The following is a 144,179-nucleotide window of genomic DNA, read 5'->3' as shown; positions in this document are numbered from 1 at the left end:
CTATGCTAGATGGAGACACTGCTCTCCATCATTGTACTGAATAACACAAATAGATGCAGATGTCAAACACTGCAGCCATTGGTGCAGTGAGGTGACAGTGAAGACAGTCCTGTGGGTGAGGACTCAGTTCTCACTGTCACCCACCTTGGCATCCATGGATTTGTAAGGCCCACACCCTTTCCCAGCAATGGTGTTCACCCACCTCTTGTGTTCTTCATCTTCCTTGTCTCTTGTCTTGTATGTCCTGTCTGCCAGCAATTGATTCCTCACCTTGCCAAATTACCTGCCTCAGACATACCTGTGTCCCTTCCTCAACATTCCTGTCTCTTCAAAAAAATAAAATAAATAATAGGGCACCTGTACCAAGAAAAGAAATTGTCCCATACATAGCTCTCCATGTTGCACACATGTCTACTTGGCACACTTGATTTGGTCCAACTGACACACTTGATTTTGTCCAACTGACTATACAACATGATTACGTTGTTGTCAACTTTTTCTCTGAAGGTGACAGTCCAAATTTAGCTAATAGTCTGTACATATGATCAGTTTTTCAGGCAACATTCTCAGTATATGTAATATATTCACTATACATACTTGTTTTGCCCACCCCTCTAAGCAATAAAACCCTGGAGTCTCAGTATTTTTTGCACATGTATATCAACCACACTAGTGTAGTATATAATGTTGCATGCTCCATCATGGACAGGGCCAGTCATTAGTGCTGACAACCTTACTCTGCTAAACTCAAGCATCCAACTATGCTCAATAAGGGTACTTGTGTTTTTACACAGCTAGGCTTCTACACACCTAGAATACACTGTACAGTTAGGCTACTGACCTCATATGAACATATAAATGTATGTGCCTATGCAGGCCTTACAACTTTTTGTCCCCTGCATGGCTTTCTGATGTCATTCAACATAAGTTCACCTGCAGCCATGTAAAAGTCAGACTTGAGCCATGGAGCTTGTGTTAAGTACTGAGTTCTATAGCTTGTATACTTAGACAGCTAGGAGTTCTGTTCTCACTGTGGTTAACTGTGTGTATAGGTGTCTCTACTCAGCAGAGTAGATGCACTATCCTACATTTACTTTGCCAATGACATGGGTTGCTATTTTTTTCATATTTGCAGAAGCCTACACATCAATTTCATGCAGCCCTCCCAACCTCTTGTCTCCCACATGGCCTGTTGATGTCATCCACTATAAGTTGACTTGCAGACATGCAAAAGTCAGACATGCACCATGGTGATTGCTTATAGTGCTTATAGTACTGTGCATTGTAGTGTGTGTACCTTAGATAGTTAGGGGTTCTTTTCTCAGTGCAGTCAAAGTGTGTATGTGTGTGTGTGTGTGTGTGTGTGTGTGTGTGTGTGTGTGTGTGTGTGTGTGTGTGTGTGTGTGTGTGTGTGTGTGTGTGTGTGTGTGTGTGTGTGTGTGTGTGTGTGTGTGTGTGTGTGTGTGTGTGTGTGTGTGTGTGTGTGTGTGTGTGTGTGTGTATGTGTCAGATGTTACTTGACATTACAGAGATCATTTTATACCAGCATGTAGGACACTGTTATCACCATATGCTCAACAGACAATGCTGATGTAATCAGCTATATCAGATTATTGCATATCCAACCATCCCACCAGGCCATGATCAGACACTGGCCTGGAGCTCAGGCAGACATCATCTTTGGTTCATAGGAAGTTACTAGGTAGAGGACTGGTGACAGGTATGCTTTGGGGTATGTCTAATGGGGAGAAGAGGTGAAGTTTGCCCCAAACTATCTGGTAGCAGGTTGGCAATGTCCTCAGGGTCAGTATGAGTGGTACCATCCACTACTAGTTGGTCACAAAGCTGGGCCTTCACTTTTAGATTTTTGACATAGCTAAAGAATGCCTCCTAATTATCCTTAGCTAGTTATGCTACTTTAGGTTTGTACGTGGCTTTAGATGACTTTTTCAAGGTAGCTAATTTCCCTTTACAAGCTGTGAAGGGTGTCCTTCCTCTTCTGAGTCAGTTACCTCTTGTTCTTAGACATTAATTTCTTCCATTGATGCCCACTAGTGTGGATTGCTTTTTGTGAGGAACTTGTTTGGATCCATTCACATTCAGCCAACTCTATATATTTGTATAGTTGTTTATACAGGACATTGATGCACACCCCTGTATAACAGCCATTGTTGACAGTGGCATCAGGGGGGTTTCAACCCTTTATACATTGGTTAGCAGCTATAGTTTGCTTTACAGAATTGTTTCATCCTTTCTGCTCTTCACTGGGTGCTGGGTATGGTTGTGAATGTGAATAAGACTGAATTGTGATCTGACCTGACCAAGAGGGCCAACGCAGAAGGGTTTGTGTAGAAAAACACTATGTTGGTCAGTACTAAGTCTAGGACATTCAAGTCCCTTGTGGGGGTGCAGACTAATGTTTACACAGCATGTGTATTAACAAAGTCTAGGAACCTTCGGGTTTGTGTGTTTGTGCACATCTATGACTCCAAATCGATGGAAGGATAGCTGAAATCACACATGACCAAGGTGTTTGGCTATCTGATGAGTGACTCAATTAGGTCCAAGTAGGGAGAGTGGTCCTTGTGGTTCATGCTTGGGGACCTGTAGCATTCAATGATATAGAAGGACATTTACATACAGTTAGTTGGAACTGGAGTAGCACTACAGAGTCATACTCTTTGACCAGTCTTGTAGTGAATTTGTCTTTAGGGAAGATGTATACACTTCCACCTTTGATTCTTTCAGGCAAGGCATTGTACCCCTGCACAGTCAGGGTTCTCTCTGTGGCTTTGAACTATGTCTGTGTGACTGCACAGACATGGGCTTCTGCCAAGGTAAGAAGTTCTTCCAGTGATTGCAGTTTGATTTACACTCCATACATTAAGCAGCATAACCTTCAGTTTGTCTGTGGTGGATACTTTTATGTTGAGACTTTACTTCTGACATTGCCTAAAAAGGCCACCATGAGGGAGGCAAGCAACTTCATATAGTACAGTGAGGTATGTCTCTAGTAATTCACTGCAATCTGGACTATGACAGAGTTATAATGGTACTTGCTGTTGAGAGATATGAGTGCATGCATGATCTGATGAATCCTGGCACCTGTCAGGCAGGTCTCTGTGATTTTATCCTTGTCCAGCCTGGTGAGGGGGGACATCTGTGTGTCTCACTATGGAGTCACATATGAGCAAGACATTTGTTTTTTAAATGTTTTGCCTGAGGAGCTTGTTGGCTGAGACACTGGTGGGTAGTATTATGTGCAGTGGATTCTATTGGGTCTACACTGAGTGCAGTAGGTTTGCACCTGGGAGTTGTCCAATTTTTAGTCTCTAGTAATTCACTGCAATCTGGACTATGACAGAGTTATAATGGTACTTGCTGTTGAGAGATCTGCGTGCATGCATGATCTGATGAATCCTGGCACCTGTCAGGCAGGTCTCTGTGATTTTATCCTTGTCCAGCCTGATGAGGGGGGACATCTGTGTGTCTCACTATGGAGTCACATATGAGCAAGACATTTGTTTTTTAAATGTTTTGCCTGAGGAGCTTGTTGGCTGAGACACTGGTGGGTATTATTATGTGCAGTGGATTCTATTGGGTCTACAATGAGTGCAGTAGGTTTGCACCTGGGAGTTGTCCAATTTTTAGTTCAGTTTCTATCAAGTATCTTCTCATATGAGGGTTCATCTGTTGTGAGCTTATGTGCAAAAGGTAATTTGTGTATGCTGACAACATGTTTGATATCTGGTTTATTGTTATGGGAGATAATTGATTCCAAATTCATAGTACAGCTACAGCTCTCACATATTGTATTAGTTTGTTTTAGCAGTAACTAGTAGTCAGTATACATGAATGAATTGCTCTGTTCCTTCAGGATGCCCATGCCCATCATGCTGCCTGAAGACATGGTGGGAAACTGTCCATCCATTATGGAAGGTATATACTGTAGTAAGTAGTGGGGACTGGGCTAGATAGGCATGATTTTGGTGTAAGACTAACAAAATGTCTATTCTGTGGAGGGCTAGGGTTACAAAAATGTGTCAAAGTTTCACAATGCACATATGAGTTGCTTGCAGGACAGCAGTGCAAGCTCTGAGCAGCTACAGTAAATGAGTGCAAACACCCCAAAACACAACGCTAGAATACATACAAAGTTAAACTATTTTAAACAAGGAAAAACAAGGGAAAGACCATCAGTAAGCCTTATTCCAGCAATCCCTAAGTCAGATGGGTTCTTGGCAGCATAATTCTGCCACAGGGGTGCAGAGGTGCCTTCTTAATGTATAAGGACTTGCTTTAATGCTCCAGTGATACCAAACAGTTTAGATTCAGCAAGTCTGAATGATGCTCCTAGAAATCCGAAATGCAGAAAATGGCAATTGCAACAGAAGAACAAACATTTTAAATAAAGGAGCAATCCAGTAGAATACTCCAACAAAAGTGTAGACAACAAACTTCCTAGTGTGAAATAAGTGGTATGGGACACAAATGCTTAGAATAGAGCTGAGAGACTTTCAGAGTAATGGACACAATAAGCCTTCAACCAACAAATCCCAACTTAGAAGGGTGTAGGCCATCCTCTCCTGCCACATGAGACTACACCACAAACCTTCCTAATGTAAAATAACTGGTTTGGAGGCCAAGTGCTTAAACCACAAAAAAGAAACTTAGAACAACGGCCACAATAAACTTTCAACCAGCAATTCCCAGCTCAAAAGGGCAGAGGCTACCCTCTCCTCCCACCAGTGTAAACTACAAACCTTCATAATATAAGACAACTGGCCTGAAGCACAAGTGCTTAAACCAAAGGTAATAAGCTTAGAATTACTGTTACAATGTAATGCAATACCAGACAGATGACAGTGACACATCTATTAATCTACCCACATACTTCATGGCATGGTTAGTAGGTCTTGTGTTACCTTGATGAGAAAGCCCTGTGGTTGGTCCAGCTGCTTCATGTATCTGGTGAGATTCATGCAATAGAGAGCATTATGTTGTATTACTGCTCTGCTAAGTTTCACTACAGTGCTATCATGCAATCCTGAGATCTGCATGGGATAACATGTCTTATTATGTGCACCATACATATCTACTGGAAAACATTAAAGAGAAAGGTTATAAAGTAATGACACACATTGCAGTTCCTGACTTCACAAACCTTACAAGAGAATGCACTAGAAAGCACTGACATGATTATGCTATCCACTGTAACATTTGGTAAGGTAAATATAACTGACAGGTACAATTATCAGTTCAAGAACACAAATGCAGATATACTAAGCACTAATGTAGACATGCACCCTGTGCATCACACACAAAGCTTTTGTGTCCCTGAATCCAAAAGAGAGAAAACAGGAATATGGCACAGTTATCATCACTTGCACTGGGTGCTTGGGGGGGGGGGAGGGGGGGCAGGAGGCCTAGGCTGACACAAAAGGTTGGTGAGTGTGTGTGAGGGAGAAATTGAAGCAGGCAGAATGTGTGTGTGTCTGTAGGGGTCCTCCATGTGAAAGTGGTGTGTGAGAGTCTCCATGAACATAGCCAGTCTCAGTGCTAGCTGTATGTCTTGGTATGTATTGCAGGTGTGAGCTATGCATGGTAGAGGTGGCAGTTCATCTTTGTCACTCCCCACCACAAGAACTGTCTCTGCCAGGACTTGCACTGGCACCCCCATTCCCAAGGTCAGATGGAGTGCTGCTACCTGAGTGTGACTGATATCTGCAGGATGTACTCCCTTCATAGGAATGCCCAGGACCATAACCCCATGGCCTGCCACTTCTGAGTGTGAACACCACACTCTTTGATGGATCAGTGGGAGTACTGCCACAATGGGAGTTGATTGGGAATGGCCACATTGACTGTCAGCAGAATTTGTGGCTGACCTACATCTGCCAGGACACCTTTTCCCTTCCCAGCAGAAGTCCCATAACAGACAGTGCTTGCTCCATGACAGACACCCCTTGGTCCATCACAGACACCCTTCATTCCAATGTATCATTCATACAATCCAGGGAATTAGTCCCACGAGCATTTGTTTGGAGTGCCTTTCTGAATGTGTCTGTGCCTTTATGATGGCCCTAAACATACGTTGAATGACACGGGAAGAGACACCTGCAGCAGGTGAAGCAAGGACAACAGGCTTCCTCCAAGCACCCCTATCAGCTCTCCTGAATGACACCGTGCCAACACTTTGGCTACAGCCAGACTCAACAGGCACTGAAGCTGCAGTAACCACACTTCCCTGCTCAATGTCATTGTCCTCCACCTGTCCTATATCTCTGGGATCAGTGGACTGGGTAGGCTTAGGCCTACTGGCTGTGTCTGGGGAAAAAAAGGGGATGGCTGGATGTCAACTGCTGTGTCATATCCAACCTGTGCACCCCCCTGACTGTGCCTCAAGTTTCAACACTATTATTATCAGTGTCTGATGAGACACTGATATCAAGTGGCACAGGCCCCACACTTCCACTGTCATGATCACCTGTGATAAAAAGGGAGAAACACAGACATACATTAATACCTGCACTGCTATGGTGCAATATATGCTAAAAAACTAACAGTGTTACCACTATTACATACAGTACAGAAATATACACAAGAGGCCTAACATGACACATTAGATTGCTAGAAATTGACCTGTAGTACTGAAATAACTACATTTAGCTTACCACCTGCAAGGAGGCCTATGATGCTGGACTCCTGACGGTCCTGAAAGAAGTTAAGAGGTAAGGCCAACATCATCACATTTAGCAGTAAGACAGGAGGTACTACATGTACTCCTCCCAATAAGCATGACATTTTACTTTAATAAGTACATGGCTTACAACTCCAAACTGAGTTTATCACTGTACTAATATTCAATCCCCCCACCCAAAAAAAAAACACAAGTGACACAGCAGTAACTTTTATTTCAATTGTTTTACTATACAACAGTATTGAATTGGTCGTAAAAAAAAGCCTACCTGGAAGCTCTTCCTGAGACTAAGAAAGAGTTACACCCACATCAAGGACATATTGTGGTCCACTCTGCTGTGAGTTGTCATGTGTCAGAAGATTCACCAGAAATTCTTCACTGGGAGTGAGAGGTGGTTCTGCAGCAGGCCTATCACTGTTTATCCTCTGGTCTTGGGCAACAGCAGCTGCACACCTCTGTGCAGATGTGAGCATGTCAGTGGCCCTGTGTCACACATGATCGTAAGTATGGCCATGGCCACCCACAACATTTATGTTATAAATGATTTGCTGCCATATCCTCAGCCTCTCTGGCATATTGGGATGACCCCTTTGAAGAAGGAAAGTGCCATGTTGCCATTGCATGTCCACTATTATGGTGTTTTCTGCCTCACTGCAGGAGGGTTTGCACCTCAATAACATTTTCAGTCCTAAAACACAATAGAATGATAATACACATAACTATCACAGAACTACTCAGTAACTGTTACCAGATAAAACAGTTAAGGTAGGGAGTCAGTAGTACCCACTGGAAATACATAATGCATATGACATATGTGAAATACTAACAACAGGCAGCATGCAAAACAGGGAGAGTAGAAAGGACAACATATCATTGTAAGTGCTGTATCAGTAACTCAGCTGTGCCACCCACCAAAAGAACAGTCCATTCTAGTTTGTGACAAACAGTAAATTCTCTTTGTTTTCCCCACCCACTAAAGAACAGGGACATAAACCATTTTGCTAATAACACACATAGGAAATGCTAACCATACATTCAAATGACCTGTCCCTGAAACATTTGTACATATATATCATGCAGCTTTCCATTTTCATGTATTGTCAATCATTTGTGCCTCTGAGATGGCTTGAGAAACATGGCCATGCCACCAGTACACTTCAAACTAATGGACACAGATAGTGTAAAAGGCTTTGCTTTACATTATTCATTAATATATTCTAGCATATGAATTATGTAGGTAAAAAAATGACAGCATACCTGTTGGAGTTCAATACTCATCTGTAAAGATATCTTGGAAAATAGTTTGCTTTGATTAACTTGTAGCAAGTATCCTCACCATCAGTCTGACTAGCTACACATTTGCTTTTTTATAATGATGTACATTATTAATGGTGAACATTATTAATGAACTGTATCTATCTAGGTTATATTTCAGAGATGCTAATTACAGCATAAGCAGATGAATTGCATGCTAATCAACCAATATGATAGTGCTATTCATGACGTTATAAAGCGACCATTTAGACTCCATGCTGTTTTCTTGAGGATTTCAAAAGTAGTAGAACACAGACACAGAAAGTCTACACAGACAGAATGTTAGGAGCTGCTGCTTAACTCCATTTTGTATGTGCTACAGACTGCAGGCAATGCTGCTGCTGCTTCCAATACACCTAGGCTGAGATAGAGAAGAATTTTAGGTCACATTTAACTTATCATAGCATACATAATATGGACACTGTAGAGTGCTACAAGGTAGACAGGGAAAAATACAGGAACCCTGAGACCTCTGCCGGCCTCATCTCAGAGCTACAGCCTTTACCTCCCCATGTACTGGCTGTGTACTGCTTGCATCACAGTCAGCCCTGAACTAACACTGTGTCATCTGAGGCATTTACAAAGTAAGTTCTGAATGTGCACTGTATTGTATAATAATATTATGATATGTCCTTGTATTTCATCACCTGGCACAATAAACAACTCCAAGGTGGGAGATTTGTACAGAAATTAATGTCACATGTAACAGCAGAGACTTATTTGATTTGTATGTGTCCATTAGCAACTAGTAGGCCTCAGGCCTCAAAGATCCACACATTGATACCTCCCCAAAGTAATGATGGCCACTGCATGCCCTCAGTTTAGCAACATAAGTTTGTAATGGAAAATCATAACAGAGAAGTTGGAAAGTAGTGAGACACATAGCAGTTTCTGGCTTCAACACCCTCACAAGATCAAACTAGAAGGATGCAATACAAGGACAGTAACGAGCAACACAGTCTCATTTGTGCCATAAAAGTAGCTCAGCCTGGGTCCATGGCAGGAAACCACATTTGCTTCCCACGCACAAAACAGCAGTCTATGCTTGTTGGTGGCATTCAACCTTCCATTAATTTGATGGCAACTGCATATCATATTGTCCCCAGTAAATATCCTCACACATTTTAAGGTAAATGATATAGACTGACTAATACAATGCATGTCTCTGAGTACTGGTCAGATAACTGATGAATAACCAAGGAACTCAGAAAGGTAGGACACAGCTGCATATTTGCAAGGAATAATCATAACAGGTTGTGTGACCAGTAAGTGCACCACATCCAAATATATTACATAGAATACATTTACAAATACCAGGTCATGCCTTAATATCAATGTACATTCAGATGATCTTGTTTGTCTGAAGAATTACATCATGTATTTGCTACATAGGTTTTTGTGGGGCAAAGATGGATAAGACCCCCTCCTGTTTTGTGACAGTGCATTCCAATGAGAGTCGTGATACAGACCTATGTAGTCATATCTCACAATGTGTACTAACAGTTTCTACTGTGTATATCATAGAATGATTTTCCAGATATCAACTAATTCTCCAATTTTTATATTTTTTTTATTTCTTTTTCTGTTTTTTTGGGCCACTGTTTGCATGATGCGTCACTTAGCATAAACAGCTTTGGCTATGTACATTTTGTTTGCGCATAGAGCGGCAGTGCACAAACTGCATGAATGGGCCATCCACATAGCAGATAAGACCCAGAGAGCCACACACATACACTAGATGAATTTAAGTAATACTATTGGCCATCATGCAAACACATTTCTTGGCATTGCACACTCTTGCACAACATGTTTGTGTAATGGTAAGTGATACGCAACACTTTCAAATGATGCAAATCTAGAAAGTGTGCACTCCAAGTAAGCACGATACTTGCAATTGGTGGGAAAACATTATTCTGCATTGGTCTTGATCTGTGATAGCCATGATTGGCATTCCTGGAGAATTATTGAAATTCTGTTCTCAAAGATAGGGTGCCCAGGAGTTCAAATTGTTTGTTGTACTCCTAGTCAATGAACATGGACCCAGGGTGTTATCAAGGGACTACTGTGGCTCAGAGTACAAGGGAGAGGCATGGAATAGTCTGGCCCTGGATTTACTGGTATCCCGCTCACTATTACTGGTATCCCGCTCACTATTGAACAATGATGAAACCACTATAGAGACCTCAGGATGAGGAAGAGGGATACCCATGACCATTGGATTGAGGACTGTAGGACTGGAGGCACCCCACAGATGTGTAAGTATCAATTACAGGCACTAATTGTCAGAGATAATAGCTGGATGTAGTCAGGATTTGTATTTCTGTTGCATTCTATTTTTCCCACAGCCATGACAGACTGGGTACTGAATGTGCAAACCCATGTCACTACAATGGCAGGGATGTGAGACACATGTGGTATGTATGCATTCCAACAGTGGGGTTATTTTAGCATTAAAAGTTGTGACACATTTATTTGTTACACAATCTTATGCACCATCCGTGGCAGTTCATCATGGGTGATAAACTCACACCCTCTGCCACTGCGCCCAGAGAGAGACACAAGCCTGTCCTCCAGGGTAGAACTACCTGAGGGGTCAGGTAGTGCAGGGGATGCAGAGAGGATACTACCAGGTACTGCACCAGATGTGCTTGTCAGTGATGCTGTAGCCAATGGAGTAGGGGCAGGTGGATCCCATGGGTCAGTCTTATGCTCTGTACTGTGGGAAAAACAAAAAATATAAAAGTAAACACAAGAAAAAAAAAAAGAAAATAATACCCCCGCTCTCACAAAAAAAGTAAAGTAATAAACACAAAAAAAGAGAAAGAAAAGGGTTGGGTTGAGAGTAAAAAAGGGAGAACATTAGTCATTTCATATGTGACATACAAAGCAATGAGACAATTATTTTACTTTATTCTGTTACCTTTACTTTTAACATTGCAAACTCCTCTAACAAGTTTCTTCCTTACTTTTAAGACTACACAGTTTATAACAAAGGCACAATAAAGTACAGATTGCAGCCAGCAGTCCTTGATGTGTGCTTATATTGCACATATGTGTTTTCCAGTTATACTGATTACAGATTACAGAAGGCCATTTGTGCCACTAGTATACAGGTGTGAAGTTACATTCCAATAATGATGAAAACCTAGCAGTATTGTATGTTTGGGAATGGCAGTTTTTGAACCCACGACTGATGACTACTCTAATATACTGTACTGTTCTTTTGTCCTACAGACTACTGCATGCATATGTTTCCTTTTACAGTTTAGAGATGCATGTCTACTGTTATTTGAGAATATGGCACCACTGCTTTGCACTACAGACTACAGCATGCATAGTTTCTTTTACATTTGGGATATGCATGCTCAGTTTGATACAACTCTATTAAATATCAGCAAAGCTGTCCGTAACTTTTAATGCTTCAGAATTACTATACAAATTATCATTATTATTATTATTATTATTATTATTATTAAAACACTGTTTAGACAATACTGCTCTGATGCATACATACCACATGCTTCTAGCATCCATCCTAGATGAGTGGCATGGGATCGGACATTCAAGACTCTCTATTCAGCAGCTGTGGTAAAAACATAACAGAACACCATTATGAATACCAGTCTTAACTAGATTCAGCTTTTAACTCTTACAGTTACAGTTACTCACTGAAATTGATATGTACACATCTGTGGGCTGTTCCTGCCCGATATTCCATGATTCAAAGCTCGAGGGTATCCCGCTTCCTCCTCTGAAAGTCACAAAATGATGTCTGCATTGCTCACCGGAGCCGGAATAGTCCTGCTGCTGCAACCTGGGCCCATGCTCTCTAAGTAGGAGTCCAACAAAAGTCTTGGACTCCTGGACATCCCAACACTGCACCCAAAAGTGCATATCCTCTCCAGCAACTCCACACATGCCTGCCATGTTCAAGCTTAATGTCAAGTGAGCATTTCCTACCAACTGCAGTTTATGTGGTGCTGTTTACCACCTATCACACTTCTTGTGCTTACAGAGAGTGAGCTTATTATAGATTTGCAGCATTTGAAAACATCATTTGCCATAACTCAAACACAGTAGGTGAGGCTGGGCACTACTAGGCACCATGTTTGTGTGACATTAAGCGATGCACAACAGTTGTGAACAATGCAATTTCTAGGTGGTGAGATATACAGGCATTTGTGTAAATGGGCTAGTCAATTTTATTATCTCTCTCTCTCTCTCTCTATATATATATATATATATATATATATATATATATATATATATATATACGCAGTTGTCCTACACCTGCAGCTATTACAAGAAGAAGATTGAAAAATCTGTTGTGTATCTTGCACTTCATTGCTATAATCTACAATCTCACAACAGTAAGACTAGACTTGCACACCCTATACTAGAACCTCATACCATCTGCACTTCACCCCTTCACTTAACACCTGCTTCCAGGGGGATTAGTGAGATGGATATCTTCTATCCTAGTAGTTATTCTAAGGTTCTTGCTGTTAACCGTAGTGCAATGCCACTTACCTTGGTTGCGCAATGAACAATATTATTAATTGAATGCATCCAGTTCATGTGTGACTATCTGGGCCCTGTCTACAACATGGGTAGTTCATTCCTCCAGTTTGTGTGCTACTGCACTTTGTGCAAACCAGCTGAGCATAAGTAAACATATTTATGCCAAGTGTCGCATCATGTAAATGCTGGCAATTAAAAAAAAAAAGATAAAGCAAATTAAAACACAAAGGGCAGACTGTTCAAAGTTTTGCAAAATGTCCAGATATTTGCATCATAAATTTGGCCTGTTCCTTGTAAAATGTGTCGTTTATTGTGAAATTACTGTAGATTACAGTCAGTATATCATGACATATATATTTTTGTTCTGTACTTCATATTTTTCAGAAAATGCATGCTTGCCTTTGCCCTGAAATGACCCACATTAACTGTACAGGTTTCATGGCCAGTAACACCTGGGTGAGCCATGAAACCTTCCCTACGTATGCCGTGCATCATTAATATTCATGGCATGACACTTAACAATGCCGCGTGATGTGTAGTATTGCATAAGTGAACACACTTCATGTATTCTCTGTGCGGAACCAACATGGAGTTTATTAACTCTGGCAGGCATTCTTTATAGTCCAAGTGTTTCTGTGTGTTGACAGAGGGAAGTGGGTTTAAGCGGCATTGTGCTGAGGTAACTGCAGCATTTTGTCAATGGTGACTGTCACTGTTCACCTCTGTGCAAACATACAGACCAAAAAGTGAAAGGAGCCATTGTATTTTCTACTTATATGCATTGTGTGTGATATTATTTTTTGACCAGATTAAAGTGGTGAAAATGGGGTAGATAGGAAAGTGGTGGAATGGGGAGAAAGCAGGGGAGGAACAAAGGGAAAGCAGTACAGGAATGTCAAGAGGGAGATATGGAAAGAACCAGAGCTATCCATTTCTTTAGCAGTGTAAACTGAAAATATGTGCAGAATATTAACTGAATTTGGACTATCAGTTCCACAAAGAGGGGTGACCACAACACAGTCATGTTGTATAGCCAATTGGACTGAATCAAGTGTGTCAAGAATACTCATGAGCAAAATGGAGAGCTATGCATGGGACAATTTTTTTTTTTTTTTTTTGTGAAACAGGTACCCATTTATTTTTTTTATAGATTCATAGGTTCATACTAGGCTATCTGCCCTAGGGCATTTATAAGCCTAGCCAGAGTGTGTTTGGCTTTCGCCACCCATTTTAAATTAATTTTGCTATGCCCTTTTTCAAGGTTAGTATACTGTGCCTCTGTCTAACAGTGACACAGAAGTGATACCCTGGGTAAACCTATGATCTCCCATCCACTCATCAAGATTCTTTTTGAAGAGAGTCAATGAGGGACTCTGCCTAACCTGGACTGGGATTTTATTCCAGACTGAAGGGAGCCTCTGGGTTATGAATCTGTCCCTCCAGCATGTACTATTTATTTCAGTGCTGAGGTTCAAGTCTCTCGAGCACGTAGCTAGGTGGGATTTGGATTTTCTGAGGTGCAGCATGTCCATTAATTCCGGGTTGGACATGGCTTTATACGTCAGGCACAGATCGCCTCTGAGCAGGTGGTATGCCACTGAGTAGAGCTGGAGTTTCTTTAACCGGGCAGCATATGGCATCTGTTTGAGCCCTTTGATCCTCTTGGTGAGGTACTTTTGGGGTCTTTCCAGTTGATGCAGGTGTCTGGTAAGGTACATCCCAAAAGGGGCATTGTACTCAATTATGGGCCTGATGAGGGATGAGTAAAGAGGCACGATGACCTCCCCTGATCTAGATGTGAATCCCTTCATGATTAGGTGGGCTATATAAAATGTTTTTCTAACCACTTTGGCCACGTGGTTGTCAAATGAGAGATCGCTATCAACTTGGGTCCCCATGTCCCTAATTACTTCTTCTGTACTTAATGGATTACCACCTATGTGGTAATTTGTGGGCACTTTGTTTTTGCCAAAGGGGATGACTATACACTTTTTGGCATTTAGCTTGAGGCCATAGCTCTGGTACCAGTTGTCTATTTCTATGAGGCCCTTTTAGAAGATGCTTGTGTCGGCTAGAGAGTCGATTATGGCGCCCAGTTTGCACTCATCTGCGAACTTGGTCAGTCACAGTCCTTCCGTGTTTGCCTGTACCTCCGAGAAATATATACCGAACAAGACAGGTCCCAGGACTGAGCCTTGTGGGATGCCACTTGTAATTGGTTTGGAGTCTGACATGGCTCCAGCAATTCTAACCATGTGGGTTCTGTCCTTGAGCCAGTTTGCAACCCATCTAGTGACATAGGGGTTTATATTTAAGCTGGTGAGCTTATCAATAATGCCCGAGTGAGGTATTGTATCGAAGGCTTTTGCGAGGTCCAGGTAGGGTGTGTGGACCACCTTCCCCTCGTCAATGGCCTTGGTGACTGTTTCAAAGAAATTGACCAAGTTTAAGAGACAGGATCTGCCCTTAACAAAGCCGAACTGGGTAGGATCCAGTGTCTGTAGGTCCCCAATATCTTTATTTATGAGGTCCATGATGATCCTTTCCATAAATTTGCAGACCAAGCTAGTCAGGCTTATGGGGCGATAGTTTCCAGGATCCATTGAGGCACCACCTTTGTGGAGAGGGACCACTGTTGCTGTACACCACTCTTTGGGTACATATCCTGTAGTAAGGCTGAGATTGAACAGTAGTTTTATGTTTGGGTTTAGCTCTTCTTGGAATTCATGTAGGATGCAGCCCGGGACACCGTCTGGTCCCATTGATGCTGTGTTTTTTGCTTTGGAGAGTGCGGCTCTTACCTAAGCATCTGAGATGTTGGGGGGGGGGGCGTACTCTGCTGGGATAGATATTCGCCCTTTTGGTTGGGAGGGGGGGAGAAGTGTGCGCTGAACCTGTCAGCTAGGATGTTGGCAATGTCTGTGGGTTGGGTGTATTTTTTGTCATTTTGGACTAATTCTGAGCATATCTGGGAATTCCCACCCAGATTCCTAACATAACTAAAGAAAGCCTTGTGATTATCCTTAGTGTCCTGTGCAATTTTTCTCTTGAAGCTGGCCTTAGACGATCTTATGAGTGCCCGTAGTTTTTTGCTAATACTGATCAGAGATGCCTTCCCTTTTTGGGATTTTGCTCTATCATGTAGTAGCATCCTCCTTCTATTGTATAGTTTGTTTATGGCTGGGGTCCACCAGACAGGACGTCTGCCTTTGGAGGATTGGGTCTTGGTTTTATTTGGGATTGCATGATCCATGCATTCCTGAAGGTGTTCATAGAATGCATTTATAAAGGATTCTGTGGTCTGGGCCGTATTTTCCACAGGCCCGGGGGCTTTGAAGGATTCCACCTCAGTTTTGAGGAGTGTGAAATTTGCTTTAGAGAAGTTTTTCACTGTGGTTTTCTGGGCAGGTGGTGGGGTCAGGATGTGAATATCCAGTGAGATTAGTTTATGGTCTGATCTTACCAGTGAGGGATACACTTCTGGTCTGGAGCATAGAATCCCCATGTTGGTGATGATCAGGTCCAGTATATTTTCCCCTCTTGTGGGAGTGGTAACAAGTTGTTCCATAGCATTTGAGTTTATAAATTCTAGGAACCTTTGGGCTAGGGTGTTGGAGCTAGAGTAATGCTCCCAGTCTATGTTTGGGTAGTTGAAGTCGCCCAATATAATGGTGTTTGGAGAGACCTTCATATTTTCCAGTGTTCTCAGGAAGGCCGAGTGGGGTTCCTGGGTTTGGAAGGGTGGTCTGTAGCAGGCTATAAACTGGAAGGCAGTTTTACCCACTGTTAGTTGCACATGGATAGTCTCTGATGCTTCGTGCTATGCCACCAACCTGGAGGTGTGGGTATCTTTGATGAATATTGATACTCCCCCTCCTTTTGTGGTTCGGTCCAACTTTTGGGGCCGAAAAGCATGGTATGAGGTATAATCTGGTAGTGCTGGGGTGCTCTTGGGACCCTTGAACCAGGTTTCTGTTACTGCACAGATATCGATGTTCTCCATGCTAAGGAGAGTTTTGAGTGCGTGCATCTTGAGGTTTAGACTTCTGGCATTGAGTAGCATTACTCTTAGTTTCTTATCCCTTGTGATACCTATGGAGGTGGTTTGTCTTTTGAGCCTTGCCTAAAAAAGGCACTACAGGGGTAGCAAGAGCCTTTGCCAATATCCGAAAACCCAGGGGTGACAGGTTCAAGCCATTCCTAGCGAAGCATCGTGGCTTGTCGAGCATGTCATCCCAGGCTGACAGGCATTGGATTCCCTTTGAATGACACCAATACTTAAGCCAATTGTTGAAATTGATCATCTTGTCTTCATATTGTGGCATTATTCTTTGTGAGGGTAAGATGCTACTCAAGGTCAGGGTCATACCGGATGCTCAGAGAGCTCCTCTATGTCTCTTTTCATGTAGTCCAGGGAGGTATATCTCAGGTCATTCACACAAGCATGGACAATGACTGAGTCATATTTGTACATGTCTTGGAGTGACCTGAGTGCATGTGTTATGTGGCGGACCCTAGTGCCCGACAGGCAGCTCACCATGACCTTCTCCTTGTTCAGCCTGGTGAGCGGGACGTCAGTGTGCCTGACGATAGAGTCACCTATTACAAGTGTATCAGGTGTGTTTTTAGCCTTAAGGGCTGTGACTGTTTGGCACACTGGCTTTCTTAGCTATGTGTTGCACGTGCTTTGTTTTGGGGTAGCGGTTGTTTGGGTGTCTGCTTTGGAGGTCTCTGCTGCTTAGGCAGATTTTTATTTAGAGCCTCCCAGTATGTTTTTGTGTGTTTATGTGTTTGGTTTGCTGTTGTGGTAGGTCTATGTCAGACTGGAATAGTAGTGAGTGTGGTTTCCTTCTCCTCCTGACTGGTTACACCAGTACTGAGTTGAGAGAGCTTAGCCTCCATTTTGGCTATATGGTTGCATCTCTCACAAGTGTTGGAATTTGTTGGGAGGAGGAGAGGGTTGTCTGTGTACATGAGGCAGTTGTAACATTGCCTCAGGATTCCCAGATTCACCAGCTGGACTGGAGAGGAGATTGACAACTGACCTTTGGACATGCTAGAATAGTATTGGGAATTCCTTTATAATTGAAAAAAAGGGCCAGTGGGGAACAATGTACTCAAGGGGAGTTTGTGAGGGTGTAGTGATTATACTTATTTAGTGCTGACTTAGTGAGCAAGTGCCAGATAGCTTAAATGCAATGTGTTACAGGTAACTTAAATGCAAAAACGACAAACAGTAACTTTCTTTCAAGTGAAACAAGGAAATAAGTACAGTAAACAATGCAGATATCACTAGGGATCCACAGAAGTGCTGAAAAGCCGTGTTTTAGGTTGAATTAGCTTTTCAGGGAAATAACAAGCAAACAAACAACAAGCACACAAACAAAGCTAGATTCAGCAGGCCTGGATCTAGTTTATGCTACAGCAAACAAGGTGTACCAATTTCAGTAAGAAACAGTTCAAATATGCAGGCACTATAAGCCTTTAACCAGAAATTCCCAGTTCAGAAGGGCAGAGTCCAGCCTCTCCTCCCACAAGAGTGCAGACCACGAACCTTCTTAATATAAAATAACTGGCCTGAAGCCCAAGTGCTTAAACCAGAACTAATACACTTTTAGAATAACAGACACTGAGCCCTCAATCAGCAGTTCCCAACTTGGAAGGATGTATGCTACCTCTCCTACCACCACAGTGCAGGCCACAAAACTTCCTAATGTAAAACAACTGGTCTGAAGCCCAAGTGCTTAATTCAAAAGACTTAGAATGATAGCTACACTTTAATCAAGTTACTACCAAGCAGTAATAAATACAATTGAATACTTTAAAGAATGCCTGGATTAGTGCTCAAGTTATACAAACAAAGCTAGATTCAACAGGCCTGGATCTAGTCTATGCTACAGCAAACAAGGTGTACCAATTTCAGTAAGAAGCAGTTCAAATATGCAGGCACTATAAGCCTTTAACCAGAAATTCCCAGCTCAGAAGGGCAGAGTCCAGCCTGTCCTCCCACAAGAGTGTAGACCACGAACCCTCTTAATGTAAAATAACTGGCCTGAAGCCCAAGTGCTTAAACCAGAATTAATACACTTTTAGAATAACAGACACTGAGCCCTCAATCAGCAGTTCCCAACTTAGAAGGAAGTAAGCTACCTGTTCTGCCACTATTTCAGAGAGAGAGAGGAATGTTGGAGAAGGAATGTAGGTATGTCTATATCAGGTAAGTTGGATAGGTAAGGAAGCAATTGCAGACAGACAAGACAAACAAGACAAGAGACAGGGATGGTGATGGACACAAATGGTTGAGGGACACCATGACTGGGGTGAGGGAGGGGACAACTCAGGCCCATGATCATCAAGCTTGGAGACAGTGAGAATTGAGTCCTCACCCACTGGACTGTCATCATTGTCACGTTACTCCACTAGTGACTTGGGTGCTTGATGTCCTCCTTTTTCTCCTACAGAACATGAGGGAGAGTAGCCTCTCCATCCAGCCTAGGTGTGCATCAGTGGTGTGGTGCATGACCCTGTGCACCATTCTTGGAAAATTGCTGTGGGTAATGAAATCACCACCTCTACCACTGCTCTTGGAGAGTACCTCTGAACCAACCTCTGTGGCAGGACTACCTGAGGGCACAGGTAGTGCAGGAACAGCAGAGGCAGTGATGTCAGGATGTCTTCCAGATGTGCTGGGCATTGGTGCTGGAGCTGGTGGAGTGCGGGCAGGCAGAGCCAATGGGGCTACCTTGCTGTGCTGTGGAACATTTAGTGATGTGGTACACATGGATGACATGGACACATTTTGATGACACATAATAAAAATACAAAAATAACAGAAAAAATAAATAAAATAAAAAAAAAAAAAAAATTCAAAAATAAATAAAAAATAAAGAAAATATAAAAAAAGAAATAAGGGTTGGGATGAGATAGAAAAGAAATAAAATTAGTACTATCATATGTGACATACAATGCATTACTACAATTATATGACTCTTTTTATCTTAAGTTTGACATTGAAGTATATCTCCTAACAGATACATAATATACTACTGATAGATGCAAGTAATCCTTGAAATGTGCATATATTGCACATATGCGTGTTCCAATTATACAGATTAGTGTTTACAGCTGGGCATTTTTGCCACTGGTATCAACTTTTTAATTCAATGTAAATATTACTGAAGAAATAACAGTATTGTATAGTTGTGAATTGTGGTATTTGATTCCACAACCTCTTGGACTTCTACAATTGGTTTGTGCTACAGACTAATGCATGCATACTTGCTTTTACAGTTGGGATATGCCTGTATCTGCTGCATACATACCACTTGCTTCCCTCAGCCTCTCCAATCTCATTTTATGGATCCGGACATTGAACTCCCAATCCCTGGCAGTTGGGGAAAGAACAGAAAAGAACAGAAGAGTATTATGCATATCAGTCTTGCCTATATTAACCTTTCTAAGTCTTACAAGTACTCTATTTACTTGATGCTTACATAGCTGTGGGATGACCACAGTCTTAAATTCCTATTACTCCAACCAATGGTTGAGAGTATCCCCATTTCCCCTCTGTAGGTCATTAAAATGTTGCCTACATTGCTCTCCAGGGCATTGGAGTCAAGTGACACTGGATATAACCTGGGGTAAACTATTCCACACATCAGACGTGTACTGGAAGCCAGAATAGTTCCCCTACAGAAGTCTTTGGCTGTGATGCTCTACCAGGAGTCCAATAAATATCCTGGACTCCTGGACACCCCATCTCTGTGCCCTAAACCTGGCACATTCCCCATGAATGCTAGCCATGTCTACCAGAAGACCTAAAGCAATGGAGAGTGATGTTTTCCTGCCAATTTCAGTTATCACATTTACTGGGACTGCACAAACCTGAGCAACATGTTTGCGTGATGGTAAGCAGAGAATGGCAGTGCTAGGCTGTGAGGAATAAAATAATTGCAACTGGAAGGTTAATCTGACACTTGACCTTAGTTTGAGGGGTGTCTACTTATGTAACCTGGAAAGATATATTGTAAATTGAAAGGTGACTGCTAGGTGAGTTAGGTTTGCAGACATGCACTGAGGGCATAAATGTAATGACCTGACACATTTGTTTTTACATTTATACACTGAGAAAATTGATTTTTACACTGAGGGATTCAAACCTAGGCATACGGATAAAACATTTTCATCCACAGCATTGATTTTCCATCTTTACCACAAAAGAAGTGCTGCTTAGACATAGTCAGGAACCATACATAAATACAAGTGATAGTTTGAGCTGTTGCACATGTATGTGTATGACCTGACAAGATTATTGGATATAGATCCAGTTGTGCATGTGTCTTAGGCAAATGTGAAGCTTATGTAAGTCCAGATAGCACAATTATACCCACAGAAATATAGTACACATTATACCCTCAGTCCCACATCTGAAAACACAATAATTGTGTCTCATCCCTCAGACATATAATGCATATGAGCTCCACTATCTAAGTGTTATAAGTGAGAGTGAATATAACAGGAAGTGGAACAACAGTAAAATTGCTTGAAATACCCTGTATTAGAACTCAGGACTATGTGTATGGTAGTTCTACACTTAATACCTGTTGTCGCAGGAAAGTTGAATTAATACTTGTCTGTGTTTCAGTTCACTGATATAAACTGCACTGTCTCAACAATAACAAAAAAAAAAAGGTTACATGCCCTGTACTAGAACCCAGAACCATCTGGACCCCAGCCCTACACTTAAACCTGCTGCCACAGGATGAGTTACATGACATGGGTCTGTATTATATCGTCGAAGGGGTTGTTCATCGACTGCCCTTTCATCGACACATAGTAATCAAAATACCAAAACCCTGAATGGCCACATATGTGAATTTGTTCCCCAGGGAAAAAAAATGATTGGCCATCATTGGGGATTTGTCCTTTCCTTCACTGTAGTGTGATTTCAGAGTTGGAATATTTAGTTAGCTGGGTGGGGGGTGGAGCCCCCCACTTTGTAGGGTCTGAAAATTTATTTTTTTTTGGTGTTAACCAAGCAATTTTTTTCCCCTGGGAAAAATTTCACTTATATGGCCATTCAGTGATTTGGTATTTCGATTATGTGTCGATGAAAGGGCATTCGATGAACAGCCCTTTTAATGATGCAATATAGACCCACATGACATTACTTACCTTACTAATTATTCTTAAGATCTTTGTGTTAACAGCCATGCAACACCACTTAGTGGGTTTGCAAGGTGCCCAATAGTATTAATTGAATGTATCCGTTTTCTATTTTTGCCTGTCTGGGTCCTGTCTGTTTTCTGAGTGGTCCAGTTGTCCAAGTTTCCTCATTGCTTCACTTCTTGCAAATTAGATAAGCACAGCCAGACCTGCCATGCATTTCCTCCGTTTCCATGATTGAGCTAAATGCCGCATCGCACAATCACTGGCCCCTCCCACAAAAAAAAAAAAAAAAAAAAAAGACAGAAAAGGAAAAAAGAAAAAAAAAAGTTTAAGTAGTTGAGATGAGGAAAATTAATTTATGACATACACACTAGAAAATGTTGGTTCACATGAGATATGTCTACATAGATCTGGATTTGAAGTCTCACTCCAATGAACCTTCAGAACACAGGAAGGGTGCCTTGTCTCCCTTTACCAAATAAACAGCTTTGCAGGAAGAAACTGAAATCATTCTGCATACAGCCAACTGCAACATCATCTACAGTAATATGAAACCATACAACTGTTACTTGTACATTTATTATTTTTGGATGTAGTGCACTAAGTGATCACATAACCAACTATGATTATTGCTTGCAAATATACAGCTCGGTCTTATCTGTCTGTGCTTGCTGGTCAGTCTTCAATTATCCGACCAATAATCTAAGACATACAGTCTGTATGCCATTCTATATTATTGGCCTTAAAATGTGTGAGAATATTAAATGGAAATAATATTGTATGCAGTTGCTACCAAATGTTAATGTTGAATGTTAATGAACATAACCTGTGAATTGTGTGCTACTTATTTACATTTCCAACCTTACGTCTAACACTTTGTAAGTCTAACCTGACACACCCACTGGAATTAAGGCAGCCTGCAGTGCTGTTGTGTTTTCCTTCTCCCAACCAGTAATCATTCACATTTGCAATCCATTAAAAACAAACACCAAGGGAGTGCCTGCACTACATTTATATCTCCTACACGAATCCAAGTATTTGGGATTCAGCAATTTTAATGATTTCACACCTCATTTGTATCTTCACTGTGCTAACAGCCCTGAATCTATACAATATAAAAAGGCAACTATGTAGATACGCAAACTGAAGGTGACGAGACTTGTTTATGTGGAGAAGAATGAACATACGCTATTACTTTGTGATATATCTGCACAGAGGATTGCTAAACTTCAGAAGTTATGCTTGCATTTTGTCACCTACATACTGCATATACTGGAATGTAAGTAAGAAAAATATGAAGCAAAGGCTTTTACTCTTTTATCTGTATACATTAGTTAGAGGTGTACTGATTCCATGGGCATGTTTGCCAAGGCATTTCACAGGTATACATGATTGCAAATACCTAAAAATGGAATGCTCTGTGATAAATATGTACAAATGTTTTAGGCACAGTTCATTTGATAGCACTTTTAGCATTTCAAAAATAGTTTGTTAGCAAAATGTGCCATCTGCCTGTTGTTTTGGGGGGGCAGCAAAGCTGTGTTTCTGTTATGGCACAAACAAGGCTATGTTGCTGTTGTTACTCTCCTTGCTTTGCATCCTGCCTGTTGTTAGTATTTCACATCTCTAGACTGTGTTATGTTTCTCTAGTGGGTAATACAGAGATTCTACTGTTTCTGTTTTATCTGGGAACAGTTATTTTGTAGTTATGTAATGCTTATGTGTATTATCCTTCTAATGTCTTTTAGGACACCTAGGAGTATGCCATCCAGGCATTTCAGTCCTTGAAGACCACCCTTCACTGATGCTGAAAATCAAATGATAGTGGATGTTTTTAGGGAACATAGTGCCTTCCTGCTTGAAAGGGGATGGGGAGATATGGCACACAGAATGCAAATTTGGCGGCAGATTGTGGCTGATGTTTATGTTGTAGGCGGCCACAGCAGAACATATGAGCAGGTGCACCATAGAGTCACTGACATGATCACATCTGCACAGAGGTGAACAGCTGCAGTGGGCCATGATCAGATTAGTAATGAAGGAAGACCTCCTATGCAGCCACCACTAATACCAAATGAAGAGTTCCTGTCCACTGTCAGGGATCCACACAGACCCCAGGAATGTGCAGAATAGCATATACTTGATGTCAGTGTAACAGTTTCAGGGACAATAAGCATGTCCCAGGAGGAGCTTCCAGGTAGGCTTTGATATCTCACATATTTAATATTCTTGTATATTAAAACAATTGAAATTAATACATTACTTCTGTGTCACAAGATTTTTTTGGGGGAAGGAGTGAAGATTGCTACAGTTAATAACACATTCTGATTGATTAGCTTAGGTTGGAGTTGTCAGCCAAGTTCTTCTTGAAAGTAAAGTTAATGGGCATATAAAGGGGAAAAAGTATTACTATATGGGGTACTGTTAATTGTGATGATATTGCCCTTACCTTTTGCTTAACTTCTTCCAGGACCATCTGGCTTGCAGTGGAGAACCTCATCTGCATATGCTAAGCCAAACATTTTTATGTCAGGACTGAAGAGCAATTTAAAGAAATATTTTAGTGTGTGATGTTGATGTCATGATGGTTGTGTGTATTACTGTACTGTCTATAATAGTGGTTGATGATGATGGTGATGATGGTTGATGATGGTGGTAAAACAGAGGCACATTTGGGGGGTGCAGAGGTTGAATCTGACACTGAGATTGACATACAGTCATCCCCTGCAATTCCATCAGACAACGCCAGTAGGCCTATTCCTACCCATTCCACTGAGCCCTCAGATATTGGACAGGTGGAGGATGAGGCCATTGATCAGGGAAGTGTGGTTACTGTAGCTTCAGTGCCTGCTGACTCTGGCCATAGCCAAAGTGTCAGTGAGGTGCCACACAGGAAGGTTGTTAGGAAAATTCAAAGGAGGCCTGCTGTCCATCCTCCACCTGATCCGGGTGTCTCTTCCCGTGCCACTCAACATACATTTAGGGTCAACAAGGTGGCACAGGCATGTTCCCAAGGGTGCTCCAAACAAATACTCAGAGTTTTAGATGTGGCACAGGCTGACATGCTTGACTGCCTCCACCATGTTGCCAATTCAATGGATTGGATGAATAATACATTGGAATGAGAGGTGTCTGTCATGAAACAAGTGGTGTCTGTGATGGAATTTCTGCTGGGAGAGGTACAGCATCCTCATGGGTGTTAGTCAGTCACATCATCTGCTGTTAGCCAACATGGCCATGCCAGATCATGTTCCCATAGTGGCAGTACTTCCACTGCCCCATCAGTGGGGGAGCTGTCCACACCCAGACATGGCAGGCCATGGGTTCATGGTTCTGGGTATCCCCATGAAGGGAGCTCATCCAGCAGACATCAATCACATTCAGGTAGTAGCAGTGCATCTGAAAGTGGGTGTAAACATGCCAGTGCAACTCCTGCACAGCCAGTTCCTTTGATCAGGGATGACAACAATGAACAGCCACCTCTACCATGTACAGTTCACACCTGTCTGGCATACCAAAGCATAGAGCTAGAATAGAGCTTGGCTGTGCTCATGCAGACACTCACACACCAGTTTCATCTGGAGAACCTCTACAGACACACACAACAGTTACATGGTTCAGCCGTGCAGCTTAAAACTCAGTTTGTCTCACTGGCCATTTGTTAGTTTATCCAAATGTTTGCCTGCTTCTCTTTCTTACTCACAAACACTCACCACCATTTTGTGTCAGCTTAGGCTTTCTGCCCCCAACACAACACCCTGTGCAAGTGATGATAACTGTGCCATATCTCTGTTTTCTATCTTTTGGATTCAGGGGCTCAGGGTGAATAGGTGACTTAGTGCTTAGTATATCTGCATTTGTGGTGTTGAACTGGTAATTGTACCTCTGACTTATATTGGCCTTAGAAAGTTAGACAGTTGATAGCATGAAAATTTCATAACTTTATTGTGAATGATCTTGTGAGGGTTGTGAAGTCTGAAACTGCAATGTGTATCATTAGGTTCTAACTTCTCTATTTAATGATTTTCCAGTACAACTGTATGGTGCAAAAAACAAAAAAAACAAGATATCTGGACTGAAATGAAAGACACCGCAGGAAACTCCAGGAAAATGTTGAAACACAGACTCCTTTATTAAATTAACACCACAGCAAAGAAAAAAACAAGCGTTTTCGCCCAAGTATCCCTCAGACTTCCTCAGATATGATGACAACTGTATGGTACTAAACTGAGAGCATGCAGTGATCATCAGTACTTTTGAGAGGTATGGCTGTGTGAATCATTGATGCCTGAGGCCTGCTATTTAATAATGGGCACATATATGTCAAAGAAGTCTCTACTGTCACATGTTAAGGTCACTTCTTTACAAATCTCCAACCTTTTACATGCTTACAGTACCCAATAATGAAGTACAAGGATATGCCACTCATACAATACACTCTAGGTTCAAGACTTACCTTGTAAATGCATCAGAACTTGCCACAGTTTTAGTTCATGGCTGACTCTGTCTGATGCACGCAGAATACAGCCAACACATGGGAAGGTAAAGGTTATAAGAGTTGCCTGGCATCAATGTTAGCACATGTATGTGCATAGGAAGGTTTTAGGCCCTTAGGTGGTAAATGAGTGTGCTATGCTTTGTCTCTTAGCCAATGCAAGGGCATATTGAGCATGCCTACATTTGCCCATACCCACAGCAGCTGGTGATTCCGCCCTCTATCTCCTCAGCTGCATGTGGGTGTGGTGACTTTGGCATTAGTGGTGGGATGTGTGCTCCTTCCCATTGCTGATCCTGCTGAAGCTGTTTTCTCAGTATGATGTTGTGTAGCATGGTACGTACTGTGAATATTTCAGTACTTGTCCATGGATTGTACTGCAGGGCTCCCCCAGATGTATCTAGGCACCTGAACTACAACTTCAGCAGCCAAAACACATGCTCTATGATATTTCTGGTTTAAGTGTGTGCCTCATTATGGCATTCTTCAGCAGTTGTGTGTGCATTTCTGATAGGCGTCATCAGCCATGGGTCCAAAGCATAACCTGCATCCCCCAGTAAATGACCCTGTGGGATATCCCCCCTAGCGAATATATGATACACTTGGGAGGTGTGCCACATATGAGTCGTGGTAGTTGATAGCATTGCCAGTACATACATTCAAAATGATTCCCTTGGCATTACACCCAACTTGGCAGTTAATATAGTAGAAGCCCTTTCTGTTTATGTAGAGCTTTCCCTGTTTCCCAGGTGGTGCCTTAATTTTCATAGGTGTGCAATATATGGCACCCAGTACTTCAGGGTAGTGTTCTACATGGTAGAACTCCTGCATATTTCTGTCCCTATCCTCAGAGTATGGGGAAAATATATGTGGTTACTGGCATGATGGAGCACAGCATTCAGGAACTGATGGAGTATCCTGGATGCTGATGCTTATGACACCCCAAGCATGTACTCTGTTGATCTCTGAAAGGTACTGTACCTGTAGTTAGGATTCTAAGTGCTACACATACCTTTGTCTTTTTTGGGGTGGGTTCCCATCAGTTTGCCCTGGCTCTGAGTTGAGGATGACAGAGGTTGAAGAGTTCCTGTAGTGTGTCTCTATCCATCCTGTAGGGCTCTACAATTTCCACATCATGTAAGTTATGTTAAACAAAGGCTGAAAACGCTTCTCCTTCTTGGCCATGGTCTATTAGCAGCAGCAGAAGCAGCAGCATAGACTTCAGCCTGTTGCACATACAAATGAATTAAAGCAACAACAGCCCCTAACATTGTTTCTGTGTAGACTCCTTTCTGTAGCTGTATTCCAGTAGGTTTTGGAATTCATAGGGGAAAACCAGCACTGTGCTTACATGGTTGCTTTATAATTTGTTGAATAGCTCCTCCATGTTGGATTGGTTGACTAGTATACAGTCAGTTGCTTATGCTGTAATTAGCATACCACGGTGTTTAGCTTGTTTGTGCAGTGGTGCATGGCTCCACACACCCTGTAGAGCTGCTTACTGAATCTAAACCACTGTGCTACCATGTAGGTTTTATAGAATTTGGCTGGAGGTGTTTCTAAGTTTGTAGGTGGTTCTGAAATAACTACCCTGTTACCTGTATCAGTGCTGTAAGACACATGCTCTTGGTAATGTGACCTGGTCATGTACTTATGCCAAACCCGTTTGTACAACAGGCTTCCTTTCATTATAACAAGATAATTCATGTGTGCAATCTGTGTAAATAGTCCGCACATGACTGTACAATAAATACTTAGATTTAAGAAATGTTGGCTTATTATATAATCATTTTTCTGTGAGCATTTATAATGATGGATTTTTTAAGAATAATCATGCAAACTTGTATCAGTTGTGACTCATGCTTGTCAGGAGGAATCAGCATACAAGATTTAAAGCTATTGGCTTTCTCACATCCATTAAGCATTTTGTGTGAAAGCTGTTCTCGGTAATATAAGCCAAAGGGTCACAGGAAAGGAGTTGTTCTCTGTCAGCTAAACAGTAGACAAACACACTGGAAGATTTTAACAGTTTGAAGTTTTAAACTGGTATTCATTCTACTTTTTTACATGCCCATAGAATGCCTTTTTAGCAGCAAATACCTGATACCACACAAGATACCTGATAGTATCCCAGACTGTATTCTGCAACATCTCCATCAAGAACTAGCCTCACCATTGAGCACCGTATTCAACCATAGCCTAAGTACAGGCTTCATTCCAGCAGAGTGGAGAACTGCCATTGTCATCCCTTTGCACAAAGGTGGTGCCACTACTGACCCCGGTAACTATTGTCCCATTAGTTTGACAAGTCTAATCTGTAAGGCCATGAAGCATATTATTATGGACCTTATAAATAAGGACATAGGCAATCTCCAAGCACTTGACCCCACCCAGTTTGGATTTGTCAAGGGAAGATCTTGCCTGTTGAACCTGGCTGACTTTTTTGAGACTGTCACCAAGGCACTGGATGAAGGAAAGTCAGTACACACAGCCTACCTTGACTTGGCCAAAGCCTTTGACACAATCCCCTATTCGGGCATCATCAAAAAACTAACAGAACTTGGTGTAAATCCCTATCTCAGCAGGTGGGTGGCCAACTGGCTCACTGATAGGAACCACAAGGTCAAAATAAGTGCCAATACCTCCAATAGCAGACCTGTCACTAGTGGTGTCCCCCAGGGATCTGTTCCAGGACCCCTATTGCTTGGCATCTACTTCTCAGAGCTCCAGGCAAAGACAAAAGGCCTGTGGTTGACCACGTTTGCAGATGAATGTAAGTTGTATGCTGTCATTGACTCCCCAAACAATGTTAACATACTTCAAGAGGGTCTCAGAGCAACAAATGACTGGTGCCAAAGTCATGGCCTTAAGTTAAATACAAAAAAATTTATAATCATACCATTCGGCAAAATCACGACCCCTACTGATTATTACATTAGTGGCAACCCCCTAAGCACACAACCTGTGGTGAGAGACCTGGGTACACAAGTTGACAACAATCTCACATTTGATCATCACATAGCGGCAGTAGTCAGAAAAGCCTTTTACTTGGTTCATCTCATAAGTAAAGGGATTGCATCCAGGAAAAAGGAGGTTCTAACCTCTCTGTACTCCTCCCTCTTTAGGCCAATAATTGAGTACAATGCCCCATTTGGTATGTACCTCTCTAAACACCTACACCAACTGTAAAGGCCACAGAAATACCTCTCAAAGAGAATCCATGGTCTCCAACACCTGTCCTATGTGGACAGGCTTGAATCACTGTCTACTCTGTATTGTACAGATTGCTCAGAGGTGACCTGTGTTTAGCCTACAAGGCAATCTCAGACTCTGCTCTACTAGAGATGCTCCATATCCGTTAAGTCGAACTCCTCATGTAGTACCTGATCAAAAAGCTTAAATCTAATTTTAACATTAACAAAACCTGCTGGAGAGACAGGTTTGTCTCCCAGAGGCTACCCTGTCTCTGGAGTAGACACCCCATACACATCAAGCAAAGTACATTGCTGATCCTCTTCAATCGCAACCTTGATGAGTGGATGGGCAACCACAAATTTGTCCCAGGGGTTCCACCTGTGTCCCTCAATGACAGGGGTGACAGGTGCTGATTGTGGTTGCTTTTCTGGTGATAAACTCTTGGCTAGGCGTGTAAGGGCCCTAGAGCCATTAGCCTATTAATCTCCTATGATCCTAAATGAAGAAAAATGTTTACCATGTCTGGTAAACTTGCTAAGTACCTCTTATACTAATTTTACTAACCCAGATATTTGTTTAGCTCAATAACATCCACAGAAGATGGAACCTCTGCTAAACCTTTTACTTTAGTCTCCATGGGATACAGACAGGTACATCTACAGTCTGTTCTTCTCATTAAAAACATCCACATATCTACACACACACACACACACACACACACACACACACACACACACACAAACACACACACACACACACCTATATCTATCTATATAGATAAATTGTAATTCAGGCAGATAAGTATCTCAAAGGAGATTTGTTCTTTCCATATTGTTTGATATTTGATTGTTGGTAGTGCTCCTTGTGGCCTTTCATATGTTTAGCAATAAAATCAGAAAGTGTGGATGTGATGGGCAAATCCCCTACAAAGACTACAATAGTATCTGAATTTTTTATTTTGATGTAGAGCCCAGTGTCAAGAGTGATGCAACTTTTTAAGGGTTCACATATAAAATCCTCAGAATTAGAATGTGTACTCTGGATTGGTATATAGCTCATAAATGCTTACAAGTCAAGGCATGCCTAGTCATATCCTTGTCTGGTATGTCCACTTCCATAGGACTTAAAAAAAATAGAAGGCAAATCAAACTGGGAAATGGAAGATGATATGTCTTAGTCATTGATCAGTCTGAAGTGAACAGCCCAAGTAAAGTACATTTACAATCCCTAGATTATCAGTCTCCCTTTTCTCCCTAGTGCTCCATTCCAGTGGCCATTGTGGTTAGGTATTCTAGAACATCCATGCAGGCAGATGGCTCACAAGGGCCTTCCTTTGATGCCCAACCTCTAGGTAAAAAAGTGGAACCCTGGGTAATTACTACCTTATAAATTCTGCCCTCACCTTTGGTATTCATTCATAAAGAGATTATGAATTCTGTATCGGAGCTCTGACCTGACTTGACTAGGCCTTAAATCCATATAAACAGATGTCCATCTGAAAGAGGCATAGGAAAGCAAGATATATTTATTTATCTTCCTCTATTGTCTAAACAAATGCCAGCTAAGAAGGTTATAGGTGGGCCTCCCCCTTCCCAATTAGGCCAAAAAGACTGGTTCATACTTGCCAAGGGTATGCTGAAAGTTCTTGAGGCCAGACAGCCCGACTTCCAGTACAAAAACAACCAAATCCATCTTCCTTGTCAAATAAAAGAGAGATCCTTATACAGAGAAAGAAGGACCTTGGAACATAGATATGAAAAATATCTTTCAGATTTCATTTCCTTCAGGATTTTACTTTAATGTGGAGGATACCTTGACCTCTGTCTACCAGTGAAGAAATTTCATTTTGGAAAACTATGATCTGCAGATAATAATACTTCAAATGGGAAGAAAGAGATGGAGATATGTTTTTAGCTTTTGTAAACATGAGTTCCCATGTCTGTGGCCTTCCTACCTGTCCTGGGGTCTATGGTAGGTGTATCTGTAGCAAAATGCCCAGATTCCCAACCCCCAGCCCCCAGAAAGTCTACATGATTTTTCAGGGTGCAAGATACCCATAAGTATGTTTATAGTAACCTAGTGGTTAACTTTGCATTGGGGTCTGTAGGCACTTGTAAGGTTTCAAAGGTAGACTATGTTCAGAATTCCCAAACCCAATGACAAGAAAAACAATGTCTTGAATAGGTCTGGTAGTCTCAGCAATAAAGTCCTTCAGGGCATTTAGTTGCCAGACTCACATGGCCAAATTCTTGTTGGCCATCCTTGATCACATGGGACAAAATATGGGAGAGATCTCAGATGCTGAACTAAGGGCTAATTTGCAAGAGCTTTTTCAAACACTATTAAGTGCTAGAATGATAAGGTAGATGAAGTATTCAGAGCTGTAGTCTCAACTTGGTTATTAGAAGCCATGCCTGGCTAAGACTGCTATCTCTATCTGAAGATACTCCTCTTGATAGGAAATTGTATTTTGGGGAATCTGTCTCAGAAATGTTTAAAAAATAGAATGAGAGGATAAACGTGGTTGGAGTTCAAAAGCTTTCTACCCTTCTAAACTTGATTTCTGTTACATAAAACTGTTCAAGGATTCTTCTTCATTCAGCTTTCCAACAGGGATCACCACAGGGGTCACCACAGCAGATCACCTGTCCGCTCATGATTGGCGGTGGAGTTTTATGGTGTTGAGTTGCCAGCCCGGCATCCAACCTTCCACAGAAGGTGCACACACGCATGCACTCACTCACGCCTAGGTCCAATTTAGAGTGTCCAATCCACCTACAGCATATGTCTTTGGGATGTAGGAGGTTTGTCTCATCCAAGCAAGTCTGACAGACAATATGACCAGATCTCTAGTCTTCAATAAATATATTCTGGCTCATGTGGAATTTACCCTCTACATGCAAAAGTCACAACTGGTACCATCCGAAAGAATATTTTTTTTTTGTGGGCTCACTTATGGGCACCTTGGCCAGAGAAACTTTTTCTACCAGGACAGGCTACTCAAGCTATTTCCTTATCCTGGCAAAACATGGGATGGTCATGGCTAGAGAGTTTTTCAGGGCTATAGACTTCATGGCCTCCAGCATACTAATGGTATCCTATGCAAAACTCCCCTGTTTTAATTTCTTCAAGTCTTTTGGGTTTCTAAAACCATGATGGGAATGTACCCCATTCCTAAGTCAAAGTGCAATTAAAGTTCATGAAATTACTAATGTTTCAATCTTTGATGTTGGCCAGAAGTGTTCTTTGCACCACCCACAATGTGCCCAGTAATAACTCCTTCTGCAATTCGTACAAGGTTGCATGTATTGGTAGCATATCTAAATATGATTGTAGATTATTTTTTTATAAGATCCTTTGCTCCCACTACTACTGGAACTGTCTAGGTATCTTTCTTCCACATTGAACTCATTTCTACCTGCAAATTCTGATATTTTATGACTTTGTGACTCACTGTATGCAAGAGACAGTAGTCACTGGGTGTGGCGATTTCAATGATCAGTGCTACTTTTGTCTTCTTTTCATGGACCACTATATCCAGTTTTCTAGCATCTATCTTTTGAACTTTTGGTAATGGGTGATCCAATGTGATGTAGACTTCATGATTTTCCTTGATGCTTTGTGGCTCATATTTCCAGTGATTTTCAGCCACTTCAATACCATAATGTTTGCACAATCCTCAGTGCACAGTCTTGGCACATTATTATGCCTTTCACTATACAGTCCTTCTGCCATCAGTATGTCACAACCAGCAACGAGGTGTACAACTGTTTCCAATTCTGTTTTGCAAACCCTGTATTTGTCTGTTTCTGTCACATGTTCAATGAACTTTGTAAACCATTGTGTATGTAGCCATCTATCTTGGGTTGCCAATATTAACCTTTCATCTCTTGGTTTGAATTCACCTCTCCTTAACCATTCCTGCATTCAGTCCTGATCAATAAGAGGTTCTTCCAGAAGTTTTCTATACTTGCAACTATATCTATGCATTTTCCACATTTCTTGCCTTCTCATATGGTCCTTCACCTTATACTCTTTCTTTTGTTTTTTGGCGCGTTCAGTTGCTGCCTGATTTTTATCCACTTCTGGTTTGATTTCCGGCCCTACTAGATGCCAATATGCTTCCGCTAGATTAAGCAGTGAAGTCATCTTAGTTTTATTTTCCTCATGTTTCAAAACTTTCACTAAGTTTGGGTCTTGTGAGGTCAGCAGATATGTGTGCATTCCCACAATTGCAAATTTATACATGTAATCAATTTCAAGGAGGACCATCCCTTCTTCAGAACAGGGAATATATAATTTTGGTATGCACTTATTTTTATAAATCATTTTGTGAGCATAAAGCATCCTTCTTGTTTTCCTGTCTAATCTATCCAGCACCTTTTGTGGCCAGTCAATCACTCCAAAACTGTAAGTTAGGACAGGAAGAGCAATTTGGTTTATAGCTTTTGTTCCTAGATGTCATGCTGTTTTCAGGATTAATTAAAGTCTTCTGAAATATTCCTTATTAAGTTTTATTTGCATTTGCTCATGTTTTATTGTTGATCCTTCATCAATTCCCAAATATTTACACCCTCTTGCTTAAGTTCTTTTACATCATATTCTTCTCCCAAACTGATGCTTTCTTCGTGCTGATTTATCAAGACTAAATGACATTCTTTTATCATCTGAAAAAGTTTTTACAACTTGCAGTTATGTTTTCAGTTCCTCATTTGATGAGCTATACCGTTTTAAAGCAATGACAAAGAGAACATGAAAAATCTTTACACTTTGTTGTTTTCTAGGAGCCAAATTATAGCCATGGCCTAAACTGTTAAGTAGACAGCGTAATGGGTTAAGGGCAAGGCAGAATAGCAGCGGTGACAAAGAGTCATCCTGGAATATCCCCCTTTGGATTTTTATCCCCTGGTTAAGAATTTGTCCTTTATCATTCCTTAATTGCAAAGTGGTCTGCCACTGTTTCATGGTCAGAGTGATGTAGTCTATCAGTGTAGGGTGTATGTTATACATTTTATGCACTCTTTTATCTATGAGTCTTGAGATACTATGAAATGCTTTTTTGTAGTCAATCCATGCCATACTTACATTCTTCTCCTTTCTACAGTTATCCACTATGACTTTATTTAACAACAAATGATCATTTGTTCCATATGACTTTTTTTTATCGCCCTTTTGTTCTATTGCCATAATTGAGTTTTCTTCTAAATGACTATAAACTCTGTTGGCATCAATTCCAGTATATAATTTATACGTCGTCAGAAGGCAAGTTATTGGTCTATAATTTTTAGGGTAGCTTGCAGCTTTACTCTTAAGAAGGAGCATGGTCTTTCCTGTTGTTAGCCAGGTTGGTGTCTGTTCGGCATGTGCATATAAATAGTTGTTACTCATGGCTAAATCCTCATGCAAAGATGTTAATACTTTTAACCAGAAGTTAGATACTGCATCTGGGCCTGGGGTTTTCCAATTAGAGGCTTGTCTTAACTTTGTATCAATCGCTCTGGCTGTTACTTCATCACATTTAATATCCTGTACCTTTAAACTTCTTTTTCTTTCTTTAACGTCTTCTATCCATTCAGCGTCTTTGTTATGTTCCACAGGAGCTTCATAAATACTTCTCCAAAATATATCTATTTCTTCTTTTTTGGTGGTCTTTCAAGTCCTTTTACCTTGTTTCCCAGTTCTCTATAAAACTTCTTTGGGTCATCAATAAATTGCTTATTTTGTACATTTCCTTTATATTTATCTGTCTATCTTCTAAGTTTTTCCAGCTGTGCTGAGATTTTTAGTTTGTTATTTGTGATAGTACATGATAGATCCTGATCTGTTCTAATACTGCTCATTGCTTTTATCACGTCTATCTTTTTCAAGTATTTTTGTTGATCTGTTCCCTCTTCTATACTCTTCTAACAGTGACACTTCTTGTCTTAATTGCTTTATAGTTTTCTCTATTCTATACTTCCATGATGGCATTCGATTTCTCCCCCTTCCTTTCCCTCACTACCCTGTTTATGTGTGGTAGAACATTATCAGTTATTAATTTAGCTGCACAGTAATATATCCTATTTACTTCTGTTGTATCACATGAATCTCTATGGACAGTTCTAATTACAGTGTTCATTTGTTTTATCAAACTTCTGAGTTTTTGAGTTTTATTGGGCTTCTGCAGTCTATTTCTTTCATTGATCTTAATATGTCTATCTATCTCTATTAAATCAAACAACTCTTCTCTCCCCATGAGGAAGATCCAGCGGTATCTCAGATCAGTGTGGTGCCAACATTCTCAACCCTTAGATCAATGGATTCCAATTCTCGTCTTTCTAGTAAAGGAACTATCTTAGCACACAAAATAAATGAGTTTGAATCGGAGACTCCACTTCCTATACACAGCCTCCAACCAGACCATCAAACACATACATCAGAATTGGTGTGACAGGCTTTAACTCAGGATCTCAAAAAACATGTGAAATGGTCAAAATCATAGACATTCGTGTGATATAACAGATACGATATATTACTGTTCAGCTAATCTAATAGCAGATGAAGTTTTACCTCAAAAATACAGAGCAATAAGGAAAAGAAGGAGAAGAAATAAAATGCCACCATTGAAGCATCGAATAGAGAAAATTATAAAGTAATTAAAACAAGATGTGTCACTGTTAGAAGAATATAAATGATGGTGCAGATGAGCAAATATATTTAGAAAGACAGATTTGATAAAAGCAACGCAGTGTGTCAGAACAGACCAGGATCTATCATACACTATTACAAATAATAAATTAATAATATCATCACAAGTAGAAAAACATATAAGATATGTATAAGATATGCAGATAAATATAAAGGAAACTTACAAAATAAACATGAAAATGCAAACATATATGCTGAACTCATTAGATCCAGATACGGTGAACATTTTTAACAGAAACATCAAAATCCATAAATATAGTGGCTGTGTAGAGATCTCCTGAAACAACCTCATGTTGAATAGGATTTGATGCAGAAGTGGTTAAGGAGAGGTGAGCTGAAACCAAAGGATGAAAGGTTAATAATGACACACCAGGATAGCAGGCATACATCTCAACCTGGAAATATCAAAAATCTGGACAAAGGCCCATGAAAAGTAGGTACAACTGGCTAAAAATCTGGACGCTGATTAACATAACATTTGCATTGATAATTGTTCCCCCTCCAATGGAATTGTGGGATACCAGCATTCAAACAAACTGAAGAACAGGCAAAATATTAAACTCAAAATATAGCCAGAATAATAGTGTTTTATTTGCATTTTCAAACACTTGACAAAAACATTCTCTTTGCAAATCAATATGGCATCCATCGGAGTCATGGAGCCTAAGACAACACTCCTTTCTAACAAAACTCCTCAAGATTAAGCAGGGCTAATTGAGGTAAATATGTTGACTGAAAGCATCTAACACCATTGTGCAGGCCATCTTCTTGCAGAGATGGTGGTGTCTAGCACCTATAACAAGCCACTATGCTTATTCTCTGTTATCTCCAAGTCAAATGAATTCATGTGGAAAAGTGTCATCTCATCCCCCCACCAAAAGATCTGCCCTTGATCTGCCATTATTCAGTCTTTGCAAATGACAAAAGCTTCCTGTGGAGCAAGTTAAGCAACAGATCTATATAACATGCAGGCAATTTCACAGTCTTGCTATTCTTCTAACAGCAGTGCTGAAGCATCGTATTAGCTTCAGAATAGTTTATTTAATAAGCAGTGCTTCTTGGCAGAAGGTGATTCCGTTCTCATATAAGCCACAACAATTTTGCTGACCACTAGGAATTCAAATTTGAATTTGAGGCCTACGCTAAATTGCCTGGATAACACCTAACTCAAAAGTGTAAGGTAGACCAATACATAAAAACAGCTGCCATTAGGGCAAAGTAAAAAAAAACTTAGCCTAATCTGCAGGGTGAAGAAGTTTATGCCTCCCCTCAAGCTCACATCACTACAATTAAACAATTTCTTTTACCATGTGTCTCTATATGTTTCCAGTGTTTACTACACTACTAGAACACACATTTAACAAAGCTGTTAAATTTCCATCTGCACACCAAGCAAGATCTAATTACTGTATGTTGTTAAACAGCATTCAGTGGATTGAGTTCAATAAGCACTTAAATAACTCCAGCCTAAGAACTGCCAACATCATTAAATGCCAAAACGCCCTTTTCCACCACTTAAAGTTAAACTGAAATGGTATAAACTATTTTGCCCCATCTGTTCCACACCTGCACTAATTTTGGTGGTGCGTCTTAATGTAAATAATCGTTATATAGCAAATATGATTCATAAAGTCAGTAAATCACCACAGTCATTTTACTTTCTCAGACACTGTCTCACTATATCAGGAACAACTTACCAGTCTACACAAGGCAGCTTTCTCAATCTACTTTAGAAAAATCTTTATGAAACTATCTGTATACAATGCAACCACTAATATAACTGCTCCCTATGACTGATTCCATTGTCAAAAGGTACAGTTGCATGTCTAGTCTCCCGATGGGTTTTATTAGTGCAGTGGTGGGTGCTTGTATTGGGGTCTGCTCCTGCAGCTGCAGCTTCATTATGCATTACTTGTGCAGAAGGTTCTCAGTTGGCAGACAAAATTCCTGTGGACTGGGCTGTATCAGTATTTGTCTGTTTCTGTCACATGTTCAATGAACCAAGATGCAGTATGTAATAGTGTATGATAGATACATCAAAAAGAAAAAAAATGCATTAAACTAAATAAAATGAAACAGATAGGTCCTGTCCCAGGCACAAGACAACTAGTGCATTTAAACTGAATGTTTAAACAACAATCAAAACGACCACTTCCTAAAAGTTTATACTAAAACAATATGCTTAGCAATTTAGTAATGTCAAGAACAACAGGAAGACAGGTTCTAATACTGCGGGTGTTGAAAAAGGTCATAGATAGTCACTTATATAGTACAGGGAACACTCGTCTTGTGAAATAAAGGGATCTCTTGCTTACAGTGAAAATAACAATTCCCTGGGCTGAAGGATTTAACTCTTAAAATTGTACATATCACAAACCAGAACTCCTCAAAACATCAAAGACCAAAACGTTAAGCTGCAGTAAAATATTTCTGAAGAACCAGATAAATGCAACAAAAGTAGCACAGTAAAGCAGCAAACACTGTGTAAGGAAAACTACCATGAAAACATATGGTAAAAACAGTTAAAGAAAAATCAAAAATGAGTACTGCAAGCAATCCAGAAATCCCAGAAATACATAAAGGTAAAAGCCACTGTTCACAAAGCACAACAAATCACAAGCTGCTGCCAATCATAATTCGAAGCTGGCACGTGGCAGAAGCAGAAGTTAAGTTTAAGAATTTAAATTTTTAATTTTTGTAATAAAATACCACGTTTAAAGTATTACATTCATAATTTGGTTTCTAGAGAAAGCCTGGTTCCCTGACAACATGCCTAGTGGATTTTTAGTTGCTTTAAATTGTGAATAGCTGCTCCACTCGCTGTTGTGCTGACCTGCTTCTATTTAAATTTTCATACGGTAAAATTTAAGCATAGTCCGAGCCTCCGACAGGCTGGCAGTCTGCCTCACAAAGTGATGTCATCACACACACCCCAGATCGCCCCTGCACATTGATGACATTACAGGAGGATATGCTGCCGATGCATGGTAATGTCAGCATTAAATTTAAAGTTGTACTTCCCAAAACAAAAGAAAAAGAAAAAAATCAGGAATTTAAGGGGCCACTGGGGAATTCATGGCACGCCATTATTTTGCCCTCAAAACCAACAAATGCCAAGGGATTCGGTATGGTTGAGAGGTATGATAATGGACTATGTACAAGTTGGTTTAGGAAGTACATTGAACATGTGGAAGAATCAGACAAATTTGCATTTTGTAAGAAAAGAATTCAAAACAATCACACAACTTGTTGCTGGGTGTGATATATTCATGGCAGAGGGTCTGTGCACTGAAAGGCAGAATAATGTAGCATAAGTGTTATATTGGGGATTGTGCAAACACTACAATATAGAAGTAGGTGAAAAAGCATTGGAAGCAGTATAGACAATGATGAAGAGTACATTACATGGAGTCACTCATTACCAGCAGTTCAAAAAACAGATGCGAGAAAAACACATAGGAGTCCATGAAAAAAAAAAGACAAAAGCAGCATTACTCTAAAATGGCTACGCCTAGTGATTGCAGTGTCTGATGTGCAGAGAGACACAAAGTTATAAAATATCAGGATTTTCAGGCAGAAATGAGAATAACGTGAAAAATACCTAGACCGTTCCAATAGTAGTAGGAGCTATGGGTGCAATAAAAAGAATCAATAGTTATACATAGATACTCTACCAATACATATAACTCCCTATGAACTGCAGAAAGATCCAGTACTTGGCACATTGTGGCTGCTGCAAACAGCACTTTTGACTAACATCAAAGACTTGAAGCAGTACTAATTTCATGAACATTAATTATACCCTGACATAGGAATGGTGTCCATTGCCATCTTGGCATTAGAAACCCAAATGATTTGGAGAAATTAAATTGGGAGTCACTCATTAATGCCAAGGAAATTCAGGCTATAGTTCAGGAGTTATGACTTCAGCAGTCAGGGAGGAATAAGAGCTCACCTGCTCTGCATGTTTGTCATCTAAGCATGGAAATTGGTAAAGCCTCACAAAATGTTTCAACAGGTGAACTAAATCCTCTTAGAGCAACGTACAGTAGCAGCCAAACTGAGTAGGACAACGACAAAACCTCATGAGTGGGAGGTCTTCCTAGCCCAAGTTCAAAAAATGAGGGCTCTACAGTTGGATCTGTTTGCATCTCCAGAAAACAAACAATTGTCTAATTTCTGTTCAGGAATCACCTGTAGAGATTCCTACCTTGGAGATGCCTTGTCCATAACATTGACAAGAATATTTGTTTATGTCTCCTCTCCCATCCCCTTCATTCCCAGTATAATAAAGAAAATAGCACAGGACAGACACAGGATGTTTATTGTGACATCCTTTTGGCCAAAGCAACACTGGTTCTCTAATTTTTGTGAATTAACAAGGAGACAGTGTCAAATTATTAACACAAAACAACAGTTTATTCATAAATTCCATCCTCTGGATTTTGCACCCCCAGCTTGGATTATAGGATTTTAAATGCCCGTTTGGACACCAGTACACTGAAGATGTGGTGAATATTATCAGGGAGGGAAAATAATCTGCCCCTAGGAAATCTTATGTGTCTAAATGGAAGAAGTTAGCATTATGGTACCATGGTAGATGATAGGATTCATCCAGTCATTCGGCATAGCAGCATCCCTGGTCCCTCAATACCTTACAGAACATTTGAAGGTAGATTTAGCTTATCTCAATATTAATGTCCATTTTGCCTGCCACATCTGCTGGCTTTACCTGGACACCATTCTAGCTTTCTGGTTCCCAGTTAGCTTCTTAAAGGGGATAATTCCATAAGGCCACTAAGGAAGCAAATCATACCCCACTGAGACCTGAATTACATCTTGGAAAGATGGACTCAAGCACCTGTGAGGCAGCAGCTTCCTCACCAATAATGCTCCTGACATGAAAAACTGCTTTGCTGTTAGCACTCAGTTGAGCTATGAGGATATATGAGCACAAAGCCCTTAAGTGCATACCAGCCTTCCCAATGTTCCACATGGGTAGTGTTAGCATCGGGGCTATCCATTCTTTCCTACATAAGGTGATGTTGTAATTTACTCTATATCAGTCCATTGAACTTTCCAAACCTCTTTCCAAACCACAGAACAGAGAGGAAAGAATCCTGCACTCCTTGGATGTGCATAACAGACAAATGAAATGTTCGCTGGAAAGGACAAACGATTTTCAGAAGGTTAACTGTTGCTCATTTCCCTGGTTGAGACCAAAAGGGGATGGCCAGTTTCAAAGCAACCTCCAAGTTATGTTATAACTGTATCATTTGTGTTACACGAGCAAGGAGAAACAGTTAGCAGGCCCAGTCAGGACACAAGTTCCAAGACTGCTGCTTCTACTGGAACATTCATGTAGGGAGCAGACTCTCACTCTATCTTGGAAGCTGCTACATAATCATCTATCTGCACTTTTACTAAAACATCCTGAGCTAAACTTTCAATCCAGAGTCAGGGGTAGCTTGGTCAAGGCAGACTAGCAGGTCATATGCTGTAAAGGCTACCCCTTAGTCTCTATTACCCTATCTGTCTAAACTATAGGAGTCATCCTAGATGTGAGGAAAACTGCAGTTGTACTCCAGTGAAGAACATAGTATAATGGTGTAGATAACCTGTCATAACAGTAAATGTTGGAATAGATCATTGTTTAAGTACTATTTCCAACCTACCTCCCCTCTAGAGATGTGACCAATTCATCAATCCATCCATCCCATGGCCAGGGTCAGTCATGCTCCTGTTATATTGCTTGCCTGTCTGAGGTGCCTGGGTAGATGCCAGGCAAAAAAATGATTTAAAAGCATTATTTTTTTTCTCTTTATTTTCTACTAATAACACATTTTGTCTGGAAAATGTATGTTTCCTATGGTCATAGAAAGTTTGACCTTTTCTCTGTTTCAATATAAAAAGGCATGCACAAACATGGGATGCCTTTGACTATAAATATCTTAAGTGCTTGCATCTATTGTGTTGGCTGGTCACAAAATGTAATCACATTCCACTTCAGCTAAATAGTTGACTAGAACTTTAGAAAGAAAGTAGAAATTAAAATTCAGACAAGAGTAGATGCATGCTGATGTCTTGTGTATTGCTGCCCCTATTGTCTCTTTGTTGTTCATAGGTTAGTACTAAGCTAACTGCCCTTGCGAGTCATTGTAAGCCTAGCCAATCGTCCCTTGTGAGACTCAAAGCCTGCACCTTGTGTTTGTAAGACAAACACCTTAACCATTAGGTCACCCCTGCCCTTTACAGGTTGAATAACTGATTTATTTACTTTTGCTGTGGAAAATCAAAACAACTAAGTGCTGATATGATGCTTCTTCTTGAGGAAATGATGTAAGGAAGCCTTAGAGTGCAAATGAAGACTGGAAAAAAACTGTGAGCCTGCTCTTTTTTTCTTTCTGTCTTGTCTTTACTTGGAGAACATCTGACACATCTGTTTAAAAAGTCTGTGTTGTGCCTGTGTATATTTTAATATTTTTTTAATTCAGACTAGTTTGGGCCAGTATTTCATAGTTAGAGATAACTAGGAGGCCTAGTTATCTACGAATCAGATTTTCCACATATTGTCTATCTAGTCTAAATAAATGTTTTATTCTTCCATGTGCCCTTTCTCAATCCTTTGTATATTTAGCCAATAATTACACTGTTTCCTTCATGTTTATTTATTTCAGTTTGATAACCATTTAGGTAGACTGGTCTACAGACATTTTGCCTTTTAGTGACAGACCAGGTAGAACAGTGCAGAACAAAAATATGACCATATATTAATTAAATCAATGCAATAAATACCTGGGAATAAAAGTATGATACAAAACCACAATGACAAAATGCATGATAAATCTACATATAGTATGTACAATTAGATTTGCTGACATTTTCTGTTTTCTGATTAATAAACAATGTTACATACCCGCAATGCACTTACATATAGTTATGATTTTTTAATGGAGATCAAACACTAGCTATCATTGCAAAAGCAACGTCACTTGGAATCTTAAAGTAGTTGCTCTGTTTACTTTTAATTGTTTAAATATTTTCCCATTGATGGACTTCTTCAAGAAGTTAGATCCATATTGCCTGCTCTAATTTAGAAAAAGCTCTTTCTCTTGTGGTGGTGCTGAAGCATTATTGAAAGAAGATAAGAAACTCTTTTTGAATATCCCTAATGTAGAGTTAGGTCATTTGATATGTAATTTTGTTTAGACAGTGTCCATATTCCCATTTTTGATAATTGTTAGATTTCTGTACTGAGATGTAGGGTTACTCTTGCAATAACTGGTAGCCAGTTAAAGCACTCAGAGAGTTTACAATGATGAGTGTCTGGTTCTACAAGAAGTACAAATCTACAAATTTTGTTTATGGTAGATTGTATTTAAGTTTGTATGTTAGTTTGTCTTTTTCATCTCCATACTGACAGCGTACTGTTGAAAGTCCTGCATGCTGCATTAAACAGTTGCAATGAAAATCGCTTATCACACAGCTCTGTTCTCTTACCTTGCAGTGTCTCTTTATCTGCAACTATCAGCCAAGTTTGTCTTTTTCCTCTCCATACTGACAGCATACTGTTGAAAGTCCTGCATGCTGCATTAAATGGTTGCAAAGAAAATCGCTCATCACACAGCTCTGTTCTCTTACCTTGCAGTGTCTCTTTATCTACAAAGTATGTTGACTTAGTTTTTACATTTTACAATATACTACTCCATAATAGTCTATACCTCAACCCTCTTGCTTCTACAACAAAATATTCTAAGTTCATCCCTCCCTACTGGTACTAACTGGTATACACTGTTATCCTCTATCTAATAGACCAACAAACTATACCCCCGTGCATTTTAACTAAAAACACCCTACAGTATGTATTCTTCCAACAGTAAAATCTATGCATTTCTAACTACATCCATCCTATTACTGCCTGTCCTACTCCTCCTTATTCACATCACTTAACATCCACATACTCCCCAAACATATCTCCCCTACAAACTCAATTGCTGTAGCCATATAAATAATCACCAAACCTTCTCTATTTTTCCATCTATCTTCTCATTAAATACTCCCTTACCAAAAATGCACTTACCTAACACCCAACTCACCCCTACCAAACACAAAACCAAATACTACACCCCCACTGCTAATATGCTCAAACTCATCTACCTCCACAAAAACATTCTCTTAGCTGGAGACATCCATCCCAACCCTGGTCCAACACATCCCATTGCTATCCTTCCTATCCCCAAAGTCAATAGTCTCTCGAACAAACATCTTTCCTTCTATTCAATAAATACTAAGAGTATTCTGAGCAAAGTAAGTGAACTACATGCTTGAATCTCCCACCATACTCCAGATATCTTTGTTTTGACTGAAACCTGGTTGAAATTCCAACAGCAAGACATAGAGATATTGCCCTCTGGCTATAGCATACACCGTCTAGATCGACCAAAAAAGAAAGGTGGAGGCATTGCTATCCTACACTCTAACCACCTTAGCATTTCTAACTCTACTTTTACATCCCAAGCCTTCTCCCCAGCCGAAATTTTATCTGTAAACCTAAATATTAATAGCTATTCCACTATCACCATTGCAGCAATTTACATACCACCAGGTGATAACATCCCCCTACTGGAAAATATACTTGCTCATATCTCCTAACACATCCCAAATGAAACTATCATTCTTGGGGATGTCAACATTAACTGTCTATCACTCTCCTCTCAAAACTTCTCACAACACCTTAATCTCTATGGCTTTACTCATCTCATCTCAGATCCCACTTATTTCAATAACTCCCATACAGCCTCATCTCTCCTTGACTGGATTCTTGTCTCACACCCTTCCAAATACCATAACCCTAAAACACTACCAAATTCCCTAATTGATCACTGCCATATAAAAATATTCAGGTACACATCCCATCAAGATAAACCTCAAAGGTTTATCAAACACCAAAAACTAACAAACTTTAATCCTGAAAATCTCAAATCTTTATTATCAAAAGTGAACTGGAATCCTTTAAAATTACTCCCTTTGGATGAAGCTGTCCACTTTTTTAACTCCAATTTCTAAGTATTTTAAATTTTCTGGCACCCCTTAAAACAGTCCGCATAAAGTCTAACATATCACCATGGCTGACCATAAACACTCATGCACTACAAAAAAAAAAAAAAAAAAAAGACAGAGCATGGAAAATTTGGACTAAAACTAGACATCAACCAGACCTCCAGACATATAAAGAACTTAGAAATCTTGCCAAAAGTCACATAAATAAAGATAAGAAAAACTTCTATAATAATCCATCTTCTACTTTTAAATCCAACCCTAAAAGGTTCTGGCACTCTGTAAATCAAATACTACACTCAGGTGCACTAGTCTCCTCCTAACCCTCATCCTGACAAAACACATGATGAAACTGCCTCCATATTCAGCAACTACTTTATAGACTCAATATCCAAATTATTAAATCAAGACACAAACTATTCCACCATCAATAATAGACCTAATAGCTCAAACTCTTCCATCAATAGTAACCCTACCACTGCCTTCTCCCTCAAACCTATCTCCACTAACTACATTAAAACTCTGCATTCTAATTTAAAACCTTGCTCCACATCTGTAGACAACATTCCCTCTGCATTCCTTCAGGCTGCTGCTGATGTTCTTGCTTTTCCAGATTCTAATCTAATAAACTGCTCTATTACGGAATCCACATTCCCTTCCATCTGGAAGCAATTTTACACCCTTGCAATACACAAAGGAGGAAATTCCATAGATATAACTAATTTTAGACCCATAGCCATACTCTCACCACTCTCCAAAACTCTGGAAAAATGTATACACAATCAAGTCTTACACTACCTTCTGTAAGAAAATCTACTTACACCTACCATACATGGCTTTCGTCCCATGCACAACACTACTACAGCTCTCCTGTCTTTCCTAAACTCTGTATCACTAGCTAGAGACAGCAACAAACATATTTCCTCTTTCTTCATCGACCCCTCTAAAGCCTTTGATACAGTCTCTCATAAACTCCTTCTCCTTAAACTAACAAACTTACACTTCTCTCCATCCACCATATCTTGGTTTAACAGCTATCTGTCTGATAGACTCCAATCTGTCAAATAGCTCTCAGCTTTCTCCCCTCTTCTTCCTGTTAAAATGGGTGTTCTACAAGGCTCCATCCTTGGGCCATTTCTTTTTAACATCTTTACCAACCTTCTCTACTCTTCCTTTCCTGGATCCTCACTGATACAATAAGCAGATGATTCTACACTTATCACTATTGCTGAATCACCAACTCAACTAAAATCACACACACAGTCCTCTTTTAACTCTATAGAAAACTGACTATCTGAAAACCAATTTATCCTTAATCCAAAGAAAACCAAATTACTACTCTTTCTCCCCAAAAACCTTAATCACATAAAGTCTTCCTTCCTCATATTGTCACAAAATAATACTCAAATACAGGTGGACATCAGTACAAAACTCTTAGGTGTTACTATTGATGATAGACTAACCTTTGATTACTATCTCAAGCTAGGTCTCCTCTATAGAAACAAAAAATATCTTACCAAAACAACAAAACTAACCCTTTCGAATGGCTACCTCTTACCCACTTTACTCTATAGCTCCCAAATTCTCACCAGCCTCAACAGTGGACTACTACACAAGTTAGAAACAACTTATAATAGGATTGCCAGATTTGCTGCCCATAATTCTTAAAAGTCCCATCACTGTCTCACTAAAATAACTAAATTGGCTAGAATTACCTAACCTGCTTCAGTATAATCAGTTTCAGATTATTCACTCCATTCTCTACAAACCCTCTTTCTGTCCAACTATCTCATCTCTAATCTCTCATTACCTACCCACTAGATTACTCTGCAATTCTGAACAAGGCCTACTAAAAATCTACAAACCAAGGACCAAAATGGGTCACTTAGTCTATAGCTTTAACCCTTCCAAGGCCTGGAATAGCCTACCATTAGATATAAGATCCCTTGAACATCCCAATTAATTCAAAACCGCTACACAAAATACCTTCTTGAAAAATGGACATGGCAATGTAATTATCCCCCGAAACACTCCCCTATAACCTTCTGCTTCTCTTCTCTCTTCCTTCCCTTCAATAAACAAACTTACTACTTTATCTTCTCCTCTTGCTACATCACTGTACAAACATAACTAGTAAAATATTTCAGCTATGTAACTATTGCACTATTATGTATATACTATGTAATTATGAATGTATCCCTCCAATTAATGCATTTCTATATGTATTTCACTTGCCACAGTATAATGTATGACACTGTAATGCAGTAATGTGCTTTACTGATGAATGTATTCTATATGTATTCAATATGTAACATTTCTATTTTTCTGTTGGAGCTTTCTCTTTGGGCCTCCGCTGAAAATGGGCAATTGTAGCCCAGTCGGACAAACCCGATCAACAAATATAAAATAAATAAATACATATTTTATATGTGTTTGCATTTGACTTGGTTGCCCCCTATTTCTGTTAACAGTAGCAAGTTACCTATTTGGAAGTCTTTGTGGAGTGCTGAAAATCATGTTTCATTTTGAAATATTAATTAGAAGCATATTGTTCTTAGTCCAGTTGCTTAATTTTGTAAAACTGTTTCCCGTTTGTGTTTTAAAATCATGATGTGTTTACCTGATTGAAGCAGTAAGACATCACTGAGATACAGAAAGTTTGAACTGGGAAAAGTCTGACGATAAATTATTTATTTGTTCTTGTATATTGTCATTATTACATATGCATTATTGCCCTTTATTATCTGAAAGGAATACTATCATTTACCATTGGTTGACAAACTGTGGCACCCCAATCTCCACTTAGCCTTTATTTTTTTGGCCTACTATTAGGGAAAATATTAATGTGTATCATTTCATATTGGGCTGAACTAAGAGAAGGACAAGGCAACTGAAGGTCTGAGATCATTTCAGAGTGGTGGCAGTACTTCCTGCCAGGAAGAAAGCTATGGGATATTAGAGAATTCTGTTAGCCTTCCTTGGGAATTGTGTAGATGTGTGTATGAGTGTGTGTGTGCATGTGTGTGTGTGCATGTGTGTGTGTGTGTGTGTGTGTGTGTGTGTGTGTGTGTATATATAAATAACTTTTGCGAAATGTAGTTACAGTGGGTAAGGGACACTGAAAGACACTGTGGTTCACAGAGAAAGCAATGAGAAAGGGGTCTGAGATGTTAGGTCAGAGACTCATCTCTGAAGCTGGCATGTATGTACTCTAAACTTGGGGTGGATGTTGAAAGTTCATACTCAAGACAGCTGTTTATATTCCTTTAATTTTCTTGGGGCCAGATTGCACTTTGTGAATAGATTACTCAGTTAGATTGTTGTGCACATTCTTATACTTTCACCTGAATGGGTACCAGTGGTGTGGCTTGAGAGACCATCCTTCTAGTGCCAGGTAGGACATTTTCCCTCACCTACGGTGTCAGTGTTTGCACTATTCATCACATATATTTGGTTGGGACTATTGGGATTCAGCGTTCTCTGTTCTAACTATAATGCTCACATCTACAGGTCATCTATTTAGTTTAATCCTTATGTTTACTTACTTTGAGGCTGGTTAATAGGTTGACCAGTATTACATGGTGGAGAGGGGCAGGTTCTCCAGCTCCTGGCCATACACTTGATTTAAAAAGGCTGCCATGGATCCACCTGTCAGCCAAGTTTGCATATTTAGATTGGGGAGCAAGAAATCTTTGAAGATCACACAGGTATATATCTTTTTTGTACGAGTATGGTGTGTGTACTATGGAGCAGTGGTATGTTGCACCAGGAAGAAGGCAACTGAGCTCTTGAAGCCTTGCTGGATAGACAGGACACCTAGTAGTGAAGTGCTGCATGCAAGCAATAGTGCAACAATGATTTATTCAAACATTTACTGTTATAGTAAGTTACCTACACAGTTGTGCTTTCCATCTGCATTTAATGTATCTACCAGAGGAACATTTCATTTATTTACTTAGTTAATTATTCATTTCTTCATTCCTTTAGTTATTTAGTGAGATGGAAAAAGAGATCTGAAGATCTTTTTCACAAATGACACAAGTTTGTTATGACAACAGGAGACACTGCAAAATAGGTGTGCAACACTGATTTACTTAATAGTGCATATCAAAGGTAGATTTTGCAGTACAATATGAGACACATAGTTTCATATCCATATAAGTTAATTATGCATTTAATAAAGTATACAAACAGATATCTGCTGAAAAAAATAGAAACATGCCAGTTTACAGTGCAGCCCTGAAGTTAGCCTTTTAATCAAACCATCTACTGACACTTTTGTTATTATAGTGTTGAAGTAATGTGAGATTAGCAGAAATGAACTCATTGCAATTTATCTCAAGGGAAAGTACATTCTAAACTTTTAGGGGAATTTTAAAGAAGGCTCTGTCTGTTTTGGTAAGGGATCTCAAGGTCTTTTATTGTAAATGAGTTTTTGTTTTTTTTTTATCTAAGAGAGTAATATGTGGTGTTGACAGATGTACTTCTGTGGGACCTTGAAAATCAGGCAGAATAATAATAGTGTACCACATTGTGTAATAGTGATGTACTCTGCTTCATGGAGGTTTAAAAGTAATGTGATCTTGGTACAGCAAAGGTACCAAGTCAAAATGATTATTTGTGGTCATTTGTAAGGATCTTTGTTTTATAAATGCTATAGTTTAAATATGGGAATGGCATATTCTAATTTGGTCTTTGGAACATTTTATGGCCCCTGCACTATGAGTTTTGAAAGTAAGAAGGCTGTTGATTTTGTGACACAATTTAACTGTGTTGGTTTGTAACACTTTTTATTTTTGTAAATATTGATGTTGAGGTAGTGGTCTGGATGTCTACTTATTTATCTAACTAGACCAAGACAACAATTTATCTCCAGAGATCTTTTAGTACAATTAAAGTAGATCTAGAGCAATGAGAAAATATATCAAATGAGAAAATATATCAAATAGCATGATTTATGTATGCATGTACTTAATAGCCTCTGTAGCTGAAATGCAAGTTTGATAGACTGTGTATCTTTCTCTAAATTAAGGAACAGGATATCATCACCATACAATATAAGTCTGCAGTAAATACAGATGAAATTTGTTAAGAAAAAGGAAGGATAAGAGGGGACCTAAGACAGATCTTTGAAAAATAACTGTAGTTAATGTTATAGCATTAGAAGATATATTATTTATCCAATATAAACCACTGTATTAGAATTTAAGTAGCCTTTAAAACAGTTTGGATGACTTTCAGCATACATTATGTTGTACGTTTGGAAACAATACTGAATAAGTCGCATAAGCAAGTGTACTTTTTAAGTGTATGAATAGCAAACTTGTAAGTACATTTCCATCGGTGTTTAAATATATTTGATAAGTTGCTGAGTAGTTGGGAGTTTGATACTGAATAATAATAATAATAATGAAATCTGTGTTGAGTATATAACAAGAGACAATTATTCATTGCAAATTTGGCGACTTGTTGAAAGATATTTTTATGCATTGTAATGAGTAGGTTTAATTTCCTTATTGAGTTAAAATTGGATTGTGTTATAGCATTGTTAGATAAAACAAAATGATGCCATTTTCCCCTATGGATGCTTATGCCATTGGTAACAGATACATTGCAAACATAGGTAAGGGGTTTAGTAATTATTGGGTATACTAGTATTAAGAAGTATGAATGTGGTTCATTTCATCTGTGTGATGATTTAATAAATATTTTGGTGATGAGTTTGAAAGCATAATTTAGTGACTGTTTTGTAATAGAATAAGACCTGGAAGTTTGATGCTAAATCAATTTGGATGAACTTCAATGCATCTTGATGTTTTACTTTATTGAATGCTAAAGGCCAAGTGAATTCATAACCAATTTCATAGAACATTGGCTGTGTTACTGATGGGACAAATGACTGGGAATGACATGAATAAATGAATTTAGCTTATTCATTAACTAATCTTTGGGATTAGTTTTGGTTCTGCGATTACAATTTTGGGTGCTATAATAAGAGTTTTGTTTTCATAGTCTTTTGCTGCTTTGGAGCCATTTCTTGATTTTCTTCTGTGGTTAATTTAGTAGTGTTTAGAGATGTTATTCCCCTAAAGGTTCCAAGCTCTCTCATTTGTCTTGAGATGTGATTTTGTTTATTGACAAGGACAACATGGCCATAAATTTTTCATGATGTGATGCAACAGAGATTATTTTACATAATGACTAGTATATTTATGAATGTTTCAAGGGTGCCTTCACACTTTTAATATTGATAATGAGGTAGGGGAAGTGGTCCAAATATCCTTTTCAGCCACACCCTGGGCATAATGCAATTGCAAGTGTTTATAAAGATTACTATTACACAGATGATTTACCTGAATGATATTCATACAGCTTCATGTAAGTTACAACAGCTAGTATAAGACAGAGAGAAGAACATTCAGTAAGGCAAGCAAAGTTAGGAAAAAGAACTAAAGTTAAGAATTATAGCAGAATAAATCAATCAATCTCTTCAATACTTTTTACAGCTGTATAGTATTTACAATTTTTACAATTTTGTAGAAGTTTTTTAGTTACAAATTTACAGCGATGCAATCCAACTGAGTGCAAATAGTCCTCTATCCCTTTTTTGTTATCTCTGGTTTTAAACCAGATGGCCATTTTTCATATTGTCAGTAGAGTTCATGTAGCAATATTCCTGTCTGATGAGATAAAAAGTTGAACATCATATATTTCTGGGCTAAATCATTAAGACGTGTTTCTCTTTGGAAGGAAAAAAGATTTGGCCAGTTATGATTATAGCTTTGAATTCATTACTAGTATTTCTAATGCCAGTGGGTTATGAAAAGACAGTGGCTAAAGTGGATATTGTACATAATACTTGTATACATCCCTTGTGTATGAGACCAAACATTATTTATATATTTCTACGGGATTCAATGAACTCTATGTAGGCTTTATGCATAGCCTACACAGAGTTTACATGTTTGTGCAATGGTGCACAATGCATATTAATGAGGCATGGTGAGCCTAAGCTACATTTCATGGCTTGCTGGCCATGAAACCTTATAAGCCAACATGGATGGCAATTCTAGGTAAATGAGAGCATCTACAGTGCACAAATTTGCATGGAATGCCACAATGGTCACCAGGGCTTTACACATAATGAAACCTTGTCAATGAATGTGGATATCAATTCTGTGTAGGGAAGAGCACCTACTGTACATGGATTTGCATGCAGTGCCACAATGATCATCAGCGGTTTTACAAATAGCTGTCATTCTGTTAGTCCAAAACATCTGCACAGAGACCAACTTAATGAGAGGACAAATAACCAGTAAATACCAGTAATAGGAACATATTTGTCATAGATGTCACATAGGAATGTGTTAGAGTATAATACTCACAACCTCTTAGAGCAGAAAATGTGGACAAAGCCATAATAATCGGGGGATAAAGGGCCAGAAATAGGGACAGACTTTTAATATTGCACTGGCAAACTTAGGAAGTTGATAGAAAGATGGTTGTACCAGCAACACCAAGCACATATCTATATGGTACAGTATGAACCATACAGTGAAAATGTGTTGTCTGCGACTATCACACAAGGTGACATAACAATGGGAAAGACGTCTGTGTGCGATAAGCATTCTTACATAAATACTGCAGAGGACATCTATCAGTGATCTGACATAGAATTGGGGTAGGGTGCATATTGGGAAGCTATGCAAAATGATATACCTGAATATGAGTGTACTCTAGCAGAGGTCTTCAGCAGGGTAGCCAAAGGTAAAGAATCATGGCAAGTATTACAAAAAACAATCACAATCATGGACAATATCAGAAGAGCACCACCACTAATCCCATGTCTCTGATGTAACATGTGGAGTGATAGCAGATGAGCCTGCAAACACACACTTGACAATGATTAAGATACATAAACACTCTATGATGGTAACCACACATACTGTCCTGGTATTGTAATGTCTGCAGGAGGTGTTAGGAGGGACAGTGCTATACATGTATGTGACAGTATGGTCATATGGGTTAGTTGCTTTGTGTGCATGGCATATATCTATGGCACAATCCACACTGTCATGAATGATATACATGCCATTAATGTTGTCAGACAATCCATACTGTCAAGAATGATATACATGCCATTAATGTTGCCAAACACCTATGTATGCAGTGTGTCTATACACTGAACAGGTAGCACACATGCATCTGATATAACAACTCTCTAAGGCAAAGGACACTGCATCAATGGGCCCAGACAATATCTCAGGATGCCATCTAAATATCATGAAACATGACCTATCAGGCCCTCTGTAATTGCTATTTAACTGTATCCTCCAAACAGGCTTCATGCCTCATGAATGGAGAACAGCAACTGTCATCCCTCTGCACAAAGGTGGCCCATCTACAGTCCCTGTAAACTACAGACCCATAAGTCTCACTAGTCTTATATGTAAAGCCATGGAAAGAATTATCATGGAAATGATCACTAGTGGTATAGTAAACCTCCAGACACTGGACCCAATCCAATTTGATTTCATCCAAGGCAAGACATGCCTACTCAACCTGGTGGACTTCTTTATGAAGGTCACCAAAGGATGGATGAGTGCAAAATGGTTCATACTGCCTACCTTCACCTGGCCAAGGTATTTGACACAATACCCCACTTGGGCATTATTGACAAACTCAAGAGGTTAGGTACAATCCTGTATATTACCCATATTACCCAGTGGATTGCCAACTGTCTCACAGACAGGACCCATGAAGTTAGAATTGTGGAGTCCATCTCTACAAAAAGGTCAGTCACAAGCATAATCCTTCAGGGCTCTGTCTTAGGACCACTCCTTTTTGGCACTTACTTCACTTCAGTCAAGGCCAATGTCAATGGTCTCTGCCTGACTACATTTCTAGCTAATTGCAAATTGGGAGCTGTCATTGAATTCCACACTGATATAAATGTTGTTCACGAAGGTCTGACACAGACAAACAACTGGTGTCAGAGATATGAACTAAAACTACATACCAAAAAAATGCATAATGGTATCTGATAGGAAATCATCCACCCCTGGTAACTATCATATTGACAACAAACTCCTTAAAGTTGACCCAGTAGTTATGGACACACATAGACAGTAATCTAGCCTTTGAACATCATGTGTCTACAGTAGTGAGGAAATCATTCTATGTTGTGCATCTTGTAAACAAAGGTATGGCATCCGCATCCAAGGAAGTCATTGTTCCACTGTATTCCACATTCATTAGACCTATCAAGTACAATTTCCCCATTGGTATGTACCTAACACCAGGCATATCCAAGAATTGGAACATCCACAGAAGTTCCTCATTAAAAGAATACAGAGTGTAGTAAAATGAACTTTGCAGACCACCTCAATGCCCTATCCCTGTATTCTGTCTCTTACAGGATTTTGAGGGGAGATCTATACCTGGCATACAGAGCATTGTCAGTCCCCACTCTGATGGACCTCCTGGATATCCACAAAACAAGCAGTAAGAGAATTACCCATCCTAAAGACTTAAACATTGCATGTGATATAAATAGTACCTGTTGGAGAGACAGGTATTTATCCCAGAGACTACCCTGTCTCTTGAACAGGCTCCCAGCCATGTGAAGCAGAATTCCTCCCTAACCCAATTCAAGTGTAAATTGGACAACTGGATAGAGAACAGGAAATTCATCCCTGGTTTGCCAACTATGTCTCTAGTGGACACAGGCAACCTGTAAATTGTTTATCTTCCAGGCCCTAGCTTACACTTATCAAGGGTATCAGAAGTTGTCTGAGATTTGGGATGCATGGTTAAGCTTTTGCTATGGTCGTTATCCTAATAAATACCTATGAACATATTGTTGCTGTGCACCATCAGGCAGTCATGTATATTCCCCAGAAAGAATACCTAAGTATAGCCAATAAGCTGTGCGACAGTGAACTGCACAAAGGTGGTACACTTCATTACACATCACTGGAAGATGTGTAAGGAGGTACAGAAAGAAGGGTGCATTGTGCACAGTTATTGGTCTGATGAAGTCTGGGGACCATGAAGTTATTATGGCCTCTTATGTGCATGTCCTTCACATACTCAGTACTTGTTTTACATTCAAGGGAGTAGTCATCACTGTGATCACATGCTGGTGGAGGTACCATTTACCCTCTACCCCAAGACACAAGTCACATACATGTAGGTCTGATTATAGGCTGTGATGTGGTGTGTCTCTTTCCTGACTTGACAAATTTCTCCATGTATCTCGTCAATGCAGGTGTTGTCATGGCTGTGGCAGCAGTCTCTGGTACATTTTGATACAGTCTATATTATACTAATATCACAATTGGAGTCAATGATTACACCCAAGCTGTAGTCCTTCAGACAGCTGTTTGGACACAGCATGTGTATGTCATCTATGATGTCCATCACTGAACTAATGGGCAGGAAAGGGCATAGCAGACACCTTTCATGTGCTAACCTGATTAATGGACCTGAGATATATGTTACATCACACATTTCAACATAGTGGGAAGCCACATATGTCATACACTGGTCTACCCACTTGGTGATATAGCTGTTTATGGCCACATATGACAGTGTTGATTAAATACCTCAGTGTGGATTTTTGTAAAATGCCTTGAGCTGTTCAAGTTCCACAAGATTATACTGTTGTTATCATGCATGCCCTCAATGACCTCTTTGAGGACATCTATCAGATGTAGTGGACCTGATGTAGCAGTAACAACTTACACAGGTCTGTTGCACACACCTGGAATATTTTAGTGTACATGTAGAAGAGGTCCATGATGACATGTTGGTCTACCTCACAGTCAAGGAGAGTCAGAGTGTCTCTATACATACATGCATCAGGTGCTGTCCTCCCAAGTTAGATGGATGCATGTTGATGTACCCCCTTGCATGGGAACATAGGCCATGTGCAGGGTGTGTTGAACTGTTTATTCAACTATATCAGGAAGGTGTATGTACTGGGTCACACCATAGGTGATCTGTGATGTTGTCACAGCACATTGATTCCATGTGATAGGCCTGGATGAAGGTAAGACAGTACAAACTGCCTATTGTGATCTGGCCTAGGGTTTTGACACAATCACACATGCAGGTATCATTGAGAAAACCACAACCTGTGGATTAAAACTTACGTCAGTTGATGGATAAACAACTGGGTCACTAACAGAGCACATCATGTGAAAGTTGGTGAATCACCCTGTACCAATACAGCTGTCACCTTTGGCAAACTGCAGGGATCTGTGCTTGGCCGTTTACTGTTTAAATTGTATTTCTTGATAGTTTAGGCTACAGTATATGGCCTTTGCCTTACCATGTTTGCTGATTCTTGGATATTGTATGCAATCATTGAGTCCACCAATGGTGATAACATAGTACAGGAGGAGCTAGCACACACAACGGAATGGTGACAAAGGCACATGATCTACAAATTAATGTAGAAATGTGTGTTTGTAATGTTGCCCATCTGAAAAGTGGAGTCCCATATTAATCACAGAATTGACAACAGTGCTGCTATGCAGGTGCCCAGTGATGCAAGTACTGGGGACACATTTAGGTAGCAATCTGAACTTTGACCATCATAGGTTCATAGATTCATAGGTTCATATTAGGCTATCTGCCCTAGGGCATTTATAAACCTAGCCAGAGTGTGTTTGGCTTTTGCCACCCATTTTAAATTAATTTTGCTATGCCCTTTTTCGAGGTTAGTATACTGTGCCTCTGTCTAACAGTGACACAGAAGTGATACCCGGGGTAAACCTACGATCTCCCATCCACTCATCAAGATTCCTCTTGAAGAGAGTCAATGAGGGACTCTGCCCAACCTGGACTGGGATTTTATTCCAGAGTGAAGGGAGCCTCAGGGTTATGAATCTGTCCCTCCAGCATGTCTTATTTATTTCAGTGCTGAGGTTCAAGTTTCTCGAACACGTAGCTCGATTGAATTTGGATTTTCTGAGGTGCAGCATGTCCATTAATTCCGGGTTGGACATGGCTTTATACATCAGGCACAGATCGCCTCTGAGCAGGCGGTATTCCACTGAGTAGAGCTGGGGTTTCTTTAACTGGGCAGAATATGGCATCTGTTTGAGCCCTTTTGTCCTCTTGGTGAGGAACTTTTGGGGTCTTTCCAGTTGCTGCAGGTGTCTGGTAAGGTACATCCCAAAAGGGGCATTGTACTCAATTATGGGCCTGATGAGGGATGAGTAAAGAGGCACGATGACCTCCCCTGATCTAGATGTGAATCCCTTCATGATTAGGTGGGCTATATAAAATGTTTTTCTAACCACTTTGGCCACGTGGTTGTCAAATGAGAGATTGCTATCAACTTGGGTCCCCAGGTCCCTAATTACTTCTTCTGTACTTAATGGATTACCACCTATGTGGTAATTTGTGGGCACTTTGTTTTTGCCAAAGGGGATGACTATACACTTTTTGGCGTTTAGCTTGAGGCCATGGCTCTGGCACCAGTTGTCTGTTTCTATTAGGCCCTTTTAGAGGATGCTTGTGTCAATTGGAGAGTCGATTATGGTGCCCAGTTTGCAGTCATCTGCGAACATGGTTAGCCACAGTCCTTCTGTGTTGGCCTGTACCTCCGAGAAATATATACCGAACAAGAGAGGTCCCAGGACTGAGCCCTGTGGGATGCCACTTGTAACTGGTTTGGAGTCTGACATGGCTCCAGCAATTCTAACCATGTGGGTTCTGTCCTTGAGCCAGTTTGCAACCAATCTAGTGACATAGGGGTTTATATTTAAGCTGGTGAGCTTATCTATAATGCCCAAGTGGAGTATTGTATCGAAGGCTTTTACGAGGTACGGGTAGGCTGTGTGGACCACCTTCCCCTTGTCAATGGCCTTGGTGACTGTTTCAAAGAAATCAACCAGGTTTAAAAGGCAGGATTTGCCCTTAACAAAGCCGAACTGGGTAGGATCCAGTGTCTGCAGGTCCCCAATATCTTTATTTATGAGGTCCATGATGATCCTTTCCATAGCTTTGCAGACCAAGCTAGTCAGGCTTATGGGGTGATAGTTTCCAGGATCCGTTGAGGCACCACCTTTGTGGAGAGGGACCACTGTTGCTGTACGCCACTCTTTGGGTACATATCCTGTAGTAAGGCAGAGATTGAACAGTAGTTTTATGTTTGGGTTTAGCTCTTCTTGGAGTTCATGTGGGATGCAGCCCAGGACACCGTCTGGTCCCATTGATGCTGTGTTTTTTGCTTTGGAGAGGGCATTTCTTACCTGAACATCTGAGATGTCAGGGGGCAGCACTCTGCTGGGATAGATATTTGCCCTTTGGTGGGAGGGGGTAAGAAGTTTGCGCTGAACCTGTCAGCTAGGATGTTGGCAATGTCTGTGGGTTTGATGTATTTTTTGTCATTTTGGACTAATTCTGAGCATATCTGGAAATTCTCACCCAGGTTCCTAACATAACTAAAGAAAGTCTTGTGATTATACTTAGTGTCCTGTGCAATTTTTCTCTCGAAGCTGGCCTTAGACGATTTTATGAGTGCCCGTAGTTTTTTGCTAATACTGATCAGAGATGCCTTCCCTTTTTAAGATTTTGCTCTATCATGTAGTAGCTTCCTCCTTCTATTGTATAGTTTGTTTATGGCTGGGGTCCACCAGACAGGACATCTGCCTTTGGCGGATTGGGTCTTGGTTTTATTTGGGATTGCATGATCCATGCACTCCTGAAGGTGTTCATAGAATGCGTTTATAAAGGATTCTGCGGTCTGGGCCGTATTTTCCACAGGCTCTGGGGCTTTGAAGGATTCCACCTCAGTTTTGAGGAATGTGAAATTTGCTTGAGAGAAGTTTTTCACTGTGGTTTTCTGGGCAGGGGGTGGGGTCGGGATGTGAATATCCAGTGAGATAAGTTTATGGTCTGATCATACCAGTGAGGGATACACTTCTGGTCTGGAGCATAGAGTCCCCATGCTGGTGATGATCAGGTCCAGTATGTTTTCCCCTCTTGTGGGAGTGGTAACAAGTTGTTCCATAGCATTTGAGTTTATAAATTCTAGGAATCTTTGGGCTAGGGTGTTGGAGCTAGAGTAATGCTCCCAGTCTATGTTTTGGTAGTTGAAGTCGCCCAATATAATGGTGTTTGGAGAGACCTTCATATTTTCCAGTGTTCTCAGGAAGGCCGAGTGGGGTTCCTGGGTTTGGGAGGGTGGTCTGTAGCAGGCTATAAAATGGAAGGCAGTTTTACCCACTGTTATTTGCACATGGATAGTCTCTGATGCTTTGTGTGTGCCACCAACCTGGAGGTGTGGGTATCTTTGACGAATATTGATACTCCCCCTCCTTTTGTGGTTCAGTCCAAGTTTTGGGGCCAAAAAGCATGGTATGAGGTATAACCTGGTAGTGCTGGGGTGCTCTCGGGAGCCTTGAACCAGGTTTCTGTTACTGCACAGATATCAATGTTCTCCATGCTAAGGAGAGTTCGAGTGTGTGCATCTTGAGGTTTAGACTTCTGGCATTGAGTAGCATTACTCTTAGTTTCTTATCCCTTGTGATACCTATGGAGGTGGGTTTGTCTTTTGAGCCTTGCCTAAAAAAGGCACTATGGGGGAAGCAAGAGCCTTTGCCAATATCTGAAAGCCCAGGGGTGACAGGTGCAAGCCGTCCCTAGCGAAGCATCGTGGCTAGTCAAGCATGTCATTCCAGGCTGACAGGCATTGGATCTCCTTTGAATGACACCAATACTTAAGCCAATTGTTGAAATTGATCATCTTGTCTTCATATTGTGGCATCATTCTTGGTGAGGGTAAGATGCTACTCAAGGTCAGGGTCATACCGGCCTGGGCTACATGCTCAGAGAGCTCCTCTATGTCTCCTTTCATGTAGTCCAGGGAGGTACGTCTCAGGTCATTCACACCAACATGAACAATGACCGAGTCATATTTGTACTTGCCTTGGAGTGACCTGAGTGCTTATGTTATGTGGCAGATCCTAGCGCTTGACAGGCAGCTCACCGTGACCTTCTCCTTGTTCAGCCTGGTGAGTGGGCGCCAGTGTGCCTGATGATAGAGTCACCTAATACAAGTGTTATCAGGTGTGTTGTTTAGCCTTAAGGGCTGTGACTGTTCGCACACTGGCTTTGTGAGCTATGTGTTGCACATGTTTTGTTTTGGGGTAGCGTTGCTTGGGTGTCTGCTTTGGAGGTCTCTGCTGCTTAGGCAGATTTTTATTTAGAGCCTCTGAGTATGTTTTTGTGTGTTTATGTGTTTGGTTTGCTGTCGTGGTAGGTCTATGTGAGACTGGAATTGTAGTGAGTGTGGTTTCCTTCTCCTCCTGACTGGTTACGCCAGTACTGAGTTGAGAGAGCTTAGCCTCCAGTTTGGCTATATGGTTGCATCTCTCACATGTGTTGGAATTTGTTGGGAGGAGGAGAGGGTTTTCTGTGTATATGAGGCAGTTGTAACATTGCCTGAAGATTCCCAGATTCACCAGCTGGACCGGAGAGGAGATTGACAACTGACCTTTGGACATGCTAGAATAGTACTGGGAATTCCTTTATAATTGAAAAAAAGGGCCAATGGGGAACAAGGTACTCAAGGGGAGTTTGTGAGGGTGTAGTGCTTTTAATTTTCTGTGCTGACTTATATAATTACTGTAGTAAGCAAGTGCCAGGTAACCTAAATGCAATGTGTTACAGGTAACTTAAATTCAAAAATGACAAACAGTAACTTTCTTTCAAGTGAAACAAGGAAATAAGTACAGTAAGCAATGCAGATATCACTAGGGATCCACAGAAGTGCTGAAAAGCCCTGTTTTAGGTGGAATTAGCTTTTCAGGGAAATAACAAGCAAACAAACAACAAGGATACAATCAAAGCTAGATTCAGCAGGCCTGGATCTAGTTTATGCTACTGCAAACATGGTGTACCAATTTCAGTAAGAAACAGTTCAAATATGCAGGCACTATAAGCCTTTAACCAGAAATTCCCAGCTCAGAAAGGCAGAGTCCAACCTCTCCTCCCACAAGAGTGCAGACCACAAACCTCCTTAATGTAAAATAACTGGCCTGAAGCCCAAGTGCTTAAACCAGAACTAATACACTTTTAGAATAACAGACACTGAGCCCTCAATCAGCAGTTCCCAACTTAGAAGGATGTAAGCTTCCTGTGCTGCCACCACAGTGCAGGCCGCAAACCTTCCTAATGTAAAACAACTGGTCTGAAGCCCAAGTGCTTAATCCAAAAGACTTAGAATGATAGCTACACTTTAATCAAGTTACTACCAAGCAGTAATAAATACAATTGAATACTTTAAAGAATGCCTGGATTAGTGCTCAAGTTATACAAACAAAGCTAGATTCAGCAGGCCTGGATCTAGTCTATGCCACAGCAAACAAGGTGTACCAATTTCAGTAATAAGCAGTTCAAATATGCAGGCACTATAAGCCTTTAACCAGAAAATCCTAGCTCAGAAGGGCAGAGTCCAGCCTCTCCTCCCACAAGAGTACAGACCATGAACCCTCTTAATGTAAAATAACTGGCCTGAAGCCCAAGTGCTTAAACCAGAATTAATACACTTTTAGAATAACAGACACTGAGCCCTCACTCAGCAGTTCCCAACTTAGAAGGCTGTCCACACTGCTATTGAAAGTCTATGATGTGCACATCATAAGTCATGACATCATATTGATATCTTAGGATTTTTTAACAGCACTGTAGTCAAACTTCATTACAGCAGCAATAGAGTATAATGCTCTTTTTTAAATTTACCTCACCAGACACATAGCAGCAGGAGAGACCACAGGGCTTTCTGAGCAATATAACAAATGGCCTACACACCATGCCATGATGTATGTGAATAGATTGAAAGCCATGTCATTGTAAACTTTACTGTATAGGATGAAATGACTTCTGCCTGCATCCTAGGCCAGTCTCTGACCCAGCCCTGGTGGGACTAATGCATATCCAAAAATGTGATATAGTTGATGACATCAGCAGTGTCTATTGAGGAAAAGATGACAGTGTCCCACATGTATAACCGACCTTAGGCATAGGCCAACTAGGTGGCTGCCTAGACCACTGCTCTAGCAGGGGCACTTTTCCAGTATTTATTTGTTTACTATTTTGTAGTAAAGAAATGGTTTCTTTAAAACGTGTTAAATGAATACAGGAAAAACTGGAAAGTAAGACAAACTGTGAGAAAAATGGAGAAAGAAAGTAATCTGGATTGTGTAGGTAGGTCAGGATGGGGGTACAGGGTGGTATGGTGGGCACTGTGGAGCTATTTTGCCTAGGGCAGCAGTTAACCAAAGGCCAACCATGCCCACATGCTGGTGTAAATGCTTTCAGTAATGTTAAGAAACAGCTCTTACACACACACACACACACACACACACACACACACACACACACACACACACACACACACACACACACACACACACACACACACACACACACACACACACACACACACACACACACACACACACACACACACACACACACACACACACACACACACACACACACACACAGTTGACTGCAGTAAGAATAGAACCCCTACCTATCTAAATACATGAACTGCAGAACACAGTACATTATGCAAGCACCACAGTACAAGTCTGCTTTACACAAGAGTGCAGGTGAACTTATGGTGGATGGCATCAGCAGGCCAAGTGGGGGACAAGAGATTGGGAGGCTTGTATGAAATAGATGTGTATCCATGAGCAAGTATCAAAATACTGGCAATCTATGTAATTGGAGGAGTAACTGTAGGATACACATGTCTGCTCTGCTGTCTAAGCACACACACATACATACAGTTGACTGCAGTGAGGACAAAACCCTTATCTTTCTAGGTACATAGACTACAGAACACAGTACTTAACACAAGCGCCACATCTCAAGTCTGATTTATACATAAGTGCAGTTGATCTTATAGTAGATGACATGAGCAGGCCATGTGGGAGACAAGAGGTTGGGAGGCCTCTATGAAATGGTTGTGTAGGTATGAGCAAGTATGAAAATACTGACAATCCATGTAATTGGAGAAGTAACTGTAGGATACACATGTCTGCTCTGCTGTCTAGACACATACACACACACACACACACACACACACACACACACACACACACACACACACACACACACACACACACACACACAGTCAACTGCAGTGACAACAGAGCTCCTTCCTACAAGTACATACATTATAGAGCACAGTATGTTAAGCAAGCACCACAGCTCAAGTGTGTTTTATGCAAGACTGTAGGTGACCTTATAGTAGATGACATCAGCAGACCATGTATTTAACAACAAGTTGTGAGGCCTACAGTGGCACACAGTTTTATAGGTTCATATGAGGCTACTAGGCTAATAGCACTAGGGTCTTTAGAAGCCTAGCTGTGTAAAAATGCAAGTACATTATTAAGCATAGTTGGATGGTTGTTTTTAGCAGACTGTGTTTGTGAACAGTACCAACTGGCCCTGTCCATGAGGGACATAGGCCCCAGCCCAGAGATGACTTTACAATCACTTAACCAGTAGTCAAGGTTGAGCTTGAACAGAGTAGTTGAGGAGCACGGCTTCACTTGAAGTGTGAGCCTATTACAGAGGAGTGTGAATTGTTGTGGGATATATCTGTCTCCCCAGCATGTTCTGTTTATATCATAGGCTAGAATGAGAATGCTGGGGCAAGTTATAGTTGTCCCATTTGAATTGAAAATGTCCAGCATTTACAGAATGGCAGAGTCTGAGACTGTTCTGCAGGGCAGCCATAGGTCAACTCTTAGTAGCCTGCATGATAATGAGTACAGTGACAGGTATGTCAGTCTTTCCATGCATTCCATGTTTTCAAGCCTGGGAGTCTCCCAAGCACAACCCTGTGTTCACTCCAATTGCTTCAGGTGTCTTATGAGGCACAGAGTGAAGTGAGCATTGTACTTCATTACTGGTGTGATAAGTGTGGAATACAGCAGAGGTGTGACTACCCTGTCTTGGATGTGATGTCCATAGGTATGAAGTGTGCAGTGCAGATTGTGTGTGTCACCACTATGGCCACATAGTGATAAAGGTGTAGACTGATATCAACATGTGTTCCTAAGTCTCACAACACTGTGTTTGAGCTTAGGCGGTGCTATATATAACATAATTAGCAGGAGTACTTCACTGACAAAGGTGACAAAGAGCCATTGTATGCTTAAGGTTCAGTCTGTGAGTTTGTCACCAATCATCAGTCTATGTTAGCCCCTACTGTAATATGTTGCCATCCTTGGGGGACTCTATATGAGTGTGTCCAGTTGACAATCATCTGCAAACTTAGTAAACCACAGACTATCTACTGTTGCCTGTGTTTCAGGGAAGTATTTCTCAAGCAGTTATGGGCCCAGCACAGATCCTTGTGGTATACTAGTGGTTAGTCGGCTATTGGAGGAGGTGGCGTCCCCAACTTTGAAAGTATGTATGTGTTCTGTTGTTCAGCCAGTTGTCTATCCATCTAATACTGCAGGGCCTAATTCCCAGATGGAAGATCTCCAATATGAAACATGACCGTAGGATAGTGTCAAAGGCCTTGAATAACTCAACATAGGTGGCATGTCCTGCTATCCTTCATCCAGGTCTTTGGGTAAGTATCCAATACATCCACAAAGGTCATTAAGCAAGAGTTACCCTTGCAAAACCCAAAATGGGTAGCATCAAGTGTGTTGGAGGTCACCTCTGTCCTTGTGGATATGGTCCATACTGATTCCTGCAGTAGCCTTGCAGATACAGCTTTCTAGGCATATGGGTCATTAGTTGTAGTTCTGCATGTTACCAGATTGATGTGCATTGCATAGCACACAATATTTGATATTACATTTTGTAGTAAAGTTGCTATATGTGTGGATAAAGTACTGAGACATCAGGGTTGCAGTGCTTGAGGGGGTGCCAATACATGTATGTATTTTAAATATGTGACATACAATTAGATGGAGCCCCAAGTTTGTAATGTTTCTAGATGTATTTTCATGTCATACAAATTAAGTACATAGTAAACAGCAGAAACATGGCATAACATGTACATATCGACAGTGCAAGGAGCAGGTTTGTGTGATGGTTAGCAAAGTGTATAAGCGTGCAAGATACACCTGTTTGCGCATTGCCAAGCAGTCCACAAATGACAGCCACATTACTAAAGTCTGACAGTTAGTTTTGAGTCTGTGGAATACACCTGCTACTTAACTGACTCTGTGGCAGCAAGTGTTAATGCAGTTAATACAGTAATACATTCTTTTTTGGGGCTAGATGGTACTAGGTCTGAATACAACTGAATCTAACACCTTTAAGTACTTATGTATTACCGCTGCTGTGCTTTGGTGCGTGATGTGCTCCATTATGCAATAATGTATTAAAGAAAATAAATGGGGAAGATAGGACAGTGGTGAAATGGGGAGCAAGCAGGGGGAAGAACAGATGGAAAGCAGTACAGGAATGTGCAGGATGGAGGTAGGAAAGAACCATAGCTACCCATTTCTTCAACAGTAAAAACTACTAATACATGCAGATTATTAGCAGAATTTGCACTGCTACCTCCAGAGAGAGGGTTGACCACAACACAGTCATGTTGTATAGCCAATTGAACCAAATCAAGTGTATCAATTATTTATTTATTTATTTATTGCATTTGTTGATTGGGTATGTCCAACTGGGTCAGAGGCCCATTTTCAGTGGAGACCCGAGGAGAAAAGCTCCACAGTAATATATGACAATACAGAAACATAGTAACATAGTAACATTAGTACAATATAATTATTTGACAACATCTAGAAACAGTAAAAAATCAAAATCAAGGTCCTTTCGAAACTCCACAGTAGTACAATACCAAAAGTAGTAGTAAATATAATATAATGCAATCAGTAGAACTATACAATTGCATTTGCAGAGACAATCAAATAGCAGTAAATATAATACAATCAGTAGGACTGTACAAGAGTAAAACCAGTAGATAGAATATAAGTTAAAGTTTGTAAAATAGAAGTTAGATGGTCAGGTGAGGAAGGTAACTAAGGGTGGGGCAGTAGAATAACCTGGGGAGAGGTAGGAGCACAGCCAGTGACTAGTGAGGTGTTCTTTAGGAGTGCCTTGAACTTGTTATGTACAGGATTTTTTATTATTGTGGCTGGAAGGGTATCCCAGAGTTTGGCAATTTTGTGTGTATAGAAGGAGTCACCATGTTGGTTGTGGGAGTTGGATACTTTAAGTAGGAGTTTGTTGGAAGATCTGAGGGATCTGCTATTAGTATTAGGTTGAACTAAAAAGGAGATGGCAGGGCAGTTGTTGGGATGGTAGATTATTTTCCGGGCTAAGGATAGTTGATTAAGAAATAAAAGGTGGGGGGGACTCTAAACAGTTTAATGTTGAAGACACGTGCAAAAGGGAGAGCTATGTATGTGACTTTTTTTTTGTTAGAGAGAAGAATGTTGGGAAAAGGACATAGGTATGTCTGGGTGTGGTAAGTTGGGTAAGTGAGGAAGCAATTGCAGACAGACAGAAACAAGCCAAGACACTAGGATGGTAATGGACACAAGAGTTCAGTGAACACCATGGATGGGGTGAACGTGAGGACATCCAGGAACCATGGACATCAAGCTGGTTGACAGTGAGAATAAAGGCCTCACCCACAGAATTGTCATCACTGTTACCTCACTCCGTCAGTGGCTGGAGTGTTTGACATCTTCTGCTCCTCCTCTTGATCCTATGTAAAATGAGGGAGAGCAGCCCCTTCATCCAGCATAGGAATGCACCGGCAGTGCAGCGCACAACCCCACGCACCATCCCTGGCAGTTCATCATGCATGATAAACACACCATCCCTGCCATTGCTCCCAGAGGGAACCACTGGCCTATCCTTCAGAGCAGAACTACCTGAGGGGGCAGGTAGTGCAGGGGTAGCAGAGTGGGACTGCCAGGTTAGCTCCCAGACATGCTGGGTAATGGTGCTAGAGCCAGTGGAGTGCGGGCAGATGGATCATGTGCTGTGAAGCATTTTGTGATGTGGTGCACATGGATGACATAGACACATTTTGAGAGAGATAAGGGTTGGGGTGAGAGGAAAAAAAGTGGTATGGTTAGTACCTTCATATAATGAATTAATACTATTATTTGACTCTATTATCTTAGCCTTTACTTTTAAGACTATCACACCCTAGCAGATAACTTATTACTTTTAAGACTACTAGCTCCTAAAATATGCAGACTATACTACAGATTGCAGGATTGCAGCAAGTACTCCTTTTCATGTATATATATATATATATATATCTCACATATGCATGTTCCAATTATCCAGATTACAGTTTACAGCAGGGTATGTATGGCCCTGGTATAGAAATTTATTGTAAATTTTTAAGTTATGCATAATTGAAGAATTAATAATTACTGTATAGTTGGGAAGTGTGGTGTTTGAACTCACCACCTCTGAATAAAGTCTAATGTTGCACTCTTGGTTTGTGCTGCAGAATATTGCATGCATGCTTGCTTTTACAGTTGGAATATGCATGTTCAGTTTGACACAACTGTACAAAATACCAAAAAAAAAGCTATCTTTAACTTTTAATGCTACAATTACACTATTCTTCTGCTGCATACATACCATGTGCCTCCCTCATCTTCACCAATCTAGTACCATGGGTCCTAACATTGCACTCCCTTTCCATGGCAGCTTTGGAAAAAATAGAACAGAATACCATTATGAATACCAGTCTTGCCTATATTCAGCTTTTAAGCCTTACAAGTACTCTCTGTAATTGATATTTACACACCTGTGGGATGTCTTCTATACTAAATTCCTTGATCCAAGCATCAAGGGTACCCCTCTTCCTCTGACCTAGGTCACGAACGTGATGCCTACATTGACCACCAATGTGGGGGATACCAGTGGCACTGGTCACAGCCCAGGCCAAACTATTCCAAGCCACTGACTTATACTGGGACCCAGAATAGTCCCCCTGCAGCAACCTGACCCTGAGGTGTTTCACTAGGAGTCTAACAAAACTCTTGGACTCCTGGATACCCCATCTCTGAGCCGTATATCTCACATCCTCTATACAAACACTTCCCATGTCTTACAAGGATCAAAAGCAATAAAGACTGATGGTTTCCCACCAATTCCAGTTATCGCATTATATGTTATTAGGAGTGTGTACACTGTGTTGAAAATGTAGTTCACCACTTACCATCCTGCAAACATGGTGTTCGGGGGTTCGCACTGTTGAGCAATGTATTTGCGCAATGGCAAGTGGTGTGCAACAGTGGCAAACAATGCAATTTCAAGGTTATTTGATGTACAGGCAGTTGTGTAAGTGTGTTAGTCAAATGTGAAGGCCATACCTGTCCAGAGAGCAGAAACATACTTACAGGAACATAGTACACAGTATAACCATAGTCATACATTTGATAATAAATATGATAATACATGGTTAAATAAATGAGGAAATAACTGAAACAATATTAGTGTCTCAGCCCTCATACATATAATTTATATCAGCTACACTATGTTAAGTGTTATAATTGAAAGTGACTATAATGGCAAGTCGAACAATAGTAAATGTGTATAGAATATGCTATATTTGAACCCAAGACCATGTGTTTGACACTCCTACACTTACACCTGTTGCCGCAACTTGGTTAAGAAAATATTTGCCTGTGTTGCAGTTTATTGCTATAAACTGTCATATCACAGCAGTGAAACAAAGGTTGTATACCCTGTAGTAGAACCCAGGACCATCTGTACTCCAGCCTTACACTTACACCTGCTGCCACAGGATTAGTTATATTATATTGCCTATTCTACTATTCATTCTTAAGGTCTCACTGTTAACCACCATGCAGTGTAGGTTAGCAGGTTTGCTCGTTGCCCAGTAGTATTAATTGAATGTATCTGGTTTTGATTTTTGGATGTCGGAGTCATGTCTGCTCCCCGGGCTCCAATTTGTGCACTGCTGCGCTTCACTCAAACCAAACAAACAGAGCCAAACATGTCATTCATTTTCCTCTGTTTCCCGTGTGTGTGCTCAGTGCCACAGCACACAAACACCAGAAAAGGAAAAAAAAAGAGAGAGAAAGAGAGAGAAAATGATTCAAACTCAGTACCATCTGGCCCCAAATGGAAAGTATCAGTGCATTGACACATGCTACAACAGAGTCAGTTAAGTAGCAGATGTGCTTCATAGACTCAGTAGTACCTGTCAGACTTTAGGAATGCAGCACACATGTGCGCACTTCTAAGCTGTGCGCAAACAGGTGTATCTTGCATGCATATACACTTTGCTAATTTTTGCACAATGGAAAACTGCATTTTATTAAGTATTACTGCTGTTCCTTGTCAATTTCTTGTGAATGATATGACATTACATGTGAAAAATTAAAAAATAAAGGCCCTATCTCACAGTATGTCACATATTTACAATACAGCCATGTGTTCCCCCCAAGCACTGAAACCCTGATGGCTCAGTACTTTTCCACACATACATCACCTACATTATAGAAATTAAAATCAAATTTTGTGTCATATGCAATCCACATCAATCTGGTAACATGCAAAACTACAACTATTGACCCATAAGCCTAACAAGCATTTTCTGCAAGGCTAGGGAAGGGATCAGCAAGGCCCTTTCTCATAGGGACATAGTTGACCTTCAATACACTTGAGTCAAGCCATGCTGTGTCAAGGAAAGATCTTGCCTATTGAACCTCATGGACTTCTTTGATACTGACCTCAAAGACCTGGATGACAGATAACAGGATACACCACCTATGTTCCATTATTCATTGTCTTTGACAATATCCTGCATTAATGTCTCATAGTAAAAATGTCCCATCTGGAAATTAAGCCATACAGTATTAGTGGATAGCTAACTGGCTCATCAACAGAACACACACTGTCAAAGTTAGGACTGCACCACCCTACTAGCTGTTTACCAATGGAATATCTCAAGTATCTGTGCTGGGTCATCAACTGTGTGGAAACTACTTCCCTGAAGTGCAGCCAGTTGTAGGTGGCCTGTGGATTACCACATGCAGATTGGCAATTAAGTCCCCCTGCTAATTATGATATACATAGCACCCCTCTCAACTCAAACATAGTGTTGTGAGGCTTGTGAACACATGTTCATAGCAGTCTACACTTTTATATATCCATAGCAGTGAGATATGCATTATACATTGCACACATCATACATTTGGATACTCACATCCAAGACCAGGGAGGTCATAGCTCTTTTGTACTCCACCCTCATCAGACCTGTAATTGAGTACAAGGCTCCCTTCTGTCTGTATCTCACCAGTCAGCTGCAATTGGAGAAAAAAATAGAGGTTTATGACTGGGAGAATGCAGGTCCTCTAAACATTACATACATGAAAAGACTACAGGAGCTATCATTGTACTCAAGTTTCCTGCAAGCTGTTGAGAGGTGACCTATGGCTGACCTACAGAGAAGTCTCAGACCCTACTCTGCTGTAAATGCTGGACATCTGCAAATCAAATGGGACAGGAATAACTTGGGCCAGGGTTCTCAACCTACCTGTGACATAAACAGAATATGCAGGGGGGAGACAGATATATCCCCCAGTGACTCACACTCCTCTGTTGCAGACTCCCACATCATGTGAAGCAGTGATCATCAATGGCCCAGCTCAAGCACAACCTTCACCATGGGTTGGGTGATTGTAAAGTCACCTTTGGGCAGACACCTATGTCCCTCAGAGACAGGTCCAGTTGCGGCTACTCACAAAATCACTCTGCTAACAATGACTATCTAAATATGCTTAATAACAATACTTGTGTTTTTACAAAGCTAGGCTGCTATTACTTCATGTATACTGACAACCACGTACTTGTAAAAATTACAAATACAATATGTAAGAGATGCAAATATACAATGAATCTAGAATAAATGATCTCTCTCTCATGTAACAACAAACCAGATATCAAACAAGTTGTCAACACACACACACACACACACACACACACACACACACTTCTCCTCAACAGACCAAGTGCACAACACATAACCTCACATACGCACGGGCAAACATTAGAAGCTTACCAAAAGAGCAGAGACCTCACAAATGTAAACCTTCTGCAAACATTACAGTCCCAATGGAACCCACTACACAAAAAAAGAAATGTATCATTTCGTCAGCATTTGAGCTCTTAAGTCAAAACACCTGAAAACCAATATCTTGGTCATAGGCAAATCCATAGTGAGACACACAGATGTCCCCCTCAGCACACTGTACAAGTAGAAAGTCGCAGACAGCTGCCTGTCAGGTGCCAGGATCCGCAAAGTAATCCACGTACTCAAGTCTCTCTACAACAAGCACAGTTACACCACTGTTGCACTCTTTGTTAAAGTTAATGACTTAAAACGTAGCTCACTGGACTATATCAAGATAGATATGACTGAGCTGTCAAATTATTTGACCCACACAGGTATGTCTGTAGCCATAAGCAGCATTCTACCTTCACCCAGAATGATGCCTCAATACAAACAAAATAATTATCAATTTCAATAATTGGCTCAGCTACTGGTGTCAGTCCAGGGGGATCCAGTATTTGTCAGTATGGAATGATATGGTCAAATGACCAAACTGCTTTGTAAAGGATGGTCTTCATCTGTCTCCTCTTGCCCTTCAGTTACTGGCCAAGGTACTTGCCTCCCCCATAGTGCCTTTTTTTAGGCAATGTCATAAGAACAAAATTTCTGATGTAAAATATCCTCTAAAGAAAAACTCAGGGTTATGCTGCTTAATGCTAGGAGTGTAAATCAGAAACTACATTGAATGGATGCACTACCTATTTGGGAAGATGTTGATGTTTGTCCAGTCAAGAGACATGGCTTAGGGCCACTGAGAGTATTCCGACCATGAAAGGCTGCAATGCCTTCCACATGTTCAAGCCACAAAATGAACATGAAAGAAACAAAGGAAGAGGTGTATCCATCTTCATGAAAGACAAATACACCTCAAGACTGGTTAAGTAGTACAAATCCCTAGTGTTACTTGAAGTCCAACTAACTATAGGAAAGATCCCCCCCCCCCGTCCACATCATTGTTAGCTACAGGTCCACCAACATGAACCATGAAAACCACACAGTGCCTATCTGGACTTACTTGCTTCACTCATAATACAGCCAAGCACTCTAAGCATGGGTGACTTTAACTATCCTTCCTCGACTGGGATACATATATGAGCTCAACCATGCTCACCCTAAGGTTCATGCACTTTGTAAACACAAATGCTCTTGAACAGTTAGTCTGCACCCTAGGGGGGGTGGAATGTCCTCACCCTAGTACTCACTAACATGGGAGATCACTGAACCATAAGGTCTGACCATATGTCAGTCATGCTCAATGTAACAGTCATAACTGAACCCCCCCCCCCCAATCCAAAAGATTGAAAACTTTCTCCAAAGCAAACTATAGCCTCTTAGGGTGGTGCAGTGGTGCAGAAGTTAGCTTTGTTACCTCACAGCAAGATCATGGCTGGGTATCTTCTGTGCAGAGTCTGCATGTCCTCCCTGCATTTGTGTGGATTTCCTCTAGGTGCTTCAGTTTCCTCCCACATTTCAAAAACATGCGTCTGGAGCATTTCTTCCTGGGGTTCTGCTGAAAATAGGCTCTGTCCCAGTCAGACTTTCCAGGTAAACAAATGTTAAATAATTATAATAAAATAAATAAAAGTGATGGCATACATAGTTTCAAAGCTCCTGCCACCATTGGCAGTAAAGACACCTATATGGAGGTGTACACAAATGCCCCTGTATATACAGCTATACAAGTGTACAGATTTAGCCTTACCAGAATGGCTCAAAACTTGCTCACAAAAAAACAAAGAAGCCTTTGTGAACATCTAGCATAAGTAGATTATACAACATGAGAAATAAACTGATGTTCAGGAATTAGAGGGAACACTCTCAGCAGAAAAACACCCTCCATAGCTTGAACAAGAAAATGAGACAACTTCTAAAGTCCTCTAAAGCTAATTATGAAACTGTATTAGGATCTGTAGTTAAGGATAATCACAATGCAATTTTTAGCTATGTCTGTAATGTAAAAGGGAGGGCCCAGCTTTGTACTGAATTCATAGTGGATGGCAGCAGTCATATTGAACCTGAGAATGTCAGCAATCTGTTAGCAGATAGGTTTGGCAAAAACTGCACACCCTTGTCTCCAGCAATCATACCCAAAAACATACTGTCACCAGTCCTCTACCTATTATCCAATGAAAAAACTCCAGAGGCACACCACGACAACCGGAGCCGACCTGATGAAAACCTGTTCATTCACACTAAGAGCACAGAACAATGGCCAGTAAGTGCTTTTACGTTTCTCTGAATGCTTCTTCAGACTTTTCTTTGTTTTGTTAAGTCTTTTTAACTTTTTTTTAAGTCTGTTTGTCATGGTGTGCCTCTGGAGTTTTTTTTTTCATTGGATTTGCTCTTTTGCTTATCATGGGCACTTTATCCAGAGCTGTGTTCTGTTTGCCTTGCCCTTACGTATTATCTCCAAAGAACAGGCCATAACTGCACTTACAAAGGCCAAAAACAAAGCCTCTTTGGGACCAGATAACATCCCAAGCTGCTTACTAAATGGTGTAAAGCAAGAGTTAGTGGAACCATCGGGTGCTCTTTTCATCCACAATCTAAATACTGTATCTGTCCCGGCAGAGTGGAAAACAGCAACCATACTCCCCTTGCACAGAGGGGGTCACACAACTGACCCAAGGAACTATAGACCAATAAGCCTGATGAGCCTTGTCTGTAAGGCCATGGCGAGAATCATCTTGAACCTTATCAACGAGGACATTCATGACCTTCAAACTCTTGACCTGGCCCAGTTTGGCTTCGATAAGGGCAGATCATGCCAGTTAAACCTTGTGGAATTCTTCAAGAGTGTCACCAAAGCCCTGGATGAATGCAAATCAGTACATGCCACCTATCTTGACTTGGTCAAGTGCTTTGACACAGTCCCCCACTGAGTCATCCATGAGAAACACGCCCAGCTGGGGATTAACCCAAATGTCGTTAGACAGGTAGCTAACTGGTTCACCAACAGAATGCATACAGTCATACCTGGGATTCCACCTCAACCAGCAGACCTGTTACCAGTGGTGTTCCACAAGGATCTGTGCTGGGCCTCCTACTGTTTGGAATCTATTTCTCAGAAATTCAGGAGATAAAAGATGACCTGTGGCTCACCAAGTTCACTGACAACTGCAAACTGTGTCCAATCAATGAATCCCCATATGATGTCAACATACTACAAAATGGGCTAACATACATAAATGATTGTTGCCAAGGCCACAGACTTAAACTTAACCAAAACACATGCACTATTATCCCTTTTGGCAAAGGAGAGGTACCTGCAAATTACACTATTAATAATACCCTCCAAGTTCTAAGCCAATGGTGAGAGATTTGGGAATGCAGGTTGATAACATTAGCTCTGATCAACATATGTCCACAGTGGTAAGGAAGACCTTTTACTTTGTACACCTCATAGGTAAGGGCATAGCATCCAAGACTAAGGAAGTTATCAATCCACTGTACTCTTCCCTCATCAGACCAATAATAGAGTACAGTGCTCTCTTTTGCATGTACCTCACCAGATACCTGCAGCAGCTGGAGAGAAAAAGTTTCTCACCAAGAAAAGCCAGGGAATTCAACACATGACCTACGTGGATAGACTGACAGCCCTGCCCCTATACTCTGTATCATACAGACTGAGAGGTGAATTGTACCTGGCCTGCAGAGCACTCTTGAATCCTGCCTTAATGGAAATGCTTCACCTCCTTAAATCAAATGGGACAAGACTCATTCACTGTAGGAAATATAACCAAGCCTGTGACATCAATAGGACATGCTGGAGAGACAGATATGTCTCCCAGAGACTGCTACTGCCATGGAACAAACTCCCAATTCACTTTAAACTGAGCTCCTCGATAACCCCATTTAAGTGTAACTTGGACAATTGGATGGAAAATCATAAAATTTCCCTGGGGGTTTCACCTATGTAACTCTTGGACAAGGGCAACCAATGCTGATCATGGATTTTCAAATATGGACTACATATCTTGATCAATAAGGGAACAATGGTACAACTTCACTAGGCTTAAAAAGACCCTAGGACCATTAGTCTAGTGTCATCCTATGAACCTATGAACCTAAGGCCATTATGATAGTAGCCTCATATGATCCTATGAAGCTATGAACCTATGCAGACCTGCCAGCATCTTATAGGTTCATAGGTTCATACTAGGCTATCTGCCCTAGGGCATTTATAAGCCTAGCCAGAGTGTGTTTGGCTTTCGCCACCCATTTTAAATTAATTTTGCTATGCCCTTTTTCGAGGTTAGTATACTGTGCCTCTGTCTAACAATGGCACAGAAGTGATACCCGGGGTAAACCTACGATCTCCCATCCACTCATCAAGATTCCTCTTGAAAAGAGTCAATGAGGGACTCTGCCTAACCTGGACTGGGATTTTATTCCAGAGTGAAGGGAGCCTCAGAGTTATGAATCTGTCCCTCCATCATGTCCTATTTATTTCAGTGCTGAGGTTAAAGTCTCTCAAGCACGTAGCTCAATGGGATTTGGATTTTCTGAGATGCAGCATGTCCATTAATTCCAGGTTGGACATGGCTTTATACGTCAGGCACAGATCGCCTCTGAGCAGGCAGTATGCCACTGAGTAGAGATGGAGTTTTTTAACCGGGCAGCATATAGCATCTATTTGAGCCCTTTGATCCTCTTGGTGAGGTACTTTTGGGGTCTTTCCAGTTGCTGCAGGTGTCTGGTAAGGTACATCCCAAAAGGGCCATTGTATTAAATTATGGACCTGATTAGGGATGAGTAAAGAGGCACGATGACCTCCCCTGATCTAGATGTGAATCCCTTCATGATTAGGTGGGCTATATAAAATGTTCTTAAAACCACTTTGGCCACGTGGTTGTCAAATGAGAGATTGCTATCAACTTGGGTCCCCAGGTCCCTAATTTCTTCTTCTGTACTTAATGGATTACCACCTATGTGGTAATTTGTGGGCACTTTGTTTTTGACAAAGGGGATGACTATACACTTTTTGGCGTTTAGCTTGAGGCCATGGCTCTGGCACCAGTTGTCTGTTTCTATGAGGCCCTTTTGGAGGATGCTTGTGTCGACTGGAGAGTCAATTATGGCACCCAGTTTGCAGTCATCTGTGAACTTGGTCAGCCGCAGTCCTTCTGTGTTGGCCTGTACCTCCGAGAAATATATAATGAAACAAGAGAGGTCCCAGGACTGAGCCTTGTGGGACACCACTTGTAACTGGTTTGGAGTCTGACATGGCTCCAGCAATTCTAACCATGTGGGTTCTATCCTTGAGCCAGTTTGCAACCCATCTAGTGACATAGGGGTTTATATTTAAGCTTGTGAGCTTATCTATAATGCCCGAGTGGGGTATTGTATCGAAGGCTTTTGCGAGGTCCAGGTAGGCTGTGTGGACCACCTTCCACTCGTCAATGGCCTTGGTGACTGTGTCAAAGAAATCGACCAGGTTTCAGAGGCAGGATCTGCCCTTAACAAAGCCGAACTGGGTAGGATCCAGTGTCTGTAGGTACCCAATATCTTTATTTATGAGGTCCACGATGATCCTTTCCATAGCTTTGCAGACCAAGCTAGTCAGGCTTAAGGGGCGATAGTTTCCAGGATCTGTTGAGGCACCACCTTTGTGGAGAGGGACCACTGTTGCTGTACGCCACTCTTTGAGTACATATACTGTAGTAAGGCTGAGACTGAACAGTAGTTTTATGTTTGGGTTTAGCTCTTCTTGGAGTTCATGTAGGACGCAGCCCAGGACAGCGTCTGGTCCCATTGATGCTGTGTTTTTTGCTTTGGAGAGGGCAGCTCTTACCTGAGCATATGAGATGTCAGGGGGGCAGCACTCTGCTGGGCTAGATATTTGCCCTTTTGGTGGGGGGGGGAGTTTGCGCTGAACCTGTCAGCTAGGATGTTGGCAATGTCTGTGGGTTCGATGTATTTTTTGTCATTTTGGACTAAATATGAGCATATCTGGGAATTCCCACCCAGGTTCCTAACATAACTAAAGAAAGCCTTATGATTATCCTTAGTGTTCTGTGCAATTTTTCTCTTGAAGCTGGCCTTAGACGATTTTATGAGTGCCCGTAGTTTTTTGATAATACTGATCAGAGATGCCTTCCCTTTTTGGGATTTTGCTCTATCATGTAGTAGCTTCCTCCTTCTATTGTATAGTTTGTTTATGGCTGGGGTCCACCAGACAGGACGTCTGCCTTTGGAGGATTGGGTCTTGGTTTTATTTGGGATTGCATGATCCATGCATTCCTGAAGTTGTTCATAGAATGCGTTTATAAAGAATTCTGTGGTCTGGGCCATATTTTCCACAGGCCCGGGGACTTTGAAGGATTCCACCTTGGTTTTGAGGAGTGTGAATTTTGCATTAGAGAAGTTTTTCACTGTGGTTTTCTGGGCAGGGGGGTGGGGTCGGGATGTGAATATCCAGTGAGATTAGTTTATGGTCTGATCTTACCAGTGAGGGATACACTTCTGGTCTGGAGCATAGAGTCCCCATGTTGGTGATGATCAGGTCCGGTATGTTTTCCCCTCTTGTGGGAGTGGTAACAAGTTGTTCCATAACATTTGAGTTTATAAATTCTAGGAACCTTTGGGCTAGGGTGTTGGAGCTAGAGTAATGCTCCCAGTCTATGTTTGGGTAGTTGAAGTCGCCTAATATAATGGTGTTTGGAGAGACCTTCATATTTTCCAGTGTTCTCATGAAGGCCGAGTGGGGTTCCTGGGTTTGGGAGGGTGGTCTGTAGCAGGCTATAAACTGGAAGGCAGTTTTACCCACTGTTAGTTGCACATGGATAGTCTCTGATGCTTCATGCTGTGCCACCAACCTGGAGGTGTGAGTATCTTTGACGAATATTGATACTCCCCCTCCTTTTGTGGTTCGGTCCAAGTTTTGGGGCTGAAAAGCATGGTATGAGGTATAACCTGGTAGTGCTGGGGTGCTCTCGGGAGCCTTGAACCAGGTTTCTGTTACTGCACAGATATCGATGTTCTCCATGCTAAGGAGAGTTTTGAGTGTGTGCATCTTGAGGTTTAGACTTCTGGTGTTGAGTAGCATTACTCTTAGTTTCTTATCCCTTGTGATACCTATGGAGGTGGGTTGGTCTTTTGAGCCTTGCCTAAAAAAGGCACTATGGGGGTAGCAAGAGCCTTTGCCAATATCCGAAAGCCCAGGGGTGACAGGTGCAAGCTGTCCCTAGCGAAGCATCGTGGCTTGTCGAGCATGTCATCCCAGGCTGACAGGCATTGGATCCCCTTTGAATGACACCCAATACTTAAGCCAATTGTTGAAATTGATCATCTTGTCTTCATATTGTGGCATCATTCTTGGTGAGGATAAGATGCTACTCAAGGTCAGGGTCATACCGGCCTGGGCTACATGCTCAGAGAGCTCCTCTATGTCTCTTTTCATGTAGTCCAGGGAGGTACATCTCAGGTCATTCACACCAGCATGGACAACGACTGAGTCATATTTGTACTTGCCTTGGAGTGACCTGAGTGCTTGTGTTATATGGCAGATCCTAGCTTCCGACAGGCAGCTCACCATGACCTTCTCCTTGTTCAGCCTGGTGAGTGGGACGTCAGTGTGCCTGATGATAGAGTCACCTATTACAAGTGTAGCAGGTGTGTTGTTTAGCCTTAAGGGCTGTGACTGTTCAGCACACTGGCTTTGTGAGCTATGTGTTGCACGTGTTTTGTTTTGGGGTAGCGGTTGCTTGGATGTCTGCTTTGGAGGTCTCTGCTGCTTTGGCAGATTTTTATTTAGAGCCTCCGAGTATGTTTTGTGTGTTTATGTGTTTGGTTTGCTGTTGTGGTAGGTCTATGTGAGACTGGAATTGTAGTGAGTGTGGTTTCCTTCTCCTCCTGACTGGTTACGCCAGTACTGAGTTGAGAGAGCTTAGACTCCAGTTTGGCTATATGGTTGCATCTCTCACATGTGTTGGAATTTGTTGGGAGGAGGAGAGGGTTGTCTGTGTACATGAAGCAGTTGTAACATTGCCTCAAGATTCCCAGATTCACCAGCTGGACTGGAGAGGAGATTGACAACTGACCTTTGGACATGCTAGAATAGTATTGGGAATTCCTTTATAATTGAAAAAAAGGGCCAATGGGGAACAAGGTACTCAAGGGGAATTTGTGAGGGTGTAGTGCTTTTAATTTTTTAGTGCTGACTTAGTGAGCAAGTGCCAGGTACCTTAAATGCAATGTGTTACAGGTAACTTAAATGCAAAAACGACAAACAGTAACTTTCTTTCAAGTGAAACAAATAATAAGTACAGTAAGCAATGCAGATATCACGAGGGATTCACAGAAGCACTGAAAAACTGTGTTTTAGGTGAAATTAGCGTTTCAGGGAAATAACAAGCAAACAAACAACAAGCATACAAACAAAGCTAGATTCAGCAGGCCTGGATCTAGTCTATGCTGCAGCAAACAAGGTGTACCAATTTCAGTAAGAAACAGTTCAAATATGCAGGCACTATAAGCCTTTAACCAGAAATTCCCAGCTCAGAAGGGCAGAGTCCAGCCTCTCCTCCCACAAGAGTGCAGACCGTGAACATTCTTAATGTAAAATAACTGCCTGAAGCCCAAGTGCTTAAACCAGAACTAATACACTTTTAGAATAACAGACACTGAGCCATCAATCAGCAGTTCCCAACTTAGAAGGATGTAATCTACCTGTCCTGCCACAACAGTGCAGGCCACAAACCTTCCTAATGTAAAACAACTGGTCTGAAGCCCTAGTGCTTAATCCAAAAGACTTAGAATGATAGCTACACTTTAATCACGTTACTACCAAGCAGTAATAAATACAATTGAATACTTTAAAGAATGCCTGGATTAGTGCTCAAGTTATACAAACAAAGCTAGATTCAGCAGGCCTGGATCTAGTCTATGCTACAGCAAGGTGTACCCATTTCAGTAAGAAGCAGTTCAAATATGCAGGCACTATAAGCCTTTAACCAGAAATTCCCAGCTCAGAAGGGCAGAGTCCAGCCTCTCCTCCCACAAGAGTGCAGACCACGAACCCTCTTAATGTAAAATAACTGGCTTGAAGCCCAAGTGCTTAAACCAGATTTAATACACTTTTAGAATAACAGACACTGAGCCCTCAATCAGCAGTTCCCAACTTAGAAGGATGTAAGCTACCTGTTCTGCCACTACAGTGCAGACCACAAACCTTCTTAATGTAAAACAACTGGTCTGAAGCCCAAGTGCTTAAACTAAAAGGCTTAGAATGAGTTACACCAAGCAGTAATAAATACAATTGAGTACTTTTAAGATGACGCAAAAGCAAAATAAAGTAGGAAGAAACACAAATACAGTAAAAGCAGATAATTTTTTTTTTTAAGTGGAAAGAGAGAAAGGAGTAGCAGAAACTAAGCTGATTGGCCTTCTCAAACGTTCTCCCTGTACTGTGTAGAATGAGGTAATGACACTAGACTAGGAGGTGGGTCCCAGATCAAATTTACACTAGGGGCGGGCAACTGCAAAGCCACCAACTATAAAGACACTATACTAACAGGGAAGGAGGGTGGGAAACAAACTGCAGAAATGTTTCTCACAGCTGAAAAGCAGCAGTGAGCCTTTAAATGAAAGTTTTAAACAGCTAAAGGAGCCTCTAGAAAAAAGAGTTTAACTGCAGTAAGTTATTAGAAACAAACAACCCAACAGATGCTTAATAAAAGTGGACAATTTCCAGTTAATACCTCACACACAGTGAAACTAGCTAGAAAAATACACAGTACACAAAGTGCTATAAATAACAAAGAAATAAAGAACAAAATAAACAAAAAATAGGATACTTAATGTTATATATTAAAGCTCCGAGTTTCTCAGTGTCCTACCTTCGATCAAGCTCAGTGTGAAATGGCAGAACACTCACAAATGAACTTCTTAGGTAACAGAAAGTTGAAACCTGAGACAGTTTTTAAGAAAGAAATCTCAAAAGAACCAATGAGGTGCTTAGTCTAAGCTGTAGTCCAGGTGACTCAGTCAGCCAATGACCTCAAACAATTCTCTCTCACTGAAATGCCTGATGGCTTTGGCTAAACCAAGATGTCCCTGAATATGTGCTCAGACACACAGCCTCCACAAACACTAGGCCCAAATACAAGCCTGAATATGGAAATGCTACAAATATCCCCACTACTTAGAACAAACTGCAGAAATGTTTCTCACAGCTGAAAAGCAGCAGTGAGCCTTTAAATGATAGTTTTAAACAGCTAAAGGAGCCTCTAGAAAAAAGAGTTTAACTGCAACAAGTTATTAGAAACAAACAACCCAACAGATGCTTAATAAAAGTGGACAATGTCCAGTTAATACCTCACAAACAGTGAAACTAGCTAGAAAAATACGCAGTACACAAAGTGCCATAAATAACAAAGAAATAAAGAACAGAATAAACAAAAAACAGGATACTTAATGTTATATATTATAGCTCCGAGTTTCCTCAGTGTCCTTCCTTCGATCAAGCTCATGTCATGATTATGTCATGTTCTATAAGTGCAGCTGCAGTCTTGCAAAAGCTCAAACTTGTGCATTAAGATCTGTGTTCTTTAGTCTGTGTACTTAGATAGACAGGAGTTCTATTCTCACTGCTGTCAACCATGTTTGTATGTGTGTGTCTGTGTCTGTGTGTTCTTGTGTGACATTATAGAGAGCCTTTTATCACAGCATGTAGGACACTGTTATTACCATATTCTCAACAGGCACTGCTGATGTCATCAGCTATATCAGATTTTCAGATATACAGTAGTCACACCAGGGCATGGTCAGACACTGGCCTGGAGGCCAGGGAGATGTCATTTCATCATGAACCAGACAGATTACAGTGACATGGCTTTTAATCTATCCACATACATCGTAGCATGGTTTGTAGGCCCTGTGTTATCTTGCTGAGAAAGCCCTCTGGTCTCTCCAATTGCTACATGTGTCTGCTGAGGTACATGCAAAAGAGAGTATTATATTGTATTAATTTTCTGATGAGGTCTGACAGCCCTTTGATCTGAATATGATGGCGTGACATCTGATGTGCACCATATGTTTGTCCAAGAAAGTCATTAAAGAGAGAAGTTATAAACTAATGATACACATTGCAGTTTCTGACTTCACGACCCTTTCAAGAACATTCACTATAAAGATGTTAAATTTTGATGCTATCAATTGTCTAACTTTCCAAGGCCAATATAAGTCAAAAGTACAATGAACAGTTCAACAGCACAAATGCAGATATACTAAGCACTGAGTCAGCTAAGCACCTTAGTATTAGACACAGCTTTTGTATCCCTGAATCCAAAAGATAGAAAACAGGGATATGACACAGTTATCATCACTTGCATAGGGTTTTGTGTTGGGGCAGAAAGCATAGGCTGACACAAAAGGTCAGTGAGTGTGTATAAGTAAGAAGGAGAAGAAGGCAGATACTGGGATAAAACAACAAATGGCCAATGAGACAAAATAACTAACTATTTTGTATGTGTCTGTAGAGGCCCTCCTAGTGAAATTGGTGTGTGAGAACACAGCCAAGATCTATGCTAGCTCTATATCTTGGTCTGTCAGACAGATGTGAGCCGTGGATAGTAGAGGTAGCAGTTCATCGTTGTCTTACCTGAACATGAGAATTGGCTCTGCCAGGAGTTGCACTGGCATGTTCACACACATGGTCAGATGCACTGCTACTACATGAATGTGACTGATGTCTGCTGGATGAGTCCACCTCATGAGGGCACCCAAGACCATGAACCCATGGCCTGCTATGTCTGGGTGTGGATAGCACAACCACTGATGGAGCAGTGGAAGTCCTGCCACTATGGAAGTGTGATCGGACATGGCCATGTTGTCTAACAGCAGATGATGTGACTGACCTATGCCAATGATGATGCCATCACCCTCCCAGCATACATTCCATCACAGACACTGCCCATTCCAATGTGTCATTCATTTGATCCAGTGAAATGGTAACATAGGGGAGGCAGTCATGAATGTCAGCCTATGCCACATCTACAACCCTAAGCATTTTTCTGGAGGACATGTGGGAATGTGTCTTTGCCTTCATGATGGCCCTAAACAACTGTTGATTGGCACAGGAAGACACTTAGATCAGGTGGATGGTAGACAGCAGGCTTCTTACAAGAATCCCTAACAACCTACTGCATGGCACCTCACCCACTCTTTGGCTATGGTCAAAGTTAACAGACACTGAAGTTACAGTAATCACACTTCCCTAATCAATATTCTCAACCTCCACCTGTCCAATATCTAAGGGCTGACTGGAATGGGTAGGCATAGGCTTACTGGCTGAGTCTGATAGAATTTCAAGAGTTGGCTGTATGTTTGCCTCAGTGTCAGATTCAACGTCTGCATCCTCTGACAGTGCCTCTGTTTGGCCACCATCATCATAAGAGTCTGCTGATACACTGACATCAGGTGTTAGAGGTCCTACACTTCCATTGTCAGGATCACTTATGATAATAAGCAGCAAACACAGGAAAAAATGAATACCTACACTACTTAGTCGAATACATGTAACAAACTAACAGTGGTGCCAGTATTACAGACAGTACACCAATACACACATCAGTCCTGGTATCAAGATCACACACTAAAATATTTCTTTGAACTGCTCATCAGTACTGACATAAAAATGTTTGGCTTACCATGTGCAGATGATGGTATGATGCCTATGCCAGATGGTCCTAAAAGAAGTTAAGCAAAAAGTAAGAACAACATAATCACAAGTAACAGTAACACATTGGGTAAAACGTTTTGACCTTTTTATGTCCATTAACTATACTTTCAGTAAGAACTAAAGCCCAACCTAAGCCTCATGTGTAATCAATCAGAATGTGTTGTTAACTGTAGCAATCTTCACCCCCAATACAATTTCAAGTTAAACAAAATTAACACATTGATGTAAATATTTTAGTATAGAATGGTATTTAACAACTGAGATAAAAAAAACTTACATGGAAGCTCCTCCTGGGATATACTGTTCCTGAATCAATACCACCAATGTCAAGGACATGCTGTTTGCACTTTCTTGGGACCTGTCCGGATCTCTGACAGTGGATAGGAACTCTTCCTTTGCTATTAGTGATGGCTCTGTAATCAGCCCCACCCCATCCAATCATGGGCCACTGCAGCTGCTTTCCTCTGTACAGATGAGATCATGTCAGTGGTCCTGTGGTGCACCTGATCATATGTCCTGCTGAAGCTGTCTACTGCACTGACACCCACAACTATCTGCTGCCAAATTGTATCCTGACTGTAAAAGCAAGTATGCATGTATTACTCTGCAGCACAAACCAACTTTAAGAGTCATATAATAGAATGTAGTTAGAGGTTGTCGGTTCAAATACTAAGAATCACAACTATACAATACTGCATTTCTTTAATATTATTTACATTAATTTAAACTCTGTACAAGCGGCAAAAATGTCTTCTTGTTAACTGTAATCTGTATCTTTGGAATGTACGTATTTGCAATATATGCACATTTCAAGGATTACTGTCAACAATCTGTAGTTATAGTGTGTATTTGTTTGGGTGTATACTTAAATATCATACTTTAGATAGAATAGATGCATAATTGTGTTAATGCACTGTTTGTGACATATACTGGTATTAATTTTATCTATTTTTTCTCTCTCACCCCAACCCTTATTTTTTTTTATTTTATTTTCTATTATGTGTTTTCAAAATGTTTCCATGTCATCCATCTGCACCTCATCACTAAATGCTCCACAGCAGAGCAAAGTAGGCCAGCCACAGTGAATAGTCTGCCCCTGCTACATCAGCTCCAATACTGATTCCCTGCATGTCTGGGACCCAGCCTGGCAGTACTGCTTCTGAAGCTCCTGCACTACCTGCACCCTCAGATAGTATTGCCCTGGCAGCAGGTTCAGTCTTACCCTCCAGGAGTAGTGGAGGAGGTGGGGATTTCATCACCCACCAAGAGATGCCAGGTTTGGGGTGTATGGTCATGCACTGCACCATTGGTGTATGCCTTCTCCAGATAGAAAGGCTGCACACCGTCATGGTCTGTAGGAGTAGTTGTGAAGCACTCCAGCTGCCAATAGAATAAGGGGGCAGTGATGACAGCCCAGTGGGTGAAGACTCGATTATTACTGTCTCCAAATTTGATGGTCATGAGCCTGAGTTGTCCCCTCCCTCACCCCAATCATGGTGTAGCCCAACCTTTTGTGTCCCTTAGTGTCTCTGTCTCTTGTCTTGTTTGCATTTGTTTCCTCACCTACCCACCTTACCTGACCCAGACATACCTACATCCCTTATCTGGCATTCCTCTCTTACTGAATTTTAAAAAAAAGTATTCGGCATCTGTCCCACAAAAAACAAAAATCATCCCACACATTGCTCTCCATTTCACATACATGTTTGCTTGACACACTTGATTCAATCCAGTTGGCTACACAACATGATAATGTTATTTTCACCCCTCTCTCTCTCTGTAAGTGATAGTCTAAACTCGGCTAATATTCTGCATACATTATCAGTTTTTGCTGTTGAAGAAATGATAGCTATGGTTCATTCCTACCCCTCTCCTGTACATTCCTGTACTGATTTTCCTTTGTTCTTCCCCCCACTTCCTCTCCATTTCACCACTTTCTCATCTACCCCATTTTAACACCTATAATCTGGTCAAAAAATAGAATCACACACAACACACAAGTAGCAGCAAAAGCAATGGATTATTTTGTTTTTTGGCCTCTATGTTTGCATGGAGTTTGACATCACACACTAATGCCAAGAGACGGTACTGGTGCTGCTTAAACCCACTGCACTATGCCAATACACAGCAACACATGTACTATAAAGAATTGATGTCATTGCATTGCCACTGTTTATTTAAAAGTATTAGATATACTTGGATTCAAACCTAGTATCATTTGGGCTAAAAAAAAGGTATCAATGCATTTACACCTGCAGCCACAGAGTCAGCTAAGCAGCAGGTGTGTTTCATACACTCAGTACTAACTGTCAGACTTTTAGCAATGTGGATCTCATTTGTGCACTACTTAACTATGCACAAACAGGGAAAATAATGGAACTGTGCATCTCGCATGCATTAACACTTTTCCAACCATCGAGCGAACTCGCTGCCAACTGCTGTGCTATGCAAACCCAAATATAGCAGGTACTGCTACTGTTTACTACCCATTTAATCTTTATGCCATGAAACTACATGTGGAAACTTAAACTGAAAAATATGTCACATATTTACAGTGCAGCCATGTGTTGCCTCACCACTTGCTCTGCAACCCTGGTGTTTCCAGTACTTTTTCTCAAATATATCAACAACATGACATAAACTAATATAAAATGTTTTTTGATATGCAATGCACATCAATCTGGTAACATGAGTAACTAGAACTATCTTCATAGTTAAACATGCCTATACATTCATCAACTCTCCCTGGTAACCCTGGTGACACATAAGCCTAACCAGCCTCATCTGCAAAGGTATGGAAAGATTCATCATGGTCCTTATAAACAGGGACAACAGTGACCTTCAGCCCTCTTGACCAAACCCATAATAGTTTTGTCAATGGTTGATCTTGCTTATTAAACCTAGTGTAGTTCTTTGATAATGTCCCAAAGCCCTGGATGGGGGAAAACAGGACATACTATCTATCTTGATTTAGCCAAGCCCTTTGACACAATCCCCATTCAGATATCATAGAGAAACTCTCTCATCTGAGGATTAACCCATGCTTTTCTTGATGGGTAGCCAACTGGCTCACCAATAGAATACACACTATCAAAGTTGGGAAGTCCACCCCCCACCAGTAGACCAATTACCAGTGGAGTACCATAAGGATCAGTCCTAGGACCTCTACTGTTTGGAAACTATTCCTCTGAAGTCCAGGTGAAAGTAGATGGCCTGTGGCTTACCAGGTTTGCAGAGGACTGTAAACTGGGTACAATCATACAGAGTCCCCCAATGATGTTAACATATCAAAGAAAGGCCTGATACAGACAAATGATTGATGCCAAACTCATAGATTGAAATGTAACAAAAGAAAATGGCTCATTGTTCCCTTTGGCAAACAAATTATGTTATACATAGCAGCCCTCAAAGTACAGACTCAGTGGTGTGAGACTTGGGGACACAGTTTAAATTTCAGCCACTATGTTTTCTGCATCAAGGCTTGGTTTTTTTGCTTGCTGAGTTTTCTGGCAGTCATCTTGTACTGGTAGGACACTGCTGTTAAATAAAAACAAAGGTAACAACACAGGAGGCTCAGATGCAAAACTTTACTAGTGTACACCAGGAGGCAAAAAACATACAAGTACAGAATTTTGTCTGACATGATACAGGAAGTACACAATTCTTATAGTTTCTATTTTCTAGTTTGTGCCCACCTTTCTGACGTGGTTAGTCACAGGGCATCTACATCACTTTTACTAACAGTATTCTATTCATAAAGATTGCTGATGTTATATTTTTAAAAAAGCGTTCCCTTGGGAATAATACAGCCTTGCAAAGCACCTGGTCAGTTATAATGTCTTTCTGTAAATGTTACTCCTTCAAGGTTTCAGGCCTGCTCGAATACAATAGTTGGTTCAGTCTTGTAATACACTTCTTTGTTCTTTTTGCAACATTTTCTCAACAGCTGTGTCTTATCTTGGTAATATTTACAAGGCCAATTGTCCCAGAGGAAGGAGTAGAAGATTTTCAATGCTTTATACATTTAATTTCCTGACCCAGGAGATAATCATTAGTGAAAAACATAAGCTTGCTGAGCTGGCTACTGCCAGGGTCAGAGTTCAAATACACTGCAGTTCCAAAGCTTCAAGCAATTACATGCAAAACCATTCTTATTGCCATATTATTAATAGAATAAAATGCATTATATACTATTTGCTTTTTAACTAGCACTTTATATATGTTCAAATACATATTTTTCTAACATTTTCCTCCCTTTTAATACTTTTATTGTATTCTGAAATATAAACAATGTCATTTTGTCCCCCAGCCTTCTCCTTTAAGGACTTTCAACCAGGTAAGTCATTTAGTTTATACTTCGGAAAGAATTTCATCTGAAATTAATTTTTCTAACTCAATGTCTTGGTACAAAGTTTCAGTTACAGATATATCAATAAAATCTTTGATCAATCTTTTCATGCAGGGAATCCCACAACAGACACATGCTCCTAATAGGAGCAGACCAACACAAATAGCAATCAAGATGTTCATTAGGATAGAACCCCACCCACCAAACAGACTCTGGAAAAAGTTCGTCAGTGGGTTTGGGCCTGGTTCAGTCATGGCCGATACCTGCTGTATTACCTCTAGGTGGTCATTAATTTCATGTCGATTGTCTGGTATAAACGCACAGCATTCTTCTTTGATAAGCGAGCACGTACCACCTCTCACCGCTAGGGTGAAGTCAAGAGCCATTCGATTTTGTAGCACAACAGTTCTCATTGCATTCAGTTCATTAGTCATTAGTTCGAGAGCAGAAAAAGTTGCATTACTCATTACTTCAAGAAGTTTCGACAGCTTTCTCAACTCCCAGATCGATTTGACTGTTCCATATGCTGGAAGTATTCCAGCCCAGGATATTACACTGTCACTCAAGTCCATATGAGTCAATTTTTCTTTGTTTTTTATGGAATGATGGTCTTTCCAACCAGCTTCGATTTGTCCCACTGGATTTACAGGTTTTCCGATTGGACCTTCAGGTTTCCGGGCTACATCTCTCACATTTTGTATCTTAACTAGAGGTAATTCTGCAGTATGTCTTATGGCCGGAACCAGATAACCCAAAAAACAACTGCCGGACCAATTCTCAGGTAGCCATTTGTATGCCTTTTTCCCACAAACAAAATAACAGTTTTCTACTTTAGTACTGATGCGGGTTATTTCTGAATGAAACATTTTCTTGTCTATAATAGACAGTTGGTTATGTAAAACAGGATTTCTCTGCACATCACTTAATGTTGTTTTCATTAAACTCAAATATGAATCATAATTCGTATTACAAACAGTGCCTCTATCTTTAACTTTAATGTAGCATTTATAAGATATGGTTATATTACAGTTACTCCAACCCACTTGAAGTGTATCATTCTTATAAAAACATACAATTCCCTTCTGTGTAATAGGTAAATACAATGCAATTTTGTCTTGTGATCTTACAGATCCTGTATCAAAAAGTAAATTCTCCCAAGTCTCATTTATCCCCAAGGGACAGCGGACATTAACATTCCTCCATATGCTGTTGGTATAGCAGTACAAACCCAGCAATTTGAAATGTTCATAGTCTCTACATATACACGCTTCATAGCTAGGTATGTGTTAAAGTTTGGATGCCAGTCTATAGACAGTTCATCACGTCTCTCCACTTTCACTTGTGTGGTTACATATTGGAAAAACCACAACAAAAGGAAGGTCATCACAATCATAGTCAATAAATGCATAGTCAACAACATCTTTGGGGTTGATCTGTATTTTTACTCGTTTTGCTCTTGGCCATCCTGCCTTTGTTGTGTATCAGTCCCAAAATGTTTATCAAGTTGAAAATTCTTTACCGGTTTACAGTGCATCAGATGGACCCAGGACGACCTCTCAGCAACTTTGACTGCAGTAGGCGTTGCCAACAGTACCTGGTATGGTCCTTCCCACTTTGGACTCGCCCAATTCTTCCTCTTCGTAACCTTCAACCACACCCAGGTCCCCGGAGTCAGCACTGCTTCTAACGGTCTGGTCTGTCTTTATCTGAAAAGAGTTCAACTGCAAAACAGTTTTATTTGTTAACAGTTTTCTCATGTAGCTAGCTAATGAGCTGTCAGCCTCTAGTTCTGCAGGCATGAGAGCTTTCCACTGTGGCACATAATATGCCCTTCCAAATATCATTTCAAAGGGAGTCAAACCCTTTACATTTGGAACTGTTCTCATGCTCAGCAGTGCCAAAGGCAAACAGCAAATCCAGTTTTTCTGTGTCTCACTCACTAGCTTCATCAATTTGTTTTTTAGAATTCCATTGTACCTTTCCACCAGTCCTGCAGACTGTGGGTGGTAAGCACAATGATTCTTTAAGGAGATTCCAAAGAATCTCCTAAGCTGGTGAATCATCTGATTAATAAAATGTGTCCCATTGTCACTATAAATCCTTTCTGGTATGCCAAATCTGGAAATTATTTCTTTTACTAGGGCTTTTTCCACGGTTGCTGCATCCAGATTTTTAGTTGGAAATGCTTCTACCCATTTGGAAAACATATCTATAATTACTAAACAGTATTTTTTCCCTTCACATTTATTCAATTCTATGAAATCCATACAAATAGTGTGGAACGGATATGGTGGTGTAGGAAAACTCCCTTGCTTGGGTTTGAATGCCCCTTGCGCATGATGTTTGTTACAAATATGACATGCTGCACAAATTTTTTTGTATAATTTATGAATCCATATGTTTGGAATATTCGATTTACTAACTGTACCATCCCCCCTGTTGAGACATGGCACTGCCCATGGCTCAACAAAGCTGCATATCTAAATAAATTAGACGGTAACATTGTTTTTTTCTCTTTGGAGACATACCGTCCATTTTCGAGGATTGCACCTCTTTTCTCCCATTTTTGTTTCTCTGCTTTCATAGTTAGTGTCTGCATTGTTTTTAACATTTCTAGATCTAAAATCTCAGAGGGTTGTAATTCCTCGGTTTAAAGTAAAGTTTCTGAGTCTGAGGCTGCTTGCTTTGCAGCTGCATCAGCTTTTGCATTTCCTTTTGAAATTCTATCCTGTTGTTTTGTATGAGGTAAACATTTACAAATAGCTACTTTAGTAGGTAACTGAATGGAATCTAATAAGTTCAAAATAAGTTGCGCATGATTAATCGGTTTGCCATTAGATGTTATCATTCCCCTATTTTTCCATTGTTGCGCAAAAACATGCACTGTAGAGAAAGCATACCAACTGTCAGTATATATGTTCACACATTTATATTTCGCTAGAGTGCAAGCTCGTGTTAAGGCTATCAGTTCTGCTGCTTGAGCAGATAGGTTATGCTGCAAAGGTTGGGCTTCTAAGATCTCTGTATCTGTGACTACTGCATATCCTACTAGATTTTTCCCTGTAGGACCCTTTCTGCATGAGCCATCCATGTAAAATGTCACCTCGGCATCATCCAAGGGCATATCAGTGAGGTCTTGTCTGGGCAAAGTTATTTGCTCAATTTCCTGCAGGCAGCTGTGCGGTGTGCCATCCACAGGAGTTGGAAGTAACGTTGACGGGTTTAATGTTGTACAATGTTCAATTACCATATGAGGTTGGCTCAGCAGTATGGTCATACATGAAAGATGTCTAGCAGGAGATAAATATGCTATTTTTTCTTGTAGTAAAATTATCGCGACTGCATGAGGCACTCTCAATGTGAGACGGTGGAATAACACCACTGAGGCCGAAGCCTGTACTGCCATTGCAGCTGCGACCACTGCTTGCACACAGTGAGGCAACTATCGTGCCACCAGGTCTAACTGTGATGAATAGTAAGCTATGGGGCGTTGCTTATCCCCATGCTGTTGTGTCAAAACTGACGTCATGTATCCCTGTTTACAGTCTATGGTCTGAAAGAATCTTTTGTGGTAATTCGGAAGTCCTAAAACTAATGAAGAAGCTATCAATTGTTTTAGTCTGCAGAAAGCTGTTTCTGCTTCGGGTGTCCATTGTAATATATCTTGTGCTGCCATTGGTGTTTTATATATTAAATCAGCCAATGTGGAGCAGATTCTAAAGCATAGTTTGATATCCAGCTTCGACAAAAATTAATTGTTCCCAAGAAGGACATCATTTCCTTCTTAGTTGCTGGTTTAGGTGCCTGTAAAATTGCTGTTTTCCTGTCTTCGTCTAATATTCTACCTTCATTGGATATTGCATATCCTAGGTATCTGACCTAGACTCCAAAGTTGTAACTTACTCTTGTTTACTTTATTTCCCTGTGCTGCCAAAAATTTCAATAATGCTATTCTATCCTCCCTGCATTGATGCTGGATGGGGGCTGCTAGCAAAATGTCATCTACATAAAGTAGAATCTGACTACCTCCTGGTGGGGTAAACCCTGCCAGGTTGCTTGCCATTTCTTGTGCAAATATCGTTGGACTTTCACAATATCCCTGTGGTAGCCGAGTATAGGTATATCTTTTACCCTGAAATGTAAATGCAAACCAATACTGGCTATCAGGATGTATAGGTATTGAAAAGAAAGCATTGCTTATGTCTACTACAGTAAAATATTTTTGTTGTGGCTTTAAATCATTCCACAAGGTGTGTGGGTCTGGCACCGTAGGTGCTCTAGGTATTATTGCATTGTTTACAGCTTGTAAATCCTGTACCATCCACCATTCCCCATTTGCTTTTTTAACAGGAACTAGAGGGGTATTACATGGTGAATCAAAAGATTCTACCAGTACTCCTTCCTTGAGTAATGCTGCTATTATAGGCTTGATTCCTTGCTCTGCATTTTTCCTCAAGGGGTATTGTCTTTTCTGTGGTCTAAATGCTGATTTTGGTGTAATAGTAACTGGTCCTGCTGTTTGAATAAGTCCTACATCTGATTTGCCTGTTGACCAAAGAATCTTTGGTATGTCACACAAGGCTTTTTCTTCTTCTTTTAATAAGAATGCTAATCAGCTATCTTCACTAGTTTGTAAGTGTACAGCTGGATGTGTCTGTGTTAGCCAGTTCAATTTCTGTTTTTGTATTCCCTGTTCTGATAATTCTAAATCAGTTTGTTTTTCCCATCTTGTTACTTTTTCTCCTAAGTCTGCCCATTTCATATTCTTGTTTTTCGTCAAGCTGACATGTGGTAGTCGATTAGATTTGTACAGTGTCATGAATTCCTGAGGTAATGAACAGCTTACCACACTATTTCCCTCAGTATCCCAATACAAGGTTCGTAATACTAATCTGTTAGCAGGATTTTTTAATAATTCTTGCTTATATTCTTTATCAGGTCTTGGCATGCTACAAGTATAGAGTACAGTGTAACAAATGCTGTTGGTCAGTGTCAAGGGAGGGGGCCTTACTGATGGCCACATTCATCAGTTCCTCAGTTACTGCCCCTGGACCAGTCATAACTAGGTCCTGGCTGTACCAGTAAAAAGCCTCACCCTCCAGTCGCACCACGAAAGTATCCATTTGTCTTTGTGCCTCCATACCCTGCATAGTGGGAACTACCGCTATGCCAAATATCTGCATAAGATCTCTTCCCAGTAGGTTTACTCGACATTTTGCAGAAACTACAATTTTACTTTTCTGAGTCATACCTGAGACAGGGTCAGTTATTGCTATATCATGGGAGAGTGGCTCCCTATATAGCTGTCCGTTTGCTGCTTTTACTAATATATAATCAGGTGATTCGGAATATTCTGGTAACTTGGAGGGGTGTATCAAAGTCCGTGATGCTCCTGAGTCACACAGGAATTTTTCTTCCCTTCCCTCCACCAGAAGTGTAACTTCCGATTTTGTGTCTGCCAGATAGAGCTCCAAGCTCAGTAATGCCAAATCTAAAATTTCACTTTCTTCATCCTCTACATCTGCTTGCACTTCCTCTGTTCCTTCTACTACATTTACATTTGTCCTTTGTTTGCTTGCCTTTCCTGATGATTTTTGACTTTCATCACTATCATATAGTCAGTCCTCATCACCCTTACTTTCTGTAGTCACCTTTTTATTTAGCCTGCAATCCCTTGCTAAATGTCCTTTCTTTCCGCACTTAAAGCACTCACCTTTCTTTTTTCTCTCTTCAAAATCTTCTGACCATTTGTCAGATTGTCTATTTCCCTGGGCATTTTTCTTGCCCTTTTTACCGGACTGTACTACAAAAACCTCAGCTCCGTCTTCAGCAGTGAAGACTTGTGTCTTCTTTTTCTTTTTACTATTAAAGCGTCTTTCAGCATGTCTAGCATATTCAAGTAAGGCTTGTAGCCTACTTGTTCGATGATCTATCATATGCTTCGTAATAAAGCTACTGATAGGTGCAATGCAACCTTTCAAAAATGCATTTTTCAGTTGCTGTTCATACGAGGTATCATGTGTCTGATTTTCAGGAATAGCCATACCACTATGGTTATTGAAACATTCCAATAATCTACCATAGTACTCATCTACAGTTTCATTCTCTTGTTGTATGCATTGGTTAATGCAAGTCCAATCTGCTCTGGGTTTCCATTTTTTGGAAATTCGGTCTGTAAGACCTTTTACTCTGTTGTCTAGTTCTGCGTCACTATGTGGGAGTGGTTTAAGCTCTGCATTACGAGGATTCCAGGTGCCACAAATCATGTGCCAGTCTGGACCCACAATTTGTCTAGCTACCTTTTCTACTTCTTCCCCATTCAAGTGGTAACTTAGTCTCATACCTTGTAAATCTTGTAAAAACTTTGTGTAATTAACTTTTGGATGAGGGATTCCCTCTGTAGCTTTCCGAATATCTTCCGGTGTCCATGGTCTGTATACTAGAAGAGTTGGGTCCTGCCCTTCCTGTCCTGCCTGAGGATTTGGTACCTCGATTAGTGGACAGGTTTCTTCCTCATTTTCCTCTAGTGTGTTTCTCCCTATTTGATACAAGTCTGTGTCCCCAAGTGTTTTACGTGTCCGGGACCTAGTTTCAATAGGATCTCTAACAAATGGTTTTAGTGTTCTTGTGACATCAGGATAACGTGGAGGTGGACCAGCTTGTCCTCCTGCTTCATATCCTGAAAAAGGCATCGGAGGGGGCGGGGGAGGAGGAGCCATTGCAATTACTATATTATTATCCTCTTTATCTAAAAATAATGTCTTAGCATTTTTAGTTTTTTGTTCCCTTCGGTTTACTTCCTCAATCCACCTGTGTGCCTGAGGAATGCCTAATCGTTGTTTTTTTGCCTGACCTTCTGCGTCAGATTTAAGTTGTTTTAAAAGTTTAACTAATGAAATTTTATCTAATTTACCATCAAATCTGTATTTATTAACCCATTTTGTATAATACCTAACATTATCAGCTCGTTGTAATTGCATATATATTTTCGTCTTCAGTTAGGGCCGGATCTCGCGAGTTTTTAGTGCACTGATTTCCCATACTAAAAGAAAAATGTTACGTAACCCTTTTCACCATGTGGTATTTCAGTTCCTTACACAGTTTATCTAGAATGACTGCCTGCCTTATTCTGTTTCCCTGATCCCTGACAAAATATACAGTCATTTCCTTTTGTCCCTGATCTGTATAACAGATCTTCTGACAATAGTATTTACTGCAACCTAGTCCCTGATCTAAAACAGAAAAAAGGCAAATATCTTCCTACCTGAGCCTCCTGAGTCGACCAGTTCGAGACCGCTCTTCGGCCGCAGATCAGAAAGTGGCCAGCCTCTCAAAACGACAATTCATTCGGAGGTCTTTGTATTTCAAGAAGAACCGTTTCGGTAGCTTCTCCTGCGCAGTGTTCGACCACCGGTACACTCTGATCTGTAGCTGTCTGAGGGTTTCTGATTCAAGAAGGACCAAACTGTTAAATAAAAACAAAGATAACAACACAGGAGGCTCAGATGCAAAACTTTACTAGTGTACACCAGGAGGCAAAAAACCATGCAAGTACAGAATTTTGTCTGACATGATATAGGAAGTACACAATTCTTATAGTTTCTATTTTCTAGTTTGTGCCCACCTTTCTGATGTGGTTAGTCACAGGGCATCTACATCACTTTTACTAACAGTATTCTATTCATAAAGATTGCTGATGTTATATTTTTAAAAAAGCTTTCCCTTGGGAATAATACAGCCTTGCAAAGCACCTGGTCAGTTATATTGTCTTTCTGTAAATGTTACTCCTTCAAGGTTTCAGGCCTGCTCGAATACAATAGTTGGTTCAGTCTTGTAATACACTTCTTTGTTCTTCTTGCAACATTTTCTCAACAGCTGTGTCTTATCTTGGTAACATTTACAAGGCCAATTGTCCCAGAGGAAGGAGAAGAATATTTTCAATGCTTTATACATTTAATTTCCTGACCCAGCAGATACTGCCAGGGTCAGAGTTCAAATACACTGCAGTTCCAAAGCTTCAAGAAATTACATGTAAAACCATTCTTATTGCCATATTATTAATAGAATAAATGCATTATATACTATTTGCTTTTTAACTAGCACTTTATATATGTTCAAATGCATATTTTTCTAACAACTGCCTTGTCTGTTAGTGAGAGTAACAAGGCTGCCTGACCTTCTCTAGTACAAGTGATTGATTGAAAGTGCAGAGACTAGCAGGATTGGGTAGTAATCTGAGCTTCTAGATTCTTGCATACTTTCTGGTATTTAAACCCTGTGTTTTCAGGGGGCTGTGCTATTTTTACAAGGCTTAGGATTGATGATTCATCACTGTGACATAGCAGAAATTGCCTGAGACTCCAATAGCAGAATAAGTGTTTTTTTTTTACATTTATTTCATTAAATAGCACTACCCAATGCTTATAGTTGTATTATACAGTGAATTGACTACATGTTGCCCTGTTATAAAGCTCCTTTTACTGTTTCATTGTATTTTTGTACTGTTTTATATTGTTTTAAATGTACTTTCATTGATAAGTTGGTTTCATTACTGTAACTGCATTTTTTTCTGAATTACTTAACTGTAAACTGTTTTTTTCATACTGAGAGTTGTATTTTCTGTTTGTCAGTCCTCTGTCTGTGTTTTTCTGTGCATTTTCTGGGAGTTATCTTTGTTCCAGTCAAGTAGCATATTCTGGATACAGGTTTGCTACATCCAGGCATGGGTGTTTTACTTGCTGAGTTTCCTGGTAGCCATCTTGTGCTAGTAGGAGCCTGCCTTCTCTGTTAGTAAAAGCGACAGGGCTGCCTGACCTTCTCTTTCATGAGTGATTGGTTGAAGTGCAGGGGCTAGCAGGACTGGGTAGTAATCTAAGCTTCTAGATTCTTTCATCCTTTCTGGTATTTAAAACCTGTGTTTGTGTGCAGCTGTGCTTGTTTTTACCAGGCTGAGGACTGGTGATTCATCACTGTGACATTGCAGAAATTCTCTGACACTCCAAGAGCAGAATAGGTGTTTTTTTTAATATTTATTTCATTGAATTGCACTTCCTAATGCTTATTATTATCATCTCCTTTCAGCTTATCCTGGTTAAGGGTCGGCACAGTGGAACAACAGTCTGCAGAACAATTGGCAGTGGAGTTTTATGGTGTCGAGTTGCCAGCCCAGTGCCTGACCTTCCACAGAAGACACACACACACACACACACACACACACACACACACACACACACACACACACACACACACACACACACACACACACACACACACACCTAGGGAGAATTAAGAGTGCCCAATCTACCTACAGCATGTCTTTGGGATGTGGGACGAAACCAGAGCAAACCCGCATGACCACTGGGAGGACATTAAGACTCCACACAGAAGGCACCCCAGCCAAGAATTGAACCAGAGAACCTCTTGCTGTGAGGTGGCAATGCTAACCATTGCACCAACGTGGCCTGCCAGCACTTCCTAATGTTTATAGTTCTGCTATACAGCTAATCTACTACATTTTGCACTATCATAAATCTTTTTTACTGTTTCACTGCATCTTTCCACTGTTTTATACTGTTTTAACTGTATTTTCATTGCTTAGTGTTTCATTACTGTAACTGCATTTTTACTGAATTACTTAACTGTAAACTGTTTTTTCATACTGAGAGTTGTATTTTCTGTTTGTGAGTGCTCTGTCTGTACTTTTCAGGGGTTTTCTGTGTTCTATTCAAGTAGCATAATCTGGATACAGGTTTGCTGAATCCAGGCCTGGCTGTTTTGCTTGCTGAGTTTCCTCCTTGGGCTGGTAGGAGCCTGCCTTCTCTGTTAGTAAGAATAACATTTCTGTTTGTGAGGGCTCAATTTGTGCTTTTTCTGTGCATTTTCTGGAAATGTTCTGTGTTCAAGTCAAATAGCATAGTCTGGATACAGGTTTGGTGTATCCAAGCCTGGTTGGTCTGCTTACTGAGTTTTCTCTGTTTCTGGCATCCATCTTGGGCTGGTTGGGGGCTGCTTCTCTGTTAGTGAGAGTGACAGGGCTGCATTACATTATCTAGTATGAGTGATTGGTTGAAAGTGTAGGGGCTAGCAGGATTGGGTAGTAATCTGAGCTTCTGGATTCTTCCATCTTTTCTGGTATTTAAACCCTGTGTTTGTGTGGGGCTGCACTTGCTTGCATGTGATTTAACCCATTGCAAGGTATTCAAGCTTCAAATTTTCCCTTACTAACACTGGCTCTATCCTGAGGTAGTGAAGCTTCTTCACAGCCTCTGTACAAACACAAGCTACTAGTGCCATCTCAAATATTTTCACCTTCACTCCCTTTAGCTCATCCCCCTCACGGATTCTGACAAATATGGATGGACAGTTTCCTACAGTTTCTCCTGCCAATCTTGTTGATATCGGCATCCTGAAACAGTGTAGCAACTGTCTCATCTACATAGACAACCCTTTCTTATTACCATCTAGGAACACAATTTGTGAGAGATGCAATTACATTAAAAACCTGGAATCTTTGCTGTGTCCCTCACAAGCCAGTATACCTGGAACTGAGAAGGTTGGCTGCACAAACACCACACCTCAAACATCCCCTACACCAACACAGCACACACCCACATATGTGGGGGTTCTTAACAAAAACAAACCTAAACAAAAGAGATCTCCAAGACAAAAACACATGCAAACTGCACAGCCTACCACACCACACACCACACATAGTCCACATGCCTGTGTCTCACCACCATCAAGGCTTAACCATAACCCCAATATAGTAATCATAGGAGACCCAGTATGAGATAGACAGATGTGTCCCTCACCAGGCTGGATAAGGAGAAAGTCACGGTAAGTTGTTGTCAGGTGCCAGACTCTGCCACATCACCCATGCACACAAGTCCCTCAACAAGTACTGCTATGACTCTGTCATAGTACATGCTGGCATGAATGACTTGAGACATACCTCTCTGGAGTATATGAAGAGAGACATGAATGAGCTCAACGAATACGTGTTCCAGGCAGGTATGTCACTAACCTTAAGCAGCATTCTACTGTCACCCAGAATGATACCTTAATACAAACAAAAATTATTGACTTTAACAATTGGCTTAACTTCTGGTGTCATTCTAAGGGGATACAGTACCTGTCAACCTGGGAAGACATGACTGACAGACCACAATGCTTTGCCAGGGCCAGTCTGCATCTGTCTCTCTTGGGCTTCAGGCTCCTGGCAAAGGATCTTGCCACCTCATAGTGTCTTTTTAGGCAATAGTTTGAGGTCAAAACTACCAACATGAGAATCTCATCTAAACACAATTTAAAGGTCATGCTGCTGAACTCTAGGAGTCTCAACATGAAACTGCACTCAGTGCAAGCATTCTTAATCCTGGAAGATGCTGACATTTGTGCAGTCACAGAAACCTGGTTCACAGCTGTGGAGACCACCCCAGCCTTACCTGGTTACTCATCCTATCATGCATACATACCAAAAAACTGAGTGCAGCAAAGCCAAAGGAGATGGTGTTTTAATATATATATATATATATATATATATATATATATATATATATATATATATATATATATATATATATATATATATATATATATATATATAGTAAAGATATATGTACCTCCAGACTGGTCAAACAGTATGATGCACAGGAGATGCTCCAGGTGCAGTTAACAGTTGACAAGACCCCTATTCAAATCATGCCACAGGCCCCCAATATTGACTCAGAATGCCCATGCTGCCTATCGGGACCTCCTTGAATCTATTAAGATTAAACCCTATACCCTGATCCTGGGCAATTTTATCTACCCAACCATTGATTGGAACAACTACTCAAGCCAGAACACAAATGCTTAAAGATTCCTTGACTTCATCAATGTCAGTGCCCTGGACCAGCTGGTTGACACCCCCACAAGAGGTGACAACATCTTGCACTTGGTACTAACCAACATAGGAAACCACTGCAGCATCCCTGCAGTGTCATCATCCCTGATAAGATCAGACCACAAAGGGGTCGCCTTTGAATTTACCATCTCCCCTGCCTCCTCCAGTTAAGCTTAATAAAATAATGTCTCCAAAGCTGATTACATTCTCCTGTCCTGAGGGAAGGTCTAAACAGCTTCACTGCACCCTCCCCAAGAGTAGGAACTGGCACTAATATCCAAACCTACACCAAAGTACTTTGCAACCATTTATATAAATGAATGGATTCAGCAATACCTGACAGGACAAAGTTTTCCTCCTCAAGGAAGAGTAAACCTGTCTGGTGGACATCAGCTATAAATAAACTGTACAACAAAAGGAAAAAAATGCTGGCCATGACCAAGAAGGAACAGGTGCCAAACTGGAAGCAATTTTTCCTTGGCATAAACAGGCAAATAAGGGTATTAGTGAAATCCTCCAAAGCTAACTTTGAGCCCAAATTGGCCACATCTACTAAAGACAATCATAAGGCCTTCTTCACATACATCCACAGTCTAAGGGGAAACACCCAAATCTGCTCAGAACTGATGGTCAAGGACACCATGTACACAAATGCCATGGATATAGTCAACCTGCTGTCAGACAAGTTCAGTGAAAACTTCAACCCTTTGTCCCCCAATCAGTAATCCAGGATATCCCCAGAACCTGCATCCCACCCCTTATCTCTAGGGAACAAGTCATTATCAACCTCTCAAAGGCTAAAAACACAGCTTCCATGTGACCTGATAACATCCCAGGCTGCTTCCTTCATCAACTCAGGCAGGAACTCTCAGCACCATTAGGCACCCTTTTCAACCTACATCTGAGTACCACTTTCATCCATGCCAAGTGGAGGATGGCCACTGTCATCCATTTGCACAAAGGTGGAGCATCCACTGATCTCGACAATTGTAGACCCTTCAGCCTACCTAGCCTGATTTGCAAGGCCATGGAATGCATTATCATGGACCACATTAACAAGGACATTGGCAACCTCCAAAAGCTTGATCCCACACAGTTTAGTTTTGTCAAAGAGAGATCATGCCTGTTAAATTTGATAGACTTCTTTGAGTCAATCACAAAACCATTGATAAGGGAAAGACAGCACACACTGCCTACCTTGACCTTGCCAAGGCCTTAGACACTATTCTCCACTCGGGCATAATAGATAAACTATCCCAGCTTGGAGTAAATCCGTATGTGACCAGATGGGTCACTAACTGGCTCACTGATAGAACTCACTTAGCCAAAATAGGGGGAACTACATCAAGTAGTAGACTCATAATGAGTGGTATACCCCAGGGATCAGTTTTGAGGTCCCTGCTGTTTTGGATATACTTCTCCAAGGTGCAAGCCAAAACCAGAGGTCTATGTATAACCAAGTTTGCAGATGACTGCAAGTTGGGCACTATCCTGAATTCCTCTAGTGATGTAGACATACTACAAGAGGGTATCACCCAGACAAATGACTGGTGCAAGAAACATGGCATCAAACTAAACACCAAAAAATGCATCTTCATCCACTTTGGCTAGAGTGATGTCTTCACAAATTCTCACATTAATAACAATGCCCTAAGCATGCAAGCAGTTGTGAGGGACTTGGGCACCCAAGTTGACAGCAATCTAACCTTTGACCACCATGTTGCCTCCATTATACACAGAGCTTTCTACATGGCTCACCTCATTAGTAAAGGTATTTCACCAGGAACAAGGAAGTCATACCTTCACTGCATTCCTCCCTTATCAGGCCCATCATCGAGTATCACGCATCTTTTGGCATGTACCTCACAAAGCACATGCAGCAGCTGGTGAGACCACAGACATTCCTGACCAGGAGAATCCAGGGCTTCAAAAATCTATCCTAAATGTATAGGCTAAAATCCCTGTCCCACTACTCCACCTCATAGACTCCTGAAGAGGTGATCTACGTCTGGCATACAGAGCAATTTCTGACCCCACCATGATGAAATTGCTGCAGATCTGCAAGTTGAACTCCACTCGTATGATCTGCACAGAAAACCTCAACTTGGTCCACGACATCAATAGGACTTGCTGGCAGGTCAGAATTGTCTCTTATACAGTCCCCCATCTGGGGAATAGACTCCCTCTCCACATCAAGCAGAGTACTTTATTATCCCTCTTTAAGAGGAACCTGAATGACTGGATGGGAAATAGAAAATGCAGCCCTGGAATTCCAGTTGACTCCCTGCTGAACAGGGGCATCTGGTGCTGACTTATGGGAATACGGGATAATCTATTGGATAGGCTTATAAGGTCCTCAGGACCAGTAGCCTAGTAACTTTCTATGATCCTATGACCATATACTATGTGTCAATAACACTAAGACACACATTCTACATTGCCCACCTCATAACTAAGGGCATTGAATACAAGACCAGGGAGGTCATAGCTCTGCTGTACTTGACCCTTATTACACCACTATCGAGCACAATGCTCACTTCTCTATGTACTTCAACAGACACCTGCAGCAGGTTAAGATACCACAGAGGTTTCTGATCAAGAGAATTCAGGGCCTCCAAAACAGGACATACGTGGAAAGATTGAAATCCTTGTCACTGTACTCAGTATCAAACAGGCTGCTAAGAGATGACCTGGGCCTGGCCTAAAGAACAGTCTGGACCCTGCTCTTATGTAAATGCTGACATCCACAAGTCAAGTGGGACAAAAATAGCTTGTTCCAGGGATCTCGTCTTAGCCTGTGACATAAACAGAACATGCTTGAGAGACAGATATAACTCCCAGAGATTACTGCTCCTTTGTATTAGCCTCCCAGTGCATGTGAAGCTGTGCTCCTCAATATCCCTATTCAAATGCAAATTTGACAACTAGATGGGTGATAATAAATTCACAATAGGGGTGGCACCTATGCCCTCATGGACACAGCTAGCTGGTGCTGATCACAAAATCACTCTACTAACATTGAACATCTAACTATGCTCAATAAGGGTACTTGGGTTTTTTTACACAGCTAGGCTAGGGCCATTAGCTTAGTAGCCTACTAGAGACCTATGGTAATATGAACCTATGCAGGCCTCCCATCATCTTCTCTTCTACATCCAGTGCTGATGTCATGCACTATAAATTGTTCTGTAGCATTGTAAAAATCAGACTTGTGACATGGTGCTTGCATAAATTGCTGAGTTCTGTATTCCACGTACTTAGGTAGGAGTTCTGTTCTCACTGCAGTCAATTGTGTGTGTGTGTGTGTGTGTGTGTGTGTGTGTGTGTGTGTGTGTGTGTGTGCACGCTCGCGCTCGAGCGTGTGTGTGTGTGTGTGTGTGTGTGTGTGTGTGTGTGTGTGTGTGTGTGTGTGTGTGTGTCCATGCATGCGTGTGCCTCTCTGTATGTCTAGTCAGAAGACCAGAAGTGTGTATTCTACAGTTACTTCTCCAATCCCATGGATTGACAGTATTTTGATACTTGCAACACCATTTGTTAATATTGTGTTAATAGTAAGTTTAGGCTTCAATTTTCAATTACCCACCCAATCAAGAGTTCCTTTAAAGGTTTTCTGGAAAGATTCTATGTCTGACGTGCAGAATGAGTTTATGCTAAAGGTAGGAAATACATTGTTTAAGAAACCTATAACATGAGCAGGTACTTTTGATTTTAGAGTGGAGGCTTAAGTCCTTGGATTTGGTATTAGTTGACTTTTTTATCTATTTTTTTCATGCTTGGAAAGATCTATAACTTTTTGCATACTTCGGGTTCTTTGATCAGAGTTTGTCTCTCAGGAGCCTGTGACAGAGTGCATAGATTTACTCTGTCAGAATAGATTTAGTGGCTTAAACCAAAGATTCTTCTACTGTCAAATTGTACAAGGTATTTAGAGAAGTGCATTCTAAATGAGGCGGTATACTGAGTAATGACTAAGAGATAAAGGAGAAAAGGGGAGGTGGTGGACAAAGCTGGAACTTGGAGATAGAGATAGAGAGAGATACCATTACAGATAAACTGAGTGAAGCAAAATCATTTTTGAACACTACTGAGATGTGATGGTTGAAAGAGAGCTCATTGTCAGTGTGGGTACCCAGGTCTTTAACAATGGGGTTTGTTATAAGAGGAGCACCAACACTATGATAAGAATAAGAAACATAGTTCTAAAGGTAATGATGGTACACTTCTTCACATTTAGAGTGAAGCCATGATTAGCACATTAGGTATAGGTCTGACGTAGGCCTTACTGGAGAAGTTGGGTATCACTGGATGAGCTGACAGCAACATCCAGCCTGTGGTTGTCTACAAGCTTAGTTATCCATGGTCATGGATGCAAAATGACTTTAAGGATATTTTTGTTTGTTTGATTTTCAATGATTGTGTTTCTTTATTTATATATTGATTTTTATTTATTATTTTTTTTACCATTGTACTGCACTGATAATAACAATCCAATTTCAGGCACGACCTATGTGGATGAAACCTCTGTAAAATCAATGCAGATTTGTATACAAGACAGATAAAACAAAATAATGATATCAAAATAAATTCAGGCAATATAAATTTGTAAAATAACTTAAGGCAGACAAGCATAATAGGTAGTGTGTGATTTGGGTAAAGAGGTGATATTGCATTTCATATCATGTTTTGTGATCACACTTGGGAAAATTATTAATATGTTTACCGAGTATCTGTCATGAAGTTGCTTGCCTTTCCTGGGGCTTCTTTTCATAAAGATGATGATAAGGTAGGACGTCAACTCTAAAAGGAAAAAGTTAGACGCTATATCTTGCACAACTGGGAACTTTCTAAGGAGCTTTCTAACCCTTACTCAACTGAGACGAGTTAATCTAAAGGTAGCTGAGATGTTTAATTTGAGTGTTTGTTGACAGCTCCCAACAATCACTGTAATTGTAGTATTATTATTATTATGAAAATGTTTCCTAAACTTATATCTGGTAGAACTGTTAGATATTTTCAAGCTGGGATTGGGAGTTGGCACTTTGCTTAACCATAGATGTGTGTTAACTTCACTCCAGAAGTTTTCAGTCGGCTGCTTTTCGTAGTGTTTTTTTTTTTTTTTGATGTTAGATATGTTAGGTTACATCAATCTGAACAAAGGATTATGTTCATAATATGGAAATAGAAACATCAGTTAACATTTTAGACAGAGCACTGCATTTGCAAAAGTGGTATAAAAACTCAGATAATGATAGATAAGATGGGATAGAATCATGAAACTGACAGACGATTCCTCTCTACAGACATTCATGAAAGGGCAGAAAAAGATCAATAATTAAAATTAATCACACAAGTGTATATTGTATAATGCTGAAGAATGATAAAGAGTCCTGTGCACAAATGTTCTGGCTAAGGATCAGAAAAGAGCAGAAGATGGGAATTATTCACTAGACCTTGGAGTTTATAGTACTGCTTTCTGCAGAGATGCAGCCAAGATTGTTACTCTGTTTTTTTCAGAAGATCCATCCTTTCAGGCCACATGCCAGTGTATCCAGTTTATTGGCTGTGACCCACTGCAGTAGTCAGAGTGAAAGGTGTAATAAAACATACGTATCAGGGAAATGTAGCACATGAACAGACTGCAAACAGAACAGTTAAAAAACAACATACAAGTGTTAGGGGATTTTGAAACCCCTAACCAGTATATTGATGGTAAGGATAATTACTTAAGTACACTGAGCCATCAAAGGAGTTTTAATAATGGCAGTAGCTGTACTTTACTTCAGACTGGCATGTGCAATGAGATTTAGCTTACTCGTGAGGCTGATTAGTGCATGGCATAGATTTTTCTTCATTTTTGCCATAAGATGTGGAGTGCCATTTCATTGTGGTCATAGATGGCCATGTACATTTCTCTCTGCTAGTATCATGCATCGTATGATCATGGAAAGATGATTTTGAATTCTATGCCCATACAGAATGAGCAGGATGAAGTTGGGATAGAATCTTATATCTTCAAACCCCCTACCTCAACAATGGCAGATGACTCCATAAATAAATTAGGTTAAAAAGTGATGAACTCCAGTGCATAATTTTTACATTGTTTATTTATTTATTGTCATTTGTTAACCGGGTTGGGCCAGAAGAGCCAAAGGCCCGTTTTCAGTGGAGACCAAAGAAGAAAAGCTCCAGTTACAATTACGGTCATTCAATACAAACATTTTTATCAGAATTTGCATATAGCAAGAGAATTATACAGTAAAGTGAAATAATCAAATTAACAGTTTTGTACAAGAGTCAGTCTGCAATATACAGTAGCAGTGAGTTAGTCTGGATGTAAGGTTGTATTTAGAGGAAGTGGGGTGTTGGTTATTTGTAGTATGAGCAATATGGAGGGGAGCTGGAAATGAGGAAAGAGAATGATATGTGAGAAGAGAGCAGAGTTTGTATGAAGTTGAGGATAGAGGAAGACGTGAGAGAAGAGAGTAGATTTAGAAAGGGGGTAGCCAGAATCAAGTTATGGCTTGACAGAGGCAGGACCAGGATCATTGTTGATAAGGATGTTTTCTTTCAAGGGAATTTTACACATGATAGCAAAAGAGAAGCAAATCAATTTAATAAACTGCCTGCCTATATCACAAGTTCTCTAGAGTAGGCATTAGCAAGGCATGCCATGGAACGACTTGCATTAAAAGTGACTGAAAAGCACATTTCAGGAGAATAGACCACATGATAAAAAGACAACAAAATGACATCAAAATGGGTTTAAATACATGCCTTTGACAATTACATTTTGTAGGCCACTGCATTAGCAAGTGAAGCTACAGAGTGAGGGTATCTGAAAAATACACATTTAAAGGAAATGTAAGAACAGATTTGAAGACTGAAAACTGAACATTGGAAAACAACATACCAAACAGCAATGGATTAAAATCCTTCTAACATTGTATCGACAATGTACGCATTACTGTATGACTAGGCTGTGCCATGGAAGCTGTCACATACACCTATTACATTTATTTTACTTCATAGTTGCATGGTAAGATACTAGCTCATGATCCTGACTATTTTGCAGATGGATACAAGGTAGATTTCAATAAATTTTAACCCCCTGACTCCTTAACTGATATTCTCTAGACCAGCGCATTATCAAGTGAAGCCAAAGAAGAGCATATAGTGAAGGAGTCAGAAAACACACATTTCAAGTAATGTTAGAACACTACTAAAGCATGGAAAGTAAACAATGGGAAACATACAATAATCAGGGAGTAAAAACCCTCACTCTAGTGTATTGCCAAAGTACACATCACTGTCAAACTGTTACATGCATGTGCCATATTTATCCTTATGTCATATATGCATTGTAAATGATCAGTTCGTTGCATGGATTATTTTTCAGACTGTTATAATGTAGACCTCAGTAGATTTGAAACCTTGCCTGTCTAACTTGTATTCTCTAGATTTGTTCTCTATCAAGTGAAGCCACTGGGGAACTTACAGTAAAGGGTCAGAAAACACAAATTTCATGAGAAAGAGCAATGTGAAAGCCTGAAAAACGAACATTAACAACATACAACAATCAGGGGATTAAATCCCCCCTAGTGTATTGACAATGAACACATCACTCTTTGGCTATGATGAGTCATAGACTCTATCACAATGAAACTATTAACATTACATTATTTCAGTATTATTTGTTGATACATGTTGACAATCACTTCAGTTGTGCGAAGGATGCCAGGATCTCTGCATGTTCAAATTATTATTTTTCTCTTTCTGACATAAGACAAGAATTGCCATTTCTCTGGGCTTACAAATGGGCAGGGAAGATGTTATTTGCCAGATTTGTACAGCATATGACTGCACATAGATTTTTTTGTTTGTTTTAGGAGCCTTTTTTGTGTATGTGTGTAGTGTGATAATGTATTTTTGATCAGATTAAATGATTATGGCATATAGAACAGAAATGAAAAGGGCAGCAAACAGATGGGATGACAAATGAGGAGACAGAGACTGAGCAGGATGGAGTTGGATGAAGAAAACAGATGGACATAAATGGATCTGAACCTACACCTTTCATAGTAATATGATGCTAAACAGTGCATTAGAAAGGGCACACAAAGACACTCTTCAGCTACAAGGGCTCATTACAAAGAGTCAGTAGCACTTTTGCAAAGTGGATACAAAACAGAATATATCAGCATAAAACTTTGATGGAAATCAAACACCATTCCCAATGCATTAACACAGTGGAAATCATTTCAGGAGTACACTGAGCTGTCAGAAGAACTAGAATAAAGATATTCACTTGACTGTAGTGGGTATGTGCACGTTCTGTGTTTATGTCTGAAACAGGTTTACAACTGGAAATAGGACTATAAAACTGAGATTAAAAGTGGGATCACTCAGAGGTAAGCAAACAAGGTGAGTTAAGAAGGAATGAACTTAAAGGAGATAGGTTAGTAGCATATCTCATTATTTCTTAACTCAATAACGCTGGGCAAATCATACATAATGATGAGGGGAACATTTCTTTTTAGGGGGTATGAGCATATAATTAGCAACACTATATGATTAGGCTTGCATGGCTTTGAAGCCATCCCTGTGCCACTCTAATTCTCCAAAACAGAGCATTAGAAGGGTGTGCTATAGCATTATAGAAAAGGAAGGTGTCATTAAAATATGTATTATGTTAACAGAACATAAAACAGCAATAAAATGGAATTATACCTGAACACATTTGAACCCATGCCTTTGTCACTCGTATCCCAGGAACCAGGGTGTTAGCCTGGTGTGCTTCAGCAGTACTCAGACTAAAGGTGCTAAGAAGAAAAGAAAACAGTGCTAGAGAGGGTCTACTTGACTTTGTTGAAATCCCACATCATTGAATTTCAGCTCAACACTCAAAATATTGAAATTATACTTCATCAAAGCAGCAGAACAAAGAAGATTTTCCCACGGTAAGTAACATGTTCTGGGAGACGGTGAACTTTGTCCTTTTCCCAACTGTAGTGTGATCTCTGAGTGGTATATTTAGTTAGGGGTGTGTGGGGAGAACATCGCCGCACATTGGGGGGTGTGGGGAGCATAGTCTCCCTCCTGGATGGGTTAGGGATGGTGCGGTTTAGGTTTTGTTTCTTTTTGGGTAACTGGTTACTTACCATGGAAAATTTTCCTTGTTCAATGAAGTGCAATTTCGATATTTTGAGTGTCACTGAACTGAGATTCGATGATGTGGGATTTCCACGAAGTCAGGTAGATCTGCAAAAGAATGGCATACAGTTGTATTATGAATATGTAATATTTGTAAAACAACCCACCAACAGGGATTAGAACCCTGCACCCAGAGCAGAATCATTACTTCATAAATATGCTGAGTCATAGAGTCCTTCACAAGAAAATATTAACTTTACTGTATTTCACTCTTGCTTGTTAATGCATACCCACTCAGCCTGTTTGTGTGATTAATGGCAAGTTAGTGTATTCAAAGGAATTCTCTTCATTTTGCCACAGAACAGAAAATCCAATTTCCTTGTTGTTTTAATTATTTTATATATATATATATATATATATATATATATATATATATATATATATACACATACATATGTGCCCTTTTTGGGCATGTGTGTCATATTTTTGTCTATTTTTGATGAGAGTAAAGGTTGTGAGTATGAGTTTATTACAGAGATGGAGAACTGAAGCACACAAAGGGGCAAACAGAATGGGATGAATTAAGGAATGAGCATGATGATGGGACAGGAGTATACTTCCCAACTTCTTAGCACAATAATCTTGAATAAAACAATCATTTTAATAATTTAATGGCAAACTTTCAATGAAATTTCAGCATTCTGCTCTTTTTATAATGAGGAGCTGTAAGAAATGTGTACATTAATTAAAGGCCTCTGAACCTGAGAAATTTGAATAAGAATAATTTTGTGGTACATGTGCACTTTTTATTTTTTATTGAGAAGATAAAGTTTATGAAGGAAGTCAGGGAAATGAAAGGTGGATAAGAGGAGGAAGGAAGGATACAAGGGAAGACAGACATGATTAACAAGGTGTGGTCTGGAGGGGAACACAATGGTGAAGGAGACAGACAAACAGGGGGCAGATACTGGTAAGGGGATGTCTGTATACCACCCAGAGGTGATTGCAGACACAGAACTGAGGTAAACACCAAGTCTGGAGATAGGATTAGGTGTTCAGTGATACCCTCTCTGCCAACTTGGATGCACTGGGAGATTACTCCTCACACTGGGAGCCATCACCACTATACTATACCTCAGAAGGTAGAGGCAGTGCTGTACTTGGGTGTGACTTAGAGTCACAGGAATATTGTCTCTTTATGGCCAATGTGGGCACCAAATTTTCTGTCCAGTATCTTTCCCACAAGCTCTGTCAGCTCCTTATGAGTGAACAAAAGTATAACCTCCACATGGACTGCTACTCACAGGTACCAATGTGCCAGCCTGCAGTGCAGGCCTACCTGATGCAGGTAGTACAGTAAGGCAGGAGGTGGGAGCAACATTGGCAAGCTGGTACCCAGATGTGCTGAGGACCTCTGGGGGAGATGATGGCGGTACTGCTGCTGCCATTTGCTGGGGGATAACAGGATGTGCTGTGGTGTGGTCAGTCTCGGTCACTGTGCTACTGCACATAATAGTAACAGAAATGGGGAGACATAAAAAAAGGAATAAAAAAGAAATGATAGTAACAGAATGGACAGGATCAGAAACATATAAAAACAATGAAATTGCATTCTTAAACATTTTCATGCTCAAAATACAGTGAAGGAAAACACGTTTTTTATCAGTAAGACCTACAAAGATATGTCTTTGGAATTTTTGTCTGTGCAATTATCTTTGGGGATTTCCAAGTAGCAAGTCTGTGAGAGGTAATCCAATAATTTCCTTATAGTAAAATATTAACTCCTTTTGCAGGAATTTTCCAAAAGTTCCAGAAATCAGTCTCTGAGGAAGCTGCAGCTAGGACTACAACGAAAATGCTTTTATTTATTGTCAAATAAACTTTGCGTTCAAATTTTTGTTTACCTGTATGAAGTGCGCTTTCATTGGTGTTGGAAATACTTTTGGAAAATTCCTGCAAAAGGAGTTAGTATTTTACTATAAGGAAATTATTGGATTACCTCTCACAGACTTGCTACTTGGAGGTGCTTGCCTTTTTGTGTTTCTTCACTTGTTTTTACTGTCAGTGTGTTTCAATCTTTGGGGATTTGAAAGCCTGCATCAAAAGCTGTTATCACATACCAATCTGACATAAGAGCATGGCAAATGCAGAGAGATTTATTAGGATAGCTTACATGAGCCATGGATGCTATTGCATTTTTGACAATAATACAACTGTAGATATAAATAAGAAATATGCTAATCACACAGTGTAAATGTCAGGCATAAGTTATACACATTGGGCAGATACGTCTAATGTATATTGTGAAATGACCAGCCAAATAATAATTATGGTTAAGACCTATATTGACATTGTAGAGGATTTAATTATATTAAAAAAATTATGGCATGAGAACAGCATTTTTTTTGGAGGGGGGAGGGGGGGGGGTAATCTCACGGCCAGCCAAACAATATCAGTTCATACAGACTTAACATGATGAGCCAATTCTCCACCTATGCAGGGAGTCATACTGATTCAAGTAAGGTATGCCAGTACTGACAAATCTTATCCTACTATATACATGTTATTTGCCTTTATTTTTAATTGCTACAGTTGTCATTATGCAAACAGAGACATCTTTCACAACATTAGCTATATTAACCTTGGTGCTTTCCTAGTTGTCACTAGGCATCCCAATGTCCCTTTTGATCTCTGCAGGGGCTGAAGATAAAAAAAATGCAGAATGAAAAGTTGGTATTGTGTCATGCATTGGCAAAGTGTATGGATAGATAAATTATATAAAATACAGACGTAAGGTGTTGCAAGAACAGACGAAACCGTGATGTATCAAAAAAAGCTTTATAGAATGTCCCAGCACAGTAAACACTTACTAGTGCCACACACTATTAGTGAAACACACAAAGAAGACAATGTCATTCCAACAATTCGATATTGTTAGACACACTCTTTGGTATAAAAACTCTCAGATACAAAACCAAAATTCCAGCAGTTCGATAGATTAAGCGCTTTCGTCAGGTATGTGACTTCATCAGAATGCTTTCTACATTCTGATGAAGTCACATAGCTGACAAAAGCGCTTAATCTATCGGACAGCTGGAATTTTCTATTTCCCATCCACTCATCAAGGTTTCTTTTGAAGAGGGATAGTGAGGTGCACTGTTTGACATGTATGGAAAGTCTATTCCATAGCTAGAGCAGTCTCTGGGTTATGAACATGTCCTTCCAGCATGTTCTGTTGATTGTAGTAATGAGGTTGAGGTCACTGGAGCATGTGGTGCGGAGGGATTGGGATTTCTTCAGATGTAGCATTTCTAACAGAGCTGAATCAGACATGGCTTTGTATGTCAAGCAGAGATCGTCTCTAAGTAGGCGATATGAGACAGAGAATAGTTGGTGTTTTTTGAGTTTGTCCATATAGGACAAGTGTTTAAGGCCTTGAATCCTCTTTGTGCGGCTCTTTTGCAGCCTCTCCAGTTGTTGCAGGTGTCTAGTGAGGTACATGCCAATTGGGGCATTGTACTTGATGATTGGCTTAATGAGGGAAGAGTAGAGGGAGACAATGACCTCTTTCTTCCTGGATGCAAAACCCTTAGTAATGAGATGTGCCACATAGAAGGACTTTCTGACCACAGTGGCAATGTGGTAGTCAAAAGAGAGGCTCCTGTCAACCTGTGTTCCCAGATCTCTTATAACATCTTCTGTGTTCAGTGGACTACCATCAATGTGGTAATCATGGGAACTGGGTTTTTCCCAAAGGGGATGACAACACATTTTTTGGCATTGAGCTTAAAGCCATGGTTCTGACATCAGTCGTTGGTCTCAGTGAGGCCTTTCTGTAGGATGTTAACATCACATGGGGAGTTAATAGCTCCCAACTTGTAATTGTCTATGAACTTTGACAGCCAGAGACCCTTTGTGTTGGCCTGGACTTCAGAGAAGTAGACACCAAACATGAGAGGACCCAGGACTGAACCCTGTGGGACTCCACCCATAACTGGTCGGCAATCTGACTTGGAGTCAGCTACTTTCACACTGTGGGTACTATCTGTGAGCCAGTTTGCAACCCACCTAATGATATAGGGGTTGATGCCTAGCTTAGTGCCTTTTTCTATGATTCCTGAATGGGGAATGGTATCAAACGCCTTGGCCAGATCAAGGTAGGCTGTATGAACCCCCTTGCCTTCATCCACAGCTCTGGTGATTGATTCAAAGAAGTCAACCAAGTTGAGCAGGCATGATCTACCCTTCATAAAACCAAACTGTTTGGGATCCAGAGTTTGGAGATTCCCTATATCTTTGTTTATTAGGGCCATGATGATGCATTCCATAGCTTTGCATATCAGACTCATCAGGCTAATGGGGCAATAGTTCCCAGGGTCTGTAGTCACTCCATCTTTGAGGAGAGGGATGACTGCAGCAGTGCACCATTCGATAGGAACAAAGCCTGAGCTGAGGCTGTGAATGAACAGGGCACACAGGTGAGAGAACACAGCCAGGGATGTTGTCAGGTCCCATGGAAGCTGTATTCTTGGCCTAGGACAGTGCTGTTTTAACCTGTGCAGCAGTAATACTGGGTGCCTGGCAATCTACTGGTATTGTGATTGGTCCTTTGGGGGGGGGGGTAAAGTTGGAATTCAATGTGTCGGCCAGTATATTGGTAATATCTGTTGGCTCAGTATAGGAGGTACCGTTATGCAGTAGCTTAGAGCAAATCTGGGTATTGCCATGGAGATTCTTTACATAACTATAGAAGGCCTTGTGGTTATCTTTACTATCTGCTGCAATTCTGTTTTCATAACTAGCTTTAGAGGATTTGATGAGAGATCTCAACTTTTGGTTGAGGCTGATAAGGGAGTTTTTCCAGTCTTGGGACTTCACCTTATTTAACATCAGTTTCCTCCTTCTGTTATAGAGTTTGCTTATGGCAGGGGACCACCAGATTGTCTTCCTTTTTTGGAGGAGTGCGTCTTGGTTCTATTGGGTATGCTGAGATCCATGCATTTGTGTACGTGTTTGTACAGTGCATTGGTGTATGATTCGGCGGTCATGCAACTATTCTCCATTTGCATGGGTGCCATGAAGTTAGCCACCTCTGTTTTTAGGAGCCCAAAGTTAGCTTTGGAGAAGTTTTTCATGATGGTTACCTTTGGGGGTGGGGGGGTAGGAGAGATGTGGATTCCCAAGGTGATTAGTTTGTGGTTGGATCTAACCAGAGACAAATTAACTATTGGTGTAGAGCAATGGTCACCCATCTTAGTAATGACCAGGTCAAGGATGTTGCTACCTCTAGTGAGGGTAAGAACGAGCTGATCCAGGGCATTTGAATTAATGAATTCCAGGAAACGTTGGGCAAGTGTATTGGTACATGAGTAGTTTTCCCAGTTAATGGAGGGGTAGTTGAAGTCACCCAGTAAGAGAGTGTTAGGTTGGACCCTAATATTCTCCAATGTGCTTAGGAACGTGGAGTGTGAGTTTTGGGACATTGTTGGAGGCCTATAGCAAGCTACGACCTGAATCGCTGTCTTACCCAATGTTACCTGCACCTAAAGTATCTCTGATATGTTATGTTTGGCTACCAGTCTGGAGGTGTGCACATCCTTTATGAATATGTAAACACCACCACCTTTGGAGCTTTGGTCCAAGTTCTGGGGCTGAACGGTGTGGAATGAATTATAGCCTGGTAGTGTAGGGGTGCTTTTTTGCGGCATTGAACCAGGTCTCTGTTACAGCACAAATGTCAGTGTTCTGCATTTTAATGAGTGCTTTGACTGAGTGCATTTTCAGATTTAGACTTCTAGCGTTGAGCAGCATGACCCTCAGATTGCATTTGTTTGTAGCTGTTATGGTGGTAATTTGCACTTTGGAACACTACCTAAAAAGGCACTATAGGGGAGACAAGAACCCTGGCCGGTATTCAGAAGCCCAGGGTTGACAGATGCAGGCCTTCTCTGGCAAAGCATTGAGGTCTGTTAATCATGTCATACCATGCAGACAGATACTGGCTCACCTTAGAATGACACCAGAAACTTTGCCAATTGTTAAAATCGATAATTTTCTGCTTGTACTGTGGTATCATTCTGGGTGATGGTAGGATGCTGCTCAGAGCTAGGGTCATAACTGCCTGGGCTGCATAATCCAAGAGCTCTTCCATTTCTCTTTTCATGTAGTCCAGGGAGGTACATCTCAGGTCATTCACACCCACATGTACAATGACAGAGTCATATTTGTACCTGTTGTTGATGCATTATGTGGTGGATCCTGGCACCTGACAGGTAGCTGACTGTTACTTTCTCCTTATTCAACCTAGTCAGTGGGACATCAGTTTGCCTCACTATCGAGTTAGCTATGACTAGTGTGTTGGGCCTGCTGTTCTGCCTTATGGGCTTTGGTTGAGTGGAGAGTTTAGGAGAGTTATGTGTCTTGTGATTAGTGTTGTGTTATGGTTGTCGAGTGCATTTCTGCCTTGGAGGTCTCTGCTGTTTGGGTAGATTTGTATTGAGAGCCTCCACAAAGGTGGATGTGTGGTTTGTGTTTGTATGTGAGGGCAGTGCTGGTGTGTGTTCTGGAGGGCTATGTGTTTCATGTGGTGTGGTGTAAGTGTTGACCTTCTCCTCCTGATCAGCTATTCCAGTCTTGACTGGAGAGTGTGTGGCTTCCAGTTTGGATATATAAGTGCATCTCTCACAAGTCTGAGTGTTGGGAGGTAAGAGGAGAGGGTTGTTGGTGCACATGATGCAGTTGCTACACTGCCTCAGGATGCCCAAGTTCATCAGGTTAATAGGAGAAAGCACAGGTAGAACTCACCATGATCGTGCAAATTAAAGAATTTAGAAACAATAATGAGATGAGCCCTTACTAGCATAATCATTGTACTCAGTGGGGTCACTCCAAAAAAAAAATGAACTTTTGTTCAAATCCTGAGTCTTCTTACCTCAATCACTTGTTGCTATGTAGAATAACATTATCTGTGTGCATAATGTATGTGCTTTATACCTACTTCTTTGTACAAGGGTAGCTTTTTGTGTTCTATTTACTCTAAGGCCTAGAATTGCAGTTCAGGGTTTTCATTGTATCTACATGTATTAGCTAACTGACTGAAACTGTGCCTTTGCAGCACCCACTTACATTAATTTTAGGTGAATTATACCATTCCTTCCTCATCCTAAAGCTAACTGGAAATGTGCAGTGTTTGTATATTCAGCAGATGGGTAACAGATTGTTATTGTAGGATATGGTGTAACTAAGCACTGTAAAACCTTTTACTTCATCTGTTTGTTTTGTTTATAAGTTCTTACATATAGGCATGTTTTAAATCTACCTTTATAGTGTAAATTTTGATGACGAATCTGTTTTCTTGTGACTTTCTAAAAAGACATCACTATAAACATTAGTCATGTGACAAATCTCTTCTTACAGATTAATAATCTCTGTTTTAAATTCACATTGTTGTGGAGTTTGTGACTGTCTTAACATTAAAGTGTTCAGGCAGATGATATCATCCTAGCTGAGGGGGTTTCCATCACCAGCAATAATGCATAAAAGGGATGTCCCTAAAATTTGCAGAAGAAGATGAGGTGTGAAGTAGAAGACCTGTATGGTGTCAATATTTTGAGCACAATCTTATAGTTTCTATAACAGAACAAAAGTTGTTTTGATCTTAAGAAGTAGATTATCTTGGGTAGATAATGAAATACAGTATTAACTAGGAAAACAACTTGGAGTATAAAAAGTTTTCTTTCTATTCTGATAGATGGTACTTAGGGCTAGGTAAAGAACTGTCTCATATTCATAAGTATGTAATTAGGGTAATTTGCTTTAAGACTAGGTATAGAGATCAGGGTTTGTTCATGATTATTTTTCATCCATTACCTTGTGCTGTCAGAGAAGCTTGACATTTTCTACCCGGATTGCTTGTTATCCCATTTTATTGAATATATAACAGACAGTACAATGCATAATGCATAAATATAATGACAGTTTTAAAATACTGACTTCAGTGCCCACGTATTATATTTATTATAATTGGACAAGCTGTAATATGTAAGTGCTTTACGCATATTAGGAAAAATTCATTGTTGTAAATGGGAAAATACAGCATGTGACACAACCCCTTACTGCCTTCTTTAGATGCTATGTCATCACAAACAGCAAGCATAAATCATATTCACTTTCCTCACCCTGAACTGAGAAATTTAATAAAAACATTTATATATTCCCACTGGAAATAACCAATGAAGACTCCTCCAACAACTATATGATGTTACTGCTGCTAGTATCTGCCTTTGTTTAAGCAACTTCTCTAGAGACAAAGATAGAAAGACTGAGTGTGGGGGGGGGGGGGGTGATTCAAGTCTTTGAATAAAATCGTTATCATTATTTGCACATATTAAAAAAAATCCTGGAATCCAAAATGAATTATCCTGAATTGAAAGATCTAGCAAGACCACCATATCAGTTTAAAATGTTTGCTCAGCAGAAGTGTACTGGAATTTGACTTACAATCAGCTAATAGCCATGTGAAGTGCCTTGCCTAACAGCTAGTTTAGTACATTTAATATTTCTGGAAAAATGTTTAAAATGGCTACCATATCTCCTGTGCAAAATTGTGCATAGATATTCACAATTCCTGGTGTGCTCACCATTGAGAAAATTGATCCTGACTTTTCAATAAAACCATTTTCATTAAATAAAAGCAATTTTCAGTGAAAAACTCCAGAAAAAATGTTTTCTGGGTAATTTGTTTTTAAATTTAGTCTTGCTGGGTTTGTGCTTAGATGTACACATTTCACTTCCTTTTTACTATATAGTTATTTTTTCTGTAATGCTGCAAATGTGATGTAATGTTTTTTTACTTGTAAAGTGTCTACCCTGCCTTAGCTTTGTCCTGTGAGCTAGTACACTTCAATAAATGTTTTCATATCTTCTGGTTAGGATGAGAAAATATATTTTCAAGGTAGATAAGTAAAAGGCTCACATAGCAGCTGCTTACACTTCAATGATTTACTGAAGACTTACTCAGCCCTGAGGGCCACACGACTCATGGCCAGTTGTAATACATACTTAAAGGTATACTACATTAATTACACTCCCATGTGTAACATCCCAATTTTAATAAAAACGTTCTACATCCTCGTTATGCTTCACTCCACTGCACTATCTAATTTATGCATGCTAACTCTAACTGTAACCTGAACCCTGCACATTACTTTACTTTACTAAAGCCTTTTCCCTAACAATACCACTACACAAGACAAAAGGACGCATAACACAGACGACACAAAAGATGCCCAATACTGACTGAGTCTCCTTACCTACCCCTTACTCTCACCCTAACCCACAAACACTTGCATATTCACAACTGCTATAACACAGTCTTACACATCTTCACAACCACCGCTTTTTCATTCAAACATTAATTTTCCTGCACATTCATGCTTACCTGCACTATATAAAACTAAACTCAGCCATATGTGATTCACTCAAATGAGCACTCACTCATTTGTGCATTCTCTCTTCTTGCACACCCATAAAAGCCTTTTATCATATGTGATTCTACCTTTTGAATTACACACACATTAATAATATATATGTATGTGTGTGTGTGTGTGTGTGTGCATATATATATATATATATATATATATATATATATATACACACACACACACACACACACACACACACACACACACACACACACACACATATAAACACTTCATGCATGTATTTTACTACATATAACTCATGGGAACATACACAACACTTGCTTATGTCTTTCAGCTTTTCCCAGTTAGGGGTCACCGGTCTGCTAATGATTGGCAGTTGATTTTTACATACCGGCTTGCCAGGCCTGACGCACAACCTTCATAAAAGGTATGCCCATTCACACATGTCTCCACACAGAAGACGGTCTAGCTGAGAATTGAACCGGACAGGGTCTTACTGTGAGGCGACAACGCTACCGCAGCACCCCCACCGCGGGTCTGGGAACATACACAACACTAATTTCACATATTTAAAACTGTTATTAATTATCTTAAGTCTCAATGTATAGCTTATTTCTTGATGACATATCCGTATCTTGACTGTTTAGTCACTGGTTATTTCATCAAAATCATTAAACTGCCCATTTTCACTAAGCTCTGCAACGTCAGGCATTTGTGTGGGAATGACTACCAACTCTGAATATCAGTCTTTGTACAAATTTCAGTTCCTCTCTGAATGGGAAATATGGTCTAATGGAAGTATGGAGTGACTTCATCACATCAGGCCATCTTGCCATAATAATGCCTTGCAGCAAATTAGCTCTAAATGAACTCCCTTATAAGTTTATATATTAGCACTAGGCTAACTGCCCTTGTGGGACATTTTATGCCCAGACAATTACCCCCATGAGAATAAAACCCTGCACCTTGTGCCTATAACGTGAACACCTTAACCAGTACACCAACGTTCCAGATAGGTCAGTTGTGCTCTGAGCAATCTCACAGTTGGTAACCTTCCTCAACCAAAGTTAACATCCAAGAAAAGTACTCCAGACTGACTGACTGTAGTAACAGCTGTACTTGTTCCTTGCTTCACTTCATAACACTCATAGCAAATTGTTTATGGCAACGATATAAGACTGTGATTGCTTAAGTGACCTCCACAATTGGATTTTCCCCCAGTGACTCAAGCACCACTGACTTGCAGGAACAGATCAGCACCCAGGGCAGCCAGCCCATGTGTTCCATCCTAGCTACAGCTCTGCTTTCAGCACTTGAAGCTTGTATGTTGACATTGGTAGCTACAACACAATCTACAACCCTTTCATATCTTTCTTTAGAAGATCTTTGCAAACATTCCAATGTGACTTGCCCAGACTATTGATAGTATGCATTAGCTTCTCTTGTGGATAAAGCATGCAGTGGGCATCACTGTCACTTCTGTATGTGGAGAGTATCCTGACACTCAAGGGACACAAAGCAGGAAAGTAATAATAGATAAGATGCCATTGTGTTAGCTGATGTGTACACACATCTCATACACACACACACACACACACACACACACACACACACACACACACACACACACACACACACACACACACACACACACACACACACACACTCACATGGACGGACACACACACACACACACTCACACACACACACTCACACGGACGGACAAACACACACACACACACACACACACACACACACACACACACACACACACACACACACACACACACACACACACACACACACACACACACACACACACACACACACACACACACACACACACACACACACACACAATATGGAGAGAAAACAAGGCACCTGGAAAAAAGCACACTGACACATAGATGTTAAGCATATTCAATACAGAAGGTACACAGGGCGTACGCTTGTATTTAGAGAGAGTAAGATAAGTAGATGCTATTTTACTTATAGTTACAAGTTAAGAATTTTTTTCAAAGTTATAAAAGAGTGCTGGCACACAGTTAAAACTGGACAGGTAGAAGGAGAAAAATATAAATGATCCATTACATCAAAATTGAGGTCGTGGGCAACACATTGCTTTTATATTAATTATTTTGTTAAAGACTGAGTTTCACATGGGCTCTAAAGTGCAAATGAGAGGCCTGCATGAGAGTATAAGTATGTCAAGGCCCCACTGACTCAAGGTACTGTAGTACCCCTGGCTGTTGAGAAGAAATGGACACTACAGGATCTGCCCTTTTATACAAGCACTTTACATCAGCCCATAGAATGACATGCCTGACCTTTATGTGGCTAAACAGTGACCTGCTGTCTGTATGAATCTCCAAGACAGCCATGTCATACAGCTGTAAACCTTCTACCTTCTGGGCAATTGGCAGCAGATGGCAAATGGTGTATTGAAGTCTGTCAAAATCCCATATGATCCTGGCAGTTTCTTGTCTATTTTAAGAGATGATTGTCATGGCAAACAGTTGTAGTGCAAATCATAAACTAGTCACGAGCCAATAATGTTGGACTGGCCCGCACTGTGGTGTTTGCCATTCCCCACCATATTTTATGTTTGTGAGCATAATTGACTAGGATACTACAGAACAAGTGCACTTCAACTAGCTTTAAAAACATTTTATCAGCTTGGAACAGGAAGTCAGACATGCTACATCACTATATCACTGTTACTTAAGAGCTGAAGCATTTGTAGGGATGATCAAAAAATTGAGAAATCCACATCAGGAAACAGCTGTAGGCAGGAGAAGACAGACATTTCTTAAAGATGGTTAAGAGTTTAAGAGACTAACATGTTTATAACAACCATCTGTTCCTCTGGAAGGGACCGGAAGAAGTACCAGAGAAAGGATTCTGCCTCCTCTGGAAGCACTATACTTCCATAAAGAACTAGACTAACTGAAGCACAGACTTTTGGGACCACATGAAGCAGCAGTTGGCATACATATTGGAATACTTTCCCCATCTCAATATAAAAATAAAAGTTATTTGCTAACATTTATTAATTTCTGGTAATATATTATATTTTGTATTTAACTAACTTTCCCAATACTATTATTAGCTTTTCTTTCTGAAGTTGCTTTACTTGAACATCATACACACATTTTCTGTAGTACTCATGTAGTCTAAGGGAGGCCTTCATTTGTCTTTTAATGGAGGATAAAGGCCAAGCATTTTATAACCTCTGTGTTCTGTAGTTGAAGTCTTACCTTTCCTCTTCCTGTAAGGTAACCTAGATATTTGGCTTCCACCATACTCAGTTTATTTTTCTTGTCATCCATAACCAAGCCTGCATGTACTATAAATTCTAACAGCCTGCACTTTTGGGTGAACAAATGCCACAATCCTCTCAGTAGATGAGCATGTCATCTAGAAATGTAGTATCTATCATCAAGGGGCTTCAGTATTTTATCCATCATTATCTGACAGTTGGCAAGAGCTCCATATAGGCCAAATGGTTGTACGGTTTACTATTGCAAATGCAAACGGCACTTGGGCGACAGTTGGATAGTCGAACGTATAAGGTCGGAAACACGGATGTCAAAGACATAATAATCAATCTAGGAACGGTTTTAACATGGGTCGAGGTAGGGAAGATGTTTGTAGTAGGGAATAATACTGAACACCTACCTCGACCCATGTTAAAACCGTTCCTAGATTGATTATTTTGTCTTCGACATCCTTGTTTACGACCTTATACGTTCGACTATCCGACTGTCGCCCAAGTGCCGTTCGCATTTTCAATAGTAAACCTGGTTGTACAATGTAAAGAGAAAACTGTTAGGAGTTACAAAAGGTGCTTTTGTTTAGTACAGGGGGACATAATATCTGACAGTACCCTTTCATTCATACTAACATCATTAAGTATCTTCATTTTCCTAGGTTCTCTGTCTTCAGCAATACTGGACATATTGACGTTGGAAATGCTCTTTGGTTTCCTGAAGTTTATTTATTAATTTTATTTTACATTTGTTTACTGGGATAGTCCGACTGGACCAGGTCCATTTACAGTGGAAGCCCGGGGAGAAAAGCTCCACAATTACTTACAACAAGCAGAAAAACAATAATACAGTAGTATCAGACAGGCATCATTATATAACAGTTGACAGAAAGCTCTCCATTTTCGTAATCTAGTTTATAAAAAACAATAAAGTAGTAGAATAATACAGTCAGATATACTTATTACAACAATTGCAGTAAGTAACAATATGGTTAGCAAAGAAAAGTGTGAACTGGAGGTAGGGTATTATAGCTGTGGTACTTTAGTATGGCTAACAGTAGGAATACTGTATACGAAGGGAGGTGAAGAAGGGATGACTGAGCTTTTAAGTAATGCAATGACATAGCCAGGTGTTTATAAGATGTGCTTTCAGTGACTGTTTGAAGAGTATGGTAGAGGATGCAGACGTTAGTAAAGAGTGGAGGTTATTCCAGGTTTCAGCTATCGTAGAAGAGTGTAGTGCTTTCCCTGTATTATTGTTAACTTTAGAGATGCATAGTAGTGTTTTGTCAGTAGAACGTAGAGGACGATTAGCTTTGTAGCGAGTGAGGAGTTGATTCAGCGCTGGGGTTTTGTCTGGGTATTTCAGAATGTTATAAGTAGTGACTAGTTGGTTGTAACTGAGTAGTTGAGGAAGTTCTAGCCATTACAGGTTTCTTAGAGCCTGACAGTGATGGGTTCTGGGGGTGGAGTTATTAGCAAACTTGGCTATTTTGTTATAGCATGATTCAAGTTTTTCAAGATCACGTTTTCTGGTCAGGGTGAGAATAGGTGCAGCATCATACCTCTCAATCTCTTACCGCAAAATATCTGGATAAAGCTTGACAGAATGAGGTACAAATAGGGACATATTTTAAATATTGTTCTCATAAACTTAGAAAGTTGGTAGAGTAACAGGAGTTGTTTTAATATAAATTTTCTGAAGGATTTGAAGTCTGACACTCAAATGCATGCCATTATTTACTGACTTCAGTCCTGAGATCATCCCAGTGATTTACCAGGAAAAAAGAGGAACAGGCCAAAAGTATGAGCCAAAAATCTGGACATTCTATGAACATCTGTACAGTTGAGAGGTATGTGCAGCATACATTAGTGTAGATAATAAGTGAGTTTGGGCTAAGGTGATTCTTGCCTGATCTGAGAGGAAGTTTTTGTGTCTATATAGAGTTCCCATTTTTTTGTGAACTTTTTTGGTAGTTTGAGAAATATGGACATCAAAGAATAGGTTTCTGTCAATTTCTGCACCAAGGAGTTTAGTATGAGTAGAAGGAGAAATGGCGGTGCCATTGTTGGAAGTTATAGTAAAGGAGAGAGGGCTGGATTTAGATTTATTGGGGGTGAAAATTAGTAGTTTAGTCTCGTTAGGGTTTAGGATGAGTTGGATATCAGTAATCCATCTCTCTACAAAGCTAAATGATTCCTGAGTGAGTTGTTGTAGAGTGGTAAGAGATGGGGATGAACAGATTACAGTTGAATCATCAGCATATTGGATAAGTGAGGCATGTTTGGCAGAGGTATGCAGGTTGTTAGTAAAGATAGAAAAAAGTAGTGGGCCCAGTATTGAGCCTTGTGGTACACCTATGGGGGTGGGAAGTAAAGTAGATAAAGTGCCTTGCCATTGGACAGATTGCTGCCTGTCAGAAAGATAGCTCTTGAACCAGGCCACAGTAGAGGGGGCAAAGGATAGAGAAACTAGGGTCTCTAGTAGTAGGGAGTGTGAGATCATGCCAAAAGCTTTGGAGAGATCTAAGAATATGACTGATACATAGTTATGGCCATTTCTATATTGATTAACCAAGTTTGTACAAGAGAGAAGGAAAGTAGTTGTGCTATGGTACTGGTGCAACCCATGATGTATGGTGGAAAGAAGTTTCTGTGAGCTCAGGAATTGCAAAACTTGAGAATGAATACATTTCTTGAGAAGTTTTGATAGAGAAGATAATATAGCTATGAGATGGTAATTTGAGAAGACATAGGAGTTGCCACTCGTATGGAGAGGAATGATATATGCAACTTTCTAAAGATGAGGGATGTATGCTTCTCGTATGGAGCAGTTGATATGCATTGAGATAGGGCAACACAAGGACTCAATGGCTAATTTTAGAAAGTTGGCAGGTAAGTTATTAGCTGCCAGGGTGGTAGGCTTCAATTTAAGAAGTGTTTTTTTAATTGTGTGGGTGGGGACAGGAGAAAGGGTAAAGGAAGTGTGGGTGTCTGTACAGTTTGGTGGGGTTTGTTTAGAATTCCCTTTGGGTAATTGGGTGGATAATTTCAAAATGGATTCAGTGAAATAATGATTGAATTGTTAGGCTATGCTTGTAAAATTAGTGGTGGAGTTTAGCACTGGAGTGGTTTTGCCTGGTTTTAGTAGGGTGTTGATGGCTTGCCAGAATTTTTGAGGCTTTTTTGAGTGTTTGTTTTGGACACTAAGGAAATAGATTTGTTTGTTGAGTTTAGTTTGTTTCTTGGCCTGATTTCTAAGTTGTTGGTATCTTTATCTGGATGGGGTAGTTTTGTCTCTCTTCCAGATTTTCCATGCCTTACCTCTGGACTTAAGAAGGGCTCTCATTTCCCTGCTTAGCCATGGGGCATAGTTAGTTTTAACTCTGACTTTCCTGATGGGTGTGACCCTATCGAGGACATTGGTAAAGATGCAAATGAAGTAGTCAACTGCCTGCTCTAATCCTGGGGTTCTTAGTGGTTCCCCATTACATTGTTTTAGAATGGTGTCTAAGTATTGAGGGCTTAGGTTGTGGCCATCTCTGATTTGTCTATAAACTGTGGAATTGGGTATGTTGGTACGCTTGTGTAGGAGATATGTGGGAATACGGTCACTAAGACCATCTGGTAGACAACCTGTTCGGTAGTTGTATTTGGAGCAACTGACTAGTGTCCAGTCAAGGATAGATTGTTTTGGGGACTTTTTATCTATTCTAGTGGGTTCCTGGATAAGTTGGTAAAATCCAAAGAGATTGATATGGTTGGAGGGGTTTTTAGAGTTACAGGCTGACCAGTCAGTATTTAGGTCACCCAGTAGGATTGTTTCTTGTGGAAGAATATTGCTAACCCATTGTAAGATTTCCTCAATTATGGGGGAGTTATTTCCAGGAGGGATGTAGCAATAAAGAATATTGATTTTATTTTTGTATTGTTTATGTGTAAGACTGAGCCTAATGTCTCTGCATTATAAAATTTATTTAGATGGGTTTGCAGAGGTTGGACGTTCAGTGTGTTTTTAAAGAGAATTGCGACCCCTACCACCCTGTCTACCTACTCTATCCAGTTGTAAGATATTATAACCTGGAGGGAGGATTTCTTCATTTTGGGTGCTAGGTTTTAGCCATGTTTCTGTATGGGTCAGCATGTCAGGAGAGTCAAGGGTTATGAATGCATGTAGGTCTGATAGTTTGTTGGATATGCTTCTAGTATTGATGTTAAGGACAAGTAGGTCAGATGTCAGTTTGGATGAGAGTATGGCTTTGAAGGGCCCTGGGTTTGGATGTATGTCACCTGAAATAAGTATTTTCTTGGTAATAAATAATATATTTTTTAATATAAAACCTATGTCAATGTTGAGTGTAAGTGATGTTTTTCTAGTGTGACGGTTTGGTATCTAGGCCCTGGGTAAGTGTAGTATTGTGTGATCATTGAATATTGTAGGGCTAATAGTGAAGTTAATATGTGTTTTATTAAGTGAGGAACTATGTGTTGTATGGTATGAATTATAGTCTAGTGATGTGTTAGAATGTGTGGATGTGATGTAGACCAAAGCTGTGAGAGCTAGGAAGAGAGATCCTAGTGTGATTTGCATGTTGTATAGTAGTGATGCTTGGCTATGTGCAGTAGGTTATTAAAATTATAGAGGTGGATGTGAGGGTGAGGCTAGTTGTAGGTGTGAGTGTAATTAGGCAGGTAGTAAAGTAAGGGCATGGTTGGAGAAAATAATAAGAGGTGGGTGATTGGAGCAGTGAGAGGTAAGGTGATGAGTAGAATAAATGTAGGTGTAGTGGGGGTGTGTGGGAAATGGGGGCAGGGTAGGGGAGTAGAGTCAGCCAAGCGAAGTGAGGCAAATGGAGCGGGGCCCAACCAGACCATGAGATTGCAGAGGCAATCTGTGTGCCCTGGTCAGGACAGAACAGCAGTACACATAAATGGCTTACTGTAAGTTGCTAGTTTCCTTACAAGTTTCCTTAACGTTGGCTAAAAAGATTACAGGGGGAGTCTAGTTTGAAGGTTGCTAGTGCTACGGACCCCTCACTGTATATTAAACAACAACCTCCCAGATTATAGAAAATGCAGAGTAAAAATATTAACCTTGATTCCTTCTCTAGGAATTTTATTCTTTAAAGTTCTGTTTTGTTTTTTTTTAAATGGAAGTTGGACTGCTAGCATTTACAGCTGGATACAAGCAGCAGTTACCTAGAGATACAAGCCTTTCAGAGGGGGTGGGCAGGGTTGGGAGAGAGGAGGTGGACAGTATACCTAGGAAGGAGAAGGAAATTAGGTACAGATTAGGACAGTGTAAAGGCACTTATCTACTGTGAGCTTCTCAGAGACAAGCACTAATACGAACAGTTGAACACAAAGGATAATCAATTACAACAGGTTAATAGAATTCCCTGATACTTCCATCACATTGAGGAATTATTGGCTGCCTCACGTACTCTATGTGTCTTCCATCACACCTACTTTAACCATAAGTTGGACTTCTAATGTAACTAAATGTTTTTGTGACTCCTGTACAAATTAAGATCTCAGTCTAACCTTTTCTATCTTATGTTCTTATCAGTTTAGTTCTCCCAGGCATGTCTGAGGACATTCCTTTGTATTCTGTTATTTATTGTTTTTGTACTTCTGTCAAGACTATCTGCAGCCCTACCTCAGCTAGACATTCTTTGGTTTCTTTTCTAAGAATTTGTCACTAATCAGTCTCAAAGATCAATCCATTGCACTGCCCTTCTCCAGCTGAACTGGTTAGAGCTCCCTCACCTGCCTACTCTGACTCAACTACTAACTGCCCATATAGTCCTATACAAACCTGACAGCTGCTTAGCTCTATCTGACCTTGTCCAACCCTATACTAACCTAAAATCTCTTAGGTCTGCTGATAAAGTATTGTTGAAGTTAATAAATCTCACGGTGTCTCCTTATACTCTCATATCATTGCCAAACACTGGAATTATCTACCTTAGCATATTCTTTCCATGAATTATACACATTCATTTAAACAGTCCCTAAAGGAATATTTCACCAAACATAGGCTTTGCTCACGTTCTCCACCAGGCTAACTAATTTAACCCCTTACTGTCTAACTTCCTTCTCTCCACCACCCATTGTCAATATTTCTTGGCAACTGAGCTTTCTTACTTCAGTTTGTTATATTTTTATTCTGAAAATATATATATATATATATATATATATATATATATATATATATATATGGTTCTACCTGACTTACACGGAACAGCTGAGAAGACCGACCGGAATCCGGGGAGCTCCAGAAGATCGAAAGTGAAGAGACCGACGAATATCCGGTGGCAGAACATCGACAATGTAGAAGACCGACGACACGACGATGAACACGGATGACGCCGGTGATGCCGCTGCAGGGAAAGGCTGTGAGGTATCTTGGCTGTGACGGACGAGAGGCAGGCGCAGGTAAGTGTGTGCGTTGACGTCTGTGGGGATAGGGGTATAGGAAGTGGGGGATATAGGGTGGGTTAGGGGTTAGGATAGAGTTAGGGTTATAGGGTTGGGTTAGGTTAGGAGTTTAGGGGGGTTTTATAGGTTAGGTTAATGAGTTTAGGTGGGTTATGGTAGGGTGAGTTAAAGTGGAGGTAGGTTAAGTGAGTTAGGGGTTAAGGTGAGTTAGGAGTTAGGCTATAGGGCGGTTATAGAAGTGTTAGGGTTTAGGGGTAGGTAAGTGTAGGGTGATTTTGGTGCTTAGGGTTAGGGTTTGGGTAAGGTGGTGTTGTGTGTGTGTTTTGTTGTGTTGTGTGTGTGGTGTGTGGAATGGGGATGTGTTTTGTTTTCAATTGTTTTTCAGGTGTGTGCAGTGGGTGTGTCGTGTGTGGTTGTTGTTGTGTGTGGTTGTCGGTGTTGTATGTGTTGGTTTAATGTGGTGTGGTGTGTCGTGTTGTGGGTTGAACCATATATATATATATATATATATTTGTATTGTCTGTATGACTAGTATAAGCTTATTGCACTACCATTGTTATATGCTTTTAGATATAATGTCAAGGAACTTGTGTTTGAACTCCTATTGTAATTGTCATATGTACAAATGTATAATTATGTAATCATCCTTGGAGCTTTTTTCCCCAGATCTCCTCTGAAAAAGAGCTTCTGGCCCAGTTGGACACTACCCAGTTATCAAATGTAAATAAACAAATAAATAAATCAATAAAAATATTTCAGCTTCCAAGCAGATCACAGTGCTTTCTGCTTCACTCCATGGCTTTAGTACGTTAATGTGATTAGTTTGCCCCATCTTTCCCTTTCCTTGTTGCCTAATCTTGCAGTTCACTGTTTTTAGCTCTTCGTCATCAAAGGGGCATTGTTACCTAACCAGAAATGTGTTTACACTATAGTGAACTAATTCTATTACCTGATTCTGAAGGTTAAATTCTTTAAGTTGAGCAATCTTATTATAGATTTGTTGTTACATCTCACGGTCCTCTGCATGTGTACAGTTATGGCCAGCTTTAGTCTATCATATAAACTAATGTAATATTCTATCACAGTTCTAAATTGCATCTTTTCTTCCTTCCCTGTCTCTACAGAAATATCAAGCAGGCATCTGGGTTGCCTGCAATATAAGAGTTCAAATGGGTTAAGCCCAGTTGACTTGTAGCACCTCTCTTATTGCAAGCAGCAAGTAGCATAGAAACTGTCCCTATTTCTTGCCATCAGCATCACTTAAAATGGATTTTAGCATTTTATTAAAAATCACTGTTAAACCATCAGTCTGCAGATGATATACTGACATTCTAACTGCTTCATACTAAAGCATTGTGACAACTGAAGTAATGCGCTTGACATAAAGTGTGTACCTTGGCCAGTAAGTATTTCTTGTGAAAGAACAACTCTAAATAATAACAGTGTCAGTTTTGTGACAATAGACTTAACACTAGCCATGTGTAATTGCACAGCCTTCTGGACATTTATAGCATAGTCCATTATAGTCCGGTACAGATAGCATGCACTGATGACCACTGGTGGATTTTACTAGTGGCCCTGCAAAGTCCATAGTAACAATGTGCTCAAATTTTATATCTATAATAGATATTAGTATTAGTGAACTCTTATATTAAAGATTGTATATAGCTTTATGGCAATCTGGGCAAAAAACATACAGATTTTCTCTTTCATAATATGGGCCAATAAAATGTTGTTAGAACTTTCCTTTTTAGTTTTGGTGAGCCTATGGTGACACCCTAATGGATCTAGTTTAGAACAATGATGTTTCAGAACATAGAAATTCATATGGGCAAGACCATATGATTAACATTCTGTAACTTTAAAAAAACAAACAACAGAAACTGTGTTTTTGCTGGGGGCACCCCCCACATCATCTGCTAATGATTTTGACCAACACTAAGACTGCACTACAATGGCGGATAAGGGCAAGTTTCCCAATCCCTGCTGTACTATAGTGTCAGTACAAACAGTTCAATGATTCAGAACATTGATTATATGATTTAAACTATATGAATTTCAAAGTTCTGTGAAATCAATGTTTCAAATTAGATCCTCTCCTAACATGTGACTATGGGTTAGATTCATTATTACTGCACTAAAAGGTTTGCCATTAAACATTTCTGTAGAATGTCATCTGTAGCTTTGCTTACTTTATATAAGATGCATTTATAAATTTAAAATAGACGTAATAAGTAATTGGATCATCTTGTTCACTAGCTAAAAACCCCGACCTACCAAGGCAGGCTTGAAGCCTTATCCATACAGTCAGTCTCTTACAGATTCTTGCATGGAGATCTTTGTCGTCCACTGTGTTCCATTAAGGACCAAACCCTCCACTTGAACTCTTGCATCTCTGTAAGACCAACAACTCCCCTAACACCAGATATAAGGATTTGCGTTTTCAACAGCAAATGCACAAGACACATTGGATTTATTATTTTATATGTATCCCATCTTGCTACTAAACTGGCTTTATATGTCAGAGTGATGTCTGTTTTACACTAATTTTTATTTTACAGGTTTTCTGTCTATTCACATTCAGTTCCTATTGTAATATTTATTACAGTACTGTAGTTCTTCTGTCCTGTCATTTGACAGGTTTCTGATAATGCATAGGATCCTTTTAACCATCTAGCCATATTTTACCACTTTCATGACTTCTAGGCTGATTTCCTTTTCTTGAGTTTAATGCTGGACCACTTTAAGTGTCACTGTCTTGCCCCCCCCCCCCCCCCCAGTATGGGATAGATTTCAAAAGTTGTTTCTTTATCTTGTTCTTACAAGTTGCATTGGTCTACTAAACTGTGTCTATCTATACTCCCTTCTCCATCTTCCACAGTGCCTTAAAATAAGGAACATCTTTTCCTATTGTAACATCTTCAGGTAAGTCAAGCACTACATCTGCTAGATGCAAATGTTTTCCTGTACCTGTTAGAATTTCTACATTTGTGAGCAGATATTACTTTTTATTAATGAGCAGTTTTCACATTTCAGTTTTAAACAATGTCACATTAACTCTTAAGCATGCTGCTAAAATCAGTAACTTGTGAGAGTTGTTGGGGTCAATTTGCAGCACCCACTTTCTTGACTTACTCGATTGTTTTTTAATCTCTTGTCCGCTAAAATTTCTTACAATTTCATTTTACTGTTATTATTAATATATAATCATATAACATCAATGGTTAATTATTATAGCAATTAATCACTGCTTTGTGCTTTGATTTTTGCGCCAAAAAGTTGTGTATAAAAGAAGCTTGATTTTCTTTAGATATTTGCACCTGAGGAAGCGTAGTTTATCTACGTGAAAGCACTTGTGTTTCTATGGAATAATAAAAGACTTTTTATTTATTCGATTCTTCCATGTGGTGACTTCTGTTTGGATCTGATATTAGCTGTTGGCTTACGTTTTTCTACACGGAGTCTTTGCTTTTTTTTTTGCTGCAGTTTGTTATACTTTTTCAGTTTGTTTTTGGTGCTGCCAGCAATATTGACTCATGGAACATACTGACATAGAACTTGACTTTAATCCAGAGACGAGGACATCTGCTTCATCGGCTTGGGACATTCTCAAGCATTGCACCGAGAATCCTTTATTGACTCTGGAACTGACTAATCCAGCTAATGTTCCTGTGCAACCTTCTAACGGTGAGAGTGTTACTGAGTTCAATAAACTTTCTAGACTATTTCAAGATGATTTATATCAATTACAGAGGTATGCGTGGCAGAGATTGCACCTAGGGGCTTGTATTCACTTCAAAATTATTCCTAGGGGCATGCGTATTTTTTGTATGCCTTCCTATGGTGATTCGCACCCTTTACTGCTGAGAAAATGGCAAGATTTGAATATACAGCTTGGGTTCAGTTACATCAACTTGCTGCTTGAATACTTTGCCCCACTAGAAGCTGACTTAAGGAAAAAGATAGAGGTACAACATAAAGCTATTTTGGAAAGTTTTTCAACAGATTATTTTGTTAAGAGACTTGACAATATTTGGACTCAGGTCCATTCTTTTAGTGAACGCCTGAAATTGGTAAAACAGAGAAAAATCATAAGAGATGCCAACGATTTTGCTACAGGTCAAGTTTTTCTTTGGCCTAGAAAAGGGAATGCTCACCCACAAGGAGCATCCAGGGTGAGCACCTCTGATAATAACATTGATTCAGAACTTCCTATCATCGGTACCTTGAGCACTGTTTCCCCTGATGTTTCATCATCAGTACCTACTACTAGTATGTTTAAGAAAAGTGGAGGGATATCGAGTAATCAATCTTTTCATTTTTTAAATGATCAGAAAGACATGAACTGTTCTAGTGACACACCCCCGCCTAACCAACAAGCAGCTTCAGCATTTCTTTTAGCAGGAGCTAAACCCAAGGACTCAGCCCCTGCCATTAATACTTTTTTACCATTCCCAGTAAAGCAACAACTAGGATTGAGGGGTCGCTCTCACAGCAGAGGGCCAAGAAAAAGAAAAGGATCCGGAGAAAGGTACATTGCAACAAGGAAACAGAGAAACTGAACTCCTTAGTGTATAACACTTCTGAGTACACTTTATCTGATTCAGACATTTCCCTTTTGGAAAAAGGACTTAATTTTGTACCCTTCCAGACTAGTACGCTTAATGAGGTCCTTGTGGATCTAAGATTGTTCTGTCGCAATGTTTCTCTTAAAATTTTGTTCAAGAATAACAGTGCATTAAATACTAATGATATAAAGAATTTTTTAGGGTTAAAAGCAGCTTCATACCAGGTATGCCACATAATGTTGAGAGCTTCCTAAAAATGTGTGAAACAGATTTTTATGACTGGTTTGCTCTCCATAAGAAAAGATGTTGCTTTTTCAATATGTCTAAAGCAGAACAAGATTCTTTATTTGCTTTAAAGAGAAATACTGACATTATTGTCAAGCCAGCTGATAAGGGGGGAGGAGTAGTCGTTATGAATTTCTCAGATTATGATATCACCATGACCAACCTTTTATCAGAAGATACTGTATATGAAAAGATTACTTCTACAGATTATCAGAAAATTATTAAAACGGTACATTCTGATCTCTATGACCTTTTGATGGGGGGGCAAATAAGCTGTGAGCTATATGAATATTTTTTCATAGAATTTCCAACAACCCCCTTGATCAAAAGCCTACCTAAGATCCATAAAGGCCTTAGACCCATACCAATGAGACCCATAGTCTCTAGTAACAATTGGGTAACCTGTACCATTTCTTCATTTGTAGAGAGCCTTCTCAGACCTTTAGTGGACAGTATTCCACATATCCTCAGAGACTCTTATCAATTTATAGATTCTGTGAAAGATCTAGAGTTTAATAAAAAGGAGACACCATTGTTGTTGGTCACCATGGATGTCAAAAATCTCTTTACCTGTATCCCAAATGACCTGGGGCTTCAGGCCATCAATGAGGTATTAGATAATTTATATGATTATAGTAACAATAGGCAAATTCTAATCAGTTGTCTTTTAGATTTAATACTCAATAACAATGTTTTCTTATACCAGAACCAACTCTATTTGCAAAAATGGGGGGTTGCCATGGGCACCCCCTGTGCGAATAGTTATGCCAATCTTGTGGTCTACAACTGGGAACAGGAACATTTGTTTAAACACCCGGATTTTAGTAAGATCAGGGTTTATAAGAGATTTGTGGATGACGTTCTTTTTGTATGGGAAGGCACGGAGACTGAATGTATTAAGTTTATTAAAGAACTTGAAATTACTTCCTCTTTTTTGAGATTCACAGTGGAAACATCATATAATTTGATACATTTTCTAGATTTACAATTAGAGTTTAAAGGTGACAGGATTGTTACATCATTATATAGGAAATCAACATGGAGGAATACGCTGCTACATTTCAATAGCATGCACCCTAGATTTACTTTTAAAGGAATAATATCTAGTCAACTATATAGAATTTTTAAAATATGTGAACATAGTGATACTTTGGAGAAGGAACTCGATACACTAGAAGCTTTATTTAGGGAAAGGGGTTATCCCACCAGGATGTTTGCAGAATGTAAACGTGAAGTTTCTAATAAATTATTTAATTTTAGCGACAGAGTTGTTGCTGCGAAAAGTATTGATTTCAAGCAACATTTTAAGTCTAAAGATAGATTTACGGACAAACTGAGTTATGTTACCAAGTTCACATGTGACAGTTTTAATATAAATAAGATTATCTCCAGGAATTGGAATGTTTTGGTTACAGATCCATATACCAGAACCATAGTAGGCGAATTTCCCAGGTTCAGCTATAGAACTTCTCATAATTTAAAAGAACTTCTCTGCTTAGAAAGAACTATACCACATGATATAGTTGATTGTGATAAGTTTGGCACTTTTCCATGTGGTGGTTGCTCTATGTGTCCTCACATATCTAAACATATCAGCTTTTTACACCCAGAAGGCATATTTAGCTTTATCCCCTGATTTTTTAGTGATTGCAATAGTAGCAATTTGATATATTTGGCCACATGTGACCACTGCGATGTGTTTTATGTAGGGTTAACCAAAAGGCGGCTCCGTGATAGGATCTATAACCATTGTTATGACATCAGGAAAAGGAAGGAAAGCAATGCTTTAGCCAAACACATCATTGAATATAACACACATAAGTTTAGCTTTAAAGTACTAGAGAAGTTACCTTTAAACTTAAGAGAAGGAGACAATAATAATCAGTTAGCCATTAGAGAGCTGAAATGGATTTTAATACTGAAAGCCCATATATTTCCTGGGATTAATCAATCTGTATCAGTTAAACCTGTTTTGAATAATAGGAAGAAATATTGACATAACGGAAAATTTTTTTCTATATATTAGTCATTTTTGGATTTATTCAGATAGATTTATTGTTATATTTGACCATAATTTATAATGAAGCATTTCGATTATTATTATATATTTATATCTATATAAAAATATATTGATTCATACTTTTAGTATTTTATATAGTTTATAAAAATAATTAGTGTATTAGTTTTTTATTTTAATTTTATTATTATTTTTTATTAGGCTGGATATAAATGGTTTCATAAAATACAACATTTATATGAGTATTAATAGTTCTTCACTACATTAGATAGTTAAGGGGACATATTAATATATTCTATCTTTAAAGACCGTCACAGTAGCATTGTCTTTTTCCATGCTAGAGTAACTCTGCATGGTATGACTTTCACCTAATTTATGGAACGAAAGACTTCTGACGCTAATTTTTTAACAATTAGTTAACGCGAGACAGTTCATGTTTTGCGGTTGTATTTGTTTTCCTACATACCGCTGCATTTTATTACTGTCTTGCGATGGGATAGTATTAATCTACCATGTTCATATGGTTATCATATGGATGCTGTAACTAATTGGATACATTATACGATGCTAGTTAAATCATATTACTGGATCAGGTATACATTTTGAGAGTTTATATTAATATAGATCAGTTGTATGGTCGGCTATTGTATACTACCCTGTTAAGGCTCAGTTTTACAAAGTGCATATAGTTTCGGCCTTATGTTGTATGTTTATCAGTGTATATTTTGGTATGTTATGTTTTAGAAGTGAGACGATCTGGATATCTAGGTTTAGAAAATATTCTGTAACTTGGGTGAAGTTTTCCCTTTTTCTTTGAATGTTTCCATGAATCTTAGAATATTGCATTTCTGTTTTCACTACAGCTCGTCAGTTGTTGATTGCGTTTCACTATTCAGTGACGAGATATTGTTAACTAACTAAGTTTATGGTAATGTTAAGCAAGGAGATGAGCGAGTAAAGACATTTTATTAGGGTAAAAGCTTTATATTGTTGGATCAGCCATATGTTTTCCGAGAGGTCATGTAAATTTATATTAGCTGTATAGCCAGTAGTCACCGTAAGTTGTTTTTAAGGTTTAAATTTATAGCGCATATAATTTTGGGCTTCTGCTGAAAAGTTTTTCACTGAACATATTGATAATTTATGATATAAAAGCGAAATGACTTGGACATTCAGTTTCAGCGAACCTTCTGGGACTCAGGTGACATATATTTTGTCTTCCGTTTACTGTTTCCATGGATTTTAAACAGTGTTTTTTACCCTCATCACAGCTTGTCAGCTGTTGAATTCGTTTCATTCATTAAAGTATAGAGCACATAAGTTTTAAAGGAGTAATTCCTGGATTTAATTTACTGATCAGTCAATTTTGAGTTTTAGGTACTATACACTTCATGCACGCTTGTATTAAAATCAATGTTAATCAAGTGTAGTTTTAATGATTTTGATACATAAGCGGATAGTAAATAGATTGGCGTTATAGAAACATAGCCAATATAATTTTATAGGAATCCTGCTACACTTTCAGGTCAAAGTACCGGGATTTTAATTCTTATTGATAAGTATGTTTGTAGCGCTTTAGTGCTTTTAGCGCTTTTAGTGTAATTTCGTATGGATACATTATTATAAATGTTTATATTATTGCATTCAATATGTTATTTAGGGACTTAAGCTTCTGAGAGTCGAACAGCAGTTTATATTCTGTTTTAAAGATTTGTTCATTGCCGATTTAAGAACATCAATGGTTAATTATTATAGCAATTAATCACTGCTTTGTGCTTTGATTTTTGCGCCAAAAAGTTGTGTATAAAAGAAGCTTGATTTTCTTTAGATATTTACACCTGAGGAAGCGTAGTTTATCTACGTGAAAGCGCTTGTGTTTCTATGGAATAATAAAAGACGTTTTATTTATTCGATTCTTCCATGTGGTGACTTCTGTTTGGATCTGATATTAGCTGTTAGATATAATCATATAGTCTTATGGTTTGTTTTAAGTTAGGCAACTAAATGCTTACCAGTTTATTAGCATTAAATTTCCATGTGTGAAATTTTACTCAGAGAAGTTACCCCAGCCCCTGCAAGTAGCTCTGTTTTAACCTTTTCATAGCCAGTATAATCAGTCCCTCAAAGTCAGTGTTGATTTTTCATGCTTCTCCTATTAGCTTGGAAAAAGATTTTTGTCCAACCTGATTTGTCCCGTCTGTGCATATCTATCACAAGCCAGAAAGCATGACTTCATGTCTGTGTTATCCTCATCTAGTTTTGTAATGCAGTCCTGTAGGTATCAAATGCAATTGCCTAGTACAACCCTGGATATAGGGCAGATGACCAAGGTCCTGCTTCTATCTAAGCAGACTTAGGTGCCCCTTCCCAGCTTGAATGGTAGGAGTTCATTATGAATGACCACATCGTCCCAACACAAGGAATTCAACAATTCATTGACACAAAAAGCTCCAGCAAAAAGACAGGAGAACAACAATGATAACATGGCAAATGAATAGACATCAGCTGCTGAAATAAATAAACCTCAAACAACAATGCCCATTAGGCATCAACCTATCAATGTTCTGTTATCCTTTGAAGTCCCTTTAACATTTAGCTATACTTTAATCATCCTGGACAATAACACATTCATCGATCCATCCTCGACCCCTTTTTCCCATTTTGTACCTGGGATTGGGCTGTCACTTTCAATAGTGACAATCAGCTCAAGCCAAGGTTGCTGGGTGGCTAGCCCTGCTGTGGTAGTTGATCCAGATCACTCACTCGCACATACACTCACACCTATGGCCAGTTTAGACTGTCCAATCCACCTACTGCATGTCTTTGGAATGTGGGAGGAAACTGGAGCACCCGGAGGAAACCCATGCAACTGCAGAGGGGACATGCAGACTCCACACAGAAGGCAAAATGGAGAACCATTTGCTGTGAGGCGACAACACTAACTGCTGCACCACTGAGGCTGCCCAATGCCCGAATAATCAATAAACCCTAGAAAAAGGCTTATCCACACTAAAGCAGTCAAATTAATCATAACGGTGTTAGGAGCATCACCTTTATAGCATATGTGTATCAGGAATTGCATAAACAAAGATAAATCCCACTTTCTCTGAGTTCTGTGTAAAGACCTATAAAAACTTTAAAGGCTTGAACTGAAGATGAATATGCCCTTTTTATATTTATGACCCATGAACTTGACACTAAGGGTCTGTCTACCCTTCTCCAATCAACCAAACCTTAGGAATGAAGGTTCCAAGTGGCTCTGCATACAGGGCCAACTAACGAAACCTGACAAACTGAAAAAGAGGCAGACTGTCAGCTATACTATTATTAAACCCCAGAACATGTATGCTTGACAACATTAAGTTTTTTTTTTTTTTTCAAAAAAAAATTTTTATTGGCAATTTTGTTTTAATACAATAAGAACCAAACAAGTTATAACAAGATAAATAAAATACACAGTATACTAATAAAAATCACAAAATTTCAACAAGCAACCCCACAAGCTGTCAGAAAAACATAATATAACAGTAATTAAATAGTACTAAATATTGGAATTAAAACAATAAACCACTGCATTAAATCAAGAAGAAATAAGGAGAAGTGTATTAACTTTGGAACAAATTTTTAGATAAAGGCATTCTTCTTTAGGAGTCTTACTAATAAATTTGTGAGCAGCCATGTATGTAAATACCAATGATTTAAAGTTATTCCAACAAAGCTTAGTACGATCCATCCAATTTCTAGAGATGTACAGTTTCATGAGAGAACATAAAAAGACCAAAACATGGGTATCAACTAAAGAAAGAGTACACATAGGTATGTGAAGGATGGCTAGTTCCCAACAAAGGGTTGATTTGTGATATCCCATTTTTTGAAGACGGACCTTTAACGAAGTCCAAAGTTTATGAGTATGATAACAGGACCAAAAGATATGAAATAAGTCAGCAAAGGGTGCTGAGCAGCAGGAGCAAGAAGGAGATTTATTGGAGTCAATTTTTGCTAGTCTAGCTGGAGTAAAATATGTATTATTGTTAATCATCAATTGTGTGTAAAAAGATTCTTAAATGGGGAGAAATTAATAGTGTTTTTTATAGACAAAAGCTTCTGATCATGTGAAAGAAGAGGGTGATAGCCATTCCAATAGTTTGAAAAAGACATGGACTATTATTTATCATAGATGATATAAGTTTATATGAATTAGAAACCATTTTCTTGGGTAGAGTAAGATTATGCAAAACAGATTCTAATAAGGATATATTTTGTCCATTATCAAAAAGGTGTATAAATTTATACTTAATAATATCTCTCAATTGTCTGATTATCGATAAATATTTTTTATTTATCTTCAATATCACACATAGGTTAGAAAATGATTCATTATTATGTTTAAGTAAATCCCAGACCACAAAACTTTTAATTTCCGGAATTTAGAAAGATTAACAGGAAGATTATTAATTGTAATATTAGGATTTAGATGTAAGGGTTGAAGTAAGGGAAGGGTTTCATCCAAATTCATAAGTTTCATTAAGTTTTGAAAAATAATAATCTTATGTTTTAAATTATTTGAGAGTTTGAGATTTTTAAAGGAATCTTTTTAGAAAAGGGAGGGCCTCCGGTTCAAATTCAGACTTATAACATGTTGAAACCATATTTTAGACCATAAGGGATAAGAATTATAATCCACTAACTTAAATTTGGAAATACATAATAACCTACTTGCCGAAATGATGAAGTAGTATAATTGAAAATTTGGCAGTCCCAGTCCGCCACGGGATTTGGGAATAGTTAGTTTATTATATGCAATTCTCACAGATTTTGGATACCAGATAAATTTAGATAAATCCCTACATATTTTAGTCAAAAACGACTTTGGTATTACCTGATCTACAGAGTTGAATTGAAAGAGAATTTTAGGTAGAATATTCATTTTAATTATAGCAGCTTTAGACAAGAGAGATAATTTCAACTTCTGCCACCTAAGAATATCGAGAGTTATTTTGGACCATGATTTAAGGAGATTATTTTGAAATGTAGATGAAACATTATGATTAAAGGAAATCCCTAAATATTTAATATCGAAAGTAATTTTAAAGGAAGACAAGGATAATAACTTGGATTATACCCCTGAGGATTTATAGGAAAAATGTGAGATTTCTGAAAATTGACTTGATAATCTGAAGCTTTAGAAAAGATCTCAATGGAGGATTCAATCTTATGAAGATCAGTGTTAGGAAGTTGAAAGTAAATAATTAAATCATCAGCAAAAGCTGACAAAGGAACTATAGTATTCATTACTCTAGGAATCACATGTACTGTATTTGATTTTATATAAAGAAATAGGGTTCAATGAATACATTAAAAGGAAAGGAGATAGCGGACAACCCTGTCTAGTACCATTAGTTATTCGTATTGGTTTTGATAAAATTTTGTTTATCCACAAGCAAGTCGAGGAATTATTATATAAAACTTTAATCATATCTATGAAAGAAGGGGGAATATTGAAATATGATAAGGAAAAAGAAACATCCAGTTAACCCTATCAAAAGCCTTAGCATCTAATATCAAGGCATAAATTGGATTTTTGTCTTTTTCAGAATATGCATTAATGAATCTAAAGTTAAGGTATTATCCCAAGTATGTTTACCTGACATAAAGCCTGATTGTTCCTTGGATATTATAGAAGGAAGAATTTTCCTAAGCCTATTTGCTAAAAGAGAGGCTAAAATTTTAATGTCAATATTAATCAAAGAAATGGGGCGATAATTGTGCGGATCTGATTTGTCCTTTTGATTTTTAAAATTAAAATCAAGTATTCCAATAAAGATCTGAGATACCATGTTTTATTACATAATTATATACTTTTAATAATATAGAAGAAATCAGTAAGTTATAAGTTTTAAAGAATTCAGCTGTAAATCCGTCAGGACCAGGTGATTTCCCTGCCTTAAGATTCGAGATAGCTTCTTGAATTTCTTGTAGGCTTATAGGAGCTGAAAGCAAGTCACCTTGACTTTTACTTATGGAGGGAAATTTAATAGAATTAAGAAACTCAATCATATCTTTATGCGTAGTACTACTTGTATTTCCATTAGAATATATGTCAGAAAAAAGGTCAGAAAAAAGTTGTATTATTTCTTGGTCAGAGTTATAAATCTTATTATTAAGGTGTAGCCGAGATATCTTAGGAGGTTCTTGATTGTTTCTAATTAATTTTGCAAGAAATTTAGATGGAGTTTGTGCCCATTCAGAGTAGGTTGCAATCATCCTTTGTTCAAAAATAGTTAGGTTCTGTTTATGTAGTTGAAGTAATTGGAATTGTAAGTCATTTATTAAATTATCTCTATTGGGATCTACATTTATTTTTGTTGTTTTTCTAGTTAGAAGTTTATTTGTAAGCTCCATTTCTTTGTCTTTATATTTCCTTTTAAGAAAGGAGGCTTTATTAATTAAAATACCTCTCATATAAGCTTTACAGGCTGCCCATTGTATATCTAAGGGTATATCAGAACTATCCAGATTAAGAGTAAGATTAGATAGTATTCCATTAATTTCCTGAATAATGTCTTTATTACGAAGTAAATTATTATTGAGTGTCCAAATATTATATTTAGAGGGGGAATTTTTTTTTGAATAGGGTTAATATTTATTGAAATCTTAGAGTGATCAGAGATGGATCTCGGATCCAAGAATAGAACAATATCAAAGTGTGTAAGAAATTCCGAGATTAAAAAGAAGTCCAATCTTGACCAAGATTTGGAGCATTTTGAATAATAAGTGTATAACTCCTCTTTCGTTATCTGGTCCTTCAAAGAAACAGGGTCAGTAAGACTAAGGTCAAACATCAAATCCTCCAAAGCAGAGGAGGACTGGGTATTGTGCCAATAATAGGAGGATTTATTAGAACGATCTACAATAGGATCAATAACAGCATTCCAATCACCCCCAGCTATAATATAATGGTCTTTAAAGGTTGCTAAAATATTATGAATTTCTGCAATAAAAATATATTGCTGAGAACACGGGCCATATAAATTAAAAAATAGAATAGGTTTATTAATATTAGGAAATTGAGATGTGAAAAAACACCATCTACCGTTAACATCAGACCTTGTATTTAGTATGGTACCCTGGAAAGATTTTTTGATAATTATCGCTACTCCTCTAGCACTAGAACTATTACCTGAAGAAACAATAAGTTTCACCCATTTCTTTTCTCTTACTCCTGCCCAATCCCTATCATACAAATGTGTTTCTTGAAGGAAACATATATTAGCATATGATTTAAAAATCAAGTGACAGATAAGCGCCCTTTTAGACTTATTTTGCAACCCTCTAATATTCCACGAATCTATATATAAAGTCATAATACAATAAGCTTAGTAGGCCTAGTATACACCTATTTTAGAAGAAAGGAAAAGCCTAAAAAAAAATAAAGACGGTAACTTTGTAAAAACCAAAAGCGCTCATTTTTATTCGTAAATACATAGCTGACTTTTATTTTCAATCTTCTCCTATATTTACCATACTTTCCTTTATCTATAATCACAAAATGACAGTGGCAAGAATAGAAAAGGGACAAAGAAAAAAACAAAATATGACAGCAGAGATAATCCTTCCATACCTCCCCAGTGCCTACCCACCCCACACAACTAATGGAAGGAAATAATATATAATACATCTGTGAAGCTTTTGAAATACTAGCAAAATAATTCTTGTTATAACTAAAGAAAGAATAAAAATTAAGTAACAAACAAATACTCCAACAATATGTACATATATACATCACACAATGTTTCCAAGACACAGCCATGTTAGAACCCATAAACCAACACCCACGAGATCATATTCAGAACAATGAAATTAGCCATAAATAAAAGGAAAAGTGAAATTAGCTTAACTAACTATAACCTATAGATATGCGATTTTTCAGAAAAAAATTAAAACTAAAAAAAAAATATTATTTATAAAATGTAAACATTTTTATGGTACATACCTAGAATAACTTTAAGATTATATTTAAATTTTAAGATTATATTTTAGTGCGTATTCAACAACACTAGTAAAAATTAAAAATTTAAGATAAAAAATCGACATATAAGCAGACTGGACATAATACATGCACATACTGAACAAAGTTGCAAATACCCCAAGAAAAAATGTGAGAAGCATTTATATCTTAACTGAGTCATGTAAACCAGACCCCACCGCATGTATTAAGGCAGACATTAACAAGTAATACAGTAGATATATATTAAATTATACCACCATTTCTTAAATAACTACAGGATAAAGTCCAGAACAATGAACTGTCATTGTAGGAAACCTCATGAAGTGCGATCTCATGATGAAGAAAGCATATCAGCATCTCAGCGACAGAATCATAAGCAGAAGTTCCACCTTTTACAGTTAAATTAGAGCCAGAATTCTCACGCAACTAGAAAATGTATCCACCATTTCTTAAATAACTAGAGAATGAAGTCCAGAACAATGAACTGTCACTATAGGAAACTACATGCAGTGAGAACCGCATGAAGCAAAGCATATTAGCATCACAGCGACAGAATCATCAGCAGTAGTTCCGCCTTTTACAGTTAAATGAGAGCCAGAATTCTCACGCATCTCCACACGGAGGAAATGTATCAGGAAAATAATCTCCAGAACTAATCATGACACCATTTACAGTCACCAATTCCGGAACACCATGTTGTTTACTGGCATCTGAAAAATCATACAGTCATCCAACACCTATTCGAGTTTTCTCACTTTATAGTTCAAGTTAACAAAGAAATCATGCCACACCAAAACCAGTGTTAAACCAACATCAAGGC

The sequence above is a fragment of the Protopterus annectens genome, chromosome 4.part0, assembly GCF_019279795.1.
Source record: "Protopterus annectens isolate FY-2018-M chromosome 4.part0, PAN1.0, whole genome shotgun sequence".
Lineage (NCBI taxonomy): Eukaryota > Metazoa > Chordata > Ceratodontiformes > Protopteridae > Protopterus > Protopterus annectens.
This window is presented reverse-complemented; position numbering follows the sequence as displayed.